General features: G+C 43.0%; 1 protein-coding gene across 1 annotated transcript; it reads left to right on the top strand.

Moving 5' to 3' along the window:
* The first annotated feature begins 51,252 nt into the window (after positions 1-51,252).
* On the top strand, positions 51,253-136,598 carry LOC147436239 (Thioredoxin superfamily protein). The gene is made up of 3 exons (XM_086488118.1): positions 51,253-51,492; positions 51,575-51,600; positions 135,995-136,598. Exons 1-3 carry the CDS (start codon positions 51,259-51,261, stop codon positions 136,212-136,214), a joined length of 480 nt encoding a protein of 159 aa, XP_086344244.1. The 5' UTR covers positions 51,253-51,258; the 3' UTR covers positions 136,215-136,598.
* Positions 136,599-144,179: the final 7,581 nt, after the last annotated feature.

The raw sequence follows: 144,179 nt of genomic DNA, 5'->3' as shown, positions 1-144,179 counted from the left end.
CTCTGTTGCTCAACAAGTAATGCCTAAATTTATTTAAAGCATAGACCATACCAAGAGCTTCCCTTTCTATTATAGCATAGTTCCTCTCAGCTGATGTTAACTCTCTACTAGCATAATAAACAGGTCAGAACCATCCCCTAACTTTTTCTTGCATAAGGAAAGCACCAATGGCCATATCCGATGCATCAAGGAAAACATGAAAGGTAATGACCAATCTGGAGGTTGAAATACTGGTGCTACAGAAAGCATATTCTTTAACATCTTGAATGAATTCTCTTGAGGTTCAGCCCCACAAAAGGTACATTCTTCTTTGTTAAATGAGTGAGAGGCATACAAACATTAGCTATATATCTGACATATCTAGCATACCATTTCACTTGACCAACAAACCTACTAACTTCCTTAACATTCTCTGGAGCTTTTGCTGCTTTAATCACTTCAATCTTCTTCTCATCAATAGACATCCCTTCATAAGAAACCATATGACCTAAAAGTACTCCACTCTGAATAGCGATAGCACTCTTGAAAGGGTTAAGACACATTCTGAATTGTCGACACCTTTCAAAACACAACTTCAGATGCTGCAAATGAAGGTCTTTCTTTCCAAAGACATAAAAATTATCCACAAAGACTCTCATGAAATCCTGCAATGATGGTTCAAATGTTTTATATGTTGTAAAGTTGAATGATGGTGGTCCATTTTTTAGGCCAAAATTCATCATTGTAGATGCAAAAGCACCCCACTCGGTTATAAAGGTTGTTTTGTGTTGATCCTCTTCACCCACCTTAATCTGATTATACCCTAAAAATCCATCCAAAAAGCTATCCATTTCCTTCCCTGCTATAGCATCCAATATAGCATCACAAAATGGCATTGGGAAAGGATCAGTAATAGTGGTTGCATTCAACTTTCTGTAATCAACACAAACTCAGATTTTTCATTTCTTCTTGGGAACCACAATGATTGGTGACAACCATGTAACCTCATGAATGGGTTTAATGAAGCCAACAACTAACAACTTATCAATCTCTTATTTAACTTGCTCTGCAGAATTTGGATTCATTCTGTACCTCTGTTGCAAAATCGGAATTGCATCCTCCTTCAGATTAATATGATGCTGATGCAAATCAGGATCTATACCTTTCACTTCAGAATAATCCCAGGCAAAAACATCTTTATACTCCTTTAACAGTTGAAACAACTCATGCAAAAACTGTCCATCCATATGAATACTGACCTTGACAATCTTAGGATCCTCTTCAGTACCCAAATTAAGGTCCTTCAATTCATCTTGCTTGACTCTAGCTGATGCTCCAAATCTTTTATTATAAATCTTCTCAACCAAATCCCTTGCTTCCTTTTCCTCCTGCTGGCTGCAAGGCCTCCCTGGAAGTAGGAACCAAAGTCCGATCCACCAACTGCACCAAGTCAGATCCCTGAATTGTCAATCCAGGTACCAAATCAGAATCTGCCAACTCTTCCTCTTCTTCTTTCTGCAAGATACCATCAACATCAACTTCAACGATTGGTACAATGGTTGGATTGGCTCTTAAGAATGCTTCTTCTTCATTATCTACCACTTCTTCTGCCAAGTTGATTGATTGAGCATACAATGGTCGTTCCTTGAAAGGAATATTCTTTCTCCCCAACATAGGGATTGCAATTGCCTGCTTTCCCTTTTTAATAACAACTTCAGTCTCTCCCCAATCTTGCTTAACTTTAGCCAATCTGAACCAAGGCCTTCCCAACAACATATTCTTTCTCCCCAACATAGGGATTGCAATTTTCTACTTTCCCTTTTAATAACAACTTCATTCTCTCCCCAATCTTGCTTAACTTTAGCCAATCTGAACCAAGGTGTTCCCAACAACATATCATAGGAGGTATTACCCTTCTCCATCTTCAACACAACAAAGTTCACCTGAAATTAATTCCTGCAATGTAAATAACTTGCTACCTCAAAATCCCCAAGGGTTGAACTCTCCTTTGGTCTGCCATCTTTACCTGAAATGGTGTTGGCTCCAGTTTACCTAACTTCATCTTATGATAAATAGACTCAGCCAATATGTTGACTCTAGATCCTCCATCTAGTAACATTTCTTTAAACAAAGTACTCTGAAATACCACCTTAATCACTGGAACCACAAAATCCACATCTACTGGATCAACATTATTAACAACAATCTCTAGCTATGTTTTGTCGGATCTAAAGATTCTTTGGCTAACAATCTATTCAACAACTTGTCTTTGAAAGCTGGAACCAAACACAATAAATGATCCAAAGAAAGCTGTAAGGGAGATTTTATTAATACCTCAAACCAATCCTTATCATCCTTGGATACGAAAGGTTTATCGCAATGCTGTTGTAGTATATCCTCTTCACTATCGGAAGGAATGTCATCCACCTTCTGATGCTTCTAGTCCTTATGAACCTGTTTCTGAACTCAATCCCGGATTCCTTTTTGCTCCTTCCAATCAATAGGACCTTTGCCCTTTGACCTAGTAACCACCATAACATCTATCTCCTGATATTCCCTAGCTTGAGTACAATCACCAGCCCATTCATCACAATGCTCTTGAATTTGCTGCTTCCGACTTTCTTCCAATAAATCCTCTGTTGGTTGTTGTTCAGCAATATCAATGATAGACATTGGCTTGAGTGGGTGGTTGATTTTGTTGTTGAGGTTGTCGGTTAACTTGCTGATTATCCTGATTATAGGGTACCACTGGTATTCCCCTCTCCTCTCGATGTTTAACCCATAAAGCACAATTTAGACCAACCCAATGGTCTGGTGCACCGCAATACACACATGGCATAATACCCGGTGTCTTCTTTGATTATTATCTTGATTTCTCCAAGGTGGTCGTGGAGGTTGAGGAGGTCTCTGAAATGGTGGTCTCCCCTTGAAAGGAGCAACTTGATTGGTTTCAGCATCATTTCTCCCTCTTCTAGGATTAGGAGTAGGTCTACCTCTATTGTGGAGATTATACCAACACTTAGCTGTGTTATGTCCTTCACTTTCACAAATCTGACAATATTGCTCTTCCTTGGGGGCCACAATGGAATACCCAATTTTCTTCAACTGATTGATCAAATCCTCCCCTTTTTCCTTCTTATCCTTTTGCTTCTTACTGCCCTGCTTCTTCTTCTTATGTTTTACTTTGCTACTTTCAGCCTCACTTTTTGATGACACCTCAGAATCACTCTCTGAATTAACCGCTCTCTGAATTAACTTCAGATTCAGAATTAGACTCATTCTCAAATTCAAAACTAGCCCTGCTCATGTTTTTTGTCTTGGTCATACCAAGTCGTTTTTCAACTCTGGCTGCAACTGTGACCAAATTATCAAAACCACCGACAATGTCAATACTGGCCACAGCATTCTTTAATCCCTTTTTTATACCCTCTAGCCCTCTAGCCCGGCCAGAGAGCTGAGGTTCTAGGAAACAATGGCGGACACCTTTTTTTTCCTTCAACATCTCTCTTTCATTCTGATCCGCACTCTCTCTCTCATTCCACCCCCTTTTGTTTTGCCTCGCACACGCCTCTCTCTCCTCCCCCTTGTTTTCTTCCCACCGACAGGCCGAGCCTGACCCCCCCCCCCCCCCTTAATCTCTCTCCTCTCTCATTACCTCCATCCCCTACCTTCTCCCTCTTCCATCTCTCATTGCGTGTGAACAACCCATAAGGGGACAAAAATAATGCAACTCTCCTTTTCCCTCATATCCCATCCTTGACTCCATTAAACTCCCCCCCCCCCCCCCCCCTTGCACGTCCTCTGGACCAGCCCGTAGGCACCTGAGACTCTCTCTCTCTCTCTCTCTCTCTCTCTCTCTCTCTCTCTCTCTCTCTCTCTCTCTCTCTCTCTCTCTCTCTCTCTCTCTCTCTCTCTCTCTCTCTCTCTCTCTCTCTCTCTCTCTCTCTCTCTCTCTCTCTCTCTCTCACAACCCACACACCCACTCCCTCTCTCGCCACCTCACCCCCGCTCTCTCTCTCACTCTCTGTGCTCGGACCAGCCCGTAGGCGCAGTTTGCAAACTGAAGCCGTCTCTCTCTCTCACACACCCTACACACACACACACACACACACTCTCCCCTCCCATCTTCCACAGTGCCTTCTCCTCTCACTCGTCCATTTTCCCTGCGTGCAATCAACGCACAACATATATATATTATGCACATAATTGATAAAAAACCAACCCCCCCCCCCCCCCCCACCTTTTCTCGTTCCCACACACAGCACTACACACATACTTACCATATATGATACACACTATACACAACACATATACTCATACATACACACATGCATCGCAGGCACACATATACGCACTCACAATAAAAAAAAAGAAAAAGAGAATACGACATCAACACCAAAGGAAAGAAGGCGGCTAACTCACGTGTCGCCAACACCAAAACAAGAAGTGGTGTTGAAGGCACGCCCCGGCCAGCATCGAAAGGAGGTAACACATAACATCTCGGCTTCTCACGACAAAAACCGACTCCAGTAGCACTAAAACCTCACACCGACCACCTGAACCATCAACAAAACCCTTGTAAATGCCCTAAAACCCCACTTTTCCCTAATAACCTAGCCATGGCTAGTGGATTGTAAAAAAACTCTCCCCACCCCACTCTTTCCTCTCTCTATCTCTACCTTCTCTCTCTATCTCTATTACTAGAGAGGCATCTAGACCTTCTACAGCGACCAATGGATATTTGCAATGACCATTAGGTAAGGACCACCTCTCAAGCCTATATAAAGAGGCCTTCGCTAAGCACAAAAGAGACAAGGGACACAACACACAAGACAAAAGAAACGAGTGAAGGAGGAACACACTAGCTCCATGCACTCCATAGTTTAAGCACCACTAAGCACATAGTGCACCCCATGCTAGAGAGCTAATGGCATCATGTTTGGTTGCAATCTTGGGCATTTTAGTATTGGCAACATCACCATCTTCCCCATGATCCACCACATCATGGTTGAGTTACTAATCATGACCACTCTGTGCACATGAAGTAGTCACTACTCTCCCACCAAGCAACATGAGCACGCTTGGATTGAAGGCATCAATGCCATGCTACCTTGGCCCGCTCTCAATGGTGGTGATTGATGTCATCGGTGGCTGTATCGTCTCGATGTTTTCCCTCAAGTAACCTTCCTGCTAACTCCAACCTCGCCATGCACCATATGGCACCCACTTTCCATGATGCATCCCTAATGCCAAGAGCCAAGTTTGTAGTCATCAAGACCACCACTTGTAAGTATCATCATCGCCAATAAGGGTGCAATGTTGTTTTGATCTTTGGGGTCCATTCTCTATTTTGATTTCCATAGTTACGGGGTGTTTCGTCTCTTGTATATCGCCCTGCTTGTGCTCCATCACGTGCGATCTCTCCAATCAGTTAGTGTGCCCTATTCCAACCTTGTCACATACCTCCCTCGTGCACACACTAATGACTAGTGATTAGGCATTTTCTTTACATATGTATGTCTGCTATACCACCATTTTCATGTTGATTACTTAGAGGGCATTTCACTTTTGCTACCCTAGGTCATGTATGTCTGCGCCCTAGCCGCACTTATGCTAGGTGGTGCCCCTCTCTACCTATAGGATTACTCCTACCTTGAGATGATGCTTGGGGATGTTCAGGCTATGTGTGGTGTAGAGGCCACCCCATATGGCATGTCATTTCCGGCCATCAGCGACTACTTCTATCCCCCAACAAGTTATAACTGCTCTAACTAACATGATTATCCGACTTAACAAGTCCGAATATCCGATCAACTAAAATCCGACTGAGCAAAATCCGGCAATCCGACTGATCATTACTTCAACTAAATAAGTACCCTATCAACACAGACAGATAGCTATCACTATCGTATTCCTAGCTACCAAGGTTATGATTGTAAGACTAATGCCTTCTATAGTACTAGTGTAGCTACTAGTACTACCATTTTAAACTTGTAGCCACCATTATGTATGTAATGGAATTGGACTATGAACATTGAGAATAGCGGAATTTAAAGAATTGTACTGAGCATTTTTATGAGAATTCTTTGAGAAAATAGAGAGAGAACTTGATTAGAGGTAGCAACATAATCATTATACTTTTAATTAGTTTGCATGAATAGTATTTTGCAAGAGAGAATTAGAGAACTTGACAACAATTGAGGAATGAATTTATATGGAGCCGGTTACCCCTCCAAAAGGCTTTTGTATTATATCTTCTCCCTTAAAGAGTGACTTGGTACAATACGAGTTTTGTGTTCCTTGAGACCTTGATGATCCTGAAGATAGATAGCTTCATGCACCACAATTGTTCCCATAACTTAATCTAATGAAATCATTAACTTGTCCCCACCCTCAGTCCCAATACCTCAAACACTTTCAAAGGTCCCCAACTTGCCTTGGTGGACCCCTCCTTGTAGCTCATGATTGAATTTGATTGGACCCTTGCAAGCCTAGCCAATCACATGCTTATTGCATATCAAGCAAGAAGGGTAGCATTTGGACAAGTGTCCTCCTTGCCCCTTTGAGAGAGAGGGATTGATAATATCTAGTTATTTTGTTAATTAATTCAAATGCTCATTGGACCCCTCTTTAACCTAGCGGGATAGGATTCAAGCACACTATTTGGCTAAGCATAGGAAGAACCTAGCGGGATAGGATTCAAGCACACTATTTGGCTAAGCATAGGGAGAACCTGACATGTGTCTTTGTGCCCCTTGAGGAAGGGGTGCCCTTTGGGTGAGTGGAAGGTCAATTCAAGCATGTCCCTAGCTTTGGGGCTCGTTGCCTCCTTTGTAGGGATCCTTTTTACTTTAGCTCCTCAAGCCCTTACATTCCAAGCATGGGGAAATCATCTCAAGCACCTTATTCAGCATGCATAGGCCTAGTATGAGCATGGGCTCTTTCTCTCTCTCTCATAGACCTAGCTTGTAGGCTCGCCCCCCTCTCTGTAGGGCTCAGCTTTGACTTGGACTTGGACACCTCAAGCACGGGGCCATCTTGGCCAAGGACCTTAGTTATCAAGCATGTCAAGCACCTTAATTATTAACACCTAAAACATGAACCTAGATTAACCTAAGGTCCTAGGTTTAAGGACTTTTAACACTAACCTTTGGAGGTCTTTAATGAAGCTAACCCTAAGGTCTTTCAAGCTCCATTTGCTAGCAATTCTCTTTGACATACCACCTCCCATTTGGACTCATTGACCTGTGTCCCATGCTGAGATAGATACATAAGCACATGTCTATAATTCTATCGCTTATTCCCATTTATTCTCCCACATTAAATGATCAAGTCAACATGAGAAAATCATTTGGGTTAGTTAGATATTAGATTGTATGACATTACCTCTCTCTTGAAATCATAGTCACCCTCGACTATGAGGTAGAGAAGATAAAGTCTTAGTCATTAGTCGGAGTTTCTTAGCGGGTAGAGGATCCCTTTTTACCCTACGACATCATTCCAGAATGGATGACTAATCCATTTGGTGCTTGAGAGAAAGCATGTCTTCTCTTGAGTCCATATCACAAAAATGATTCTAAGCATGCATACTACTTAAATGTATGCACAAGAAAAAGAGAACTAGTCTTATAAGACAAAAACATCATTGACAAGGTTCATACTATCCTTAAGTTGTTTTCCTTGCATCCATCTAGCATCTTCAAAAGGATAGTTTCTAAACTTAATAAGATACCATCGCATAATCTTACCATGTCTTAGTACCTTGTCGTCATGTCGAAGAATCGATTTGGGTTGAAGCACCTCTTCTTGATCTTCGATCTCGGGTGGGTCCTCAATGATTGATTCTTGTGGTGGATCTCCTTTATAAGGCTTGATTAAGCTCACATAAAAAGCATTGTGAATGAGCCAATGGTTGGGCAACTTGAGTTGATAGGACATCTCATTGATTGGTTTTAGAATTTGAAAAGGACCATAGTATCTTTTTGCTAGTTTTGCATAATAATTTTGGTGGCCCGTAAGGTTTTTGCCCGTAGTTTGCCTCAATCAAGCCTTGGGAAATTTAAGTAGGACCTAATCATTTTTCTTGAAAGCTAAGGCCCTTTTGTCTTGTTAGCAGCAGCCTTTTGCCTTCGTTGCGAGATGGATATAGCCTCCTTAATCTTTTGGAAAGATTCTTGTAGGTCTTGGCTATACTCATCGACATCAAAGATACTTATCAAATTAGCAAAAAATAGCACAAAAAATTAGTAAATTTGATTTTAAAAGCGGGGAGGTGCAGGGAAGGGCCATCAATGACCTGCTAGACACTGATTTAGCAACAGCAAGGGGGGCCATCTTGAGCCTGGGGGCTACTTGAGCTACAAGCAATTGAGCATGTGAGAGCCTGTGAGTGCCATAAAAGCTATAAATAGGACCCTAGGCTTCTCATGTTCAGACAGACTTGGAGTCCTGGCTAGAAATCTCTCATGCGAGAGAGATACTTCCAAAAATCACTAAGACAGCAAAATCTAAGTGATTAAGTGAAGTAATTATGTTAATCTCTACTATTAATCACTCTATTATACATTATTAAGTTGTTGATTAATTAATATTAAGTAAGATTAATAATATACTTAATTATTAATCCTAATTAGGAGTGACATTGATTAATTTTGGCCTAAAATAATGAGGATTATATTAAACAAGCCTAGTTAACTCTAAGATAATTATTAGAGCTTAATTATACTATTAGAAAGCTAAAACTTTATATCATAATTATTTAATTAATTTTTGTAATTAATTAGGTAGTAACAAATCACAAGATAATTATCAAAGTATCAGTGTAGATAATTACATGGTAATTACCAAAGTTAGAAAACATTGTTAGAAAGCCAAGTCAATTAGATCATGAATAGAAAATTAGTTTAAGTAATTATTTTAGCTCATAAACTCTTAATTTGATAAATAATTAGATAGGATAAATAGTAAATCCATGTAGAAATCTTTAGGAAAATTAATGGAGGTGTATAATAGTGTTACAAAGTTGAGGTAATTATATATCTAAGAGATAACTACCGTAATAAATATGGAGTGCGAAATAAGCCAAAATTTGGACTAGAATATGATGAAAAAATTATGAAAAAGGTTTAGATATCTTTAAGAAAATTAGGGGAGCTTATAAAACCCTTAAGGAAGCTAAGATAAAATTATCTTACCTATATAAGCAAATAAGAAATTATTAGGTCAAGAAATTTCCATTCATGACTACAAACTAAACTTTAGTTGGGGTCAAAAGAGGAATTAGATTCAATACAAAGGTAAAGTCAAGTTTTTGATGATTTACCTAATAAGTAGATGTCCTTTTTATAAGGATAAAAGTTACGGCTCCAAAGAGGACATGAGAAAGAGAAGATAATGTTCCAAAGAGAACCGGGGGTTGTTAGGACCACGAGGCCGGGCCTAGTAGTAGGCCTACAAATGAAAGCATTGAGGTCCCATCACTGCATCAAATGCTTGACTAGTCACAGGTGGGTCTTCATTATGATTTAAGATTAATAATTCAAGCTTTTATTTAAGTATTAACATTGCATACGTAAAAGAGGGTATTAAGAATCAAGAAAAGTAACATTGACTGAAAATGGAAGACATCTTTCAAGAAACCAACGTGCAATTGCTTGTAAATTAGAAATGAATTGTTTGGGTTAAGGCTAGTTGACTTAGGAAATAATGATTGATCATCCTTAAGACAGCAAGACACCTCTGATTCCTTGGAATATTTCCACTTCAGGTGATGAATAATGATGGCTTGTCAGCCATGGATGAGTCGGTTTTCCCCATGTACGTGGAGTCTTTACCTCCTACATGTATATGTTTGTGGATACACTTAGGATACCATTTTTATCATAGGGGAACCTCCCTATTATATGGGCAGCTGGTTTGGCATATAAACGCCTTGACCTTTGGGTGATGGGTTTTCACTTGGATTATATGTAAGGAAGGGTGATGTTGTTTCACCCATATATAGTTGTGCTTGAGACAAGTGGAGTACGTATCAGGGTTGTCACAAAATATTATAAGTGGCCGTACCTTGTCTTACGTCTAAAGATATTTATTTTTTGAAAGATTTTTTTTTTAATTCTCATTTTCATGACTTGTCTTAACGAATCATTGTGCAAGAAATCTAAAAAGAAAACCATTATTTTAAATGTCAAAAAGAATGTGGTGGTAATTAGGAAATAAAATAATCATGTGTGAGTGCAGGGTGGTAAGTGGGGATTCATTAAGGTTGTCAATCATGGACGGGTGGATCTGATTAGTCACGTAACTATCCATCCCCGCACAGTAAAAACGTTTAGAAAACTTCTCAGGCTTGGAAGAGGAGTCCACCAAGGGTTGTGCCCTCACATCTGTTAGGGGGGGAGAGTGCTGGTTGACAATACCTTAGCCCAATTTGTGGAAGTTATAGGGCCAAAAGAGTTTTTGGACTTTCAAGATGTTGTCTTGTTTTCATTGTGAGACAGGATTAGGTCTTCTTCTAGGGCTATAGACCCAAGCCATTGTCAATGGTAAAGGTCTATTCCCTGGGCCCTTCTTACAGACTCTGACTTTTACTAGGCCTAGAGACATGTCAAGGACCTCATCCCAATTTTGGTATTGGTGGGTTGGGGACCTCTCAAGAGGTATCAAAGCGTGTGTTAATTAGACCTAGGGAGAAATTTAAGGTATCAGGTTAAAATAAGTGATTTTTGACCAATTCAATTAAAGGGGTATTTAATTGAAAAGAGGGAGAGGAAAGAAGAGAGAGAATTGTTCCCATCTTTGCAGGAAGATTTCCATCAGGCCTACCGTAAATTCATGGATTTCAATATAACGTTCATGAGGGCTTGCCTATCCGGACACTATTCAATGCAAAAAAGCATGATGAAATGGCTATATAGGAGATTTTCTCCTTTCACTTGGAGGATCAGGTGGTCAGGATCTGGTGGAATTTTCTTCATTGATGTGGGAGAGTTAGAAGGTTTAATACTAAATATCAAGAGACTCAAATGGGCTGAAGATCTTCAAGTGATTGAAGTATACTTTTTCATTGGGATAGAGAATCCAGAGGAAGCCCTAATTGTAGATGGTGTCCAAGTATCAAAGAATCAATGGGTGTTTCATCAAGTGTCTAAAATAACCTACCTAGGTAGAATTAGACCCATAGGTGTAGATCCTAGTTTTAGTGGACCAAAAGATGTTGTATATTTTGATCCTATATCTGATCCTCCAAAAGTCCACAAGATTCTAGTATAGGATTGTTGTCACCCTTGTACATAGTAGGATCTTCATGGATTGTATTAGCTCTTGTACATACTATGGTTCTAATGGGTATGCTATAAGCATTTTTTTTATGGATCTAGTGTGCAAAATTTTTGAGTATGAAATAAGTTGAAAGCATAAGTAAAAGAGATTTTCATCCAGTACTAAATTCCACTAATTCAATTCCAAGGTATACTCATGTATATATCCTTTACTCTGTTACTCAAGAGAAAAAATTACTACTAAAGCAAGTCCAACTCCCTACTTTCAAAGCAAAGGGACACAATTTAGAGCGAGATGCCAAAGCGTGGTTAGATGCTATGGACAACTATTTTTAAGCTGCATGAACTTCTTGGGAAAACCAAAAATGCTGGGTATGTTCCATCTCAGCGGAGATGCCAAGCTGTGGTGGAAACAACACTGCAAAGATAATCCCACCAGTAACCCAACTTGGGAGAAGATGAAGCAAGCCATCATAAAGTGTTATTTCCCTCTTGCTCAGAGAGCCATTAAGATGAATGAATTCTTTGATCTACACTAATTAGGACTTTCGCTGGATGAGTACTATACCACGTTTGTGTCTTTACAATGTTATGCTCCTCAAATGACCATGGAGCAACAAATTCCTCGATTCTATCAAGGTCTCAACAAGCCTTTGAGTACACATCTCGAATCCATGAGATTCAAGATGTCCTTCTTAGGGCCAAGCCTCTTGCAGCTAAAGGAACCAACCATACCAAGAATTACAATGGTTTTAACAACGTTATGGGAAGAGCTAGGGGAACCTTCAACCAAGGACATCAACAACGTGGGATAGTGGTCGTAGTAAACTTGGACAAGACCTTTCCCAATGTTAGGTGCTATGGATGCAATCAGATGGGACACTATAGAAATAATTGTCCCAAAGAGAGAAACCCTGGAATTACAAGATAGAGCCATTCCTCAAACTGATATAAATCAAGGAGACAATCTATGAGGAGGTAGAAATAGAGGATGAGGTAGAGGAAGAGCAAGAGGAGCCAGAGATTGACATCAGCAAAATCACCAGCGTCATCAAGACTCAATTTCAAACTTGTTTCCAGGGGAATGGCAATAGGTTTGCAATCCTCAAGTGCAAACTTACATAGCAATGTCTCTATGTAACTTGTCTGGCACAAGGAAATACCACCATCACACTACTTGAACTGTACGCCCATGTAATGACGCAACATCCCCAAATCTTTCATCTTGAAATTAGCATTCAAATCAGCCTTAAATTCAGCAATTTATGCCTCATTTGGACCAGTGATCAGAAAATCATCTATATATAGAACAACGATAAGAAGTACATTGCCCTCACGCTTTATATATAAATTGCTTTCTATTTGATTGTTATGAAAGTCTCATTTCACCAAATGAGTGTTAGCTTTCTCATACGAAGCACGATCTGCTTCAACCCATACAAAGCTTTCTTACATTTGCGCACTTTATCCTCTTGTCCTTTCTTGACAAAATCATGAGGCTGTGTTACATAAAGTTCCTCAAATATATCACCATTCAAGAAAGTAGTAACAATATCTAATTGATGTACATCCCATCCAAAATGAGCTGCCAATGCACATAGAAAATGCACAATAGCCATACAACAAGTGGGAGCCAAAGTCTCTTCATAATCTATGCCTTTTTTCTATGCATAATCCTTTGCAAAAAATTAGGCCTTATAGTAGTGATCAATCCCACCATCCGGCTTGCGTTTCAACTTGTAAACCCACTTTGTACCAATAGCCTTTTTGCCAAGAGGAAAATCACATAAAGTCCATGTGTCATTTTCCATAAGTGCATCATATTTTGATTGCATGGCAGCCCTCTAATTTTTGGAATTTTGTGCTTCATCAAAATATAGAGGTTCCTCAACATCACATAAGCTAGACATAGTAAAAACAAAACAATCTGATGCATGAGATGCATGGCAAGAACTTGAAGGAGTACAACTAGACAAAGGTGCATCCAATTTATTGTCATGCAAAGTATGCGCCAGTCATTTTGGCATACCCCTAGGCTGCTCATTCTCAACCCTTTTCACATCAAGTACATCATGTACATCTCCATCAAAAATAGGCTCATCTGTAATATTTTCAGGAACCCCCATAGGCTATACATTTGCCTCATTCAAATTTTCACCATTGAAAAGAGGTGACAAACTATCATAAATGTCCTATGAGCTTACATTACTTTCTCTAGTACATGACAAGAAGGGTTGAATAGAATCTTCCACAAACACTACATCCTGTGAAACTAAGATACACCTTGTTTGCATATGGTGCAACCTATGGCATACTTTGGTGCTTCTTGACTTGCTTGTTGTTTGTTGAAACTGCTTTGTAAAACAAGTACATCGGCTATTGTAGTGATTGTTGGAGCCTTTGCATTATCTCTAATGAGAAATGGTTGTCGATGTGTGTGGGTTCTTTGTCATTGAGTCTCCTCAAGTGATTTTGGAACCCACCTTGTCTTTGGTCTGTTTGTGACCATCTTTTGCATTTTCTCTTTTTGTTTGATGACTTGATGAACACTAGGCTTCGGTAGCTAGATTTGATGATTTGCATTGTAGAAGTCTTGATTTTGGAGTAGATGACAAGGTATCCATTTGGAGATTGTAGCACCATCAGCTTTGATTGGATTTTGTTGGTGCTTAATTTTGACTTTTTGCCTTTGGATGGAGCCCTCTGTTCCCTGACTGATCTTCATTGTTCTAGGTTGAGCGACAACTTTGGGTAACCATATTTGATGTTATCTTTGTAAAATCTTTGTGCTTCAAGTAGCTTCACTGGAATCATTTCATGTTGCATTTGTTTGTGTTGGGTAGCTTGAATGATGTCAAAATTTGGCACCCATACTTGTCACGTTGCTTGTTTCTTTGAAGGTCTTTTTTTATGCCTTTTGTGGTTGTTGTTTCTTCTGCCCGAGTTGTTTGTCTTTTGTTGATAGCTCAGATTTATCTTTGTAGAACTTCCCTCTTGAGGTGAGTAGATCCCGGCTGTTACTTTAGGCTTTTTGGTTCAAACACTGGTGTTTCCTTGGAAGTAGCTTGAGCAGTGATTGACTCATTTGATGCTACCCACCCTATTACCTTCAATTGTTGAGGTTGAAATTGTGCTTCGTGTATCCAAACTAGGTTGTTGACTTTGATATGCTCTTTGGATACTGACACTCGGTTGATTCTCTTCGTCTTCTTCTAGAGGCTTTGTTGTGATGGAAATTTTGGTTGAAAAAATTTTTGCTTCGGTTTCCATTGCATTGTTGATGGTGTGGCTCTTGGTGTAGAGGCTACACAAGAAGTTGATGTAAGCTTGTTCAAGGTAAAGTTGACTTGCAAGGTTGATTGACTTTAGTTTTTACCTTAGCTTTATCTTTTTCCATGATGCTTGACAATTTCTTCTCCGCATGGATTTGTGAAGCTTCATGGACTCTTATTGTTGTCGTTGTCAAAGCTTTTGGTTGTTGTCAAAAGATGATGTTCCTCCAGCTTTCTGTCAGGACTACAATCTCCTTGATGTGACGGGAGTCAATTATGTGAAAAGTAGCCACGTCGAAGCTAGAAATCGGCATTTTTGAACTTTTGTACATTGTTTCTTATAGCTCTTTGATTGGCGGCTTTCCCATCATTATCCACGTTCCATAGGACATTAGATTCTTTGTCACATTTGGATTTTCTATCACAACTGAACATGAGATTTTAAGTCATGTTTCATTGTCTATGTTGAATCTGATCACTGCTGGAGACACTCAATCTTTTGTCGTATCCTTGTCCTTCTCTTTATCTTGACTTTGTTGAACATTTGATGCCAAACTTGGAACCTCTTTTCCTTCATCTACATTCATTTGCACTTTTTTGGAGTCGACTTCTTTCAAACATCTTTTGTCAAATCTTCAAGTATGTCAATGATGACATATTCTCGTGGTTGCTCTACTTCCTTTGTTTGCACTTTTGCACCATGCTCCATGACATAGCTATATGTCTGCACTTTTCAGTTTTTATACTCACAAACCTCATTAGCTTCCTTCAACACCTTTATCGTAAATAAGGCAGTTATGTCATAGCCACTTGAAAGTTTGTCTTCTGCATCGTTCCCTAATTCATCGCTCTCAGAATCGTGGTATGCATCCTCATCATCATATGTAAGATCTCGTACAAAAGCTTCATCCATTTTGTTTGCAATCACTTTTTTGTTCAATCTCAGTTTTGTTAGAAATCTTTTCGTTTCATGTACAACAAATACCATAGAAAGGGCCTTATATCGTAACCATCTTTATCGCAAAATTGGAATGTAATTTTCCATGTGCATATTGATGCATCAAACTTTGTTATTGGGTGTGTTCTAGATCAACCAAGAGAACATAAATTAAATGATGATGAGAGAAACTACACTACTATAGAGCGGAAAGGTTTAGCTATGATTTACACAGTGAAGAAATGCCTAAGGTGGTCAAAAACTATTGGTCAAAGTCTTCACCCATAATAACTTGGAACAATTGGTTTCAAAAGGTGACAACATCGTTCCAAAAGTTATGATCTACCCAAGGAAGTGGGGAGTGTTTGCTGACATCCATCGTTCCCTTGCTCCCCTCTTAACCTTCCTCCCTGAACTCTCAATCTTCCAATCTTAGGGAATGTATATATATAGCCCTATACTCAAGAAAACAAAAATTAAAAAAGTGAAAGAGCAAGAGCCACCAAACAAAAAGCTGGAAACCTACAAGTTCTAGTATATGACCCAAAATCATAAAAACACATTGTGCACAAGGACATGACCCTTATAATATTTGCACACTAACCAAAATCTATATGTGTGTTCAGATATGGCTAGTACACTAGAGTCATCCAGTCCTACCTTGGGTGAGAGGTACCCTCTTTACTTTTCACAAGTGTTTCACATAGTCTACCCGGTGCTTGCATGTGGATAGGATTTGATAGATATGCTAGCGTGTGAGAAGAATTTTGAGAAATTAGAATGGTTGATGCGTCTCTTGACCACGATTGATCCCTACTTAGTAGAGAACTTCTCTCCAATTGCACACACTTACCCTTTTGACCAAGATGACTATAGACGTCTAGAGACGTTCTTAGTGAACATTTGTGTTTCTAATGATGAGGAAGAGTTACATGATTACACGGATGGCACGTATGGTCTCACGAATGATGACTTTGTTTTTTCTTGACAATGACAAGGATAGGGGTTTAGACCTAGGTCTACCCATCCATCTAATCAACATCATGTTCCCTTGACTCTCTAGGGGGATGCAAATAATTAGGTTAGGGTTCCTTATGTTGTTTGATTGTGTTCAATAAAGGTTGGTGCCTCTTCCCACTGATGTGCCTCCTAGAGGTATTCCTTGTGTTTTCTAGTGTATACAGGAACGCATTGCAATAGTTGGGAATTTGAACTTCATGGAATCTTTGTCTCGGTCACTCTTCAAATCGAGCGCGATCATCAACACGAACAAGTGTTTCTTCTCCATTAGCATTGCCTCTTGTCTTTTTTCTTAGCATCCATGTTTGTCTGCTTTAACTGTGATTGGTAGTACAATATTCATCACATTTTCTTAATGTTAAACATTAGAATATAATTTTCTCTCATAATCCCTTGTTTAGGTTTAAGAATCAAGCAGTCTGACTAAGCTAGTTTGATCGAGATAGACATTAGAGATCTTCTCTTGATACCATGGGAAATGCCTTCGTAATTGTCAATGGTTACCTTAGGTTCTTAATCTAATTTAGGCAGCATTGTGTGCAATGTACTAGTGCTTTCTAGTGGGCTTAACCCCTCTTGACCTTTAGTTTAACTATTATAAAGGGAGTTTACTATTGTGATGAGCCTGGGGAGGGTAACAGTGTCAATATGACCCCCCAAAGTTACAAATTTGAAATGCTGAAAAAAAAAGTGTCAATTATGTAAAATCTTCATTTGGTACTTCACTCACATGTATTGCCTATGGTACTCGAGCCCTAGAGGTTCCCAGTGTGGGCGCTTTTCCGTGAAAAGCAAAAAGTCCAAAGTATACAAAATAAGCACACACGTCAAAAATTAAATCAATGTGAAAACACTTTGGGGGTTCAAACAAAGAGAGTAATTCAGGTGATGATTTCATAAGCAATTCCTTTTATCGTAGCTTAACTAGAAGGTCTTCTAGGTATAGCCTCTAGTCAGCTCTCGAACATGAAATACTTTGCTCTCGCGATTAAACAGCTTAATTGACCAGAGAGAATTGAGAAGCATGCCCATGGTATTAATAGTTGACCTCTAGTACCTCTCAACTGTTAAATTAGCGACCCCAGACTTGTTTATTTTTTTACCTTTACAACTGCTTATGCGTTTGATTATATTGTAGTTTAATGTTTTATTGTTAACAGATTGTTTAATATTCTATTACCGATCAATTTGAGTACTTACTCACTGCATGTGCTTTTTAATTGTATATGAGAATGCAATTATTGTGCCATTTTTTGTTGATTTTGTAGTGTTTGAAGAAGGCTAAGGACATCCAATCTCAGATGCTCTTCCACCTCTATGAACAGGCTTCATCTCAATAGCTTCCGAGGACGAAATCTATATGAAGAAGGGGGGAATGTTAACACTTATGGACACCCTATCACCTTTGATAAATGCCTTATTACTTATTTGAGTCATGGACCGGGCTTGTCAATCCAATAGGTGTATCGATGATCGTCGATGAGAGACGCGCCACTTATCTTATTTTTAAAGTATTTTCCAACGACCAGCCAATGTGGGCGCCCATGTGTGAATGGGCCAGCCTCTTATAAAAGGTCTATTTTGACCTAAAATCCTCATTCTTTGGGGTGCAAGCTAAGAAATGCTCTTGCTCTACCTCTGTCATCTCCTCCTTCGTGTGCTCACATGTGTATGTGTGTGTATGCTTAAGAGAGAGAGAGAGAGAGAGAGAGAGAGAGAGAGAGAGGGAGAGAGAGAGAGAGAGAGAGAGAGAGAGAGAGAGAGTATGTGATTGAGCATTGTGGTGGCATCAGGTGACGGCGAGGCAGTTGAGCGCGGTGGCGGCGGTGACTCCTTCTTTTTTGCGGCACAGGATCCTTACAACAGAAGCATTGAGTGATGAGTGACACACCATTGCCCCTTTGAGCTTGTTAGGACTGTCTAGTTGTGTGCTTGCAACCACTCATGGCTCACACACGGTGTTTTGGCAAGTTCCCAGCCTTCAACACGTACGGCAAAGCGCACACTAAACCTTGTAAATACTTACAATGACTCATATCAAAGATAAGAACCAGGTATGAACAAGTATGTTTTATAAATAATTTTGTCTTGTTCTAACTCTAATATTTCTTTTAACATTCGTAAGTTTTAAGAGTATGCATACTTTGAATCAAGCTTGCGGCAAACTTGTTTTTCTCAAGTATCAACAAGTAGATTTTGCCAGTGTACTATGGAAGTGATTAGGGCTAAGTAAAGTTACAAGTTTGTTGCGGTTATGCTTCCCAAGCACCAGGTAGACTTTGTCAACCTACTTTGGAAGTTGTTAGGACTAAGTTTAGACATACTTGCAGTAGCTTAAACTCTCAAGCACCAGGTGGGATTAATCACCCATTGTGGAAGATTGTCAACGGGTAAAAAGGGATACTCTACCCAAAGTAAAAGGACTAAATATGGCATTGTTTTCCTTACTTCATACTTGAGGACGACTATGATTTCTAAGGGTGAGGTAATGTCATGATTATTAATTTCCACATTTCCAAAAGGATTTTCCATCTTAAGTTGGCCACTTAAGTCTCAGAAAAATAAACAAGAAGTAGGAAAGTTAATTAAGAGCTTATAGAATTAATTAGGGAAGTTAATTACGAGCTTATAGGTTTATTTGGTCAAAGGCTTGCAACCAAAGAAATAATCTATGAAAGAGCTAGGACAAGTACTTGTAAATCAATCTAGGTCAAAGGTATGGGTCAATACAAGCTCATCCTAGAATGGGAAACTTTGATCAAAGGTATAGGACAAAAGGAGATTATTTGTGTAATTATAGGAGTCTAAACATAGTAAGTAATTAATTAAAATTTTAAAAATTTTAATAAATTACTTTACTTATTTAGAATCCACGCACAACGTCTGGAAAATCCTAAGGGAGCAGTTTAAAGTAGTGGGTTCTAAATTTAGCAGTTTTGGCTCTAGGTTGGGACCAACTTCAAAGTACCTCCTAACCGATGTGCACAAGGGTCAAATCTCTAAAGCCAGAGTCTGTCTTTTTTTTAGCAGGTACTAAATTTGTATAAATAGACTCTAGTCCAAGGACGGCTTCGCAACACCTTCAAATGTTGGTGCAAAGGTTTCACACCAAGCTAAATGGTAAATTGGCAAGTCTAAGGTTTTGAATAATGAAAGGGAAAATCAGAGGACTAAAGTTGGATCACCCCTTAACTCTAGTCTTCTTCTTTTGGATTTAACTAGGCCACATGTCCAAATGTACACAAAAGCATGTGCTTGTTTATTTGCTCAATTCAAAGGTGGAAGAGAGAAGCTAGAACTCAAACTCTTGATGTTGGGAAAAGCTTGGACGCTTGGTAGGCATACATGTGATTTTTTGGCATGTATAAGGCCATAGGGTTGTGGTGGAAAAATGGTGCAATTTTGCAACCGTCGATGTAGAGGTTATTGATGGTGGACATGTATCCTCTTTGGTTAAAAAGTAAGGTTTTATAAAGATTATATTTTTCTTTTATAATGTGAATGGGTCTTTCCATCATTGTAATTTGGTCCCTTCTCACTAACTTCCTTGTTTTCTTCTTTGAACAATAATATAAATGGGTCTTTCAATAATTGTAACTTGGTCAATTCATTTATTGTTCACTTGACTTTCTTTCTTTTGTCTTTGTTTAGTTTTTAAATGGGTCCCTTCATCTAAGAATCTAACCACTTTCTTATCAACTTTTGATTTAAAACATACTTTTTTGATTGTAGATTTTTCTTTCCTTTTCAAATAATCTATAGCTTAAAAATTTTAAATTGTCCTTAAATAAAAGAAGTTCTTCACAACTAAGATTTTTTTTATACTTTTGTTTTTAATATTTAAATGTCACTTTCTTACTTTACTGTAATATGTATTATTATTAGGGATTAGGCTTAAACGTTTCCAATATTGATAGAATACATTTCAAAGAAGAATTTCATATATACATGTCACATGTAACACTTGATCAAGAGAATGTTGCAAAAAGAAAAAAAAAATTACTTAGTGCCATCTTCATGAAATATTATTATCAATAATTTAAATTTTCACACAAAATTACCTAGGCCTATCATTTCTTACAGATGTTTCTATAATCGAATGATCTATGTTATTTAATCATACTTCAAGGTCATTTAAATGTCCATATCAACTCTAAAATCCCAACCTATATCAAAATAGTCACATTGGTTAGTTCACAATAACATTTATCTCAAAAAAGCAACAAACTAAACTTCCAAGTTTGACCAAATTTGATCAACAAGTAGCTTCTCCATGATTACCATTGAAATAACTTGACCTGTTAGTCACCTTTTTCCATATATCTATTACTCCCTTTATAATATATTCTCTCTACAAGCTTTCAAAATATATGTTGTGAAAATATAAATTCTACAAACATAACCCTCATCTACTTTTGCATTGCATTTCCTTAACAGGCCACCGTGATTCTTCACCTTGTTTCCTTTGGATTGAGTCAAGGCATGGCATTTGTCAAGAAGATCCTATCAAGTGCATCTTTTGAAAATAGGAAAGGGAGAGATGAGAATGTGTAGAAGAGAAAAGGAGGGGAAATTTTTTAGCATATACTCTCCCTTTCAATCATTCATAACTCACTTCTCATGTATGAGCACAAGGAAGAAGCCTCTCTCTCTCTCTCTCTCTCTCTCTCTCTCTCTCTCTCTCTCTCTCTCTCTCTCTCTCTCTCTCTCTCTCTCTCTCTCTCCACGAGCAGTCTCCTTGCTCAAGCGTGTGGCTATGGATGCAAATCCTAAGCAAGCACACACATGAAGCAAGTTCATCTTCTCCTCTTCTTCTCTATGCTATGCTAAGAGCTTGTGCATAAACACACCTATGGGTTTACAAGCTTCTACTTGCTCCATCTATTACTCCATAGCCATCCACCTTCATCCCCATAACTCTTACTCCCCGAGGGGAAACTAGGATTTGGGAAGGAGGGTTACACTATTGAGTGTGCTAGTTTGAATAATGAAGCTTTCCATGTTCATTTGTTCAAAGAGCTCCACAAGAGCACCACATGCATTGTAAAGAGTCTCTCAATTGAGATAACAATAATACAAGATTCCTTTAAAGGGGGGGCCGGCTCCAAGCAATTTGGTCCTCATTGCGATTTTCTTTGTTGGTGCTCATTTTCTTTTGAAGTATGTGCATGGTTACTAAAAGTATGTGTGCATGATGCTTGCAAATCAACCCGCACATGTCAAAATTCTCCTCTAGATAACTCTTGCTCAATGGAAAAATCTTCAAATCATTATCTAGTTTTCGATGTGGTTGCATGGAAATGCATGAATAGCTAGATTCTCTGATAGGCAAACCAAACTCCAAAATGTAGACTCTGGACCAAGAGAATGACCTGTGTATATTGATGTTACCATTCCATACCAATGTTGGTCCCAAGTGTCTTACATGAATCAACAAGTAGCTAACCAATGAAAGATGCAGCTTTTAGAGGAGCATGTGAAAAAATATTTGATCAATCATCCATCAAGCAATAACCATATAAAAAAACCATTGCATTATGGATAAGGACACAAAAAGTAGAGACGAGTAGTTAGGATTCTGAGACGATTCAGCATGGTGAGGGAAACTCGCTTTGACCATCTCCAAGGGTTTTCTAGTAATAGATACCAACACTTTGTGTGTGTGTGTGTGTGTGTGTGTGTGTGTGTGTGTGTGTGTGTGTGTGTGTGTGTGTGTGTGTGTGTGTGTGTGTGTGTGTGTGTGTGTGTGTGTGTGTGTGTGTGTGTGTGTGTGTGTGTGTGTGTGTGTGTGAGAGAGAGAGAGAGAGAGAGAGAGTTATGTCGGAGCCAAGGGCTTGATGCGCCTATGTTGGCCTCTCTATGTAATCACACAACCTTGAGCTATGATCAATGGAGAAAGCTCATGTCAAGGTCTACTTGATCCAAAGGCTATACCATCATGAATCCAAGTGAAGTAATGATAAACTACATCTTATATGATGTTTTCTGAGCTTTGGAACCAGCACCACTATAAGGCCCCTGTCACACATGGTTGGTGACAATGTGTGACCTTTCAACCCTCCTTTTTTCCTCTTGAAAAGGGTGTCCAAGCTCACTGTGACATTGAGTGCAAGACAAGGATGAGAAAATTAAAAGGCCCATATGCAAGCTCATGTAGACAATATAAGCCTTTGCACATGAAGAGGAAGAATTTATGCGGCAGCCACCATAAATTGAGGACCTAGAGTCATTGCAAAATTTTCAATTCTTTAAACCTTTATTAGCACCTTTCTGAGTAATTAGACCTGGTTGCTTGAGGAGCTTCCTATTCGTGACTGCGTCTCATGGTGTGCTCTAATTGTAGGCTATGCGCAAAAAGGACAAGCGGAGGAAACACGTAATTTTCTTGACCAAATGCAATATGAGGGTCTTTCTCCAGATCCATTGACTTATGCTTGCATCTTGAAAGCATGCGGAACTATAAAAGCAATGGACAAGGGGATATAAAGAGGTGGTCAACTTCACCTTTGTGCATTTGTGTTTTTCTTCTCATTTATTTTCCCATTAGTGTTTTGTTCTCTTTAAAGTGAGGTTTTTTTTAAAGCCATTATGAATACCTTTCTATTGCTTGAGCCATTGTAACATATTCTTGCTACTCCTACTCTAATGGCCATCGACCCCATTGTCCAAAGCTCCCATCGATGAATTTTAGCATTGTGATCTAGAGATATATGCCAAGCTTGCAATTCCCCAAGACTAAATCCCATCAATATTTTCTCATAGATGTTGCTTCAATATATTTTTCCATTGACTTTATTTTTTGTGCAAAAAACCAACAAATGTTTTGCAGAGTGAAAGGGCCTCTCAAATCTCGTTAGTACTAGCCAAAAAACTTCTGTTTGCTGCCACATGTGGATATGGAGGATAGCATCTACCGTGTGGCTGCCAAATTCCTAGCCTGAAACTTTGCTAGCAATTCACCTGTTTATGGGATAAATGGGCCCGGGCTTTGGGAAACAAGATCCCCCCATCCATGTTAAAGAAGGACCATTTTGTGGCAAACCTAACAGAAAGTATGAAGTTCAAAGGTGAGCTGAAAAGACCCGTCACCTTTGAGGAGGCAGTCGCCATTACTAGAGAGAAAGAATGAAAAGCTCAAAGACTTAATGAATACGGGAAAGCGGTCCCTAAGCAAAATAATGGTAGCCAAAAGGAGGAGAATCAGGCAGAAGCTGGATAATACCAAACAGTTACAACGACATATGCAAGACATGATGACCATGATGCAGGAATTATGACTTAGTGTTCTTGGTGTGGAGGTGGTCGTGGTTGTGGACGTGGTAGAGGAATGGCTCAGGCATGTGAAGCTCAGCCTAATGCGAATGCTGGTCGTGGACAAGGCGGTTTTGAGCCGCAGAGGAGGTTCATCCTCCCCACTTGTTATAATTGTGGTGAACTTGGTAATATTAGCACTTATTGTTCAAAGCCAGCAAGGATGGGAGGGGATATGTTTCCACTTCCTCAGCAGATTCCTAATAGAGCTAATGATTATGCATTGGATATACGGGGAGATCAAGGTACTGGACAGGAAAATCAAGCCTCAACCTCTGGTGGTCATGTGGGTATTGTGCGAGCCGAAAAGAAAGAAGCAGATGTGCTGCCAACAAAAGAGAGAGGGAAGGCTATGCAGCACCAGGGCCTAGCAGAAAGAAATGGAAGGAGAAAGAGGGTGAAGATGTGAAAGCCAAGAGAAAGAGAAAGCCTCGTAGATGATTTGAAGTGGCGCATTTACCTTTGGGAGAAGGCCAAACAGCTTATAGTTTAAAGGAAGACCTGATTGGGAGGAAAGTGGATTGTACTTTTGGACAGTTGATGAATATGGTGCCCAAACTTAAAAGGAAGTGGAAGTCATTAGTGAATTCAAAAGAGCCAAAACATGGACAAGTCATATTGTTGTCTGTGGGAGAGTTACCCGACTTCTGTCCGGTGGTGAACGCTTAGCACAAAGGTGTGGGCATAGGAGAAGCCTACATTGATGGAGGTGCTCAAGTTTGTGTGATCACACAGTCATGTGTCGAGAGACTGGGTCTCATTACATGAAGAAGCTCTCGGTTTTGGATTCGACTAGCAAACCATGCCAAAGTGAAATGTTTGGGAATGATCAAGAATTTGAAAGTCGAAGTCTTTAACGTGAAGGTTATGGTAAACTTTCATGTTATGCTAGTTGGTCTGGGAGCCTTTCCTCTCATTCTGGGACGACCTTGGTTGAGAGCTGTTGGTGTCGTGCAAGATTGGGGCAAGGGCACAATCGGTGTGCATGGCAAGAAGGGTGAAAAGAGAGTGTTTGATATGACTACCACCAAACAGCCTATGGTACTTGAAGATGTGAGTGAGAATGATGAATCTGAAACTACCAGCGATGATAGTTCTGAAGACTCAAAAAGTAGCACTCCTTCGAGTTCCAGTGATGAGGGTGAAGTGTCATTTTTGTTGTTGGATGAGGAACAGAGAGAAGTTAGTGAGGTGCTGCAATTATTAGGGAATATAGCTACTTCAAGCCGTTTAGAGCAATTGGAAGAGTTGATGCAACCAAAACAAGAATTGCCAGTGATGAAGAAAGAGTTAATTCAAAATATGCTGAGTTCTGATTTGACACAAGGAGAAAGAAGGGAGTACTTAGCAATGTTGGACAGGTTTCCAAATCTTTTCATTAACTCATATCAAGAATTAAGGGGTTTTGTTGGGGATCCTATGAAGATTGAGCTAGTTGAAGGGGCAAAGCCAATACGACAGAAATTAATAAGGATGGGTAAGGAGCAGATGAATGATTTAAAGGAGGAAGTGGATAAACTATTGGAGGGTTCATTGTGCCAGTTGATAATGTTGAATGGGTGAGCCCTGTAGTGGTCACTGCGAAGAAAGATGGGCGATGGAGAGTTTGTGTTGATTACAAGCCATTGAATGCAGTGACCAAGAAAGATCCTTACCCTTTGCCTTTCATTGACCAACTTCTAGATACAGTGGCTAGTTTTGAAAGATACAGTGTCTATGATGTTTATTCAGGATAATTTCAACTTATATTTGCTCTTGAAGACTGGAAAAAGACTACTTTTATCACGCCATGGGGTTGTTTCTGCTTTTGCTACCTTCCTTTTGGGTTGACAAATGGGCCTGGAGATTTTGAAAGGAGAGTGGATTGGGTCCTTACCCCGTTCCTTGGGAAGTTTGTCAAAGGGTTCATAGATGATTTTTGTGTATACAGTTCAAGAAAAGAGCATGTTCAAAATCTTGAGATGACTTTTGCAAGGTATGATGAATGTGGGGGTCAGCTCAATCCTAAGAAATGTCATTTGGCACAGCCACGGGTGAACAGCCACGGGTGAAGCTTCTTGGGCATGTGATTTCAAAAAATGGAGTTGAACCAGATCTAGAGAAAGTGGAGGCTTTGTTGTTACTATCATCTCCAAAAGATACCAGACAGTTGGCCACTTTCATACAGAAAGTTAAATATCTGTCTCGCTTCATACCTTTGGCATCATAGCTATTATATCCACTGCAGCAAACATTCAACAATGATCCCTTGGAATGGTCTCGTGACTGTGACGAGGTTTTTGACAGAGTTAAAGAGGTTTTGAGTGCGCACCCCATTATGCAGGCTCCTGATTAGGAAAAGGAGTTTTATGTTAACCCATCAGTGGGAGATGATGCTATTAGAGCTATGTTATTGCAAAGGGAAAAGGAATCTCAGTATATGAAGCCTGTTCATTATGCTAGCAGAGTGAAGACTCCTCATGAAAGAGATTTTTCTGAAATTGAATTGGTGATGACCGGTATGGTTTATGCTTGCAGACGATTCAGACACTACTTGTTGCGAAAGTCATTCACCTTTCTCACCAATTATTCATTGCTCCCGTAGATGTTCAATAATTCAAATATATTTTTAAAAAAACAGTGATGAAGTGGGTTATTGAGCCTCAGGAGTTCCAATTCAATTTTTTTGGTGGAGGAAAGTACTCGGGCTACCCTAGCAGATCTTCTCACTTATAAGGATACTCCTGTTTTGGTCAAAGAAGAGGTGGTGCGGAAAAAGAAATTCGAGACTATTGCCATCTCTAATGCTTCACTGTTATACTTTGATGGTTCTTATCAAAGAAGTCATGATGCTGCTTCAGGAGGCATTGTTATTTATGATGCACAAGGGAAGCTTATGAGGAAGCAAGGGCTGAAACTTGATGCCAAAAGTAACAATGAAGCAGAATACATGGCTCTTGAAGGTGTTTTGCATATTTGCTTACAATTGGGAATTAGACGCTTGCAAATTAAAGGAGATGCTTTGTTGTTTGGTTGTGAAGCAAGTGTTGGGAGTATGGAAGAATAAGAACCCTAAATTGAAGAATTTATGCTTCAAAGTGAAAGCGTTGCTCAGAAAGCTTGAAGCATGGAGTTTGCAGCATATTGAGATGTTTCAAAATAAGAAGCTCATGATGTTGCCCAAGAGATGATCACTTGTGTGTTTGTGGTAAAGGCGGATGCTCCTTTATATCATGGGAGGGAAATTTTATCAAAGGAAGTGGATTTTCTATTGACAGGTGTTCTACCTGAAGGTTTACCGTCTTCTAAAAAGTATGCATTCATAAGGAAAGCCAGGAAATACAAAATGCTTGATGATGTGCTTTACATGAAAGGAGGTGATTTGGTTTTGAATCGTGTGCCTTGGAAAGAGGAAATTTACAAAATCCTGGAAGAAAATCATGAGGGATCTTGTGGAGGCCATTTTGTTATGACGATCATGTTGCATAAGGTCTTGCAAGAAGGTTATATATGGCCAAGTATCCAACGGGATGTTAATCATTGGTGCAAGTCGTGTTTGCTTTGTCAGAGGATGGGAAAGAGAATTTTGAAGCCTGAATTGCGAAAGACAATTCTAGCTTTTGACGTGTTTGAGAAATGGGGTCTTGATGCCATTGAACCTTACCTATGACTAGCAAAAGAAATGCTTACAGTTTGACAACAGTGGACTATTTGTCACGATGGGCAAAAGCCAAGGCTATCAAACAGATTACCAGTAAAGAGATGGGGAAATTTGTTTATGTGTACATATGTTGCAAATTTGGTGTGCCACTAGAGCTACTTTTTGATAGAGGATCGGGATTTAGAGGAGATCTGTTTGATTTCTTATGCAAAAAGCTCAATATACAGCATAGGTACAGTTCTCCCTATTATACACAGTGCAATGGTCGTAATGAAAGGTTCAATGGAGAGTTGGTAAAGATCGTGAGAACGATGACTCAGACACATGGGAAGACTTGGGATTTAGAGTTGCCTTGTGCATTATGGGCCTACATGACTACTATCAAAACGAGCACAGGATTTTCCCCTTACCACTTGGTTTATGGCAAGGAAGCTTTATTGCCAATTGAAGTGGAAATTTCTGCTCTCAAGTTGTTGTCATTGGAAGATGAGGAGCAAACAGATGCATGGCAAAAAAGGTTATTGGATTTACAATGCTTGCAATTGGATAGAGTTTTAGCCTTGAGCTACTATGAGGAAGTGTCAAATAGGGCTCAGCTAAAAGCCAATGAACGCGTGGAGGATAAGAAAATTGAAAAGGGTGATTTGGTGTTGTGATACAATAGTAAGTTGGACAATACCTTTTAGAAGAAGTTTCAAATCAAATGGGAGGGTCCTTTTATTGTTGTGAATAAATTTGATAATGGCACATATCAGCTGGCAGATTTGGGTGGTGCACAGCATAAATATCGTGTTAATGGTTATCGATTGAAGAAGTATTTGGCACATTTGATGACAATTGTGACAGATGAAATGTTATCAATGGAGAGAGACAATGTTGAGATGTCTGAGGATGTAGATGAGGTTTCAGGGGATGAAATGCAGCAACTGTTCACCCTAGGGACCTCTACTTGTCATGAATGACTAAGCAGGTAAGGGGGGCTTGGCAAGCTATGTCATGCATTTTTTGGGTGAAAATAAAGTCACTGATCTATGCTAAAAAGCTTGCCCACTAGCCTCCAGTACATATTTATACATAGTGCTTTGAGTCTCAAGAGTGCTCTTGTAAAAATTCATGTACAGAGGCTTGGTTCTACTAAGTTATTTGCTAAAGTTTTGGGTTGGTTGAACTTTTAAAAGATGGTTTTCAATGAGCATTTTAGTAGTGCTTGATAGCCTATGAATCGAACTCATACATCATGAGTTACATGCATTTGAAGTGGCGGTTCCTTACTTAGAAAGTGGTTGCGGATGCATGCGAGGAAAGGCAAGTGGGCCAATTTGATGGATTTAATTAGAAATGATGTGGTTGAGGATTTCTGGAGATAGCCAAAGTGATAAGCTCCAAGCCGTGCTTTACGACGTCGCATTTGATACTCGGAGTCATCCACCATGCCTCCGCCAAGATTGCTCAGTGAGGGGAGCAAAACAAAAAATTGGTGTGCTTAGGTGGGGAGGTGGGAGGATGGTGCCAAGTGGAAATGGAGTAATCCCACATGGGGGGGAGCAAGTGGAAATTGGGGGGTATAAGGGGGGGAGTGAGTACCCCCTAAGGTTGAATCAAAGGGGATAATGGAGCTCTCTTGCCTTGCCCATGGGGGCTCATGGACTTTGGGGGAGGAAAGGGCGCCCATTCTCAGTTTCACACACCTTGCCTAGGTGCCTGGTCAAGGTTTTAGTCCCCTGGACACTTCCCCCCTACCCCTTTCCTTGGTCAAAAAGTGACCGACATGCCATTTTTTACCCAAATAACGCCCAAAATGAGCCAATTAAAAGGGGCCTACAAGGAGAGTCTTGTCGGCTAGGAGGAGAGAGAAAATACCTTGGGATAAGAGCCAAAAAATTCCCCTTTTTAATAGCGGCAATTCTCTGCACACTCTTTTTGCTTACAGAGACTAGTTTTTTTGGAGCTTTTGAGAGATACCCCATCTTCGAAAGCTTGTACTCTCTCATCTGTTGTAGGAATCAAGCATATGGATACTCTACGGAAGTCTACATGACACAAGATTTGTCTTTATGGTCTTGGTTTTAGTAATTTTAATCATGGTTCGGGTTAGAGCCGTTTCCCGCCCGACTTTACAGGTGTTCGACATAGGTGTTTTCTGCAACTTTATGGTGTTTCTTTCCGACGGTGTGGTGTGTGCAAGGCTATAGAGGTTCTCATTTTTCCTTCTTGTTTGCACGCTTCACAATGTCATCCACATAAATTATATCTATGGAACCTGGAATTACATCCTAACCATGCACAATGTTCCAAACGCTCTCTGCAATGAGGACATGTCACATCATGTATGTCCAAAGTGGCTGGTTGTCCCCATTCAATTTATAATCAACAAACAACATGCAAAAAACATTATTGTTGTCAGCCATGGTTGGTGCCTGTACCTAGTGCAAGAACTGCATGTATTGAAGAAAAACTACACATAACCAACCTACAATACGAGCACAACTCACAACAGACTACAAAATGCATGTTTTGCTAAAATCGACATTGTTAAAAAAGCTACCCAAAAGGACGAAATTGCATGAGCATTACTGCCATTAGTAAAAGATCAAAATGAGTCCAAATCAAAATTTTGACCGCCACAAGATCAAGGATATCTCCCGATGGTTATGTTGCCTTACAAATGCTTACCAAAAATCACCTCAATAGAAGAACATGAACTGAAGGGTTATTGGTGATGATGTCCTGGATGTTGAAAAACCCAATGTGATACCGATTGTTGACAGTACCACTGCAAAAATGCACGCAAAGATGGAGGAGATGAAGGAGAAGCTCAAGAGTGCACAACACATGGAGTAGTATTACTAAGAGTATTACTAAGTGTGGCAATATAAAGATAAGGCTTGCCCTAAAGTGATGGGGATATACTATCATGAACTTCACAAGCTCAACATATGGTCTTCACTTGGAAGAGCCTTATATTTGAAAGAGAGACTATTCAAATATACATCATTAAGTTTGGGGATCTACATCCCAAAGCCATTGTCTACAAATGAATAGACTTCTCCAAACAAAGCCCAATAATTTCTACTTCATGACAAAGGTGCATATGTGAGTGCACAGGACCCAAGATTATATTGGAAATCATTCACCACACCATAATTTCCTCCAAGGTCTTTTCTCCCATTGCAAAGTCTGTGCACAAGTTTCTTGGCAAGGGAGACAAACCGCAAGGAGAGAGATCCAATACAGATTTCAAAGGCAAGAATGACAATAACAATGAAGAAGGTGAGAAGCGAGTTCCAAGACAACAGTAAGCTCAAGGAACTTGAAAGGTACAAGGAGGATCATAAATGTATTAGATGTGGGGAAGCAAGTCATATTGCCAGGGCCCAGTCGACCAAGGGAGCAAAGAAGGATGGCATAAGCACCCCAAGCTCTCACTTAATATACTTCAACCCCATAAGGATGGCCACCTTCAATGGGATGATAGATCAATTATTTAATAAGCATCAAGCTCACACGAGGGTATTCTTTGATGACACTATCATTTGCTTCCAAACCGTTCATGAGCACAAGCATCACCTAAGAACATTCTTCCAAAAATTGTTTTGATCTTAACTCTCCATTATTGGCAAAAAGAGTGAATTATTTTTCAAAAGAAACAATACCTAAGACATTATTGCATGCATTGCATTATCAAGACTACTCATCATGTATGAATGTGTCATTGCCGACATTGGGATGGCTACATCCCTCTCACCCATAGGCAAAACAATGTGTCTTAGCATCAAATCATCAACATCTAGCATGAGCATATAAAGAACTCCATGTTTGTCATCTCTACCTGTGTCTCTATGTAGCGGACCCGCTCTACCTATGATTGCATAGACTCTGAAAACACCTATTGTGTCTCACTAGAGCACTTCCACTCTACCTCTGTAGAGACTCTATCTCTACAAAGTCTATTGGAACGTCCTGCATAGCTGAATGCTCTACCTCGTGAGTGTGGTGGAGCTCACTTGCAAAGCAGACATGTCTCATCTCTCACTCAATGCATGCCAGTTTGTAGTTGCTTGGTGCCTTTTCTCTCTGTTATCGATTCCAGCTCTTGAGCTCCCTCAATCTCTCGCAAGATTTGTATTGCTACCTGCTTCAAGCATTGATTCCTAGCTCGATTGGGGAGCTTTGCCTATGCTCATTTTTGTCCAACGCTACAGTCTAGGATGCTCTGCACATCCCCAAGTTCTACTGCTCGGTTTGCTTTTGCCCGTTGATGCCTTGCTTTGCAATACTCAGCATTGCTTTGTGTGCGTGCGTGCGTGTGTGTGTGTGTGTGTGTGTGTGTGTGTGTGTGTGTGTGTGAGAGAGAGAGAGAGAGAGAGAGAGAGAGAGAGAGAGAAATTAAATACACACACTCCCAACCTCCCCATAATCTACTCACTTTAGCCTTGCAATGCTCTCAATTGTGTGTTGCAGCCCATAATGCCTTTAATTGCTCACTTGAGGCTTTGTAATGCTAGCTATTGGTTTGCCCCTTGATTCCCTTGATGCTCAGTTCTCTACCCAAGAGCTGCTCGATTTTCCCTCTGTCGACCTGCAGATCCCTACTTGATTGTGTGTGTGTGTGTGTGTGTGTGTGTGTGTGTGTGTGTGTGTGTGTGTGTGTGTGTGTGTGTGTGTGTGTGTGTGTGTGTGTGTGTGTGTGTGCACGCGTGCGTGTGTGTGTGTGTGTGTGTGTGTGTGTGTGTGTGTGTGTGTGTGTGTGTGTGTGCACGCGTGCGTGTGTGTGTGTGTGTGTGTGTGTGTGTGTGTGTGTGTGTGTGCTGTGCATAGGTCCTTACCATCAGACAACCAACTTGTTGCTTACATTTGCTGCTCACTACAAAGTCTCCGGCTCTAAACTCCCTCGATTATCACTGGTCAAGCCTATTCACCTCATAAGACTTGCAATGCTTCAAATTATGTGAGCATAAAAGCTCACATCTCTCGCTCTCAGATCTGCTCTTGACCTTCAAATCCTGCTTTGCTTCAAGTTCACAAATCTACCGACCTTCTATAAAGATCCCTCTATTCCTCTACTATAGATGCACTTGATTGCTCTCAAGATTCCTTGAGAGATGGGAAGCCTGCATGCGAGCAAAGAGGTTTGAGCTTCGAGATCCACCCCCGATCCTTGTTGGATAAACTACTTCAATCCGATGTCACCAAGCTCTGTGCCCCATGCCACTGAGGGAGCTCTGCCAACCACCACGATCGTTCACCATTTCTTTGATACCGTTTGAAAGAGTGCATGTGGACCGAATGCATGTGTGCACAGTGCGATGTAGGGAAGGGAAGAGAAGAAGAGAGTGCAACAATTGAAAGCGTAGAGGGCCGGCAAAAATACACAAATAGCATGCTACGAGCAATAGAATCAATCAATCTATATACCTGGCGAGTCGCACGAGCACATAATCTAAGTTATACATGACTTGAGAGAGACAGATAGTGAGAGAGCGGGGGGAGCACACGGTGAGACAAGAAGAGAGAGAGAGAGAGAGTGCAGCAAGGAGCGCACAGTCGAAGCAAGGGACTTGCCAATACACCGTGTGCGAGCCACAGACGGCTCCAAGCACACAACAAGCCTAAACTAGCAAGCTCAAGAAAACAAAGGGTGTGTCACTCACCGCTCTACGCTCGCCTTCGTGGCGGATTCCTCGCCGCGATGAAGAAGAAGCTGCAGTCGTGCCGCGCTCAACCGCTTCGCCGCCGTCGTGCCTTCGTAATGCTCGATCGCACACACACTCTCCCTCTCTCTCTCTCTCTCTCTCTCTCTCTCTCTCACACACACACACACAAGGAGGTGAAGAAGAAGAAGATGGAGATGGAGCAAGAGCACTCTTCAATTGCACAAATGAGAGAATGAGTAAAAATTAGGTTTAGTTGGCTTTTATAGGAGCTCACCCCATTCACACTTGGGCGCCCATGCTTAACCAACTAATCCCTTGAATGTCCAAGTTAAAGTGCGCCTCTCATCGGCGATCACTCTACCTTTCCCTATTGGTCCGACAAGCCCGGTACCTGACTCTACCAAATACATAATACGCGTCCATCGTAGGTGATGGGTGTCCGTGTGCCGTGAGGGTTAACATGCCCCCCTTCCTGATGTAGATTCCGTCCTCGGAAGCTATTGAGTTGAAGCTGGATCGTCGAGGTGGAAGAGCATTTGAGATGAATGTCCTTAGCCTTCTTCAGTCACTGCAAAATCAAACAACATTGGCACAGTAATGGCATTCTCTTAAAAAGCATATGCAGTTTTAGATAGAAAAATTGATTGGTAAAAGAATTTCAAACAATTTGTTAGCAATGAACATTAAATTGCAATGTAATCAAATGCATAAACAAATGTAAAGGCAAAAAATTAAACAAGTCTGGGGTCGCTAATTTGACGGTCGAAAAGCACTAGAGATCGAATATTAATACCATGGGTAAGCTTCTTAACTTTCTGTGGTCAATTAAGTTGTTTAATCGCGAGAGCCAAGTATTCATGTTCAAGGGCTGACTAGAGGCTATATCTAGAAAACCTTGTAGTTAAGCTACCATAAAAGGAATTTCTCATGAAATCATCGCCTGACTGATTACTTTTTCTTTGACCCCCCAAGGTCTTTTCACAGTGATTCAATTATGATGTGTGTGCTTATTTTGTATGCCTTGGGTTTTTTGCTTTTCAAGGAAAAGCGCCCACACTGGGAACCTCTAGGGCTCTAGTACCATAGGCAATACATGTGAGTGAAGTACCAAATCAAGCTGAGAATTCTCTTCCAGCTTAAAATTTTACATTGTGGCACTTTGATTTTTTGTTTGTTCATTTTCATCATTTTAATTTTGTAACTTTGGGGGGTCATATAACACTGTTACCCTCCCCAGGCTCATCACATTAGTAAACTCCCTTTATAATACTTACGCTAAAGGTCACTAGGGTTAAGCCCACTAGAAAGCCCTAGTACATTTCATACAATGCTGCCTAAATCGGATTAAGAACCTAAGTAACCATTGTTTATTAGGAAGGCATTCCCCATGGTATTAAGAGAAGATTTCTAATACCTAGCTTGGTCAAACTAGCTTAGTCGGACTGCTTGATTTTTAAACCTAGACAAGTGATTATGACAAAACATTACATTGAATTAAATGTTTGATACTAAGCCAATGCGCTGAATATTATGCTACCAATCACAATCAAAGCAGACAAACATGGATGCAAAAAAGATAAGGGCAATGCTAATGGATAAGAAACACCTGTTTGTGTTGATGGTCGCGCTTGATTTGAAGTGTGAACGAGAGAAAGGTTCCATGAAGGTCCAAATCCTATCAATAGCAACACGCTCCTATACACACTAGGAAACAAAAGGAATACCTCCAGGAGGCACATCAGTGGGAAAAATTAAAACTCCTAAAAAACAAACTCAAAACACAATCTAGACCCCTAACCTACCTATCTGTCACCCCTTTTAGAATCAAGGAAAGAGGATATTATATAAACCGGGTGGCCACCCTAAGGCTAGGCCTCTATCCTCATCATCTAGATAAATAAAATCGTTGTCCGTGAGGCCATAGTCTTCCTCGGTCTCTATTAGTTCCTCTTCATCATCCTCTTGTGCAAGCATGCTAATCAAGAACCTCGTGATGCGTGGATACTCATCTTGTGCAAAAGAATAAGCATGTGCCATTGGAGACACATTCGCTACTGGGTAGGGATCACTAGTTAGCCATAGACGTATCAGCCATTCTAACTCCTCAAAATTTCTCTCACATGCAAGGCTCTCTATCAAATCCCATTCGCAAGAAAGTATAGGGTAGCATACATAGAACACTTGTTGAAAAGACAAGGGGTACCTTTCATCAAAAATAGAAGTGCATGCCTCTGGTGAAGTAGCCATTTCTGACAAGACAGATAGATTTGGTTAGGCCTTTAAAACATAAGAGTTGTTTTTGTGTGTTGCTTGACTTGACACGGTGAATTTGGACTTATATGTAAGATCTGATAGGGTGCTCTCTCATTGCTAGGCGCTCTTGCTCTTTACTATTTTTGTTTTTTTGCGAGTATAAGGCTATATATATACATTCCCTAAGATCGGAGATTGAGAGGTCAGGGAAAAAGGTTGAGAGGGAAACAAATGAATGATGACTGTCAGCAAACACTCCCCCCTTCCTTGGGTAGATCATACCGTTTGAAATGAGCTTGTCACCCTTTGAAACCAATTATTCCAGTTGGTAATAGGTGAGGATTTTTGCCAGTAGTTTTCTATTACCCTAGGTGCCTCGTCAAGTTGCAAGGGTGGTAAGGTACTCTCCCAGGATTGAACTTGAAGTGGTTCATCAGGTGATTCTTGAACACTGGGAGGTGTGGATTCTTTTGTAGCTTCATGGAGGTCCACTACTATAGATGGAGGCTGTGTAGAAGCTTTTACCTCTATGGATGTATTACATGAGGAGCTAGAAGCTTCATGGGACTCCCCCTTCTTGAGCTAGGTGGAACAAATCGTTCTTTCTTTGGTACCCAAACTAGCTCGGGAGCGGGTGTGTAGCATTCTGTGATTTTTTCCTTTCCACGATCATTGATTCGTTTTGGAGCTACGGGATTGGGCTCACTTGGGTCAGGTGATAGGTAAGAGCACAATCTACGTTTTGGCACCCAGATTTGATCATTTCCTTGATAGTAGCCTTGGGCTTCCAATAGTCGTTTAGGGATCCACCGCAACATTTTCTTACTTTTCTTGGAGCGAGTGGTACGTTTCTTACAAGGCTTCTGCTTTTTAGCACTAGTTATGGTCACTAAAGAAGCTTTAGGGACCCACTTGTATGTTTTCTTCGTTACATTAGGATGAGTCTTGTCGGAAGCGATATGCATTGCTTGTAGCATATTTAAGGGTACAGGCATTTCATCCCCCTCAGGTGTTACCCAGGTCGTCCCCCTATTTCCCCAAGTGTCTATGGTTGATGCTAGGTGGACCCAATCCACATTGTCCGACTCAGTCATCCCAGGTAGGATATCCATATAAGGAGAATCTTGGCCAATGTCTGTATCCTTCTTACAAATGTAACAATATTGTAGTGGGGCCGAGTGAACTGTGGTGTCAGAGCGATGATCAATAATGGTTTTACTCCCTAAGGGGTGTACCTTACCAGTCACCAAATCCACTCTAAGGACAGAGTCTTGGAATTGCAAATAGACATGATTTTTAAACCAATCGTGAACCATTTGTGCTTCCCTCATGAATGGTCGTCCTAAAATCATTTCATATGACATAAGGTGTTTAGAGAAATCCATTACAATGAACGTATGTCGTACCTTGTGTCCTAGAACTTTGATCTTAAGATCCTTGAGCATCCCCATAGGTTTGGCTATGGTACCATTTGCCATCTTTACCACAATGTTAGTAACACTGAGGCGGGGTTTTCCCATGGATTCCCAACAATCTTTTGTAACGATGCTAACTCCCGCACCACCATCAAGAATTCCCTTTATAGTTAATCCCTTGGTAGTGATGGGTAGGGTCGCATTAGACTCGTCGCCTTCAAAATACTGGCCTAATTCGTTAATGGGTACCTCGATCACAGACTCGTGTCCATCTAAGTCAAGTGATTGCACATGATTTTCCTCATCAATCATAATCGAGTCAGGCCTATTTGGTTGCGCAAACTGCGGTAATCCCGTTCGTAGCTCTCCGTTAAGGAATGCTCGAAGTGCAAGGAATAACTCAGGATCTCCATACAGCTTTGCTATGATCGTGGTTCGGACCTCAGAAGACATGAAGTCCACTAGTTTGGCAACATTCATTGGCGTTTTGCAGGGTGTAGGTCCTTGACTAGGAACTGGTGAGGATGGAATCTCATATTCCTCAATGGGATCAGGTATTCCTTCGTTAAACATCCTTTCCAACAAGAAGGGTGTATGCTCACTTTCTGATGTCCTGTCCTCACTCCCTTCTTGGATGATACTAGATATGGCTAACGGTCTATGGTTCATGTGGGGTGGATGAACTTGCGTGGGAAACACTGTGTCATGAATTTTTACATGCATGGGTTCTGGTTCTAGTTTCCTTTGAGTCTCCTCCACTAAACCTCTTAGATGTTTCACCTGCTTAATCTCGTCTACAGGGTTTGGGTACGTCCCAATCTTCTTTTTACGATTCTTCCCTTTTTGCCCCTGCGGTTTATCTTGGGGGTCTTGGATTGGATTTGGAAACACTTGTGGTGTTTTCAGAGACTCTTTATGATTTTCTCTTATTCGGTTTTCATTTGGTTCCATGTTACGGTTTTCTTTGTCGGTCTTTCCCTTTGTGGTATTGGTTCTAGTCTCCATTGTCTCGACTGAATCTGAATCATCCTCGAGGTCATTCATATACACGGGGTCATCTCCTGTTCCTATGTTTGTTTTGGAACTTGGCTTTGAATTTTCCGTATTCTGCGACTTCTTCCTTTGTGTCTTCTTTTTCTTTGCTTGGATAATTGACGCGGTATCTCTCTCTTCGAGGATATGTCCTGGCCCTTGAAGCATGGACCGTGTAATCGCATAAGCGGGTGCGACGGGTGGTATTGGCGATGTCACAGTAGCAATTTCGACCAAATTCAGGGGTGTGATTTTAGGCGCATTTGGGTTATAGGGGCATTGGGCAATCAAGTGATCTATGCCACAACGATTACATGTGAGTATTGGCATTGCAGACGTGCTCCCTTGATTCATTTGCATCTGTGCAGCATTCTTTTGCAGCCTAATAGGGCACTCCGCTACTCGATGTGGTCCCCCACACTCGTAGCATTGAAGAGGTGGCCTCCTAGCCTGGGTGTTGATATTTTGACCTCTGGATGCGAGAGCAGTAGCTTGATAAACCGGCTTGACTTGTCCCCAACAATCTTCCATGTAGTATATAGGACATTCTTCCAATGTATCAAGTCCGTAGGCAATACTAGTGTCTATTTCCTCCTCACAACCATCTGCATAAGCATTAGATGGCTCGCAACCCACTTGGTTCATAGGGGCGACTCTTGGATGTGGGGGCTGCGGTCCTAGCACAGGAGGTGGTAACGGTGTAGCTTGTACAACATTTTGAGATCTAGGGACCATGTGTTGCGGTAGTTGCTCAACAGGTGGAGTAGGCATCAATACAGGAGCTCGAGGCGCATCCGTCCAGGCTACAGGTGGTCTATTTGCCATCATACGTTTGATCATTAAACAATCCTTAGCTTGGTGACCATACCTACCACATGCGTTGCAAGTTCCATTAAATTTTACTCTAAACGTAGGGCACTCACTAGTGCTATGTGGACCTAAGCAAATGGAACACCATTGTTGCTCCCTTCTTGGATACATGTGACTATTTTGAGGGGGTCGATTATCCTTAAGAGACTCTTGGATTGCCTTGGTGAGGTCTGTCAAGAATGTCTCAAATACCTTTGGCTCATTGGCAATGGGCTTTGCAGTCATGGGTTCATACTCAATGGCTTGTGAGCTAGTGGATCTCGTGTCAGTAGACACCCTCATGCCTGCTATCATCAAGTTGTCCTCTAATTGGATTGCATTGGCAGTGACATCTTCCCAGGTTGTGATACCTCTAATCACTAGTCCATTATAGATTCCTTCATTCCTCAACCCTCGAATGAATCGATCAAGCAGTTGGTTATTGTTGAAGCGCTCATTTACAGGGCAGCGAGAGTTTAAGTGCTTTAGACGACTAATGAAGTCCCTTACTGACTCTCCTTCCTTACGTTCGGCCTTCTGTAGCTGAGATGCTACACCCCAAAGCACACCTTCTCGTATGTACTCCTTTAGAAACAACCTTCGAAGGGTAGGGTAGATTGTTTTCTCGTCCACCCTTAGGGTCCTATACCAATCTCCAGCCTTCCCACTTAATGTCAAGCTTAAGGCATTGCACTTATGTAGTTCGTTGCGTTCCCCTAAGGAATCACATACTTGTTCAAACACTTCAATGTGTTTCCTAGCATCTTCGTCCCCATTGAATTTTTGCGTGAGTTTGGCAATTTGTACTGCCTTACTTCTAGGCTCTCTATCAGATGCATGACGCATATTTTCCGCGATAGATCGACCTATGGTTTGAGCAAACGCTGCCAAGTCACCTATGTGAGGAGGTAGGGCCGGTGGAGGTACTCTTGGAATCATATGTGGGAGAGGAACGGGTACCGGTCTTGGCATATGTGTGGATGATGCAGGATATGGAACATAACCGGGCATAGGTCCACTCGGATAAGAGCTAGGGAGCGGCACTCGAGGAGCATAAGCAAGTGGTACAATTGGAGGTGTGGGGGCCATGTGTGCATAAGGGGCTAGAGGCACATATGGTCGAGGCCCCATATTAGGTACTACGACACTAGGTAGTGGCACTGCGCTAACCGTAGATGTCATCGGTACATTCTCTGTCAGGCTTATCCCTGGAGTGAGCACTGTGTTTTCCTTGATAGAGGGTTGAGCCAAGTTAGGGAAGCTAAAGTTTTCGCTCGGAGGCTCAGATTGCATAGAGACCCCAGGTGAAATGACGTAAGATGGGTCCATGGGGCTCATTAGAGGAGTCTCCATTTGAGATAGAGTAGGCTGTTGAGCCTTGCTCGTATCCAGAAATCTCATGGGGCCAGTTGAGAGTATATTTACCCCTCGGTTTTGCCTTTCTAATTGAATAATGCCATGGATAACATTACAGATCATTTTCTGTTGATCTTCGACACTCGTGGCACTAGAGGTGGATTGTACAATCTCTATCCATCCTACATGGTAGGCGTGGCCAGAGTGTAGATCCGTCAACACCTCAGTGTGGAGGTCGTATGTCCAATGATCATTAATGAACAATCCTTCTAGAGTCGACGTGTTAACGGTTTCTTGTGAGGTAGAAGCAATGTTGCTCCCCGTGGTTTTACTTGCCACCAACGGTACTCTAGAGGGAACTTCTGAAGGAGGCAGCTCAACAGGGCCTTCTTGGTAAGAAGTTGGTAGGATATCCACATGGACACTCTTTGGGGGTGTGGGGTCCACGTGCGATGTGAAAGGAGAGTCCACTTCCCCACCCCCTTCGTGTGCTTCATTTGCATCAGGTTCCGAGCGAGTAGCTCTACCTAATGTTTCCATGAAACGGCTAAACATACTAGTACTAGGCTGTGGAGCTTCGGGAGGTGCATGGCCTTCTCTCTCAGTGTTTTGGGTAGGGTATGCTTCCATGATTTCTGAGTCGGAGGAGGAATCACTAGCGGCTATTTTAGGGTCTTGGGTGGTGCTACCTTGTGTCCCCGCTGAGGGTCTAGAGCTTATCGTGGATGGGTAATGGGTGTCCGTATGAACAGAGGCACCCTCAATATGCTCGTGTTCTAGCACCCGCCCAGAGCGTAAGTGCATGTGCTTTTGATACCCTAAGGTGTCAAAAAGCTGCTCTAGGAGGCCTTGTGATTAGTTTTTAGCGTGTTTTTTGTTTGTTTTTTTGCTAGATTTTTTAGAGCGTGTCGTGGAATGGGCCGTGTGATAGCTCAAAACGAGCGTATCGGTCAGAGGGTCGTGCCGTGCTTTACAGCCCTCCGTTTGGTCACTCTATGCCCTCGGAATCCCTAAAACTGTCAATTTCCAGTAGGGAACTAGGCCCAAACTAGAAAGTCTAAGGGTGCAAGTGGGAAGAGAAAGGAGGAGAGTGGAGGACTTGTCCCACATGCTCTCATTCTCTCTTGAGGGAGTAGGGTATATATATAAGAGTGAGTCTAGTATATATCAGAGGACTGAGGCCTGGGCCTGGGCCTGGGCCTGGGCTTGGGCCTGGGCAAATGATCCCGATCCCGATCTATCTTTTATACAAACCAACCCGTCCATTTTAAGAGTCACGTTTTTTATTTTCGAAAAATTTCGCCGCCCGCTCACTCGCGTTTTTTTATTTCCGAATTTTTTTTTCTTTTTTTTTTTTTTTTTTTTGGGAGAAAAATAAAAAACTTTTTTTTTTGTGCAGAAAATACAGAAATTGAAAACGCAGGTATGCAAAAAATGCAGAAATTGCAAAAAATTGCAGAAATTGCAGGAAAAAACGCAGAAATTGCAGAAAATGCAGAAATTGCAGAAAATTAAAAAAACGCAGGAATGCAGAAAATTACAGAAATTGAAAACGCCGAACTTGAAAATGCAGAAATTGCGGAAATTGAAGAAACGCAGACAATAGCAGAAATTGAAACTTGACAGCAATTGCAGAAAACGCAAAAAAAAGAAATCTCCACACACTCCTTCCCTGTCTTTCCTATGATAGAAATTGCACCATAAGGAAGCGTAAAGTGCTAACCGAGCTTAGTGTAGGGCATATCCCCGGCAGCGGCGCCAAAAATGTGCGCTCCTTGCCGCACTGTCGAAGCAAGGGACTTGCCAATACACTGTGTGCGAGCCACAGACGGCTCCAAGCACACAACAAGCCTAAACTAGCAAGCTCAAGAAAACAAAGGGTGTGTCACTCACCGCTCTACGCTCGCCTTCGTGGCGGATTCTTCGCCGCGATGAAGAAGAAGCTGCAGTCGTGCCGCGCTCAACCGCTTCGCCGCCGTCGTGCCTTCGTAATGCTCGATCGCACACACACTCTCCCTCTCTCTCTCTCTCTCTCTCTCACACACACACACACACACACACACAAGGAGGTGAAGAAGAAGAAGATGGAGATGGAGCAAGAGCACTCTTCAATTGCACAAATGAGAGAATGAGTAAAAATTAGGTTTAGTTGGCTTTTATAGGAGCTCACCCCATTCACACTTGGGCGCCCATGCTTAACCAACTAATCCCTTGAATGTCCAAGTTAAAGTGCGCCTCTCATCGGCGATCACTCTACCTTTCCCTATTGGTCCGACAAGCCCAGTACCTGACTCTACCAAATACATAATACGCGTCCATCGTAGGTGATGGGTGTCCGTGTGCCGTGAGGGTTAACAGAGAGAGAGAGAGAAGAAGAATAACACAAACACTGGGTGCAATCTCCCTCCGTGCAAAAGTGAGCATTTTACTCTTGCACATATGTATTTATAGATTTCTTGAATGCTCAGAATAAATACAAACTATCCGCTCGGACGTCATAATGACTATAGCTCAAAAAGAGCACTTGAATAATAAAATGTCCATAAATGTATTGTCCTTTTGCATAGTCCATTGATCGCTTATGCTTTTGCCACTTGTCAGCTACAATAAATAAATATATTTTCATTTCCATTACATACCTTCCCATTAGAAAAGCAATTGTCCTTAGTAGCTAAGGTAAGAATCCACAAATCATACTTGTCAAAAACAATGGTTAAAACTATGTGTCAGAAATATCATGGAGTAAAACAAAATCCACAAACTTAAATAAATAATTTTTCTTATGCCTACCATCATCCACATACTACATATTTTAGTGTCCCAACTCCCATACCACATGAATAAGCAGTAAATATCATATCCTGAAGTATAAGGATATCATTGGTCACACTCATTATTCAGTAATTAGTTTTCATAAATTTCAAGTCCAGACTCCAATTCCATAAACATTGTTGCGACAAGAAATCATCATAGACCAAATCCAAATCCAAATTCAAAATCACTTTCATTAAAATCACACTAAGCATAGTGGTGGCCCCTCATTGCAGCATGATTTTGTAATTGGTGTTGCTATAATCGGCGAATCGATACCAATGAAATGTGATACCTAAATTCGCAAATCTGCACTTGTGCTACCTAAACTGACAAATCTGCACCAATATTGTTTTACGTAGTGAATCTATTGTTTGTTGGTGTGCTGCGTAAATCGACGAATCTACACCGTTAAGTGATGTTGCCCAAGCCGGCAGGATGAGCATTTACACACCTAAATCGATGAATCTATTTGCATACTAGGCAAGGCATAAAAAAACAAAATATTTACTACCAGCTTGGTGTAGGTTGGAATAGTGTAATATGTACAAAGTGTTGTCAATTATCCCAAATCACCTGACTCATGTGAGTATTTTTCAAAGTACTATACCCATCTATACATGTCCTACGGGGAGGCCACAAATGGGGATCTTCAACAACCTAATCCACCTCACACTAGATAACCATGTCCTCAGTGCTCAGCTTCAAAAAACCTCATGCAACAACCCTCATTAAAGGTTATGTAGACACAACTAGCCACAGTCTCAGAAAAGGCTCTTTTGAGTCGAGTCTCAAAACCGGTCGAGACTACCAAAAAAAGCCAAAATCGGCTTCACGGTGAGGTAAAATGGTAGTATTTGCAACATAGCATACATCAAAAACATGAAATTGTCAGTGCAAAAACCACAAGACACACGGTCAAATAGGCGCCAATGAGATGGAAGCAAAATCTGGACAAAAGTGTGGTCCTTGCGAGGAGTAAAAATTATTCTCAACAGAGCACAAGCACACACAAGGTGCTAACCATATGCATTAATCCATAGAGAAGCAATTGTTGGTCAAAAGTCTCCCACTAAACTTGGAATCTGTCACTAATGAATCCTGTCAAATGTAGCCAACTAAGTTTGACAAAATAAAACCACAAATGCAATGCATACGGGAAGTGGCACATGTCAAGTGAAAAACAAACTCGTTCTGAGAAGCCCAAGAAAACTTTTAAAATTGTAGTTGTGTAGACTCGTGAGTCCGGTAAACGGATGAAAATTGGTATATTGTGAGCTATCAACGGCTAAGCATCACATAACGGAACCACAATAGGGATACATCATAAAAATCTATGCAAAAAAAGCACTAAAAGGGCAAGTAGTAACTCGAAAAATTCTCTCTCTGATGATGCCATAAAAATTGTTGTGTTGATGCAAATTTGGTGCCAATGTCAATGCCAAAGAAGTTGATGCTGATTTTTGCCGTTGGACAAAAATGACTCGTCGATGTTGAGTGCCGAGAAAGCCGATGTGCTCTCTCTATCACTGTTGAGATCCAAGATCAAAAGCAAAATTGTGTGTGTGTGTGTGTTTTCTCCAAAAGCACAATGCCGATGTGTCTGTGCGAAGAGGATGCTAATGTTGTGCACATTACTTCAAAAAATGTGGTCAAAAGTAGGTCAATTGGACACCTCCACTACATTTGAAACATGCCAAAACCCCCCAAAATGACTCCTAGGTTGCACTGATGTGAGTTTGTATGCGAAAATTATGGCAAAAAATGCATTATTCATGCCAAAAAATGCACATGGAAAAACCTGCTTTTGCTAGTCAGCCACATTCTGGGTTAAATAGCCACATCAAAATTGTCCAAAATCCCAAAAAAAATTAGCTCCTAAATGAGCTAAACACAAAGCTGAAGATTTCAACTCCACAATCCCATGCATGGCTACAAATTTTCTACTCCAAATCCTATTGTAAGCACACACCAATGCACTCCAATGTGTGTGCAATCAAAGGACAACACTCTGCCTGATTACTCTTCTCTATAAGCACTCAAGAAAAGTTGTAAATCTACTTTGAATGGTGCACAAAGCACTCACAATGGTGAAGCTCTCTCGTTGGCAACAACCAAGTGGTTCTGATAGCACTTGTGAAGAGTGAGTGTGCAGATACGTGCACACTTGGCGTGTTGTACGAGAAAAGAGAACACAGGGAGTTTTGGGTGGATATCTCAATGAGGATTAGAATGCCTCACTATCCCTTATTGATCTAAATTACCAATGAATAGGGTTAAGGTTAGTACGGTCAGTAAGGTATTTGGCCAATTGGCCCGAACCCTAACACATGGGCTTGTTCACATGAAAATAGGTGGAAAGAGAAGTTTTGCTTTCCTTCCACTTTAAGATTTGAGGCCTAATTTATGGCCAGTGAATGACCATGGGAGTAGCTATTGGTTCTTGTTGATTTCGGGCCCACCTATCTAAGAACAATAAGGAAGTCTAGCTATGTGAAGCCTAAAGGACATTGGTGCAATCTTGAGCTGGGGAGCGAACAAGAAAGAGGTTAAGAAACTGCCTGATGTGTCCACCAATGTAAATAGCAGATACATGAGAGAGACATCAAGAGATAGAACAAACTAGGCTTGTCATCCACAAGTGAAACAGACCCTTATATTGATTACTGCAAAGACCACAACCACTCAATGACCATCATCTTGGCACTCACACTATACTTCACACATAGACTTGTATGACCAAGCATCATCCACACCACAAGTATGTCCCTCTCGTCACTAAAAAAGTGAAATGAGGAGAGTCTCTCTCTCTCTCTCTCTCTCTCTCTCTCTCTCTCTCTCTCTCTCTCTCTCTCTCTCTCTCTCTCTCTCTCTCTCTCTCTCTCTCTCTCTCTATATATATATATATATATATATATATATATATATACCTCTCGCATAATGCCAGCTACTACCGAGGCCTTGTTCCAAAAGTAAGCAAGAGCTAGCCGGTCTTAGTATTATTGTGTCGGTGGCCTTATGCAAGACATTTGCTAGTTAGGGGATGTTGCATAGAGTTGGAGAGGGGCTGTTTTTTTGGGAGGGAGGGGGAGGAAGTGGTGATTGCTAGTTAGGGTTGTTGGGCTATTGCATCGAGTTTCCACCGGGAGGGAGATGGGGAGGAGGAAAAGACTCAAAGAGAACATGGCATAGAAGCCACCGGGGGGAGGAGGAGGGAGAGAAATATGGGAGAATCTTGCCTATTAATGAGCTTTGTGCTCATTGTTGGTAGTATGTCCCTCAAGATGTCAAGCCTATGGTAGGACTATGGAGGGCAAGGCCCTAAACTACTCATGCATGTCAAGGGGTCTTTTGTAGGAGTGTCAAGGGCCTATAAAAGGAGTATGGCTGGATGGATATGAGCATGCAATAGGAACCAAGGCCTTTTACTACTATCAGAGTACAATTACGAACCAAGTTTGGATCCGTGTAAGCTTCATGCAAACGATTACAGTTTTCAGGTTGTTTTTCATATAACTCGTCGTGGAGGCATACTCGCGATCATGAGAGCTTTTCTTCTAGGTGTCCTAAGGTTTAACCCCCCTTTCAAAGTTGATCGTGCCTTCAAAAATGTGTTGTGAGCTGCATAGAGGAAAGTACTGTACGGACGCCTCAAGATCTATCAGGTGTGTTTTTTCTTGTTTTTGCTTATTGTAAGAGCTTCTTTCATAGATATACATGTCCGAAATCCTTTGGAGATTTCATGTAATGTGTGTAGCACTCTCTTGAGGTAAAACAACCTCTATGTGATGAATTTTGCACTCTCACTCTTGCATGCACGTACATATAAGCAAATACTTTGTGAATTCAAGAACTTCCGTATTGAGACTTTTGCTTATGCACAAGCAGTTTCTTTTCACTCTTATGATCTGTTAGTTTGTAAGCATAAGAATGCTATCTTGTTTTCATGAGACATCCGTGTGTGTTCTTCACTCAGAAACATTTTTTGCAAAGCTACACGCTCATGCATCACATTTGTTTACTTTTTTCAAGTTTCATGGAAACATAGAAGAGGTAGTGCCTATATTTGTGTGTCAAAGTACATCCATTTTTAGTTGCACATTTTTATGTATGCATGGCAAGATCTTTGTGTGCATGGAAACAATGATTTCTACACATCTCCATCTGTATGACGCATCCATGCAAAGTTGAAGCAATTAAAGTTTCCATGTTGCATCGATCAAGCTTCGTGATGCTAATGTTAATAAATTTAATTCATGATGCTAATGGCCTATCAAGGCATTTTTTGAGTTCTTATGCAGACCACTCAAAATGGTCAAGGCAGTCACACAACAATTTCCAAGGGTAGACCCTTCCAAGGCTTGGCCACTAAGAATGAGATGATTGCCTAATTGGAGCAAGCTTTCCAAGCGGGCATGACTCCTATTATGCCTATTTTATGATTCTATGGCCAAGGAGACAGCTAGAACCCATTACATCATCAAGGTTTTGCAGTGAATATCATGTGCATCCACTCTGAGCATTGGCCAATCTCAGGTATGCTTTGTCACTGCAATTATGACATGCTATAATTGTGGGAAATTTTTATGCTTCCATTACTCTTTACAACTCAACAAGGTTGATTATTTATTGATGATTGATAAGTTTGATTTTATTTTTGAGATTTTCTATCATGCATAGCATGTGAATGTCTGTAGAAGCATCAGATGGCTATGAGCATATAAGCTTGATAAATTTTTTTTCTCAACATGTCATTATGTGAAGCAAGGCTTCCATTTTAGGAATATCACATAGTACCTTAGAAATTTTGAGATATGATATCAACATACAAACTTGGGGGGACTTTGCAATGTATTTGACCGGTTTCTCACTAGGTGTCGGCACGAACCAAGCCAAGAGGGTTTCCATGGTACATACGACAGCTCTCAATCTATCAGAATCCATGGCTATGAGCCAAATTCAAGCAAGGACATCAAAATCAAATTGAAATTCATTCTCAATCAAGCATGTGCTTCTTGATTTTGACCCATAGATGGGTGACAAGGTTAGACAATTTCAAGTTCTTCTTGTTTTTATGTGCTTTTAACCTACAATTTGGAACACTCTCCTGATTTGCAAAGCAAAGTGCTTTGAAGGTCATAATGGGGGCAAGGTTGTAAACTACTCCATGCCAAGGTATTGCTCATTGACTTGGGATCAAGGATGATGGCACATAGGTTCGGGGAATTGGCATTCTTGTATGACAAGGTCAACTCGTGCTTGAATGTCTCAACTTTAGTTTTGGATAGTGCAAGGCACTTAGACCTATGGGCTCAAACCATTGAGGCCATCATTGTCACCAAGGGCTTATCCTTTTGGTTTTTTGAGTTGCATGCATATCATGTCAGTAAGGTGGAATTAATTTCAGTCAATCAATGTTTACGATTCCACTATAATGTCAGATACTCTGTCAAGGACAACATTGTTCACCTAATGGTCGGTGTGGATTCAACTCAATGTGGTCTCCACATGCACTTGAACTGCATGAGGAAAGATTTTATTTGTTTCCAATGATTTTTATTGATAAATCTTCTATTCAAATTGTTGCAATGGTTACTCATAATAATCTTCTATTCAATAGCAATTGCGATTGGTTTATTTGCTTGCGTTCGTTGCATATGACTGCATTGGTAGGAACTCTATATCATTGGCTATATGCACAAGGTGCATGCCTATTTTCTTTAGCAAATAGGCATGGTTTGGATATCAAGAAACTAGTTCATATGCTACGTGACTCTTCTATGAGAGCCTCAAGGTAGGCAATTTCTTATTTACATTACACTATGCAAGGCATATCTTCAACAAAACCAAAAAATACCTCGTATGACTTCTTTCTTTGGGTTTTGCAAATCTTTTTCCTTTCAAAGTGGAGATATGATTGTTTCAAGGATCCAGTTGTTGTGAACACGATTCCAACTTGAGAGGATCTCCTACTTCGTCTATAGCATTGGGTGTGCCTATAGAAGTTTATTTTTGGGTACGACCTAGCTTATGCATGACAAAATCATTTACGAAGTGTTGGTAGTCACTTTTTGGCCTCTTCACACTTGGGATTTCAAGGAAATACCTTCTCAACTGCCAAAGGGTAGTGATTAAGTGCATCATACCAATCTATGTACAATCACTATTGGTAGCATGGTAGCCTTTGATGGTCTCAACTACCTAGTGGTTTAAGAAGTTTCTTTTTAGAATTTGACCTGATGAGTCAGGTTGGCAAGTCACTTTCATAGAAAGTTAAGCAGAGGTATTCTTACATGTTCCAATACCTTAAGAAATTCTAAAAATTGGTCATTCATTTAGTTACCTCTTACTTATGGTAACTCATTTGAATACTCAAGTGAGTTATAAATCGAGTCCACACACTATTGTATTCATTCGGTTTTGGCTATAAGCCATTTATGAAAATTCTTACTAAGGGACAACAATGTAGACGATCGAGATGTTCTTGTTGGTTTCATTCAACCTCCTACTGAACTGCATGAAGTTGCACATATTCTTGACTATCATGGTATGGTCAAGTAGACAGCTAGACCCAAGGGAGGTGCTACTATTGAAAACATTAGTGTCTATAAGAAAACTTTTGACTTTTGTTTTTGAGGACAAAAATGCTTTTCCAATGGGGAGTAATATCAGGATATCAGGCCTATGGTAGTTCTAGTGAGGGTAAGGCCCTAAACTACTAATGCATGCCAAGGAGTCTCCTCTAGGAGGGACAAGGACCTATAAAAGAGGTGAAGATGAGTATGCAATAGGACCCTAGGCCTTTCATGAGAATGAGGATTACAATATATGTATGTATTTACAATATACACACATCTGCGTGTAAAATTGTACAATATATGCATGTAAAATTGTAAATACATTCATACATATACTCATTCTGATGTTGCAGAGTTTTGTCGTGAGGGAGGGATAGGATTGCCGGGCGTGAGGGCATGGAGACTCATAGAGGGCAAGATGAAGAAGCTGGGGGTATGAGGGAATTTGATTTAATTTAATTTTCATTGTTGCTAGATGTCCCTCGAAAATGAGGATTATAATTTCATTTTTGCTAGTATGTCCCATGAAAATGAGAATTGCAAGTAGGTGCCCCATGAGAATGAAAATAAAATAAATTGGAGAATCTATTGGGACGCTCTATCTTCTCACAATTGCAGCCGATGACGCCCCCCCCCCCCCCCCCCCCCCCCCCCCCCCCCCCCCCCCCCCTCTCTCTCTCTCACACACACACACACACAAGTTGCCAACTGTGTTGGTCTTTTTCTAGAACAGAGTAAGAGCTAGCGGGGAATTCTATTCATGGGTGGTTAGTGGGGCTGTTGGCATTTAACGGTCGAGAGATTTAGATTGTTGGTGAGACGCAAGTGCTATTCAATTTAGGATGGCACTATCTATGTTAAGAGGAAGGCAAGGGGGGGGCGGGGGCATAGGAGGAGGGGGTGTGCAGAGTCCAACAGTGCAGGGCGCAAGAGGGAAGGTCCAAGCGGAGGATGCACATGATGATTCATGAAAGGAATATTCCTCTCTAATGATTTTAAATTATTATGTATTCAACTTTAAAGCGTGTCCAATACGTTTGTAGAAACAAGCACAAGAAATGTTTAAGAATTTAAGATGGCCTACCCAAAAATAAATTGATAATGATGTGTGTGTGTGTGTGTGTGTGTGTGAGAGAGAGAGAGAGAGAGAGAGAGAGAGAGAGGTGTGAACAAATGAATGCAAAAGTGAAGAGGATAGTTTTGGTTTTGCAAATCTCAAAATTTAGCATTAAATAACAAAGAATGATTTTAAAGTATTCAGTTACAAGCATCATTGCTTTATCTCCAAAGTTAAACAAACACTATGGCTTTTGCCCCAATGGCAGGTGAAAAAGACAAACAGGTGGAATCTGCATAGATTCCTACAAGGAAATAGAAGGGGATCCGAGTAGGAGACCTTTGCCTTCGAAGGCTATGGAGTATGGAACGGGTCTTTCTCTCTCTTTATTTGTTTGGCGAAGCATACGTCTCTCTCTCTCTCTCTCTCTCTCTCTAACCTCCTCCCCCCCTTTCTCGTGTAGGTAGCAGGAAGTGCTAGTGCCCAACTCTTGACAACTTGTGTTCTCACCTGAGCGACAGGGTGAGATTGCTAGTTGCTATTGTTGGTGACAGATGCAATCATGAGGGAGGGGAGGCCCCCTAAGAGGGTGGGGGTGGAGGACGGGGTGCACAAGCGGACTCATGCAAGCGAGGTGAAGGGGAGGAAGAGGCAATCTTACAACTAATACATTTTAAATTTTTTATACGTATGTATTTACAATATACAATATACACATATATACATTTTTATTATTTATACATATGTATTTACACTATACACATATATGCATGGAAAAATTGTTAGTACATACATACATATATTCACTCCATTGGATGGAGTCCATCAGTTCAGTACTGACTACGCCTAAGATGGGCAGCGAGCAACAACAACAGAAAGTGGATGATACAACAACAACAACAACCACAGCAACATCAACAGGAGCAGCAGGAGGTCTCGAAGGTGCAGGTGTCCCTCTGCCTGTCAACTTCCATGGCAACTTGAGGAGTGCGCAGAGCGATGAACATTTCAAGGACCTTCTCCAACAAGCCAAGGACTCCAAACAAACGGTAAGTGCTTGCCTACCTCTTTTGTCTAAAAGGACTATATACCCACCATTCACGCATCTTTTTCCTGTCTTCTTGTGTCCAGGCAGTTATTAGCTATGGAGCCAAGTGGTACGTTCTTTCCTTTGAGAGAGAGAGAGAGAGAGAGAGAGAGAGAGAGAGAGAGAGAGAGAGAGAATATTGGAGTTGGCAAATGCATATGAGTATGGAATGTGTCTATATCCACGGGGATGTTAATGCGATCCCAATATTTATTTTGGCTTTAGGTATTTATTTTACTTGTTTGTCAGACCCAGGTAGGGCAATTTGCTAAGGTGACTATGTAAGCACTCTTAGCCCCCATTGTATAATCATCAATTCATTGCCAAGGTTGGTTGGTTCAGCTCCCCATCGTTGACTTTGACATGGTATCAGAGCTGCGTGCTCGATTAACCTTGAAGGAGGACAAACTCGTTGAGAAGGTGAAGAGAATCCCCTCGCTTGCAGGCAGCCCTCCCCCCCCCCCCCGTCCCTTGGTGTCACCCCCCCCTTTACTGTTTGCGCTTTAAAATGCTTGGGTTGTGGTGGCATTTTCTTCTACCCATCGTTGCCGTTACCCCCCCTTCCCTGGTGGACCTTGGTGCTGCAATCGTTAGCGTTTTAAAAAGCTCATCGTGCAAGCACTCGACAGCAACGAGCCCCCCTCCCCCATCGCTAGCGTTTTAAAAACGCTCCTCGTAGTGACAACGGTGTTCATCCCCCCCTACCGACCGCGTTCTGAGGAATCCCCCCCCCCCCCCCCCCCCCCCCCCCCCCCCCCCCCCCCCCCCCCCCCCCCCCCCTTCTCTCTCTCCCCTTTCTCCGTTTCCTCCTTTCCTCCTCGCAGGTGCCTTTTTGTGGCTTGTTGCAATGTTTTAAAACGGTGCAAGCAGCCTTGCTTTGGGAGTTAAAATACTTGGGTCGTGGTGGCATCTTCTTTTGCCCATCGTTGCCGTTACCGCCCCTTCCTTGGTGGACCTTGGCGTTGCAATTGTTAGCGTTTTGAAACGCTCATCGTGCAAGCGCCCGATGGCAACGAGTCCCCCCCCCCCCCCCCCTTCTCCCCGCCTTTTAAAAACGCTCCTTGTAGCGAGACGGCGTTCATCCCTTCTCCCGCTATCTCCCTTCCTCCTCGCGGGTGCCTCTTGTGGCTGGGAGTTAATAGCCCAGAGAGGGGCATTGGAGGACTTCTTTTTGTGTGGCTTGGGGAAGTGAGAAGGTGGCTTGCGAGGGCCGCAAAAATTTTCTTTTTTTGATACGGCTTGGAAAATCTGTGTAGCCATTTGGAGTACGAAAAGAAGACAAACGATTTTCTAGTTTTTGTACCTACGACATGCGCCCCCCCGCCCCCCCTCTCTTTTCTCAGGTGCCAGCGACAACAGTGACCAACACCAACTATTGGCTATGGAAAGCGGATCGACGAGCGCCGAGTTAGCGGCCTATGCACGGACAAAGTTCTCAAGGAAGTTGTCAGTTTGTTTGGCTCCTGAATCCTGATTGTGAAGCCAAATACAAATCCACGAGTTCGCTAGATGATAGAGGCAAGGGCAAGATTGATAAGGATAGTAGAGCTGCCACTCTGTTAGGTCCGAGACCCGTTGTTATAAATGCGAGAAGATGCTTTGTTTGGCGCTAGAGTTTGAAGCCAAAGACAAAAGCAGGAAATCACAAAAGGACAAAGGCAAAGGCAAGTTTGACAGAGATAACTGTGATGAAGATTCGATAGAGGAGATCGACATGGCACACGTGGTGGCGACCACAGTGGCCATGATGCCAGATTTCTAGTCAGTTGGCAATTGCCGCAACTAGCTTCAGCCAGAGAGAGGCTTGTGAGCGGTAGAGGGGGGCAAAATGGAGCTCCCTACAAATGATTTGGGCTGTTGTGGTGCAGTGCAAGTTGAACCAATGGGTCGGAGTTCAAGGTACATGCATCTGGCAAGGAACCAATCAGGCGTATCTAAAACACTATCGATGAGTGCACCAATCCATTGTTGTTGGCTGGATTATGGAGAGGTTGTGTTTCAAAGTTCATTGTATGGGATGTTTGGATGTGATGTGTTCATAGTTCACGAATGGGGATTCTTGGACGTAGTGTGGTCTACAGTTTGATCTTCTATGATGCAAATGGTGCTCAAGATGGCATTCATCTAAGATAAAAAGTTGGAAGTAGCACACCTGACCCCCATTGTATAATCATCAATTCATTGCAAGGTTGGTTTGTTCAACAATATCTGTCTCTCTCTCTCTCTCTCTCTCTCTCTCTCTCTCTCTCTCTCTCTCTCGTGTATTCTCCCCATTGCTCTATGCTTCCGCATCGTTGACTTTGACAGCGGATGCAGTGAGCCACGGAAATTCACTAGGACAGGGATTACTATTAAGCAGAGGATGCTTTATTACCATGGTATTCTACACACACATGCTATGTGGCAACATCAACGACACAAGCGTATCCAAACATATTACTTTTCAGAAACTGCATTCGGAGCTAACAAAAGTGTTAACTTATACAAGAATATGTGAACTTGTTTTGAGTGTTGCTTGGTGGGCAAGTATTTATTGAAGAATCCTTGATGTATGGTATTCATAAAGGTGCACTTGGGAGACCTGAAACGTGGATGAGATTTAATGGATAGCACACAAGAGTTACTTCTTGTTTAGAATATTTAACACGCCTTGGCGGAGCGCGCGGTTTTCCCGGATTGACTGGGAAAGTGTCGGGCTTCTGGCTATGAGAGAGTTGAGAGAGGAGAGAAGCAGAAACGGAAATAATTGTATATAGTATAGCAAGAGATATTATGAGAGCATAATTGCCATTAGATGCTAATTAACATAGATTTAGTATCATAAGGTAAATAGCAACATAATGAGAAACATGTAAGAGGAGCCCAATCTAACACTGAATTTAATGAATCAGAAACAAACTGTACATAGTACGGTTGAATTGACCTATAATAAACACCAAGATGTTCATCAAATCTGGGTAAATCCTTAAACATAAGCTCCAACACTAACATTCAATTAGAAGCGTTGCTTGGTTTCCAATCAACCACAATCTTGGGGTCTTCTCGATGCATATCCGAGCCCTCATAGCCACATACACTCGAGTCCTTAAGTGAATGTAGACTGGTGCTTACCTCAAACATCGGCCACTGTCCTTGTAACAGACTTGGACACTCCAAGTCAAGAATCAACCTCGACAGCACCAAATAACCACTTCAAAACAATTCACAGATCACAACAGATTTGCACTGGCCTGGCGGAGTTCCGTGCCTAGAGATATTGGCCCCAAAGACTGGCGCCCCTTTCGGTATTTCTTTTTATATTAATCAGATCAAAGTACAAGAGAGTGGCTCGGGGTTCACTCTCAGACTCTGTGTCCAGATGCTCTGAGAAGTGAAGCCCTCACCACGTATTTAAAGGTACAAGGGATGCCCAAAAGTAGAGCCCCAAAAGCTTTTAAAAATAAAAAGCATCAGTTCTCTCTCTCTCTTAGAGAGTCTCTTTAAAAAAAAAAAGAGCAAGTTTTCTCTCTTTCTCATGGCATGGAGAAAAAGCAAGATTCGTCGCTCATCATTTATATATATATATATATATATATATATATATATATATATATATATATATATATATATATAGTCTCCACGATTTTCGGAAATTAGGGTTTTTGGCAGAAATTAGGGTTTGCAAGAATTTTAGGGTTTCTGGCAGAAATTAGGGTTTCTGCTGTCCTCCACGTCATCACTTTGTGACATACCCCCCTCTTGAAAGCATTGTAATCGACCGCGATTACGCTTGCAAAACCGACAAAAGCCATAAACCGTCTTAGCAGACACTGACTGTTAGTACCTACGTACTAGGAACACACATCTAGCACATGTACAAAATCGACAGTCACATCACACGACATCACCAGACATCACAGGACATCACATGACATTCAACATTCATTCGGATCTTAGACCATGATTTATCGGCAATGTAGCTAGCAATCACATCTAGGTCCAATCGGGACCTCATCGATGTCCGATTGACTAACCCCTATTGCAACCATGTCTATTCGAGATCAATCAGACCAAAATGCTGCAGTCATTTCGGCTATCAGTTCCTGCACTCACAAGAAGTCAAGAACAAATCAGTATCATAATTAGGAATTCCATTTCATAAAGTCATCCAACAGAATACTATTAGCTCTCATTATCCTTGAAGGTCAAAGAGACATCAGTGACTTTAGTATCAAAATCAAGGCATCTGTTGACAAAGGAGTGGAGTGACTCCCCTCTTGTGCATCCCACTGCACCGGATCTTCGGCCAAGCTGAATTTCTGGGTTTCGTTTGGAGTAGACTATACTAAACCAAAACATCGAGGTAAAGTTTCACAATCCGAGGAGTATCTACTAGGTCCTCCTCCTCCATCCACTTCGCATCAAATGCATGGAAATTCTTGAACTTAACCAAGAACCACCTTCGGACTTTACCTTTCTTCGTATCGTTATGTGCCAAAATCTGTTCATGAACAAGGATCTCCTCGTTTTCTTCCACTTCGGGTTGCTCATCAGGCTCCCCATCATCAGGCACATCACCCTTAACAGGTTTCAAGAGACTCACATGCAATGCATTGTGAATCCTCCAAGTATCTGGCAGTTTCAATCGGAAGGAGACATCATTTATCTTGTCAGCGATCTGGAAAGGTTCGTAGTATCGCATACTAAGATTTGGAAAAAGCCTCTCCTTTCCCTTTTTCTTTCGTAGGCGTGCCTTCTCAAAACGTAAGAGCACCCAATCATCCTCCTTCAATTTCAAGTCGCGACGATGGCGATCCGCTGCCTTTTTCTGTCGTTCTTGAGACTTCTGCAAAGTCTTGCGAACCTTGGCAAAAGCCGTATCCAAATCTCGCGAATATTCATCCGCTTCAAATATCTAATCTTCGTGCTCAGGAAGGATGAAACCAACACTTCCAACAATCTCACATGGTGTCTTCCCCGTCGAAGAGTGTATCGTGTTATTGTAGGCAAATTCCACCAAAGGTAAGTTCTTTTTCCATTGAGTCTTCTGATCCGAGATACAAGACTTCAATAAATCTAAAATCACTGAATTGGCAATCTCAAATTGCCCGTCAGTCTGCAAGTGGAACGATGACGAGAACTGCAACTGTGTGCCAATGTTCTCCCAAATTGCCTTCCAAAACAAACTCATAAATCTGGGGTCTTTGTCTGAGACAATCGTCTCAGACGCGCCATGTAATCGGAAAACCATCGTGATCATTCTGTGTTCTCGGGAGATCAAAAATAAAATCCATTTCAATACTTTTCCAGGGGCGGGTGGGTATGGGTAAAGGCTTTAACAATCCTTGTGCCTTATGCCTGTCAAAATTGACCTTCTGGCATACTAAGCAACTGCGCACAAACTCTTCCACATCCTTTTTGAGTCTCGGCCAAAAAAAAGTATCTCTCTACCCCCTTCATGGTGGTAGCAATGCCGCAGTGACTCGTAAAAGGTGGACAGTGGCATTCAGTCATAACCTTTTCCCTCAACGGTTGTGTAACGCACAACATAGTCTTTTTCATCAAGTAGCCTTCCCGGAGGGAGTATCCAGCTACTGTCTTCCCATCCCGTATCCGTGTGAAAATATTTGCAAAATCTGTATCTGTGGCATACTGATCGACCATATCCTCGAAGCTCATATGATGTATCGCGGAAATAGCCAGAACCAACGGTTTCCGAGACAAAGCATCTGCCACCACATTCATCTATCCCTGCACATGGACAATGCACATGGACAATCTGGAAGTGGAACTGTGACAAGATGTTCGCCCACCGCATCTGCTTTTCCGAAAGCTGCTTCTGTGACAAGAAGTAGCGCAAACTCTGATGGTCTGTAAAGACAGTAAAATCCGCTCCGAGTAGGTAATGCCACCATTGAGTTAGAGCATGGATAACCGCCAAAAGCTCTTTCTCATAGATCTGTGCTGTCATATCTGGCCTAGAGAACAAACGGCTCTCGTAAGCTATGACATGGCCTTCTTGCATCAAGACCGCATCCAGACTACGACCACAAGTATCACAATATACTTCAAATGACTTCTGCAATTCCGACAAAGTCAAAATAGGTCCCGTAGTCAATTTCTCTTTCAATGTCTGAAAGGCAGTCACCTGTGTGGGTTCCCACGAGAAAGGTACTCCTTTCTGTGTCAAGATATGCAAAGGGGAAGCAACCTCTGCAAACTTTCGTATGAACCGCCTGTAGTACGAACACAATCCCAAGAAGCTTCTAACTTCATGGACATTCCTCAAATCGGGCCAATCACGGATAGTCTCTATCTTGGCCGTGTCCATTTGCACTCGTGCTGTTGACACACTGTGTCCCAAAAAAGTGTATCTCTGGTAGGAAAAATTCACTTTTCTTTGCATTAATCACTAACGTGTGATCTCGTAATGCTTGAAAGACTTGAAGCAGACGATCTCTGTGTTCTGCCTCATTCTTGGAGAAAACAATGATGTCGTCAAAGAAAGTGCCAACAAATAGTCTGTACTCTCGAAAAATCCTGTCCATCATCCGGTTAAATGTCGTAGGAGCATTGGTTAAGCCAAAAGGCATCACCAAAAACTCAAATAACCCAAAAGTCGTCCGAAAAGCTGTCTTGTAGACATCTCCTGGCGCTATCCTGATCTGATGATATCCACTCTTCAAGTCAATCTTGCTAAAGCACGAGGATCCCTGTAACCTGTCGAGTATATCATCGATCCTAGGAGTCGGAAATCTGTTCTTGATGGTGATTTCGTTGAGAGTGCTATGCACATTCTCCAAGATCCGTCTTTCTTCAAAACCAACAACACTGGAGAGCAATACGGTGAAGTACTAGGCTGGACAAGACCCTTTTCCAAGAGGTCTTTCACTTGGTTCATAATCTTTTCAATCTGTACTCGGCTCACACTGTAAGGTGGCCGGTTTGGTGACGTGCTTCCAAGTATCAGATCAATGGTATGATCTTCAGGCCCTCTAAAAAGCAATCGGCATGAGTGTGGAGAAAAATCTTGGCGTTCTTTTGATCACGTCAAAACATATTCAACCTTTATCCATCGTTCAATTCTCTCCCAAAAGAATGAGTAAGAAACTGAAGTTCATCAAGTACAATCTCTAAGCCCTTCATTTATCAAAGTCGCTTTCTCGGCCCGGTAGTCAACTACGGCGTAGTTCTTGTGGTACCAAGGGATCCTGAGTAGAATGTCACTCGCGTGCCCTGAACACCCCTGTCATTGCAAACAAAGTTTGCCAATGCTCGGTGTAATGGCAACATCCCATCCGGGTGCCAGTCGAACTACCTCCGCCTGTGGTGTCAGTCGGTCGGGCGTAGTTTCCAAATCGAGCCGCCAATTCCAAGTGAAAAGAAGTTGGCCTTGGCTCCTTCAAAAGAGCTTCCTGATCCTTCACTTTGCCCCAAAAAGCGACAAAGTTTGTACTTTCATTCATTTGATTCGGTGCAAGTCCCACGCCATGTGGTACCAGTTCTGCTTTTCTATATACCTTTTCTGCCACGTTCCTCAGCTGCTCTCGAACTCTCAGGCATGTCGTCGTTCTTATCATATTGTTCTTTCTGTGCCTTTTTAGGGCACTTCGCGGAGATATGTCCATGTTCCCCGTATCCAAAGCACTTCCCCTCTCTGATGAAGCGAGCTCTCTCCTCAGGAGTAAGCTTGGGTCGTGCATCCTTTTTCTTTGGGTTGCTCTTTCTTTTTCTACTTTCATTCCCAGAAGTTTGTCCGGTTCGTTGTGTCGTGACCTCATCTGTGGGGTAGGTCAGACTGCCAGATTGAATGGCAAAGCCCCGCTTCGCATGACTCATCAACTCCTGAATAGAAGTTGACTTCTGTTCCAAGCAGTGATCTCAGATCTCTGTAGGTAGACCCAAGGTAAACTGCTCAATCTGTTCTTTGAATGAGATCTTCTTGAATGAAGAGGCGGGTAGAAAAGAGCTCCAAAATCTCTCGCAATAAGTGTCCATTGTATCCTTCTTGGTCATCCGAAGATGGTTCCAAGCAGCTCGTATATCGCGTTCATACTCTTGAGTCAGCCAAGAAGAAATAAAAAGCTTCTTAAATTTCAGCCATTTAACTGGCGCAGTCTTGTTTAAAAGAAGCGTGGACCACCAAGTTCGAGCATTCCCCTTAAAGTAAGAGGCAGCTCTCCGAATCTTGGAGTGCTCTGAATAGCGTCCTCCCGCGAAAGCGAAGTCAAAACTGCTGTATAAAAGACAAAGCCTTCGAAGCATCTGAGTATCCTGAAAAAGTATCAAACTTGATCGAGTGGCCAGCTTCCTTAAACTCTCAGACTTTCTTGCTTTTATCTTCGAGAAAGTCATACTGGTTAGCTTTGTAAAAATTCTTCTTGTTCGCATAAAAGTTTCCATTGTCAGAGTCTGAACTGTCCGTAGACGAGTCCTCTGTAGAAGTGTCACTCACTGGGCGAGACTTAGACTTCCTTGCCTTTTTCTTGCCCTTTCCGAAGCGTTGTTTCTTGCTTCGCTTTTTGCTTTTCCTGTCTTCTTCGCTCGAGTCTGAAGAGCTAGAAGAACTGTCAGAAGACGAAGAAGAAGAACTGGGTAGGTCTTCAAACTTGACGCGCTTCTTCAATTTCTTTGCCTTGTCAAATGTCGACCGACGACCCAAATATCCCGGGAAGTCAGTGCCTTTCTTCTGCTGTTTGCCGTGCTTTCTGCCTTACTTTTGCACGTCGAAAAGCTGAGCAATCTGTGCATCAACCACGTTCTCCAGTTCCTTCTCCGTATATTTCTTAGAGGCAGAAGGTTTCTTGAGAGCGGGTTTTGGGAGTGGTGTTGTGGTTCTTTGCCACTCCATCTGTACCTCTTCCAAAGAGGTCTGGTTCATATATTTTGCCATCTTCGGGTCCTTGGCAAAATTGAGCATCATCTTTGTTGCATCGCCAATCAATTGACGACGCTCCATCTCTCTTTGCTCCGCCTGAGTAGGTCGAGGCGGGCCATACTCTCTGTCTGAATCTTCGTTGTGATCCCAGCCCGCATCTCCAGATGCAAAGGGAGTCGACTGATCATTGCCTGAAGCCATAGGTGCTCTGATACCACTGTAACAAACTTGGACACTCCAAGTCAAGAATCAACCACGACAGCACCAAATAACCACTTCAAAACAATTCACAGATCACAACAGATTTGCACTGGCCTGGCGGAGTTCCGTGCCTAGAGATATTGGCCCCAAAGACTGGCGTCCCTTTCGGTATTTCTTTTTATATTAATCAGATCAAAGTACAAGAGAGTGGCTCGAGGTTCACTCTCAGACTCTGCGTCCAGATGCTCTGAGAAGTGAAGCCCTCACCACGTACTTAAAGGTACAAGGGATGCCCAAAAGCAGAGCCCCAAAAGCTTTTAAAAATAAAAAGCATCAGTTCTCTCTCTCTCTTAGAGAGTCTCTTAAAAAAAAAAGAAAAAAGCAAGTTCTCTCTCTTTCTCATGGCATGGAGAAAAAGCAAGATTCGTTGCTCATCATTTATATATATATTTAGTCTCCGCGATTTTCGGAAATTAGGGTTTTTGGCAGAAATTAGGGTTTGCAGGAATTTTAGGGTTTCTGGCAGAAATTAGGGTTTCTGCTGTCCGCCACGTCATCACTTTGTGACAGTCCTTGTGCTGTCGAGCTCATCCTTCCATTTCCAAAGCCCTTGAACAGGTGCTCTTAATCCCAATCCCGAGAAAAACAACAACAGTTAACAACCTATGGTTCCCTCTTTTGTGTTTCGTCTTGAACCTTCCTTCTCTTTCCTTCATATCGCTTCCCTTGCACAAAATCTCTGAGAGAGCTCTCATCCAAGAAGAAGAATAAGCCTCCCTGTAAACAGACTTGGACACTCCAATTCAAGAATCTACCGCGACAGCAGCAAATAGCCAGTTCAAAACAATTCACAGCTCACAATAGATTCAACACTGGCCCGACAGAGTTCCGTGCCTAGAGATATTGGCCCCAAAGACTGGCGCCCCTTTCGGTATTTCTTTTTGTATTAATACGTGTTCAAAGTACAAGACTGCGGGCAGGCGCTCAACACTCAGACTTTGCATCCAGATGCCTTGAGTTATGAGGGCCTGCCTTCTTATTTAAAGAGTACAAGGGATGCCAAAAGCAGAGCCACAAAAGCTGAAAATCAAAAGCCCAAAAGCTTTTGTAAAAATAAAGCAGCGGCTCTTTCTTTCTCTTGCTTGTAAATTAAAGCAAAAGCTTAGTGGAAAAATAAAGAAAAAGAGCTCTCTCTCTCATTCCCTTGCGTAGCAAAAAGCTGGCCCAAAAGCTCTCCTGCTTTTCCACATGCTGCTGCCACGTCAGCATCCCATAAATTGCGCCACAAATTCCTGCCTGTCCGTACGACGCCTGCCTTGTTAGCACTGCAGCGATCGGGACTGTCTCTTAGCAGCAAGAGTGTGTGTAATGGGCAGCCAGCAGCCACGTGTCATCTCTGCAGTCATTTAGGGTTAGGGTTTCCCATCTGCAGCCATTTAGGGTTAGGGTTTCAGCAAAGTGGGCAGCCACATCATCACTTTGTGACATACCCCCCTCTTGAAAGCATTGTAATCGCCCTCGATTACGCCTGCAAAACAGACAGAGGCCATAAACTGTCTTAGCAGACACTGACTGTTAGCACCTACGTACTAGGAACACACATCTAGCACATGTACCAATCGACAGTCACATCACACGACATCGCTCGACATCTCAAGACATTACATGACGTTCAACATTCATTCGGATCTTAGACCATGATTTATCGGCAATATAGCTAGCAATCGCATCTAGATCCAGTTGGGACCTCATAGATGGCCGATTGACTAACCCCTATTGCAACCATGTCTATTCAAGATCAATTAGACCAAAATGCTGCAGTCATTTCGTCTATCAATTCGTGCACTTACAAACAAGTGAAGAACAAATCAGTTTTATATTCAGGAATTCCATTTCATAAAGTCATACAGCAGAATACTGTCAGCTCTCAGTATCCCTGAAGCTCAAAGAGACATCAGTGACTTTAATATACAAAAATCAAGGCATTTGTTGACAAAGGAGCGGAGTAACTCCCCTCTTGTGCATCCCACTGCATCAGATCTTCGGCCAAGCTGAATTCTGGGTTCCATTTGAAGTAGACTATGCTAAACCAAAACCTTCGAGGTAAAGTTTCACAATATGAGGAGTATCTGCTAGGTCCTCCTCTTCAATCCACTTCGCATCCAATGCAGGATAGTTCTTGAATTAACCAAGAACCGCCTTCGGACTTTACCTTTATTCTTTGTGTCCTTATGTGCCAAAATCTGTTCAGGAACAAGGATCTCCTCGTTTTCTTCCACTTCGGGTTGCTCATCAGGCTCCCCATCATGAGGCACATCACCTTTAAAAGGTTTCAAGAGACTCACATGGAATGCATTGTGAATCCTCCAAGTGTCAGGCAATTTCAGTTGGAAGGAGACATCATTGATCTTTTCAGTGATCTGGAAAGGTCCGTAGTATCGCATACTAAGCTTTGGAAAAAGCCTCTCCTTTCCCTTTTTCTTTCGTAGGCGTGCCTTCTCGAAACGTAAGAGCACCCAATCATCCTCCTTCAATTTCAAATCGTGACGATGGCGATCTGCTGCCTTTTTTTGTCGATCTAGAGATTTCTGCAAAGCCTCGCGGACCTTGGCAAAATCCGTGTATAAGTCGCGCGTATACTCATCCGCTTCAAAAATCTAGTCTTTCGTGCTTAGGAAGGGTGGAACCTTCGCAGCACCTTCAACAAACTCAAATGGTGCCTTGCCTGTCGAAGAGTGTATCGTGTTATTGTAGGCAAATTTCACCAAAGGTAGATAATTTTCCCATTGAGTCTTCTGATCCAAGATATAAGACTTCAATAAATCTAAAACCACTGAATTGGCAATCTTAGATTGCCCGTCAGTCTGCGGGTGGAACGATGATGAGAACCGCAACCGTGTGCCAATGTTCTCCCAAATTGCCTTCCAAAACAAACTCGTAAATGTGGGGTCCCTGTTGGAGACAATCGTCTCAGGCATGCCATGTAATCTGAAGATCTGGGCCACAAACAGTCTCGCTAAGTGATCCAGCTTGACTGTTTTCTTCACTGGAATGAAATGAGCCTGCTTGCTAAATCTGTCAATAACAGTCCAGATACTGTCGTCACCACTCTGTGTTCTCGGGAGATCAAAAATGAAATTCATTGCAATACTTTCTTTGGGGCGGGTGGGTATGGGCAAAGGCTGTAACAATCCCTGTGCTTTATGCCTGTCAAACTTGACCTTCTGGCACACCAAGCAACTGCGCACAAACTCTTCCACATCCTTCTTGAGTCTCGGCCAAAAGAAGCATCTCTCTACCCCTTGCATGGTGGTAGTGATGCCGCGGTGACCCGTAAAAGGTGGACAATGGCATTCAGTCATAACCTTTTCCCTCAACGGTTGTGTAACGCACAACATGGTTTTTCTCATCAAGTAGCCATCCCGAATGGAATATCCCGCTACTGTCTCCCCATCCCGTATCCGTGTGAAAACGTCTGCAAAATCTGTATCTGTGGCATACTGGTCGACCATATCCTCGAAGCTCCTATGATGTATCGTGGAAATAGCCAGAACCAACGGCTTCCGAGACAAAGCATCTGCCACCATATTCTTCTGTCCCTGAACATGGACAATCTGGATGTGAAACTGTGACAAGATGTTCGCCCACCGCATCTGCTTTGCGATAGCTGCTTCTGTGACAAGAAGTAGCGCAAACTCTAATGGTCTGTAAAGACAATAAAATCCGCTCCGAGTAGGTAGTGCCGCCACTGAGTAAGAGCATGCATAACCGCCAAAAGCTCTTTCTCATAAATCTGTGCTGTCATTTTCGGCCTTGAGAACAATCGGCTCTCGTAAGCAATGACATGGCCTTCTTGCATTAAGACCGCACCCAGACTACGACCACAAGCATCACAATATACTTCAAATGACTTCTGCAAGTCCGACAAAGTCAAAACTGGTCCCGTAGTCAATTTCTCTTTCAAAGTCTGAAAGGCAGTCACCTCTGTGTGTCCCCACGAGAAAGGGACTCCTTTCTGTGTCAAGATATGCAAAAGGGGAAGCAACCTCTGCAAACTTTCGAATGAACCGCTTGTAGTACGAACACAGTCCCAAGAAGCTTCTAACTTTATGGACATTCTTCAAATCGGGCCAATCATGGATAGTCTCTATGTTGGCCGGATCCATTTGCATCGTGTTGCTGACACAATATGTCCCAAAAAGTGTATCTCTGGTAGGAAAAATTCACTTTTCTTTGCATTAATCACTAACTTGTGATCTCGTAATGCCTGAAAGACCTGAAGCAGATGATCTCTATGTTTTGCCTCATTCTTGGAGAAAACAATGATATCATCAAAGAAAGTGCCAACAAATAGCCAATACTCTCGAAAAATCCTGTCCATCATCCGGTTAAATGTCGTAGGAGCATTGGTTAAGCCAAAAGGCATAACCAAAAACTCAAATAACCCAAAAGTCGTCCGAAATGCTTTCTTGTAGACGTCTCCCGGCGCGATTTTGATCTGATGATATCCACTCTTCAAATCAATCCTGCTAAAGCACGAGGATCCCTGTAAGCTGTCGAGTATATCATCGATCCTAGGAATCGGAAATCTGTTCTTGATGGTGATTTTGTTGAGAGCTCTATAATCGATGCACATTCTCCAAGATCAGTCTTTCTTCAAAACCAACAATACTGGAGAGCAATACGGTGAAGTACTAGGCTGGACAAGACCCTTTTCCAAGAGGTCTTTCACTTGGTTCATAATCTCTTCATTCTGTGCTCGACTCACACAGTAAGGTGGCTGGTTCTGTGGTGTGCTTCCAGGTATCAAATCAATGGTATGATCTTTAGGACGAGCACGTGGTAACTCGCCTGGCAGGCCCTCTGAGAAGCAATCGGCATGAGAGTGGAGAAAATCTTGGCGTTCTTTATCAAGTTTAGACATATTTGTCGTATCCTCTTCACTCAACTCTTTCATAAAGATCGAGTAAACAAACAGATTGGATTTCATTAATTTAGAAATGGCCGAAGCCGATACAATAGGGACAGACTCGCCGTTCAGTTTAATGTCAAGTACAATGGTTTTGCCCTTCTCTGTAGTCAGTGTCGCTTTCCTCGCCCGATATTCGACCATGGCGAGGTTCTTGTGGTATCAGGGAATTCCTAAGAGAACATCACAACCTTCCAAAGGCATTATGTAAAAGTCCTCATGCCCCAAATACCCCTGACAATGCAACCGAAGTTTGCCAATGACAGGTGTAATGGCTACATCCCTGCCGGGTGCCGCTAGAACAGCCTCCGCAAGTGGTCCCATCCGATTGGGAGTGATCTCGAGCCGCACCGCCAATTCCGGTGAAATGAAGTTGGCCTTGGCTCCTCCATCAAAGAAGATCAGGGCCTCTTGGTCTTTCACTTTGCCCCAAGCTTGGCAAAGTTCTGTACTCTCGTCCATCGTGCTGGGATCGATACCCATGCAATCTGGAACCAGTCCTGTTTTCATCTTGCCTTTTCTTCCACATTCCTCAGCTGCTCTCGAACTCTCAGGCCTTTCGTCGTCCTGTTCTTTCTGTGCCTTTTTAGGGCACTTCGCGGAGATATGTCCAGGTTCCCTGCATCCAAAGCACTTCCCCTCGCTGATGAAGCGAGCTCTCTCCTGAGGAGTAAGCTTGGGTCGTGCATCCTTCTTTTTTGGGTTGCTCTTTCTCTTTCTACTTTCATTTGCTTAAGTCTGTTTGGCTCGTTGTGTCATGACCTCATTGGTGGGGTAGGTCAGACTGCCAGAGTGAATGGAAAAACCCCGTTTCTCATGACTCATCAACTCCTGAATAGAAGCTGACTTCTGTTCAAAGCAGTGATCTCGGATCTCTGTAGGTAGACCCAAGGTAAACCGCTCAATCTGTTCTCTGAACGAGATCTTCTTGAATGAAGAGGCGGGTAGAAAAGAGCTCCAAAATCTCTCGCAATAAGTGTCCATTGTATCCTTCTTGGTCATCCGAAGATGGTTCCAAGCAGCTCGTATATCGCGTTCATACTCTTGAGTCAGCCAAGAAGAAATAAAAAGCTTCTTAAATTTCAGCCATTTAACTGGCGTAGTCTTGTTTAAAAGAAGCGTGGACCACCAAGTTCGAGCATTCCCCTTAAAATAAGAGGTAGCTCTCCGAATCAGTGCTCTGAGTAGCGTCCTGTCGCGAAAGCGATGTCAAACTGCTGTACAAAAGACAAAGCCTTCGAAGCATCTCTATATCCTGAAAACGTGTCAAATTTAATTGGCTGTCCACCTTCCTTAAACTCTCGGACCTTCTTGCTTTTATCTTCCAGAAAGTCATATTGGTTGGCTTTATAAAAATTCTTCCTCTTTGCATAAAAGTTGCTGTCGTCAGAGTGTGAACTGTTTGTAGACGAGTCCTTTATAGAACTGTAACTCACTCGGCGAGATTTAGACTTTTTTGCCTCTTCTTGCCCTTTCTGAAGCGTTGTTTCTTGCTTCGCTTTTTGCCTTTGCGGTCTTCTTCGCTCGAGTCAGATGAGCTAGAAGAACTGTCAAAAGAAGAAGAACTGGGTACATCAAATCGAACACGCTTCTTCTGTTTGTTTGCCTTTTCAAATGTCGACTGACGACCCAAATAACCCGGGAAGTCAGTGCCTTTCTTCTGCTTTTTGCCGTGCTTTTTAAATTTGTTTTGTGCGTCAAAAAGCTGAGCAATCCGTGCATCAACCACCTCTTCTAATTCCTTCTCTGAATATTTCTTGTGAGCAGAAGGTTTCTTGAGAGCGGGTTTTGGGGGGGGTGGTGTGGTTTTTTGCCACTGCGCATGCACTTCCTGAAAAGAAGTCTCGCTCATATATTTTGCAAATTTTGGGTCCTTCGCAAAATTGAGCATCATCTTTGTTGCATCGCTGATCAATTGACGACGCTCCATCTCTCGACGCTCCGTCTGAGTAGGCCAAGGCGGCCCATACTCCTTGCCGGAATCTTCATTGTGATCCCTTGCCGCATCTCCGGATGCAGAGGGAGTCGACTCATCCTTGCGTGAAGCCATAGGTGCCGCGGAAAAAAAATTGGGATCGGATTTCCCGTAGAAGAGAAATCGGCCGTGCTCTTATACCACTGTAACAGACTTGGACACTCCAATTCAAGAATCTACCGCGACAGCACCAAGTAGCCACTTCAAAACAATTCACAGCTCACAATAGATTCAACACTGGCCCGACGGAGTTCCGTGCCTAGAGATATTGGCCCCAAAGACTGGCGCCCCTTTCGGTATTTCTTTTTGTATTAATCTGTGTTCGAAGTACAAGAGTGCGGGCAGGCGCTCACACTCAGACTCTGCGTCCAGATGCTCTGAGTTATGAGGCCCTGCCTGCTTATTTAAAGAGTACAAGGGATGCCAAAAGCAGAGCCCCAAAAAGCTGAAAATCAAAAGCCCAAAAGCTTTTGTAAAAATAAAGCAGAGGCTCTTTCTTTCTCTTGCTTGTAAATTAAAGCAAAAGCTTAGTGGAAAAATAAAGCAAAAGATCTCTCTCTCATTCCCTTGCGTAGCAAAAAGCTGGCCCAAAAGCTCTCCTGCTTTTCCACATGCAGCTGCCACGTCAGCATCCCGTAAATTGCGCCGCAAATTCCTGCTTGTCCGTACGGCGCCTGCCACGTCAGCATTGCAGCGATTGGGACTGTCTCTCAGCAGCAAGAGTGTGTGTGTAATGGGCAGCCAGCAGCCCGTGTCATCTCTGCAATCATTTAGGGTTAGGGTTTCCCATCTGCAGCCATTTAGGGTTAGGGTTTCAGCAAAGTGTGCAGCCACGTCATCACTTTGTGATACTCCCTCTTTCTCTGCTCCCCCTTCTCTCTTCCTCTTCTCTTGTTTATTCCTGTAGCTCTCTTGAAAAACACCAAATACGAAAACTTTGATATCTCCCAATTGGTGTAGAATTGGCCTATGTGCGTGAGACACAAAAATGCTCAAAACGTTTTCCTTGTCTTTCGCGGCCTGTTTCGACTTTTGTAAAATTTTTACAGAATAGGTCTTTTCGGCCCCCCGCATGGAGTCCATTTAGTCTCTCACCCACTTTCCTTTCGATCACTGACCACAACTACCCAACTTGCCTTGCATGTTTCATGAGGCATTTCCTATACAACCCTTTCTTGTAAGCATCAAACGTCTACACTTGGGCTTGCACACCTGCTATGATATTCTGACTATATTTACATTTGCACTTGCCTGTCATCGTGTCCCACATTGCTCAATTAACATATACACTTCGATCAAGTAAGATCTTCATCTTTTAACCTTGTTTCATATCGTGGAAGCGGAGCAACACGACAATGCAATTAATTATAATATATCTTGGAGGTTTCAAATGCCTTGTTGACGAGCTGGTTATTTATGCTAGTCTCTAGGGGACTATAATAGCACACCTTGCTTATTCACTTATGACACGCAGGTTTTGCAAATTGACAGCGTGTGACTACCTGAGCACATACTCTCGGATTTTGTAATGTTTATGGTGGATATACCAACGAGGCATTCATCATAGTGCAAGCTTCACAACAATTAGGAGTAAGTAGATTAGAGCTAGTGTACTCAATACAATGAAATGAACTTACTTGATTGATTAGAGTGAGAGGGAAAAATACAAGCTAAGCATGGGTTCTTCGAGGAGATGGTTTGACAGATTTGTTGTGCCTTTTGCAAATGCACATCTTTCTTGGAATCGTCGACAGAGCGACCTATCCAATGGGTAGTAGGTTGATGATTCGGTTGCGCTTTTGTACGAGATCGTGGATTGCGGATGACAGAGGGGGATCTTTTTCCTTCTTGAAGTAGAGGATGTTCTTTGATTTGCTATTGTCTATCTAAGGATGGAAGTTCTAGTTCCGGCTTCATGTGACTCTTGCTCATCCGGTATACAGCAATTCAGGTGCATGTTCTTGTGCATGTGTTGGAGTTGGCTTCGACAGGCATAGAGGTATACTTTTCACTCCAGAACCGCTTCTTGTGTGATCATCCGACCTTCTTGGATGAGGTTTAGAGGTGGAGCATGTGGTGCCAAACTCTTAGCCGACAATGATAACAGTAAGGTGTTTTTTTTTGGAGGTATGGACCTGTCCTATCTGCATGTTCTCTGCCTACAGATTTGGTCATTCCTTAGCCCATAATGCAATTAGTATCTTGGCGGATGTTTTCCTTAGCCATTTTGGTGGTTGCCTCGTCTTTTGGATTTGTGTTGTGACGGTTGCTCTTCCCAGTGCATGCGAGCAGACATTCCTATGTTTTGTCTTCCAGATTGGGGACAAAGTACCATCCAGGACGCACCTACTTCCCTTATCCTTAGATTGGCATGTTATCTCCCACAGGATAATAATAGTCCTTCTTGGAATAGGAACTAGTTACAGTTAGCTCGAGCATTCTTCATAATGGAGAGAGAGTCTTCTTGGTTCTCCTAGATTTGTTTCTAGGTTCCACATGTATATTATTTCCCTTTTGGATTCACCTCCCTTTGGTGATCCAGTTACACGGGCAGAGATTGCTGGAGAGTTATGACAGTTATCCATGGTTCGGGTGTTCTCCCTTCAGAAGGGGATGTCGAGCCAGCTTGGGAGTTAGTTTCCGAGACTACTTCCTTACAGTTCTTTTGGCTCCATGTGCAGCGGACAGGTTTGACAGTTTATTTGGTGGCTTTTCACAACACCTTGTTCTTCTCTTGTAGAGCTTGGGAGCAGGTTCTCTTGATCTTGCCGTGTTAGCTACAGTCTCAGTATTGATGTGTGTTTCTTTATGTTGGATGTTTGTTCCTGATTCACTTTGAGAATGGGGTGATACTCCCTCGGGATGTGTTCCAGACAATTGAAGATCAGTTACAGTTTTCACTCTTAGTTCCGATTAAGTTTCTTCAGATACAATTTGCAGTTCATCATTGTATATGGTGGTTGGTGTAGTTCTTTGGTTCCTCGACATCGGACATACAATTCCTCAGTAGCCTCAGTTGTCCCATTCCTTGGACTTCCCGTAGCAGCTTGGAGATTATGGCACGTGGTATATGATGGGAGGTATAGGTTGGCGACTCTTTCCTCAAGGGTGGAGCACTTTAGAGTTGGGAAATGATTCGGATACCAGTAGTTTATGCCTTTACCCTCAGTTTTGATGCATCCTCTTGGAGCGGTCAACAACAGTGCCTACTGTAGATGCTCGTTGTACGACTTGTGAGTCTATTTGTAACAAACTTGGGCACCCCAAGTCTAGAATTTGTCGCAACACGAGAGAGATTCACTTAAAACACTTCACAAAAAAATCACAATCGAGTCGACACCGTCTGAAGTAGTTCCGTGCCAAGAGAGATTGGCCCCAAAGACTGGCGCCCCTCTCGGTATTTCTTTTTGTATTAATCTTTGAGCAAAGTACAACTCCCATTGGTCCTCAGCTCTCAGACTCTGCGTCCAAATGCTCTGAGAAGTAAGGCCCTTGGGCTTCTTTTATTCTTACAAGGGATGCCCAAAAGCAGAGCCCCAAAAGCAGTAACTAAAAGATTTTAACTCAAAAGCAGAGGGCCCAAAAAGAAGCCAGCGTTGAATGCGGAAATCCGTACGCTGTGCCACGTCAGCATGTCAGTGTGATTTACGAGAATCCATACAGCGTACCATGTTAGCGTCCGTACTACCTGCCATGTCAGCTGTTTGCCAATGGTGATCATGCCACGTCACCATTTTGTGACATACCCCCCTCTTGAAAGAATTGTAATTGCCCTCGATTACGCCTACAAAACAGACAGAGGCCGCAAATTAGTTCAGCAGACATTGACTCTAAGTACCGACGCACTAGACACGACACATCTAGCACTTGTACAAAGACGACAGTCACATCACTTCACATGACATCAGAGGACATTACATGACATATCAAATCAATCACATAAAAATTCATTCCAAATTTGAAACCATGACTAACAGCAACATATTTAGTAATTGTTAGACTTCATATTCCTGTCTGGTGGTAGCTCCGGTATCTCCCAGGAGCAGATTAGGGAGTGAGGGCTGTTTTGTGGCTGTGCCCGGCCAGTGTGAGGTTAATCTCTCATGTCGGGTCATGTCTAGCCATGTTTAGCTCGGGTTTTGGCTTTGTTCCATGGTCACATAGGCTCCTGGAGGCCTCGGATATTTTATCCTAGGCTCCCCATAATTTTCCCCATGTATCTTGAAGCCTTTCCCCATTTTCCCCTCTTTTTTCAAGGTCGTGGAGCCATAGGGCTGGGTCGGGCAGATTTGGCTGGTGCCTATATATAGGCGCCAGGGGTCACTTCTTTTCTCATGCATGTAGTGCTCAGAGGGGGTCGCCCTCCCTTGGGTGCCCCAGAGGGGTTTGGTGCAGATCAGCCTGGCGTTTCTCCTCCAGATCAGCCTAGCGTTTTGGCATAGATCAGCCCAGCGTTTTCTTGCACGGCAGTTCAGCCTCAGCGTTTTCCTTGGGTAGCAGGCACCCTTCCTAGCGTTTTCTCCTCAGGGCATCCCTATGGTGGACGATCTTATGCAGAGGTAGTGCATCTCTGATGCTGGCCTAGGAGAGCAGAGGATTCTTTCTCCCTTTAGAGGGCAGCCATATGACGGCAGCCTTGAGCCTTGATTCCTCTCTCTCCAGATCCATCTTGTTGCTGGGAATGCAGCTCGGTGCAGCCCATGTGGAGACTGTGTCAGTGGTCTTGTGTGCAGGAGCAGTTGGCAGTGTCAGTAGCAGTCGCAGTCGTGTGTGTCCTCGGGCCTATCCATAGGCATGTCAATTCTATGCCGGACTGTCACGAGGACGTGGCAACTGCTAACCTTAGTTGTTGGTTTCTTTCCAATGATTTTTGTTTTTTTTTGAGACCCTCTTTTTGAAGTTGCAAATGGTCGGACATTGTATGGCCAATGTGAACGGTAGTTTCACCCACAGATGGGAAGCTGGTCGGCACTGGAATTCGTATAGGAAGAGGATGTCTAGGCTCAGTTCAAGGTCATGTGAGTCCCCCCGTCGCACATAGCAAGTTGGTGGATACTAGGAAGTGAACTCAATAAAGGCATAAAGCCAAGGTGGGGTCATTAAAGGAAAGTACCCTCCAGTTGGGCCACATTGCATTTTTGGATGCGGTCCCGATGGGGATAGATGGTCAGAAGACCAGTGGGAGCCCAACGGAAGCATCTCCTAAAAATTAGGCAACTGCTATTTTGGGCCATGAAATCTGTTCGCGTCATCATCTCCGGAATTACAAGGGGAACATTTTAGAACTCTGCCACAGAGTCAACTGGGCAACCAGTCGGGAGATTTTTAGGCGGCAACCCCAAAACGGGAAATTGCTTATAAACGCGCCAAGTGGCACAATTTGGTGCACTTTCCTCTTGCAGAAAAATGGGCGCTGATTTTTAAGCTGGGAGAGTGCTCATTTGCAAGCTGCCACAAGTTAAGGGCTATTGATTGCAACCTTTCCCTCTTATGTACAGTGTGGTGCAACAAGTCATGTCCTGCACACCTCACACTGCTCTCTCTCTTCCCTACGTGCAGTAATGTGATGCCCCACAAGAGGGCTCTTCATTTGACTTATATACAGCTTTGTGGTTACATGTGTTTTTGCTGAGGCAAGAGTCTCTCTGAGCAAGAACAGGAGTAGCTAACTGCTGCTCCAAAAGCAAGCACCGGTGAGGGTGATAACCTCACCGTACAAGTGCGATTTCAGTGCTGGTTATGCGCTGTATTTTGACTGTTTTCCCAGCCATATGGACACCAGAACCTTTGGGAATAGTGCCCCATTGCTAGAGGGCAGTTCAGGGACTGTTTAGGGCTGAAAACAGGGCAAAAACCAGTAAATACAGCGAGCTGAATTTACTGTTTTTGGGCAGAAATCAGAGGGTTTATGCCAGTGGAAGTGAGTTCTAGCAGGGGAATTGGTTTCGGGCAAGTTTTGGGGTTGTTATGTTGCCGAAATTTTGCCAAAATAGGTGGTATCTAGCTGGATACAGGTAAAGAATTCTCGGGACTCTTCTTTGTAATCTACCCTCTTAAAGTATAAAGAAATACCGAAAGGGGCGCCAATTTTGGGGCCTACAGGTTGCCGGCATCTGCTCGTAGCATTCTAGCTTCCGAGCCGTGTGTGTGTGTAGAAGTGTTAATTCCCGTCGCAGGTTACGTTTGCAAAGTGCTCTGTGTGTGTGTTTAAAGTAAAGAATTCTGGGTGAAAGCCAAAGGCTACCGCCCCACGGGCCGGTTTCAAGACCACCCTTGGTCACTTGTATGAGAAGATTGTTATCAGCATGGAGAGCCTTTCCCAGATCTCTCTCTCTCTCTCTCTCATTCTCAGATGTCTTGTCTCATTCTACCTATGTGATCTCTGTTCTCCACAGGTGTGGCTTGTTCATGTGTTTGTCATTGCAAGTGTTTTTGGTACCACCGGATCATGAGCCAGGTCTTGTTCTCATTGCATCTTCTGCTGCCACCTTTGACATGGTATCAGAGCTCTATGGTGCTACGACCACCTGAGTGCTCGGATATGGCTGATCCGGTGCGGTCTTGGACATGATTGAGAGAGAAGAAGCTTGCTGTTTTTTTCTGGTTTCTCCAAGTTTGGGGCAGCTTTGCATATGTGGAGGCCTTGGATCTTCGTCTACGACTTCCCCGCCTTTACCCTTGATTACCCCGATCTCTCTTCACCGAGGGGAACCCGATGGAGACTCCAGGATGTGTAGCAGTGCTGGATTGCTTTAGTCATTCCAGATGGACTCATGTTACTGTGCTTTCCCTCAAGGAGAGCAAGCATGCGGTTGTTGGATCCAGAGGGGGAGCTACTCAGTTCTAGCTTCTTCTTCAAAGAGAAGTGTTTGGACGGCAGTAGGATCTTCTTCATCCCTTCTGGAGGAGCTTTCTATGGCTGTGTTTTCTTCGAAAAAACGGATTGGCAGATTTGCTTTGCCTTTTGCAAATGCACATCTTTCTTGTAATTGTTGACGGAGCTTCCTATCCTTTGAGTAGTAGGTTGATGATTCAGTTGCACTTTTGTTCTAGACCGAGGTTTCAAAATGGCTTAGTTATTGTTTCAAAGCCATTTTACCTAGCGTAAATGAATTGTGGAATAATATGCTTAAGGAAGCAGACGTACCTACCGATTCAAGTTGGATTTTAAATGATTCAGTAGGTGTGATTCCTGTTTTAAAGTTTTTGAACTCTTCAAGAAGCCTCAAGGAGAAATCTTCTCCTTTATGTCTCCAAACTTTTGACTTTACAACGCTATACACGAAGCTAAATTTGGAGGACCTTAAATTTAGAGTCAAGTCTCTTATTTCAAAAGTTTTTGCGTATAAGCTTGAGAAGGATAGGTACAAGGCATTGCTAGTAGAAAAGTCAGCCTTGAACTTTGACTTCTTATGGCTGAAAAATAAGAATGTAGATGTAGACAAAGGAAGAAAGAGATTCACCAGGATTGTAGATGACATTGACATCATATCTTGGTTAGATTTTCTTTTGGACAATTTATATATAACCATCGGCGACTCTCTTTTCAAGCAAACAATTGGTATCCCTATGGGCACCAATTGTGCTGTTTTTCTTGCTAATTTCTATCTTTTTACTTATGAGTTTGATTTTATGGAGCGTCTTGTCCTTGCTAACACTTGCCCAATATTTTTGCACAAGTTATGCAATGTAAGATGCTTTGTAGATGATCTTTTTGTTCTTGACGTTCCTTCTTTTCAAGATTTTATGTACTTGAATTCGAGTTCTGTAAGCGGAGGAATTTATCCCAAGGAGTTTTGTGAACTTAACTGTACCACAAATAGTGATTGTTGTGCCTTTTTAGACCTTAAGATTTTTCAGACTCCCTTGGGATTAGAAGTAGATATCTATGATAAGCGCCTTGAACCAGAATATGCCAATCTAAAAATCATCCGCATGCCTCACATTTCTTCAAACATTTCTCTTTTAGCTAAGTACGGTGTCATTTGCTCTCAACTATTTAGATTTTCTCGTCTTTGTTCTAGTAAATCTACTTTTGTTGTTCAATCTTGCCATCTTATTTCTTTACTAGTTGAAAAAGGATACTCATTCAAAAGAATCATGAAAAAAGTTCGTTCATTTTTGCATCGTAGTAAGTTTATTTTTAGTGTTTCTTCCTTTGGAATGTTCAAGATAATCAGTAGTAAATTCAATAGAAGTGGGGAGCTAAAAAGCCCACTTATTGTTTGACTTAATAACACCTTATGTTGTTGTTTTGATCTTTAGCGCTTCTAGTATTTTCACTATAGCTTGACAATTGCTAGCCTTTATCATGGCTAAGTATGCCCATCACCTCTGGAGGGTGATAGAAACTCAGCTCGTTGGTTTTGTAGAGTACGTTCAAAGCATGAATGACCTCTATATAAACCTGCACCTACTCTTGGGCATTGACGACGTGAGTAGGGATGTCATAGCTGTTGTCCAAGCTATGTATGATAAAGGTGATAATCTTATTCTTCCTGTTTGGACAAGCAGTGAAGTTGAGATCACATATTGTCAAGTTTGGTTCTTTGCTCTTCGTAGGTTTGTTGTAGTATTCATTTTTCGATTTCATATTTAGCTTACCTGAGGACTTAAGAATGTGTTCCGTTATAAGTTGTTGTGTGAAGTTTGATTTCTAGGATTAAGTTTTTAAGATGTCTTATCCTTTTTTTTCTTTTTGCTTAAAGTTGAGTACTTGTTTTAAGCTAAGTAAGTTGCGTCAACTTATTTTACACATGCCTTTTCTAAAAACATTTTAAAGTTAATAATGTTTTGTTTTATCTAGTTTTGTTTCGAAGCAAACAAAGTGATTTAGTTTGTTTGTTTGTTTGTTTGTTTTTGTTTTTCTCTTCTTTTCGTGTGTCCCTTGCTTTTATAGTTTTATGAGTGCTTTATTCCCTCTTATAATTCGTGAGTTCAGACTATTTTGAACTTATGAAGGTTATATATATAGATTATGGATGACAGAGGGGGATTTCTTCCCGACTTGAAGCAGGGATGTTCCATGATTTTTTATTTTCCATCTATGGATGGAAGTTCCAGTTCCGGCTTCAATACACTTTTGTTTATCCGGTATGCAGCAGTTCAGGTACATGTTCTAGTGCATGTGTTGGAGTTGGCTTTGACAGGCAAAGGGGAATACTTCTACCTCCAGAACCACTTCTTGTTTGATCATCTGACTTCCTTGGATGAGGTTTAGAGGTGGAGCATGTGGTGCCAGACCCTTAGCCAACAATGACAACAATACGAGGAGGTTATGTTGGAGTATGGACCCTTCCTTTCTCCATGTTTTCTCCTTTCCCCAGTGGTAGTGTGGCCCTACAGAGTTGGTCACTTCCTTGCTCTTGTGAGCTTGTCAGTTTCAATTGTGGGACAGTTTACGATCCTTGTTAGCTCGTCTACACCAATTTTGGGACAGGTTTACAAGGGGTAGTTTTTCTTGATGATCGACAACAGATTTGTCGAGATCCTTTGGATGACAGGTTTGCACGTAGTGTCGGCAGTTAGTGGGGACATCTAGTTCCTACCCCGCAGTCAGCGACATTTGATGCTTCTTCCATACATCCCTTTGGAGAGCTCCAACCTTGGGGGCAGCCCTTCTTCAGTTGTGCAGATTTGGCCATGACTGGCTAGTATAGGAGGTTCTTCACTTGCAGTTTTGTACCCAGTTTTTTGGCATTTTACAAATCAGCCCCAACGTACTTCACGGGCTAGTTCCCCGAGCCGGTTCCTTCACTCTCCGTTTGAGTATTGGAGTTATGTTGTGTATTGAATATTGATTGCACAATTTAGTTGTGGGTATGTTCTTTTCAGCACGAGTACAAAGGACAGTTTTCTGATGAAGATTTTAAGGAAGCAAGTTACAACAATGGCAGTATATGTGCTATTCCGAGTTTGTATGCAATTTGGCATATTGTATTGGATTGTACCGACCGGTTTGATCTTGGCAGATGCAGAGATATGGTGGACATTTGGTTTGCTCTCAGGGAGTTTGCTTGAGTAGCTAGGTCTTTTTGGACCCCAATGGCTTCTTTGGCAAACATGATCCTCAGGCAACGACCTTTCAGGTCTTCCTATTCTTCGCGGTCCGAGTTTACCGGTGGTGTGATTCTCTTTGAGTCTCGAGTTTCATGAGATTCAGGCTTTGCTATTCATTTATAGAGGACGCAATTTTACTCCACGTTGTGATAGATTTCTTTCTAGTGGTACTTATTCTCTCTTCCCAGGATTGAGCGGGAGGGTACGTCCGATCTTTGGGCGAGTTCTTAGCTTTAGCTCTTTAGCCTTCAGTGACAGTGTTTGCTTTGTTCCGACGTGGGTTGAGGTAGTTGTTACCTCAGAGCGTACTTTTGAGGATACTTCTCCTTCAGACTCTTTCAAAGAGGGCTTCCAGGTTATTATCTTCAGTCGACTACCGGTGCTCCATTCAGCGGAGTACCACGCATGGTGTCTTTCAGTCCTAGGTTTCCCTTGTTTTTTTCTTACGTTTTTGATGGTGTGCTTGAGCCCACAATGCAGTTATTATCTTGGCGGATGTTTTCCCTAAGCCATTTCGGATTTGTGGTGTGACGGTTGCTCTTCCCAGTGCATCCGAGCAATAGTTCCTATGCCTCGTCTTCCAGATTGATCCCTGGAGATTGTACCATACAGGACACACCTACTTCCCTTATCTTTAGACTGGCATGTTATCTTTTGTACAGGTGGATAGAGGTCCTTTTCGGACTAGGAACCAGTTACAATCAGCCAAGTCTTCAGAGAGGGGAGACAATCTTCTTGCTTCCCCCAGATTTGATTCCAAGTTCCACAGGTATATCATTATCATTTTTCCTTTCGGATTCACCTATCCTTGGTGATCCAGTTGCACAGGCAGAGACTATTGGAGAGTTATGACAGTTATCCATGGTTCGGGTGTTCTCCCTTCAGAAGGGGACATGGAGCGAGCTTGGGAGTCGGTTTCCGCGGACTACTTCCTTTCAGTTCTTATGGTTCCATGTGCAGAAGATAGGATTGACAGTCTATTTGGTTGCTTTCTACAGCATGGTGTTCTTCTCTTGCAGAGGTTGGGAGTAGGATCTTCCTTTGATCTTGCCGTGTTAGCTGCAGTCTCAGTATTGATGTGTGTTTCCATTCTGCTGGATGTTTGTTCGCGATTCACTCTGAGAGTGGGGTGATATTCTCTTTGGTGGTGTTCTAGACAGATCAGTTGCAGTTTCATTCCCAGTTCCGATGAAGTTCCTTCAGATATAGTTTGCAGATCATCATTCTATATGGTGGCTGGTGCAGTTCTTTGGTTCTTTGTCATCAGACATATAGTTCCATCATAGCCTCGGATTGTTCCCTTCCTTGGACTTCCGTCGCAGCTTGGAGTTTTTTTTGGCATGTGGTATATGACCGGAGGTGTAGATTTCTGACTCTTTCCTCGAGGGTGGAGTACTTTAGAGTTGGGAAATAATCCGGATACTATTCTTTTTTATGCCTTTTACCCTCAGTTCGGATGCAGACTCTTGGAGCGGTCAACAGCAGTACCTTTTGCAGACGCTGATTGTGCGACTTGTGAGTCGGTTGGCTTGAGGAGATTCTCCAGAGAGTTGGATTTACTTTCAGCAGAAAAAATTATACTTCTTGGACGTCTTTTGGGAGTAGCGGTTGGATGGTATACTGGCCACGTACTATTCAAACCCGGAGTTCTGTAGCAAATATCCTCATCCACGAAACCCTCTTTTTACTGTCGCAGATTGCTCATTCCAGCTCCTTGGATCCGTTTCTCTTCTAGGATCTGAGAGGGGGTGTTAAGAGTTCATATTCCTGTTCGGTGGTAGCTCCAGTATCTCCCAGGAGGAGATTAGGGAGTGGGCTGTTTTGTGGCTGTGCCCGGCCAGTGTGAGGTTGTTCTCTCATGCCGGGTCTTGTCTAGACATGTTTAGCTCAGGTTTTGGCTTTGTTCCATGGTCACATAGGTTCCTAGAGGCAAAATATCCTAGGCTCCCCATATTTTTCCCCATGTATCTTGTAGCCTTTCCCCATTTTCCCCTCCTTTTTCAAGGTTGTGGAGCCATAGGGCTGGGTCAGGAAGATTTGGCTGGTGCCTATATATAGGCACAAGGGGGTCACTTCTTTTCTCATGCATGCAGTGCCCAGAGGGGGGCACCCTCCCTTGGGTGCCCCAGAGGGGTTTGGTGCAGATCAGCCTGGCGTTTCTCCTCCAGATCAGCCTAGCGTTTTGGTGCAGATCAGCCTAGTGTTTTGGCATAGATCAGCCCAACGTTTTCTTGCACAACAGTTCAGCCCCAGCGTTTTCCTTGGGTAGCAGATGCAGTGGGCAGCAGGCACCCTTCCTAGCGTTTTCTCCTCAGGGCATCCCTATGGTGGACGATCTCATGCAGAGGCAGCGCATCTCTGATGCTGGCCTAGGAGAGCAGAGGATTCTGCCTCCCTCTAGAGGGCAGCCATACGACGGCAACCTTGAGCCTTGATTCCTCTCTCTCCAGATCCATCCTGTTGCCGGGAGGAGATGCAACTCGGTATAGCCCATGTGGAGACCGTGTCAGTGGTCTCGTGTGTAGGAGCAGTTGGTAGTGTCAGTAGCAGTCGCAGCTGTGTGTCCTCGGGTCTATCCATAGGCATGTCAGTTGTATGGCGGACCACCCTTGGTCACTTGTATGGGCAGATTGTTATCAACATGGAGAGCCTTTCCTCTCTCTCTCTCTCTCTCTCTCTCTCTCTCTCTCTCTCTCTCATTCTCAGATGTCCCGTCTCATTCTACCTATGTGATCTCTCTTCTCCACAGGTGTGCCTTGTTCATGTGTTTGGCATTGCAGGTGTTCTAGATCGGAGTCGAGGTACCCACCCGATCATGAGCCAGGTCTTGTCCTCATTGCATCTTCCGCTGCCACCTTTAACAGTAATCGCAGCCATAGCAGCTACGGTACGGGACGTGACGTTTTATATGCGGTGTGAAATACGCGTACTAGACGTATTTTTGAGAATAAAAAATAAAATACGTCCACTTTTTTTTAGATATGATACTTAAATAAGGACAAATGAAGCGGTTCATGGACCTCCTCAATGACTCTTCAATATTTAACCATAGCATACATAAACAAGCACCATGAAGCTCTAAAACACAATTGATGAACTAGGAAAAAGTATACGTTTTGAGCAAAAAAACGTTAGAATAGAAAACGTTATGAGACGTATTGCACGTTTCAATACGGGACCTTGTGTATTCTAAATAAAATACGCGTATTTTAGTTGCTATGATCGCAACTAGATTCATCCCGGACCTCATTGATGTTGAATTAACTAATCCTTATTGCGATCATGTCTATAGAGATTTTCAAGACAGAAATGCTGCAGTCATTTCGTCTTTCAGTTCTTGCACTCAAACAAGTCACATGAGAGAGTACAAGTCATCCATATTCAATTTCGGGAATTCCAATTCATAAAGTTATACAACAAAATATTGTTAGCACAACAGTATCCGTGAAATTCAAAGGAAAATCAGTGACTCTATTCTATCCAGGCAATGTGTGACAAAGGAGTGGAGTAACTCCCCTCTTGTGCAATCCCGTCTGCACCAGATTCAACCCTGCTGATCCACGAGATCTTTTTTCACTAAGAACCGCCGAATCACTTTACCTTTCACTTTTCTTTCCTTGTGTGCCAAGATCTGTTCTGGAACGAGTATCTCCTCACTCACTTCCACTTCGGGTTGCTCATCAGGCTCCCCATGAACTGGCACGTCACCCTTAAATGGTTTCAAGAGACTCACATGAAATGCATTGTGAATCTTCCAAGTATCTTGCAACTTAAGTCTGAAGGATACGTCATTTATCTTCTCTTTGATTTGGAAAATGCTAAGCTTTGGAAAAAGCCGCTCCTTTCCCTTTCGTTTCCTTAGGCATGCCTTCTCAAGAATCTTGGCAAAAGTAGTGTCCAAATCCCTCATATATTGATCAGCTTCAAAATTTTTGTCTTTAGTGCTTAGAAAGAGAGGTACCTTCTTAGCACCTTTGATTACCTCAAATGGTGCCTTCCCCGTCGAAGAATGAACCGTGTTATTGTTGGCAAATTCCACCAAAGGTAAGTATTTTCCCCATTGAGTCTTCTGATCAAAGATGTAAGACTTCAATAAATCCAAAACCACTGAATTGGCTATCTCTGATTGCCCATTTGTCTGCGGGTGGAATGATGACGAGAACTGCAACCGCGTGTCGATGTTCTCCCAAATAGCCTTCCAAAACAAACTCGTGAATCGGGATCTCTGTCGGAGACTATTGTCTTGGGCATGCCATGTAACCGAAATATCTGAGCTATGAACAATCTTGCTAAATGGTCCGGCTTGACTATTTTCTTCACTGGAATGAACTGAGCTTGCTCGCTAAGTCTGTCAATGACAATCCAAATGCCATCGTGCCCACTTTGAGTCTTCGGGAGATCAAAGATAAAATCCATAGCAATGCTTTCCCAGGGGCGCGTGGGAATGGGTAAAGTCTGTAGTAATTCTTGTGCCTTATGCCTGTCAAACTTGACCTTTTGGCATACTAAACAACTGCGAACAAAGTCGTCCACTGAACAAAGTCGTCCACGTCCTTTTTGCTCCACACCCTTCAAGGTGGTATCAATGCCGTGGTGACCCGTAAAAGGTGGACAGTGGCACTCTGTCAAGACCTTTTCCCGCAAAGGTTGTGTGACACACAACATCGTTTTCTTCATCAAGTAGCCATCCCGTATGGAAAACCTTGGAATTGTCTCCCTATTCTCTTTTCGAGTAAAAATGTCCACAAAGTCAAGATCTGAGGCGTACTGGTCGAAGCTTCGGTGATGAATCGCGGAAATAGCCAAAACTAGGGGCTAGATAATTCATCTTCCACAAAATTTTTCTGTCCTTGAACATGGACAATCTTCAAGTGAAACTGTGACAAGATGTTAGCCCACCGCATCTGCTTTTCCAAAAGCTGCTTCTGTGACAAGAAGTAGCGTAGACTCTGATGATCTGTGAAAACTGTGAAATCGGCTCCAAGTAAATAGTGTCGCCACTGTGTGAGAGCATGGATCACTACCAATAGCTCTTTCTCATAGATTTGCGTGAGAGCATGGATCATTGCCAATAGCTCTTTCTTATAGATCTGTGCTACTACTTCTGGCCTTGAAAACATTCTGCTTTCATAAGCAATCACATGGCATTCTTGCATCAAGACCGCTCCGAGACTACAACCACAAGCGTCATAGTAAACTTCGAATGGCTTTTACAAATCTGCCAAAGCCAGCATTGGTCCAATAGTCAATTTTTCCTTAAGTGTCTGAAAAGCAGTCACTTCGTTCGGTCTCAAAGGGACTCCTTTCTGAGTCAATAAGTGCAAAGGCGAAGCTATGTGTGCAAACTTCCGAATGAACCGCCGATAATAAGAGCACAAACCCAAAAAGCTTCGAACTTCATGAACATTTTTCAAGTCAGAGGCCAGTCACGGATAGTCTCAATTTTGGTCAGGTCCATTTGTACTCCTGGTGCTGAGACGATGTTTCCTAAGAAATGTATGTCCGGCAAGAAAAACTCGCTCTTTTGGCATTAATAAACCAATCTATGATCGCACAAGGCCTGAAAGACCTATAGCAGATGGTGTCGGTGCTTGGCTTCATTCTTGGAGAAAACTATAATGTCATCAAAGAAAATGCCCACAAAAGATCGATGCTCTCGGAAAATCCTATCCATCATTCGCTTGAAAGTTGCTGGAGCATTTGTAAGTCCAAAAGGCATCACTAAAAATTTGTATAAATCAAAACTTGTCCAAAAGGTTGTCTTGTAGACATTTTCTGGAGTGATTATGATATGATGATATCCGTTTTTCAAATCAATCCTGCTGAAACAAGAGGATCCTTGAAGTTTGTCAAGAATATCATCAATCCTTGGAATCGGGAATCTGTCCTTGATGGTGATTTTATTGAGAGCTCTATAATCAATGCACATTCTCCAAGATCTGTCTTTCTTTAGTTGTGATGTACTAGGCTGTATGAAACCCTTTTCAAGATCTTTTACTTGGTTCATGATTTCTTCATTCTGGGCTCGGCTAACACGATAAGGTGTCCAGTTCGGTGGTGTGGTTCCGGGAATCAAATCAATGGTGTGGTCCTCAGGACGAGATGGAGGTAACTCGCCTGGTAGGCCTTCTGAGAAATAGTCAAGATGTGTGCAGAAATTCTTGTTGTTCTTTATCCAATTCAGACATGTTGATTTGTTGTTCATCATTCAATTCTTTCAAATAGATCGAGTAAACAAAAAGATTGGATTTCATTAATTTCGAAATGGCTGAAGCCGATACAACAGGGACGGACTCGCCCTTCAATTTTACATGAAGTACAATTTTGTTGCCCTTCTCATTCGTTGAAGTGGCTTTCTTGGCACGATGGTTGACCATGGCATCGTTCTTGTGGTACCAAGGGATTCCTAGGAGGACGTCACACCCGTCAAAAGGCATGATGTAAAAGTCCTCGTGCCCTAAATATCCCTGACAATGCAAACGAAGTTTGCCAATGATAGGTGTAATGGCAACATCCCGTCCAGGTGCCACTAGAACTACCTCCTCCGATGGCCCCGTCTCCTCGGGCGTAATCTCAAGTCGAGCTGTCAATTTAGGTGAAATGAAGTTGGCCTTGGCTCCTCCATCAAAGAAAATGAGGGCTTCCTAATCTTTTACTTTGCCCCATGCGCGACAAAGTTCCGTACTTTCGTCCATCTGACTCGGGTTAGTCCCCATGCAATCTAGTACCAGTCCTGCTTTCTTCTTAGCTTTTCTACCACGTTCTTCTGTTGCTCTAGAACTCCCAGGCCTTTCTTCAGATTGTCCTCGTTGTGCCTTTTTGGGGCACTTTGCGGAGATGTGTCCTTGTTCCCCGCAACCAAAACACTTCCCCTTTTTGAGATAGTCAGCTGTCTGTTCCGCAATCAATCGAGGTCGTGCATCCTTCTTTTTTAGTAGTTCTTCTTCTTTCGATTTGTCGAGTTATGTCCGGTCCTTTGTGTCAAAATTCTTTAGTGGGGTCGGTGAAACCGGCCCGTAGGGTGGTAGACTTTGCTTTCACTCGAAACTTTACTTTACTTTAACTTTAGGACATAGTGAAACTTCACAATTAAATCTGTGGCTGGAATTAACACTTCAAATGAACACGGCCTAGAAGCTAGAGCGCTCCAAGCAGACGCCGACACCTTGTTGGCCCCAAAGATTGTCTCGCCCCTTTTGGTATTTCTTTATTCTTAACCAAATGGGGATAAAACCTGCGTTTCCCTACGAGCTGTCCCGCATAAACTGGGCTGAAAAGACCTGTTCTGGCCTGATTTTGGGAGCATAACCGTACTAGGAAGCTTCACAGACAAAATCCCCACGCAATGAGTGACTTTCCCGGTGCATATGGGCACTTTCCAAACCTGGCGAGAATCTGCAGCATGCTGAATTCTCTGTTTTCTTCCCCAGAAATGCACGAGATCACCCGTACAGCGATCCCCTTGCTTCCACGGACGTCCTGGGTATTAGGGATCGATTAGGACCAAAACCCTAAACCTGCAAAAACACACAGCAGGCTGTAATTTCCTGTTTTGGGCTCCAATTTGCGTGCCGATTGCATCCGGAACTAGCCCTCGTACTCCCGCACCTGTTGGACTACTCGCCCTTTGAATCGGACGAGATTTCTCTCATGAAATCTCTCGAATTCACCTGTACCTGCGGGGGATTAGCAATTAGCTAATCCAATACCTGGACAAGAGGCTTTTGCCTTGGCATACGCGCATGAACCCACATAATTGTACATACAGATGAATAGCCCTCGAGTTGGGCATCACGATTCTGTATTCAAAAGGGGAGAGAGGTGCGCGAGAGCGGAATCATCGCGCTACATAGTGCAAGGGAGAAGGCAAGCTTTCCATTGAAGCTTCATCACCTGCACCAACTACACACACACACACACACACACACACACACACACACACACACACACATTGTAGAGCTCACAATCTGAAGCAAATCAACCCTCTCTCAATTTGGGCGCCCCCTCTTTAGCTGGACTTGGCAAACTGCTCTGTAGCCTCTAAGTGTCCACTTTAAGTTAATTTCCTAGTACCCACCGACTTATAAGTGCAGCGAGGGGCCTAAATGACTGAACTGAGCCTAGACATACTTTGACTGCTCGGATTCCAGTGCCGGTCGGTGCCTGACGAACTCGTCCTTCCCTTCTGCGGGTGAAACTCTCGGCCGCCGGTCGTTTCACACTAGCCATACAATGTCTGGCCATTTGCAACTTCAAAAAGAGGGTCCCAAAAATTAAATAAAAATCATCGGAAAGAAACCAAGAACTAAGGTTAGCAGTTGCCACGTCCTCGTGACATACCCCCCTCTTGAAATCGCAAACGTTCTCGATTGCATGCCATTGATGATCTTGTGTTGTCAGCACCCTTTTATCATCGTATGTATCTACAAGAAAGGTCATAACACATAGATACAAATGACTTAATGAGACCTTCATACTTTTGTCATTTCCATCTATAATAGAAGAGAAGTGAGCATAATACCTAACACTTGAAGAGCGATGCACACTTCTATTGCACTGAATCCGTATGTACATTTGATGTGCTAGTGTAACAAACTTGGACACCCCAAGTCGAGATTCTACCACGAGCAGAGATTCGTTGTAAAACAGTTCACAAAAGACGACATGGCCCGACATAGTTCCGTGCCAAGAGGTATTGGCCGCAAAGACTGGCACCCCTTGCGGTATCTCTTTTTATATTAATCTTTGTGCAAAGTACAAGAGAGTCCGTGGGAACTCACAGTTAGACTCTACGTCCAAATGCTCTAAGTAATGAGGCCCTTGGATTTATTTATTCTTAGAAGGGATGCCCAAAAGCAGAGCCCCAAAAAGTTTAAACTCAAAAGCTTCTTAAACTCAAAAGCAACTGTAACCCAAAAGCTGTCAAAATTAGCCAGCGTAATTTTTGAAAATCCGTACGCACTGCCACGTTAGCAAGTCAGTGCGTTTTGCAGAGAATCTGCCATGTCGATAGTCAACGGAATTTTTGGGGGTCTGTACAGTTTGCCACGTCAGCTTGTCGGTGCATTTCACGGGCTGTTGCCATGTCAGCAGGGTGTGTGTGTGTGTGTCCGGGGGCTTGCCAAGTCACCAGTTTGTGACATACCCCCTTCTTGAAAGAATTGTAATTGCCCTCGATTACGCCTGCAAAACAGATAGAGGCCATAAACTGTCTTAGTAGACACTGACTGTGAGTACTGACGCACTAGACACGACACATCTAGTATTGGTACAAATTGACAGTCACATCACAGGACATCACATGACAAATCACATACAAATTCATTTCAAATCTCAGACCATGACCAATTGGCAACGTACTTAGTAATCGCATCTAGATCCATTCCGGACCTCACGGATGCCCGATCAACTAATCCTTATTGCAATCATGTCTATAGAGATTTATGAGACTGAAATGCTGCAGTCATTCTGTCTTTCAGTTCCTGCACTCAAACAAGTCAAGTACAAATCAATCATTTTCATTTTCGGGAATTCCAATTATAAAGTCATACAGCAGAATACTATTCAGCCCTTTAGTATCCCTGAAACCCAAAGGGGACATCAATGACTCTATTCAAAATCGGGGTAATCCGTTGACAAAGGAGCGGAGTGACTCCCCTCGTGTGCAAATCCGCTGCACTAGATTCATCCTCGCTGAAGTCAGGGTTCTATCGGAGTAGACTATGCGAAATCGAATGCTTCAAGGCAAAGTTCCAAAATCTGAGGAGTATCTGCTAGGACCTCCTCCTCCATCCACTTCGCATCTAATGCAAGATAGTTCTTGAACTTACCAAGAACCGCCTAATCACTTTACCTTTTATCTTTTTGTCCTTGTGTGCCAATATCTGTTCTGGAACGAGTATCTCCTCGCTTTCCTCCACTTCGGGTTGCTCATCAGGCTCCCCATCATTGGGCACATCGCCTTTAAAAGGCTTCAATAGACTCACATGAAATGCATTGTGAATCTTCCAAGTATCGGGCAGCTTCAATCTAAGGCAGACATTATTATCTTTTCTTTTATCTGGAAAGGGCCGTAATATCTCATGCTAAGCTTTGGTAAAAGCCGCTCCTTTCCTTTTTTCTTTCTTTAGCATGCCTTCTCAATACGTAAGAGCACCCAAGCGTCTTCCTTTAATTTCAAATTGCGAGACTGTCGATGTGCTGCCTTTTTATGTCGGTCTTCCCAGACCTTGGCAAGTGCAGCGTCCAAGTCCCTCGTGTACTGGTCGCCTTCAAAATTTTTATCTTTCGTGCTAAGGAAGGGTGGAACCTTCGGAGCACCTTCAATGATCTCAAATGGCGCCTTCCCCGTCGAAGAGTGGATCGTGTTATTGTAGGCAAATTCCACCAAGGGTAATTTTTTTCCCCATTGAGTCTTTTGATCAGAAATGTAATGTTAGGTGCAGCGGAATGAATGTTTGCGCTTTGCTCAAGATGAGTGCTCCGAACTGTGCTCAAGGTTCCTTTTGTTCTTCAATGAGAGAATGCTATGATCACAAACAAAGTGAGTGGACACTGTGCGTGCAAGTGTATGAGACTGAGAGATAGAGAGAGAAGAGAGATACGACACCAGAGACGTTGTAAAACCCTCCTCCGAAGGCCCCACTCTCGTCAGCCAGAGTGGTCTACTATTGATTGCACAAAGTGGTACAATGATGATGCATGGAAACTGATGCAACTCGGGACTATGTCGGTGACGACGACGGGGACGATGACGATGACCTAAGGGCTGAAATCTGCAATCTTCTAACTGCTGAAAATCTGTTGAACTTGGGGCTGTTTTGGGTGGCTGAAAACGCAGGTTTGGCTGCGTTTTGAGGGCTGAAAATGGGGTTCTTCTGCAAGTGTTTAGGGCTGAATTGGCTGCTGTTCCTAAGGCTGAAAATGCTGCCTTGTCTGCTTCACTGAAGGCTGAAAATAAAAAATGCTGGCAGCCCTTGTAGCGTTAGTGAAAACGTTGGGTATTTGGGGAATGTTGGCGATGGTAGCAAGGCTGAAAACGCGAGGGCTAGAGGACTGTGGGCGATGACAAAAACGCTATGCTTGAGAGGTTGGCAATGAAGGCAAGCTGAAAACGCCAAGTGCTTGTGGGTGTTGACGGGTTCTTGTTGAGAGAGAGGGAGTATGTAACAGACTTGGACACTCCAAGTCAAGAATCAATCACGACAGCACCAAATAACCACTTCAAAACAATTCATAGATCACAATGGATTTGCACTGGCCCGGCGGAGTTCCGTGCCTAGAAATATTGGCCCCAAAGACTGGCACCCCTTTCGGTATTTCTTTTTGTATTAATCAATTCAAAGTACAAGAGAGTGGCTCGGGATTCACTCTTAGACTCTGCATCTAGATGCTTTGAGAAGTGAGGGCCCAAGCCACTTATTTAAAGGTTTACAAGGGATGCCAAAAGCAAAGCCCCACAAAGTCAAAACGTGTCCCGTAGTCAATTTCTCTTTCAAGGTCCGAAAGGCAGTAACCTCTGTGGATCCCCACGAGAAAGGGACTCCTTTTTGTGTCAAGATATGCAAAAGGGGAAGCAACCTCTGCAAACTTTCGTATGAACTGCATGTAGTACGAACACAGTCCCAAGAAGCTTCTAACTTCATGGACATTCCTCAAGTCGGGCCAATCTCGGATAGTCTCTATCTTGGCCGGATCCATTTGCACTCCTGCTGCTGAGACAATGTGTCCCAAGAAGTGTATCTCTGGTAGGAAAAATTCACTTTTCTTTGCATTAATCATTAACTTGTGATCTCGTAATGCCTGAAAGACTTGAAGCAGATGATCTGTGTGTTCTGCCTCATTCTTGGAGAAAACAATGATGTCATTAAAGAAAGTGCCAACAAATAGCCTGTACTCTCGGAAAATCCCGTCCATCATCCAGTTAAATGTCGCAGGAGCATTGGTTAAGCCAAAAGGCATCACCAAAAACTCAAATAACCCAATAGTCGTCCGAAAGGTTGTCTTGTAGACGTCTCCTGGCGCGATTCGGATCTGATGATATCCACTCTTCAAGTCAATCCTACTAAAGCACGAGGATCCCTGTAACCTGTTGAGTATATCATCGATCCTAGGAATCGGAGATTTGTTCTTGATGGTGATTTTGTTGAGAGCGCTATAATCGATGCACATTCTCCAAGATCCGTCTTTCTTCAAATCCAACAACAGTGGAGAACAATATGGTGAAGTACTATGCTGGACAAGACCCTTTCCAAAGAGGTCTTTCACTGGGTTCATAATCTTTTCATTCTGTACTCGGCTCACACGGTTCGGTGGCGTGCTTCCAGGTATCAGATCAATGGTTTGATCTTCAGGCCCTCTAAAAAGCAATCGGCATAGTGTGGAGAAAAATCTTGGCGTCGTTTTGTTCAGGTCAAAACATATTCAACCTTTATCAATCGTTCAGTTCTCTCCCAAAAGAATGAGTAAAGAAACTGAAGTTCATCAACTACAATTCTCTGAGCCCTTAATTTAGCAAAGTCGCTTTCTCGACCCGGTAGTCAACCACGGCGTAGTTCTTGTGGTACCAAGAGATCCTGAGTAGAACGTCACTCACGTGCCGTGAACACCCGTGTCATTGCAAAGGAAGTATGCCAATGCCAGTCTGTCGGGCGTAATTCCAAATCGAGCCGCCAATTCCAAGTGAAAAGAAGTTGGCCTTGGCTCCTTCAAAAGAGCTTCCCGATCCTTCACTTTGCCCCAAAAGCGGCAAAGTTTGTACTTACATTCATTAGATTCGGTGCAGGTCCCACGCCATGTGGTACCGGTTCTGCTTTTCTATCTGCCTTTTCTGCCACGTTCCTCAGCTGCTCTCAAACTCTTAGGCCTGTCGTCGTCTTTATCATTCTGTTCTTTCTGTGCCTTTTTAGGGCACTTCGCGGAGATATGTCCATGTTCATCGCATCCAAAGCACTTCCACTCTCTGATGAAACGAGCTCTGTCCTCAGGAGTAAGCTTGGGTCGTACATCCTTTTTCTCTAGGTTGCTCTTTTTTCTTTCTACTTTCATTCCCAGAAGTCTGTTCGGCTCGTTGTGTCATGGCCTCATCTATGGGGTAGGTCAGACTGCCAGAGTGAATGGCAAAAGCCCCGCTTCGCATGACTCATCAACTCTTGAATAGAAGCTGACTTCTGTTCCAAGCAGTGATCTGGGATCTTTGTAGGTAGACCGAAGGTAAACCGCTCAATCTGTTCTCTGAACGAGATCTTCTTGAATGAAGGGGCGGGTAGAAAAGAGCTCCAGAATCTTTCAGTGTAAGCATTGATTGTATCTTTCTTGGTCATCCGAAGATGGTTCCAAGCAGCTTGTACATCTCGTTCATATTCTTGCGTCAACCAAGAAGAAATAAAAAGCTTCTTAAATTTCAGCCATTTAATTGGCGGTCTTGTTTAAAAGAAGCGTGGACCACCAAGTACGAGCATTGCCCTTAAAGTAAGAGGTAGCTCTCCGAATCTTGGAGTGCTCTGAATAGCGTCCTCTTGCGAAAGCGATGTCAAACTGCTGTATAAAAGACAAAGCCTTCGAAGCATCTGAGTATCCTGAAAAAGTATCAAACTTGATCGAGTGGCCACCTTTCTTAAACTCTTGGACTTTCTTGCTTTTATCTTCGAGAAAGTCATACTGGTTGGCTTTGTAAAAATTCTTCTTGTTCGCATAAAAGTTTCCGTCATCGCAATCTGAGCTGTCTGTAGACGAGTCCTCAGTAGAAGTGTCAGTCTCTGGGCGAGATTGAGCCTTCTTTGCCTTTTTCTTGCCCTTTCCGAAGCTTTGTTTCTTGCGTCGCTTTTTACCTTTTCTGTCTTCTTTGCTCGAATCTGAAGAGCTAGAAGAACTGTCAGAAGAAGAAGAAGAAGAAGAAGAAGAAGAAGAAGAAGAAGAAGAAGAAGAACTGGGTACTCCTTCAAATCGAACGCGCTTCTTCCGTTTCTTTGCCTTGTCAAAAGTCGATTGACGACCCAAATATCCCGGGAAGTTAGTGCTTTTCTTCTGCTTTTTGCGGTGCTTTTTGGCTTTCTTTTGCGCGTCAAAAAGCTAAGCAATCCGTGCATCAACCACCTCTTGTAATTCCTTCTCTGAGTACTGTTTGTGATCAGAAGGTTTCTTGAGAGCGGGTTTCAGGGGTGGTGTAGTGGTTTTTTGGCACTGCGCATGCACTTCCTGAAAAGACGTCTTGCTCATATATTTTGCCAATTTCGGATCCTTCGCAAAATTGAGCATCATCTTTGTTGCATCGCCGATCAATTGATGACGCTTCATCTCTCTTTGCTCCGTCTGAGTAGGGCGAGGCGGGCCATACTCTCCGCCGGAATCTTCGTTGTGATTCCTGCCCGCATCTCCAGATGCAGAGGGAGTTGACTGATCCTTGTGTGAAGCCATAGGTGCCGCGGGAAAAAAAAATTGGGGATCGGATTTCTCGTAGAAGAGAAATCGGCCGTGCTCTGATACCACTGTAACAGACTTGGACACTCCAAGTCAAGAATCAATCGCGACAGCACCAAATAACCAATTCAAAACAATTCACAGATCACAAAAGATTTGCACTGGCCCGGCGGAGTTTCATGCCTAGAGATATTGGCCCCAAAGACTGGCGCCCCTTTCGGTATTTCTTTTTGTATTAATCAATTCAAAGTACAAGAGAGTGGCTCGGGATTCACTCTCAGACTCTGCGTCTAGATGCTCTGAGAAGTGAGGGCCGAAGCCACTTATTTAAAGGTTTACAAGGGATGCCAAAAGCAGAGCCCCAAAAGCTTGAAAGCAAAAGCCTGGAAGCAAAAGCTCTTTTCCCTCTCTCACAGAGAGCTTCTGAAAGCAAAAGCAAATTCTCTTTCTCTCTCAATGAGAGCAAAAGCTGAGATTTGTGTCGCTAAAAAATATCCCAAAATTTTTTATTTTTTTATTTTCCCCACCTCCGCGATTTTCGAAAATTAGGGTTTTTGGCAGAAATTAGGGTTTGCAAGAATTTTAGGGTCTCTGGCAGAATTAGGGTTTCTGCTGTCCGCCACGTCATCACTTTGTGACAGAGTACCTGCTGCTTGGGGGCCTGTTGTTCTCCTTGCTTATCTGCCCAAGAGTGCTAGCTTTGGTTTGCTTATATACAAACTTAGCTAAATTGCCCTTCCTACTTTTGTTGAAAAGTCACTTAAATTAATAAGTGAAAAATGTCAAAAATAGGGAAAATAGGCTAAATGCACTGGAAAAATCCCCTAACTGATTCTAATGGATTCTGATGGAAATATTGATGATCATGCTGTGTGCAACCAGAGGATATGATCTATGCTAAGTGACTAGGCATGCACGGTGTACAAATAGACTCACAAAAGTGCCAGATCACTTCTAATCTAGACTTGACTAGACTGACTGAACCCTCATCATGCTGTAGCTTGTTCATGGACACATAGGGTTGGATGTGTCACGTGACATCCCCTCCTTTTCAAAGTGAGGTATTGGTACCGAACTGTATGGCGTCGAGGGAGATCGCCAATAGCATCCAGAATCCTGGAAGGGACTCTTTGCCGGCCCACTCTAATGTGTGGGTTGTGCGGTACTTGAACTTCATAAAGGTCTGCAATGCTTGCTTCTTTGGGCCGCGCCGAAAGCGAGACAGTCTTCTGTGGCTCCTTCAATGCTTCAACTTCGTCGAGAGTCATGCGTCTTTCTTCTTCAAGAATCTCCATGGCTGAAAATTCCTGAAACCATTTCCAACACAAAAACATGAACATTCCCATTCCATGTAAAGTGAGTGGAAAAAATCGCGTCTTCCTAAAAGAATGTGCATGCAATGTAGATGAACAAAGAGACGGAGTGTCAAACCGTTCACCACACATGCAAACAATGAGATCGAATCTTTCTCTTTGGATCTAAATCAATCAACTGTGGCAATTCACAACGGAAATGCCCATGCTTGGTGCTCATACTTTCATGTGCTCTTTCTACAACTGTGTCGTGCCAAGGAAGAGACATGGAATGTGACTTCCTTGAATGCATACTTTTCAGCTTTTCATGAAAAATCCGCATACATCCGTGCTCATTCATGAGTGAAACGTGCTCAACATACAATATGTCATGCCTAGTAAAAGGGATCACATAAAGACATTGACTAAAATACAGGAAATGATCACGAACAAAACACTCGTACAATGCGTGCGTATCAATCATGTGAACACATAATACTTTCTATGAGGGTTCTTTGGACCTAGGCTCGAGACCCAAGATCGATCCTTCGTGATTGATCGAATCTGCAACGAGGTTAGCTTCGCTAGAAAAAGCATCAACTAACACATCATCCTTGTGAACAATCACAACTTCTTCATGCAACTCATCATGCTTGTGAGAAATCACATCTTGATCATGCAAATCATCATGCTTGTCTTTATCATTCAAATCATCATGCTGATCATTGTCAATCAAATCATCATGCTGCTCACAATCATGCAAATCCTGTGTGTCATGCTTTGGAGAAAAAGAGACGGAGCTAGTCTTCTTCTCATGAATCCTTTCAATCTTGTCCTGCATATTAGCAATGAGAGATGGAGAATGAACAATGTCCTCTCCATGAATGACAATGGGAGAATCACTTTTGGCATTGAGAGTGAAAGTGTTAGCCTCCCAATCAATGAGAGGGTTAGCATCACGAAACCATCGAATGCCCAAAATCATATCACATCCTGAGAGAGGAGAGACAACAAATCTTCTAGTGAAGGCAGCTTGTTGAATTGCAAACAACACATCAAGGCACTCCTCCGTGATGAGAGCGTCCATACCGGGAAGAAAGCCAGAGACCTCGATAGGAGATCTCTGACTAACTTCGAGGCGGGCTCTCTCAACAAGAGAGGGACTGATCACATCATGCATACTACCTGGGTCAAACAATATGACAAAACGTTGCCCCGACGTACGACCATAACATTTAATGAGAGAATCATCAATGGGAGGGTCATGAGAAACTTGGGGCACACTCGTGTTATCATTAGAAACTTGAGGCACACTCGTGCATTGATAGAGGCAGTGGGTGCTGTGGATTCTTTAGATTCATTCGATTCAAGCTTAGGACATGTTCGTTTTATGTGACCCTAAATGTGACAATGAAAACAACGACCTTTCTTAGAATAAGTGCTTTGCTCTTCCGATGTGATGTATCAACCTACAATTCCTTATGCTACCTTTTCATTTGGAGTAAGCTTAGGTTTAGCAATTGTGTTAGCCTTACTCTTAGATTCATTGGAAGAATTCTTTTCTGAGAGACTGTTGGAAGATTGGTTAGAAGAGTTACCATTCTTACCATTCTTACCGTTCTGAGGAGTCTGCGAGGTACTTGTGGAAGTGTTGTTCTCCTTAGGCTTTCCCTTGTGCTTCATCTCTTGTGCGAGAGCAATCGCTACCGCCTTGTTGAGATCGATTGGATCGAAGACTTCTACATCAAACTTGATATAGTCGTCTAACCCAAAAAGGAATGTCTCTTTGCGTTCATCATCTGACTTGCGTAATTGGGTACCTAGCTGCAAAACATGATTAGAAAAAGACATAATCGGCATACCATTTTGCTTGAGAGCGCGCCAATCGTCCTTCAATCGTGCGAGGTACTGAGGTGGCATAAACCGCACCTTGAGCTTGTCTTGGAAATCAGCCCAATTGAAGGAAAGGGGCGTGAATTCGTCGGCTTCCTCTAGGTGCGCGGCTAGCTGTGCCTCTTGCCATGCGTGGTACCAATTGATGGCATCGCCGGCAAGGTACATAGTTGCCGTCAAAACTTTGTTATTTCTTGTCTTCTTAGTTGTCGCAAAATAAGCATTAAATTGATGCAACCAAGAATGAATAACCGTAGCATCCATCTTACCATCATACTTACTGAAAGTTAACTTCTCTGTGACTGGATGGTTGGAATCCGCATCGTGGCTTGCGCCACTGGATGAACTCCCACAATCTTTGGGTGGTTCGGACTTCGAGGCAAGTACTTGTCGAAGCAATTCTTGAGTGCGTAGCTCTCTTTGAGCGTCACGCTCGGCCTCCCTTGTTGCTTTTCGTTCATGGTGCTCGAGTTCGAAAGCAAGGCGATTTGTTTCTTGTTGTGCCAACGCAACTCGATTCGCTTCTTGTTGTTGTATTGCATTTCTTTCATTTCGTTCTTCGCGCTCGTGTTCCAAAGTAATGCGAGTTGCTTTTTGTTGTGCTAGCGCAATGCGATTCTCTTCTTGTTGTGCCAGCATCATGTCCATCATTGACTTGACCATCATCTCCATAGGAGTTAGGACAACTTGTGGCGTAGGTGGCGAAGGGGGAGGGTCGAAAAAATCTCTTGGTGGGGAAAATGCATCGTCGCCTCTCTCATGCTCATCATCTGTATGCGAAGTATCCATTCCGCTTCGGGTGATGACCATGCACTAGATCTTTGGTTCTTAAGTCCACGAGGAACTTGGGTTCTTGGGGGTCTTGAGGTTCTTGAGGTTCTTGAGGGTCTTGAGGTTCTTGAGGTTTTCTTTCGCTTGCAAACCGTGTTTGAGAAGGATCTTCTCTTCACCCGAGTTCTACTCCTTTCTGCGGGCGCACCCTTTCGCGGCCTTGCGCTTACACCAAAGTTGCTTTTTCCCACCTCACGTCGATTGGCCGGCCGCTAAGTGCACGGTCCGCTCTCAATGAGTGAAAAGAGACACAAGGGGAGGTTGGACAAGCCCTTCTTTCTTGGGATTCCTGTCACTCTTCAAAACACGATTAGGAATCGACACGCCCAAGCGAACTTGGGTTCGTGCGACCTCAACAAACAAAAAAAATTTCTATGGTTCTTGTGGTTCTTTCCTTGAGTGATACAGAACACTGCCAAAGCTCTGATACCAATGTTAGGTGCAGCGGAATGAATGTTTGCGCTCTGCTCAAGATGAGTGCTCCGAACTGTGCTCAAGGTTCCTTTTGTTCTTATGGAAGGGAGAGCCTTCCGTTCTTAATGAGAGAATGCTATGATCACAAACAAAGTGAGTAGACACTGTGCGTGCAAGTGTATGAGACTGAGAGATAGAGAGAGAAGAGAGATACGACACCAGAGACGTAAAACCCTCCTCCGAAGGCTCCACTCTCGTCGGCGAGAGTGGTCGACTATTGATTGCACAAAGTGGTACAATGATGATGCATGGAAACTGATGCAACTTGGGACTATGTCGGTGATGACGACGGGGACGACGACGATGACCTAAGGGCTGAAATCTGCAGTCTTCTAACTGCTGAAAATCTGTTGAACTTGGGGCTGTTTTGGGTGGCTGAAAATGCAGGTTTGGTTGCGTTTTGAGGGCTGAAAATGGGGTTCTTTTGCAAGTGTTTAGGGCTGAATTGGCTGCTGTTCCTAAGGCTGAAAACGCTGCCTTGTCTGCTTCACTGAAGGCTAAAAATAAAAAACGCTGGCAGCCCTTGTAGCGTTAGTGAAAACGCTGGGTATCTAGGGAATGTTGGCGATGGTAGCAAGGCTGAAAACGCCAGGGCTAGAGGACTGTGGGTGATGACAAAAACGCTATGCTTGAGAGGTTGGCGATGAAGGCAAAGCTGAAAACGCCAAGTGCTTGTGGGTGCTGAGGGGTTCTTGCTGAGAGAGAGGGAGTACCTGCTGCCTGGGGGCCTGTTGTGCTCCTTGCTCATCTGCCCAAGAGTGCTAGCTTTGGTTTGCTTATATACAAACTTAGCAAAATTGCCCTACCTACTTTTGTTGGAAAGTCACTTAAATTACTAAGTGAAAAATATCAAAAATAGGGAAAATAGGCTAAATGCACTTGAAAAATCCCCTAATTGATCCTAATGGATTCTGATGGAAATATTGATGATCATGCTGTGTGCAACCAGAGGATATGTATCTATGCTAAGTGATTGGGCATGCACGGTCTACGAATAGACTCACAAAAGTGCCAGATCACTTCTAATCTAGACTTGACTGGACTGGCTGAACCCTGATCATGCTGTAGCTTGTTCACGGAGACACAGGGCTGGATGTGTCACGTGACATGTAAGAATTCAATAGATGCAGTACGATTGAATTTCCAATCTCGGATTGCCCATCTGTCTGCGGGTGGAAAGATGATGAGAACTGCAACCGTGTGCCAATGTTCTCCCAAATAGCCCTCCAAAACAAATTTGTAAATCGTGGATCTCTGTTAGAGACTATTGTCTCAGGGATGCCATGTAGTCTGAAAATCTGTGCAATGAACAGTCTCGCTAAATGATCTGGCTTGACTGTTTTCTTCGCTGGAATGAAGTGAGCTTGCTTGCTAAATCTATCGATGACAGTCCAAATGCCATCATGCCCACTCTGTGTCTTCAGGAGATCAAAAATGAAATCCATAGCAATACTTTCCCAGGAGCGGGTGGGAATGGGTAAAGGCTGTAACAATCCTTGTGCCTTATGCCTGCCAAACTTGACCTTCTGGCATACTAAACAACTGCGTACAAAGTCATCCACATCTTTCTTGAGTCTCGACCAAAAGAAATAACGCTCCACACCTTTCAAGGTGGTGTCGATGCCGCGGTGACCCGTAAAAGGTGGACAATGGCACGCAGTCAAAACCTTTTCCCTCAACGGCTGTGTAACGCACAATATCGTTTTCTTCATCAAGTAGCCATCCCGTATGGAATATCGTCCCCATTCTGTATTCGAGTGAATACATCTAAAAAATCCGGATATGTGGCGTACTGATCAACCATGTCCTCGAAGCTTCTATGATGAATCGCGGAAATAGCCAAGACTAGCGGCTTCCGAGACAAAGCATCTGGCACCAAGTTTTTTTGTCCATGAACATGGACGATCTGGAAGTGAAACTGTGACAAGATGTTAGCCCACCGCATCTGCTTTTCCGAAAGCTGCTTCTGTGACAAGAAGTAGCGTAAACTCTAATGATCAATGAATACTGTGAAGTCGGCTCCTAGTAGGTAGTGCCGCCACTGAGTAAGAGCATGGATCATTGCCAAAAGCTCTTTCTCATAGATCGGTGCTGTCAATTTTGGCCTTGAAAACAATCGGCTTTCATAGGCAATCACATGGCCGGACTGCTCCTAGACTACGACCACAAGCATCACAATATACTTCAAATGACTTTTGCAAATCCAGCAAAGTCAATACTGGTCCAGTAGTCAATTTCTCTTTCAGTGTCTGAAAGGCAGTCGCCTTTGTGGCCTTGAAAACAATCGGCTTTCATAGGCAATCACATGGCCTTCTTGCATCAAGACCTCTCCCAGACTATGACCACAAGCATCACAATATACTTCAAATGACCTTTGCAAATGCGGCAAAGTCAATACTGGTCCAGTAGTCAATTTCTCTTTCAGTGTCTGAAAGGCAGTCACTTTGTGGGTCCCCGACTCCTTTCTGTGTCAGATTGTGCAAAGAGGAAGCTACCTCAGCAAACTTTCGAATGAACCACTGGTAGTAAGAACACAAGCCCAAGAAGCTTCTAAGTTCATGAACATTCTTCAAATCTGGCCAATCACGTACAATGTCAATCTTGGCCGGGTCTATCTGTACTCCTGTTGCTGAGAGGATGTGTCCCAAGAAGTGTATCTCCGGCAAGAGAAATTCACAACTTGTGATCTTGCAATGCCTGGAAGACCTGTAGCTTGGAGAAGACTATAATGTCATCAAAGAAAGTGCCGACAAATGATCTATGCTCTTGGAAAATCCTATTCATCATTCGGTTGAAAGTCGCAAGCCAAAAGGCATCACCAAAAATTCATACAAACCGAAGCTCGCCCGAAAGGCTGTCTTGTAGACATCTCCTGGCGCGATTCGGATATGATGATATCCGCTTTTCAAATCAATCTTGCTGAAACAAGAGGATCCTTGAAGTCAGTCAAGAATATTATCGATCCTTGGAATTGGAAATCTGTTCTTGATGGTGATTTATCGAGAGCTCTGTAATCAATGCACATTCTCCAAGATCCGGCTTTCTTTAAGACTAACAACACCATAGAGCAGTAGGGTGAAGTACTCGTTTGGATAAGACTCTTTTCCAAAAGGTCTTTCACTTGGTTCATGATCTCTTCATTCTGGGCTCGGTTAACACGGTAAGGTGGCCGGTTCGGTGGCGTGCTTCCAGGTATCAGATCAATGGTGTGATCCTCAGGTCGAGATGGGGGCAACTCGCCTGGCAGGCCCTCAAAGAAGCAATCGGCATGAGTGTGGAGAAAATCTTGGCGTTCTCTATCAAGTTCAGACATGTTCGTTCTATGTTCATCATTTAACTCTTTCAAGTAGATCGAGTAAACAAAGAGACTGGATTTCATTAATTTGGGAATGGCCGAAGCTGATACAATAGGGACGGACTCGCCCTTCAATTTTACATCAAGTATAATTTTTCGGCCCTTTTCATTCGTCAACGTTGCTTTCTTTGCCCGATAATCGACCACGGCGTTGTCCTTATGATAACAAGGGACTCCGAGGAGGACGTCACAACCTTCCAAGGGCATTATGTAAAAGTCCTCGTGCCCTAAATACCCCTGACAATGCAACCAAAGTTTGCCGCTAGAAGTGCCTCTACTGGTGGTCCCATCCTGTCGGGTATAATCTCGAGCCGAGCCGCCATTTCAGGTGAAATGAAGTTAGCCTTGGCTCCTCTATCGAAGAAAATCAGGTCTTCTTGATCTTTCACTTTGCCCCAAGCTCGACAAAGTTCTGTGCTTTCATCAATCAGGCTTGGGTCAGTACCCATGCAATCTGGTACCAGTCCTGCTTTCATCTTGCCTTTTCTGCCATGTTCCTCTGCTGCTCTCGAACTCTCTGGCCTATCTTCAGTTTGTTCTTGTTGTGCCTTTTTGGGGCACTTTGCGGAGATGTGCCCATGTTCCCTGCAACCAAAACACTTCCCCTCTCTGATATAATTGGCCCTGTCTCGAAGAGTGAGCCGGGGTCGTGTATCCTTATCCTTCTTTTCTTGGGAGCTCTTTTTCTTTTTCTACTTTCATTGTTAGAGGTCTGAGTCAAGATCTCATCAGTGGGTAAGTCAAATTTCCCGAATGTATCAAGAAACCCCGTTTCCCATGATCCATTAATTCTTGAATAGAATTTGACTTTTGTTCCAGGCAGTAGTCTCAATCTCTGTAGCCTGTAGGGAGTCCGCAACAAAACCGCTCAATCTGTTTCTTGAAAGAGACCTTCTTAAATGAAGAGGTTGGTAGAAAAGAGTCCCAAAATCTCTTGCAATAAGCGCCCAAAGAATCTCCCTTGGTCATCCGAAGATGGTTCCAAGCGGTTTGTATATCCCGTTCGTACTGCCTTCTCAAAACGTAAGAGTACCCAATCATTCTCCTTCAATTTCAAATCGCGACGATGGCGATCTGCAGTCTTTTTCTGTCTGTCCTGAGATTTCTGCAAAGCCTCGTGGACCTTGGCAAAGGCCGTGTATAAGTCGCACGTGTACTCATCAGCTTCAAAAATCTTATCTTTCGTGCTTAGGAAGGGTGGAACCTTCGTAGCACCTTCAATAATCTCAAATGGCGCCTTCCCCGTCGAAGAGTGTATCGTGTTGTAGGCAAATTCCACCAAAGGTAGATACTTTTCCCATTGAGTTTTCTGATCCGAGATATAAGACTTCAATAAATCTAAAACCACTGAATTTGCAATCTCAGATTGCCCGTCAGTCTGCGGGTGGAAAGATGACGAGAACTGTAACCGCGTGCCAATGTTCTCCCAAATTGCCTTCCAAAACAAACTCGTGAATTTGGGGTCCCTATCGGAGACAATCGTCTCGAGCATGCCATGTAATTTGAAGATCTGGGCCACAAACAATCTCGCTAATTGATTCGGCTTGACTGTTTTCTTCACTAGAATGAAATGAGTCTGCTTGCTATATGTGTCAATAACAGTCCAGATACCATCGTGGCCACTCTGAGTTCTCGGGAGATCAAAAATGAAATCCATTGCAATACTTTCCCAGGGGCGGGTGGATATGGGCAAAGGCTGTAACAATCCTTGTGCTTTATGCCTGTCAAACTTGACCTTCTGGCATACCAAGCAACTGCGCACAAACTCGTCCACATCCTTCTTGAGTCTCGGCCAAAAGAAGTATTTGTCTACCCCTTTCAAGGTGGTAGCAATGCCACGGTGACCCGTAAAAGGTGGATAGTGGCATTCAGTCATACCTTTTCTCTCAACGGCTGTGTAACGCACAACATGGTTTTTCTCATCAAGTAGCCATCCCGGATGGAATATCCCGCTACTGTTTCCCCATCCTGTATCCGTGTGAAAATGTCTGCAAAATCTAAATCCATGGCATACTGATCGACCATATCCTCAAAGCTCCTATGGTGTATCGTGGAAATAGCCAGAACCAACGCCTTCCGAGACAAAGCATTTGCCACCAAATTCTTCTGTCCCTGAACATGGACAATTTGAAAGTGAAACTGTGACAAGATGTTCGCCCACAACATCTACTTTTCCCATAGCTGCTTCTGTGACAAGAAGTAGCGTAAACTCTGATGGTCTATGAAGACAGTAAAATCCGCTCCGAGTAGGTAGTGCCCCAATGAGTAAGAGCATGGATAACCGCCAAAAGCTCTTTCTCATAAATCTGTGCTGTCAATTCCGGCCTTGAGAACAATCGGCTCTCGTAGGCAATGACATGGCCTTCTTGCATTAAGACCGCACCCAGACTACGACCACAGGCATCGCAATATACTTCAAATGACTTTTGCAAGTTTGACAAAGTCAAAACTGGTCCCGCAGTCAATTTCTCTTTCAATGTCTGAAAGGCGTCACCTCTTTGGGTCCCCACGAGAAAGGGACTCCTTTCTGTGTCAAGATATGCAAAGGGGAAGCAACCTCTGCAAACTTTCTAATGAACCGCCTGTAGTACGAACACAATCCCAAGAAGCTTCTAACTTCATGGACATTCTTCAAATCGGGCCAATCACAGATAGTCTCTATCTTGGCCGGATCCATCTGCACTCCTGCTCTGCTGACACAATGTGTCCCAAAAAGTGTATCTCTGGTAGGAGAAATTCACTTTTCTTCGAATTAATCACTAACTTGTGGTCTCATAATGCCTGAAAGACTTGAAGCAAATCGATCCTGCTAAAGCACGAGGATCCTTGAAGTCGGTCAAGTATATCATCGATTCTAGGAATCGAAAATCTGTTCTTGATGGTGATTTTGTTGAGAGCTCTATAATCGATGCACATTCTCCAAGATCCGGCTTTCTTCAAAACCAACAACACTGGAGAGCAGTACGGTGAAGTACTAGGCTGGACAAGACCCTTTTCCAAGAGGTCTTTCACTTGGTTCATAATCTCTTCGTTCTGGGCTCGGCTCACACGGTAAGGTGGCCGGTTCGGTGGTGTGCTTCCAGGTATTAGATCAATGGTATGATCTTCAGGCCGAGCGGGTGGTAACTCGCATGGCAGGCCCTCTGAGAGGCAATCGGCATGAGAATGGAGAAAATCTTGGCGCTCTTTATCAAGTTCAAACATATTTGTCCTATCCTCATCACTCAACTCTTTCAAAAAGATCGAGTAAACAAACAGACTGGATTTCATTAATTTAGAAATGGCCGAAGCCGATACAATAGGGACATACTCGCCCTCAAGTTTTACATCGAGTACAATGGTTCTGCCCTTCTCTGTGGTCAATGTCGCTTTCCTCGCCCGATAGTCGACCAAGGCGTTGTTCTTGTGGGTTGTGCATCCTTCTCTTTCTTTTCTGGGTTGCTCCTCCTCTTTCTACTTTCATTTGTCGAAGTTTGTTCCGCCCTTTGTATCATGATCTCATATGTGGGGTAGGTCAAACTGCCCGAGTGAATGGCAAAACCCCGTTTCACATGACTCATCAACTCCTGAATGGAAGCTGACTTTTGTTCTAAGTAGTGATCGTGGATCTTTGTAGGAAGACCCAAGGTAAACCGCTCAATCTGTTCCTTGAACGAGATCTTGTTAAATGAAGAGGCGGGTAGAAAAGAGCTCCAGAATCTCTCGCAGTAAGCATCCACTGTATGCTTCTTGGTCATCCGAAGATGGTTCCAAGCAGTTCGTATGTCGCCTTCATACTCTCGAGTCAGCCAAGAAGAAATTAAAAGCCTTTTGAATTTCAGCCATTTAACTAGCGCTGTCTTGTTTAATAGAAGCGTGGACCAACAAGTTCGAGCATTCCCCTTAAAGTAAGAGGCAGCCCTTCGAATCTTAGAGTGCTCTGAGTAATGCCCTCCTGAGAAAGCTATGTCAAATTGCTGAATAAAAGACAAAGCCTTTGAAGCATCTCTATAACCAGAAAACGTGTCAAATTTAATTGACTGTCCACCTTCCTTAAACTCTTGGACTTTCTTGCTTTTGTCTTCTAGAAAGTCGTACTCGTTGGCTGTAAGGTGCAGCGGAAGTGAATGTTGAACTTTGCTCAAGATGAGTGCTCCGAACTGTGCTCAAGGTTCCTTTTACTTAGGGAAGGGAGAGCCTTCCGTTCTTTAATGAGAGAGTGCAATGGACACAAACAAAGTGAATGGACACTGTGAGTAAAGGTACTGAGATCGAGAGATAGAGAGAAGAGAATACGACACCAGAGACGGCGTAAAACCCTCCTCCAAGGGCCCCACTCTCGGTGGCGAGAGTGGTCTATGCTATTGATTGCACAATCTGGTACAATGGCTGATGCAAATCTAAATGCTTGCTATGTCGAGGCCGACGGTGACAAGACTATCGCTGAAAACTGAATGCTTCGAATCGGTATGGTTGCACCAAGTCGGGGCTGATCTGCTAGCTTCAAAAACGCTGTGCTGCTGGATCTGAAAATGCTGATCAGGCTGCTTGAAAAACGCTAACTGCTGTGGTGCAGAAACGCTACTTGCTGGCTGCTGCAAACGCTGTTTTGCTGCTGAAAAATCGCTGTTTTTATGGTGCTTAAAGGCTGCCCTAACCACTGTATTGCTGCTGTGGTACTGCTGCAGGAAATCGCCAATGCGGGGGATGAAAAACTCTTATGTGCAGAGGCTGAAAACGCTGCCTGAGATTGCCAAGGTAGGGCTGAAAAATGCCAGGGTCCTGCTGGTGAAAACGCTGATGGGTCTAGGCTGAAAACGCTGGTGTGTTTGGGAAAAACGCCAGGTTCCAGGTTGGGGGAAAGTCTTGCTTGAGAAGGTTCTCCAGAGGCCTGCTGCACTGAGTGCCTGTTGCTCTCCTTCTTCTTCTGCCAGAAAGTGCTAACTCTGGTTTGCTTATATATTATCTTAGCAAAAGTGCCCTACCTAGTTCCCAACAAAAGTCACTTAATAAATAAGTAAAAAATGTCAAAAATAGGAAAAATAGGTTTAATACACTGGAAAATTCCCCTGATGGATTTCGATGATCATGCTGTGTGCAACCGGAGGATATGCATCTAATCTAAGTGTCTGGACATGCACGGTCTGCGAACAGACTCACAAAAGTGCCAGATCACTTCCTATCCTAGACTGACTTGACTGAGTGAACCTTGGTCATGTTGTAGCTTGTCCACGGACACATAGGGTTGGATGTGTCACGTGACATCCCCTCCTTTTCAAAGTGAGGTACTGGTACCGAACTGTATGGCGTCGAGGGAGATCGCCAACAATATCCGGAATCTCGAAAGGACTCTTCGCCGGCCCACTCTGAGGTGTGGGTCGCGCGATACTTGAACTTCATAAAGGTCTGCAACGCTTGCTTCTATGGGCCGCGCCGAAAGCGACACAAAATCATCTGTAGCTCCTTCAATGCATCAACTTTGTCTATGGATGTAGGTCCATCTTCTTCAAGAATCTCCAAGGCTGAAAATTCCTGGAACCACTTCCAACACAAAAACATGAACATTCCTATTCCACGTAAAGTGACTGGAAAAAATCTCGTCTTCCTAAAAGACTGTGCATGCAATGTAGATGAACAAATAGACGGAGTGCCAAACCGTTCACCACACACACACAAACAATGAGATTGAATCTTGTCTTTCTGATCTAAATCAATCGACTGTGGCAATTCACAACGGAAATGCCCATGCTTGGTGCTCATACTCTCTTGATCTCTTTTTACAACTGTGTCGTGCCAAGGAAGAGACATGGAATGTGACTTCCTTGAATGCATACTTTTCAGCTTTTCATGAATAATCCGCATACATCCGTGTTCATTCATGAGTGAAACGTGCTCAATGTTCAATATGTCATGCCTAGGAAAAGGGATCACATAAAGATGCATACAGGAAACGATCATGAATGAAACACTCGAACAATGTGTGCTGACGAATCATTCGAACACATAATACTTTCTGTGAGGGTTCTTTGGACCTAGGTTTGAGAGCCAAGATCGATTCTTCCTGAGGGGGTTCTGTAGACCTCGATTCGAGAGCCAAGATCGGTTCTTCGTGATTGATCGAATCTGCAATGAGGTTAGCTTCACTAGAGAAAGTATCAACTAACATATCATCGTTGGGAACAATCCCGTCTTGATCACACAAATCATCATGCTTGTGAGAAATCATATCTTGATCATCATGCAAAGCATCATGCTTGTCATTGTCAGACAAATCATCATGCGTATCATTATCAATCAATTCATCATGCAAATCCTGTGTGTTATGCTTTGGAGAAGACGAGACTGAGAAAGTCTCCTTTTCCTGAATCCGTTCAATCTTCGCCTGCACATTAGAAATGAGAGATGGAGAATGAACAACTTGCTCTCCACGAATGACAATGGGAGAGTCACTTTTGGCATTGAAAGTGAACGTATTGTCCGCCCAATCAATGAGAGGGTTATGCTAACGAAACCATCGAATGCCCAAAATCATATCACATCCTGAGAAAGGAGATACAAAAATTTTTCTACGGAAAGCAGCTTGTTGAACTGTAAACAACACATCAAGGCACTCTTTCGTGATGAGAGAGTCCATACCGGGAGCGAAGCCAGAGACCTCGAGAGGAAATTTCTGACTAACCTCTAGGCGGGCTTTCTCAACAAGAGAGAGACTAATCACATCATGCATACTGCCTGGGTCAAACAATATCACAAAACACTGCCCCGTCAAATGACCATAACATTTAATGAGAGACTCATCAATGGGAGGGTCATGAGAAACTTGGGGCACACTCGTGTTGTCATTTATTGCATTGACAGAGGAAGTGCGTTCTGTGGGTTCTTTAGATTCATTCGATTCAAGCTTAGGACATGTTCTTTTTATGTGATCCTTAATGTGACAATGAAAACAACAACCTTCCTTAGAATAAGTGCTTTGCTCTTCCGACGTGATGTATCCTCCTAAAATTCCTTGTGCTACCTTTTCATCTGGAGTGAGCTTAGGTTTAGCAATTGTGTTAGCTTTACCCTTAGGTTCACTTTGAGAGTTCTTTTCTGAGAGACTATTGGAAGAGTGGTTAGAAGAGTTACCGTTCTTACCGTTCTTAGGGTTCTGAGAGGTATGAGAGGTACTTGTCGAAGTCTTGTTTTCCTTAGGCTTTCCCTTGTTGTGCTTCATCTCTTGTGCGAGAGAAATCGCTACCGCCTTGTTGAGATTGATTGGATTGAGCACCTTGACATCATACTTGATATACTCGTCCAATCCATAAAAGAATGCCTCCTTGCGCTCCGCATCAGATTTGCGTAATTGAGTGCCGAGCTGCAAAACACGATTAGAGAAAGACATAACTGGTATACCATTTTTCTTGAGACCGCGCCAATCGTCCTTCAATCATGTGAGGTACTGGGGTGGCATAAACCGCGCCTTGAGCTTGTCTTGGAAATCCGCCCAACTGAAGGAAAGGGGCGTGAATTCGTCGGCTTCCTCTAGGTGCACGGCTAATTGTGCCTCTTGCCATGCGTGGTACCAATTGATGGCATCACCGGCAAGGTACATAGCTGTCGTCAAAACCTTGCTATTTCCTGTCTTCTTAGTTGTTGCAAAATAAGCATTAAATTGATGCAACCAAGAATGAATAACCGTAGCATCTATCGTACCATCATACTTACTGAACTGGATCTTCTCTGTGACTGGGTTGTTGGAGTCCGAATCTCGGCTTGCGCCACTTGATGAACTACCAACATCTTTGGCTGGCTCGGACTTCGAGGCGAGAACATGTCGTACAAACTCTTGCATGCGTTGTTCACTCTGTGCCGCACGCTCGTCCCGTCTTTCTTCAGTCGCCAAGCGCGCTTGATCACGCTCACCCTCGAAGGTGTCTTGTTTGAGTTGGCGTTCACGCTCCAAGGTTTCTTGTCTGTGTTGGCGTTCATGCTCCAAGGCTTCCTGTTGTTCTGCTTTTCTTTCTAATTGTGCCATCGCAATGCGATTGGTTTCTTGTTGTTTTGCCATTATCTCCATCATCGACTTGACCATCGCCTCCATAGGATTTGGTACAACTCGTGGCGTAGATGGGGACGGGGGAGGGTCGGGAAAATCTCCTGGTGGGGAAAACTCTTCTTCGCCACTCCCATGCACACCACCTCCATGCGAAGTATCCATTCCACTTCGGGTGATGACTATACACTGTGATCTTTGGTTCTTAAGTTCACGAGGAACTTGGCTTCTTGTGGGTCTTGGGTTCTAGGGTTCTTGTGGGTCTTGGGTTCTTGGGGGTCTTGAGTTCTTGAGGTTCTTGAGGGTCTTGAGGTTCTTTTTTTCGCTTGCAATCTGTGTTAGAGAAGGATCTTCTCTTCACCTGAGTTCTGCTCTTTTCTGCGGGCGCACCCCTTGGCGGCCTTGCGCTCACACCAAGGTTGCTTTTTCCCACCTCACGTCGATTGGCCGGCCGCTAAGTGCACGGTCCGCTCTCAATGAGTGAAAAGAGGCACAAGGGGAGGTTTGTGGTTCTTGTGGTTCTCTGTGGTTCTTGTGGTTCTTTCCTCGAGTGATATAGAACACTGCCAAAGCTCTGATACCAATGTAAGGTGCAGCGGAAGTGAATGTTGAACTTTGCTCAAGATGAGTGCTCCGAATTTTGCTCAAGGTTCCTTTTACTTAGGGAAGGGAGAGCCTTCCATTTTTTAACGAGAGAGTGCAATGGACACAAACAAAGTGAATGGACATTGTGAGTGAAGGTGCTGAGACTGAGAGATAGAGAGAGAAGAGAATACGACACCAGAGACGTAAAACCCTCCTCCAAGGGCCCCACTCTCGATGGCGAGAGTGGTCTATGCTATTGATTGCACAATCTGGTACAATGGCTGATGCAAATCTAAATGCTTGCTATGTCGAGGCCGACGGTGACAAGACTATCGCTGAAAACTGAATGCTTCGAATCGGTATGGTTGCACCAAGTCGGGGCTGATCTGCTAGCTTCAGAAACGCTGTGCTGCTGGATCTGAGAATGCTGATCAGGCTGCTTGAAAAACGCTAACTGCTGTGGTACAGAAACGCTACTTGCTGGCTGCTGCAAACGCTGTTTTGCTGCTGAAAAATCGCTGTCTTTATGGTGCTTAAAGGCTGCCCTAACCGCTGTATTGCTGCTGTGGTACTGCTGCAGGAAATCACCAATGCGGGGGATGAAAAACGCTATGTGCAGAGGCTGAAAATGCTGCCCGAGATCGCCAAGGTAGGGCTGAAAACGCGAGGGTCTTGGTGGTGAAAACGCTGATGGGTCTAGGCCGAAAACGCTGGTGTGTTTGGGAAAAATGCTAGGTTCCAGGTTGGGGGAAAGTCTTGCTTGAGAAGATTCTCCAGAGGCGTGCTGCACTGAGTGCCTATTGCTCTCCTTCTTTCTCTGCCAGAAAGTGCTAACTCTGGTTTGCTTATATATTATCTTAGCAAAATTGCCCTACCTAGTTCCCAACAAAAGTCACTTAATAAATAACTGAAAAATGTAAAAAATAGGGAAAACAGGTTTAATGCACTGAAAAATTCCCCTGATGGATTCTGATGGGAATGCTGATAATCATGTTGTGTGCAATTGGAGGATATGCATCTAATCAAAGTGTTTGGACAAGCACGGTCTGCGAACAGACTCACAAAAGTGCCAGATCACTTCCTACCCTAGACGGACTTGACTGACTGAACCCTGCTCATGTTGTAGCTTGTCCACGGACACATAGGGTCGGATGTGTCACGTGACATTGGCTTTATAAAAATTCTTCTTCGCGTAAAAGCTGCTGTCATCAGAGTCCGAACTATCTGAACACGAGTCCTTTGTAGAATTGTCAACCACGGGGCGAGATTTAGGCTTCTTTGCCTTTTTCTTGCCCTTTCCGAAGCTTTGCTTTTTGCTTCGCTTTTTACCTTTTCTGTCTTCTTCGCTTGAGTCAGATGAGCTACAAGAACTGTCAGAAGAAGAAGAAGAAAAATTGGGTACTCCTTCAAATCGAACACGCTTCTTCTGCTTTCTTGTCGATTCAAATGTAGACTGACGACCCAAACAACCCGAGAAGTCAGCATCTTTCTTTTGCTTTTTGTCGTGATTTTTAGCTTTGTTTTGCACGTCAGAAAGCTGAGCAATTCGTGCATCGACCACCTCTTCTAATTCTTGCTCTGTGTACATCCTGGGAGTAGGAGGTTTTTTGAGAGCAGGTTTGAGGGGTGGTTCTGTGGTCTGCCGCCACAATGAGTGCACCTCATCAAAAGAGGTCTCGCTCATATATTTTCCAAAATTTGGGTCCTTCGCATAATTAAGCATCATCTTTGTTGCATCGCCGATCAATCGTCGGCGCTCCATCTCTTAGAGCTCCGCCTGAGTAGGCCGAGGTGGGCCATACTCCTCGCATGAATCTTCGTTGTGGTCTCTTCTTGCATCTCCGGATGCTGAGGAAGTCGACGGATCTCTGCCAGAAGCCATAAGTGCCGCGTAAAAAGAATCGGATGTAACCGGCCTGTACAATCCAAAAAGGGCGGTAGACTTTACTTCAAACCTTGATTTAGCTTTCACCCATTATTAGTCGTCTATTTTACCTGCGCTATAGTGACACAAGAGAGGGGAATGGGATACAGATGCTAGAATGCACCTGTATGAGAAGACCGACACCAGATTGGCCCCTAACTTAGGTGCCCCTTTCGGTATTTCTTTATTGTTTAAAAGAGGGAATAAACGTTGTGGTTCTTTCCAAGCTGCCCCGCACAACCTTGGATGAATTTTGACTGTTCTGGCTTGATTTCGGCAGCATATCTGTACTAGAACCCTTCACAGTCAGTATTCCCACGCATTGGCTGACTTTCCCGACGCATACGTGCACTTTGCAAAACCTGGCGAGAATCTGCAGCACGCTGAATTCTCTGTTTTCAGCCCTGAAAATGCGCCAGATCGCCTGTACAGCAGTCCCCTTGCGTCCCCGAACCTCCTGGGGGTATTAGGGTCCGTTTAGGGCCAAAACCCTAAACCTGCAAAAATACACAGCAGGCTGTAATTTACTGTTTCGGGCTCCGTTTCGCGTGCCGGTCGCATCCGTAGCAAGTCCTCGAGCTCCCGCACCTGTAGGGCTCTACTTGCCCTTTGAATCGTACGAGATTTTTGGCGTGAAACCTCTCCGAATTCACCTGTACCTGCGGGGGGATTAGCCGCTAGCTAATCCAGTACCTGTACAAGAGGCTCTTGCCTCGGCAATCGCGCATGAACCCACACAACTGTACATTGGTCAAATGAAGAGCCCACTAGAGGGGCATAACATACTACCAAAGGGGAGAGAGAGGGCAGTGCGTAGCGTGCAGGGCATCGCTCCTGGCACCGCACTGTACATAGGAGGGAAAGCAAGCACTCCATAGCTCTTAACCTGTGACAATTTCTGCAAAACAGCCCCTCCTCTCTTCAAATTCAGCGCCAACTCTCTCTTGCATTAGAAACTGCACGAGAATGTGCCACTTGGCACATTTACAAGCATTTTCCCGTTTCGGGGTTGCCGCCTAAAAATCTCCCAACCGGTTGCCCAGTTGACTTCACGGCAGAGTAAGAAAATGTTCCCCTTGTCATTCCGGAGGTAATGACGCCAACACATTTTCAGGTCCCAAAATAGCAGTTCCCTAAATTTTAGGAGATGCTGCCATTGTATCTGTCTAGGTCATCCGACCCTCTTTGTACACTGCGGCCACATCCAGAACTGAAATGTAGCCTCTGTAGCAAAGGATTCCACTTTGGCTAGTCAATGACCCCACTTGGCTAACCATAGTCCTTGTCCAACGTTAGTGCTCTCTTGCCTTCAGGCCTGGACTCCCTCTGGACAGTTCCACACTAGCTATGCAATGCAGGGCAGTTAGATTTCCCGAGGGGTGTTTCCAAAAAGTGAAAGTAAATAGATAATAAGAAAGAAATCAACAAAAAGGATAGATAGTAGTCACACGCTGGTGACATACCCCCCTCTTGAAATCTCAAACGTCCTCGTTTGCATCTATGTCGTACATGCTTACTGTCAACACTGATGTATTCAACACGTGTCGACACATATACGACACATACATGCTCATTGTCAACCCTGGTGTATTCAACACCTCGTCGACTCATGTATTGACTGCGTGTGAACCCTGTCCCAATGACATAGTGGTAGCTTCGCACTCTGCCATTGCTTTGAGTCACTAACTTTCCAATGACAAAATGGTAGCTGCACATTTTGCCACTGTCTTATAGTACACGTTGGATCCCGTAACACTTTCGAGCATACCCAAACGGACAGTCTAAGAATGCAGTTACACATGTACTCTTTAATAGAAGCAATTACTGTATCCTTGACAAACTGACAAGAAATACTCACATCTATAGCACTAATCAAACTTTTGGACATTCCATAAGAGCAATTGCCAAACTGACAATCTGTACAGCTCTAACATTCATGTAACAGGTATTTGATTTGAGGTCACTTTAAATACCATGTACATCATTTGTTTCAGAAGCCATTGTCACACTGACAATCCATGTAGCTTTGAAACTCAAGGGGTCAAGGTAGGTTGCAAATCGAAGGCTTCAAGGTAAAGTGATAACACAGTTGGTGACTCTGCAAGTTCACCTTCTTCCATCCACTTAGCATCCATTGGTGGATAGTTTCTGAACTTTACCAAGTAACGCCTAGCAACCTTGCCTTTCACTTTCCTTTCTTTGTGTGCCAAAATCTGTTCGGGGACCAAGATCTCGTCAAGTTCCTCGACTTCCGGCTGATCTTCAGCTGGCATATCTTTTGGCACATCACCCACATAGGGTCTGAGAAGACTCACATGAAACGCATTGTGAATCTTCCAACTGTCAGGCAATTTCAGCCTATATGCAACATCACTGATTATGTCGCATACTTGAAAAGGCCCATAGTAACGCATGCTGAGCTTTGGAAATAGTCTTTCCTTGCCCTTCATCTTCTTTAACCTTGCCTTTTCAAAGTGTAAAAGCACCCAATCACCAAGTGAATATACCACTTCACGACGGTGACGATCAGCTGCTTTCTTTTGCTTTGCCTGAGTCCTTTGTAAGGCCACTTTGACCTTCTTGTACATTTCATCCATGTCCTGAACATACTTATGTGCTTCAAATATCTTGTCCTTTGTATGCAGTATGGGAGGAACTTTCTTGCCACCTTCAACTATCTCAAAGGGTGCCTTGCCAGTTGATGAATGCATTGTATTATTGTATGCATACTCCACCAATGGCAAATACTGCTCCCACTTTCCTTTATGCTCCGACACATAACACTTTAGCAGATCTAGGACAGTAGAATTTGCCTCTTCTGACTGCCCATCTGTTTGAGGATGAAATGACGAAGAGAATTTGAGCGTGGTGCCCATATTCTCAAACAAGCCTCTCCAGAACAAACTTGTCATGCGTGGATCACGGTCGCTAACAATCGACTGTGGCATGCCATGATACTTGAAAATATTGCTCATAAACAAGCGTGCCATCTGATCTGGCTTTATCTTCTTCCTGACAGGAATAAAATGAGCCTGTTTGCTGAATCTGCAAATAATGGTCCAAATACCATCGTTTCCTGTCTGCGTTCTTGGAAGATCAAAGATAAAATCCATAGCAATACTTTCCCATGGTTTATCTGGAATAGGTAGTGGTTGCAATAACCCTGGTGCCTTTTGCCTGTCAAACTTGACCTTTTGGCATATTAGGCATTCTCGCACAAAGGCATCCACATCTCTTCTCAATGTAGGCCAGCAGAAGAATGTCTCAACCGCTTTAACTGTAGCATCGATACCACGATGCCCTGCATACGGTGGGACATGACTCTCTTCCATAACTTTGCGTCGCAATGGCTTTGTGACACACAATCTGCCATGCATCATCATGAACCCGTCTTTAAGAAGATAGTGTTCATGACGTTGTCCATCCATTAGCTGCTCGAAGACCCTTGCAAAATCTTCATCATTTGCATACTGTTCTCTCATATCATCAAGTTCATGATGATAAGGAATTGACACAGCTGAAATTTGTGGCTTCAATGACAAGGCATCAGCCACAACGTTCTTCTTGCCTTCCACATGCACGATCTGAAAATGGAACATGGACAAGATATTTGCCCATCGCATATGCTTCTCAGATAACTTTGTCTGTGTCAAGAAGTATCGCAAGGTGTGATGGTACGTTTGGACAACGAAATCTGCACCTAGCAGGTAGTGTTTCCAACTTAAGAGCGCATGAATCACAGCCAGTAACTCTTTCTCATAGACCTGCATGGTCATCTCTGGCCCTTGCAAAATTCTGCTCTCATAGGCTACTACCCTGCCATCTTGCATTAGCACTACACCAATGCTACTACCGCAGGCATCACACTGGACCACAAATGACTTCCTAAGATCTGGCAACACAATGACTGGATCTGAAGTCATCTTTTCCTTTAAGAGATTAAAAGCTGAAATCTCTTTCTGTGTCCATCTAAAGGTGACTGCTTTCTTTTGAAGAGCATGTAAAGGTGAAGCAATCTCAGCGAAATTTCGGATAAACCTTCTGTAATAGGAGCATAGTCCCAAGAAGCTTCGGACATCATGCACCGTCTTCAAATTTGGCCATGACTTGATCGCTTCAACTTTTGCAGGATCCATTCTGACACCATCCTTTGAGACAATGTGTCCCAGAAAGTGAATCTCTTCAAGAAAAAACTCACTTTTCTTTGCATTGATGAGCAACCTATGACTGCGTAGCTCTTTGAACACAATGGCCAAGTGATGCCTATGCTCCTCTTCATTCTTTGAGTAGACTATCATGTCATCAAAGAATGTACCAACAAACTGCTGGTGTGGACGGAAAATTCTGTCCATCATCCTATTGAACGTAGCAGGAGCATTTGTGAGACCAAAGGGCATCACTAAAAATTCGTAAAGGCCAAACGTCGTTCTGAAAGCAGTCTTGTGCACATCCTCTGATCTAATGCGGATCTGATGGTACCCACTCTTTAGATCTATCCTGCTAAACATAGCTGCTCCTTCTAATTTGTCCATAATATCATCAATTCTAGGTATAGGGAACCTATTTTTGATGGTATTCTTGTTCAGTGCACGGTAGTCGATGCACATACGCCATGAGCCATCCTTTTTCTGCACCAACAACACTGGAGAACAGAATGGAGATGAACTGGGCTGAATCAGCCCCTTTTCTAACAACTCCTGTACTTGGCCCATTATCTCTTTCTGCTAAGCCGCACTAACCCTGTACGGAGGCTTATTTGGTGGGCTATTGCCTGGCACCAAATCTATCGCATGGTCCTCGGGTCTCTCTGGCGGTAATTGAGACGGTAATGAATCGGAAAAACAGTCACTATACTGTTGTAAAAACATTGACCTTTCTTTATCTAGCATAGATAAATTTGATTCATCACAATCTGACACTTCATGTGCAAAAACCAAGTACGCAGAAAGATGCTTTTTCATTACAGAAGTAATAGCAGAAGCTGATACAGTAGGAATAGACTCCCCTGTAAGCTTTACATCCAGAATGTGAGTCTTTCCCCTGCTCTGTACAATGATCTTTTTGTTGTAGGCATCCATGATTCCCTGTACACGAAACAACCAAGGAATACCTAACAACACATCACATCCGTCCAGTGGCATGATGTAAAATTCTTCAGCATCTACATAGGATTGGATATGTACACGCAACTTTCCAATGATGGGTGTCACAGCCTCTGTATGGCCAGGACATGCTAAACCTGCCTCTGCTGTATACCCCATCTCTTCAGGTCTGATTCCCAACTTTGAAGCCAATTCTGGGGAAATGAAGTTGGCTTTGGCACCTGGATCAAAGAAGATAAGCACTGTTTGATCCCTGACCTTTCCCCATGCTCTGCAAAGCTCACTTGCATCTGAATTTGGCTTGTCGCACACCATATCTGGCACTAGACCAGCCATGGGCTTCTTTCCTTTCTTGTCTTCCTTGTCATCAAAATCAGCTGGCCTTTTCTTTGTAGGACAATTGTAAGCAATGTGGCCAGGCTGCTCACATATAAAGCATTTGTTCTCTGTCCTCAGGACCTTCTTTTGCTCTTCTGACTTGCGAGGAAAACGTATTTTCCATTTCTTTGCTGGTCCTTTTTCTGATTCAGCCGTAGCTTTATCTTTCCCTGCGTTGGCTGACTCCTGAGTCCCTTTAGGAGCCTCATTGGGAACGTGCTTCTTAGCTGAATTTTTCTTGCCTGATCCTGCCTTGACGCCAGTGTTAAATTCACAATCTTCTCCCTTGAGCAAACCATTGCCAGTGTTTGCTACCTCGATGAGCTGCGTCAAAGTAGTGACTTTTGTCTTCGTACAGTACTTTCTCAATCCTTTAGGTAGGCCACAACAGTATTTTTCAATCTGTTCTGTCAATGGCACAAACCTACAGGAAGTTACTGGAAGTAGAGCTTTCCAAAACTTCCGATTGTAATCATCCAGATTTCTACAAGTGGCAGCATTAAGCTGGTGCCATTCTGTCATGACATCTGCTTCAAAGTCATCAGATAACCATGCTGCTGCAAAAATCTGCTTGAAGTAAATCCATGTGGACGGAGCTTGCCCTTGAAGCAATAAAGTTGTCCACCATTGTCCCGCATTCCCTGTCAAGAAAGTGGCTGCCTTGCGGACCTTTGAAGCCTCTGTAAAGTTTCCCCCTGCATAGGCCTTGTCAAACTGTTGGAGGAATGAGAGAGCCTTCTTCCTGTCAGCAAACCCTGTAAAGGTCGTGAAAGTCACACCTTTGCCACCTTCTTTGTACGGAGTTGGCCTCTCCAGCGGCGTTAAGTTGTCATATGGAAGTGACTGAAACATGGGAACACTGTTAGGGTTCATTTGTGTTCCCTGACCGCAATTAAGTTGACTTGGAAATGCCATATTTGACTGCTGATTTGTAATTCCAGCCATACCAAAATTTGCTTGTGGCATCCCAAATTGGCCCTGAGTGCTTTGAAATCCTGGTAGCATACCCGTGACACCATACATGGGGTTAGGCATCATCGTTTGAGCACCCCCGAACACTGTTCCTGGCGTATAAAACTGATTTCCAGGTGCATGACCAGCCATGCTCTGGAATACCGATCCACCTCCAAAATAGCCAGGGTGTACTGAAGGTGGTGGGAAGACCTGTTGCATAGCCTGTAGGTTGCTTCCCTGCCCATTAGAACCAGCTATAGGCTGTTGAAAGGTGGCGGGCTGAACTGGTACAGCTTGAAAGACTGGCATCTCAGCCACCTGTTCTTGCACCTTAGGCACAGGTTGTGGAGACTGCATGTTCTCCGTCAAGTGTACAGGTGTTTCCATTGACTGTGCGGTATGAATCACCTGTGCTCGAGCCTTAACAGGCTTTTGAATATGATCCAGTGACTGAACTTGCTGAGACGGAACAGGAGGTTGCAGAAAGGCTAAAAACCTCGGGTTCTGCATTACTTGTGTGAACATAGCCACAGCAGTAGCCAACTGTCTGTGGTGGTCTTGAAGACTCACCCACTTCATGTGTCTGTTGACCCTGTGAAGAGGAAACCTCTTCAGTCACATCATCTGGTCTGTCAGCCATAATTGCAATTCCCTGTGTCTGGTCTATGATCCCCTGTGTCTTCAAGCCCAAAATTGACCAAGGCTCACTTCTATGGGAAAAAGTGATTTAATCCCGTCGATGGAACCATTTAACCGGCTTGTACAATCCAAAAAGGGCGGTAGACTTTACTTCAAACCTTGATTTAGCTTTCACCCATTATTAGTCGTCTATTTTACCTGCGCTATAGTGACACAAGAGAGGGGAATGGGATACAGATGCTAGAATGCACCTGTATGAGAAGACCGACACCAGATTGGCCCCTAACTTAGGCGCCCCTTTCGGTATTTCTTTATTGTTTAAAAGAGGGAATAAACGTTGTGGTTCTTTCCAAGCTGCCCCGCACAACCTTGGATGAATTTTGACTGTTCTGGCTTGATTTCGGCAGCATAACTGTACTAGAACCCTTCACAGTCAGTATTCCCACGCATTGGCTGACTTTCCCGACGCATACGTGCACTTTGCAAAACCTGGCGAGAATCTGCAGCACGCTGAATTCTCTGTTTTCAGCCCTGAAAATGCGCCAGATCGCCTGTACAGCAGTCCCCTTGCGTCCCCGAACCTCCTGGGGGTATTAGGGGCCGTTTAGGGCCAAAACCCTAAACCTGCAAAAATACACAGCAGGCTGTAATTTACTGTTTCGGGCTCCGTTTCGCGTGCTGGTCGCATCCGTAGCAAGTCCTCGAGCTCCCGCACCTGTAGGGCTACTTGCCCTTTGAATCGGACGAGATTTTTGGCGTGAAACCTCTCCGAATTCACCTGTACCTGCGGGGGGATTAGCCGCTAGCTAATCCAGTACCTGTACAAGAGGCTCTTGCCTCGGCAATCGCGCATGAACCCACACAACTGTACATTGGTCAAATGGAGAGCCCACTAGAGGGGCATAACATACTGCCAAAGGGGAGAGAGAGGGCAGTGCGTAGCGTGCAGGGCATCGCTCCTGGCACCGCACTGTACATAGGAGGGAAAGCAAGCACTCCATAGCTCTTAACCTGTGACAATTTCTGCAAAACAGCCCCTCCTCTCTTCAAATTCAGCGCCAACTCTCTCTTGCATTAGAAACTGCACTAGAATGTGCCACTTGACACATTTACAAGCATTTTCCCGTTTCGGGGTTGTCGCCTAAAAATCTCCCAACCGGTTGCCCAGTTGACGTCATGGCAGAGTAAGAAAATGTTCCCCTTGTCATTCCGGAGGTAATGACGCCAACACATTTTCAGGTCTCAAAATAGCAGTTCCCTAAATTTTAGGAGATGCTGCCATTGTATCTGTCTAGGTCATCCGACCCTCTTTGTACACTGCGGCCACATCCAGAACTGAAATGTAGCCTCTGTAGCAAAGGATTCCACTTTGGCTAGTCAATGACCCCACTTGGCTAACCATAGTCCTTGTCCAACCTTAGTGCTCTCTTGCCCTCAGGCCTGGACTCCCTCTGGACAGTTCCACACTAGCTATGCAATGCAGGGCAATTAGATTTCCCGAGGGGTGTTTCCAAAAAGTGAAAGTAAATAGATAATAAGAAAGAAATCAACAAAAAGGATAGATAGTAGTCACACGTTGGTGACATCGGATACCGCAACACCACAAATAATCACTTCAAAACAGTTCACAATTTACAATTGATTCGACACTGGCACGGCGGAGTTCCGTGCCTAGAGATATTGGCTTCAAAGAGTGGCGCCCCTTTCGGTATTTCTTTTTGTATTAATCTGCAAGTCGAAGTACAAGCGAGTAGCCGGTACTCACTCTCAGACTCTGTGTCCAGATGCTCTGAGTAGTGAGAGCCCAAACTACCAATATAAAGGTTTACAAGGGATTCCAAAAGCAGAGCCCCAAAAGCTGAAAATCAAAAGCTCTTCAGGAAATACAGCAGAAGAGGTTTCTCTCTCATAGGCTTTGCAAAGCTCTCTCTCTCTCTGTCTCTCTCTCTCTCTCTCTCTCTCTCTCTCTCTCTCTCTCTCTCTCTCTCTCTCTCAGTGCAGCCGTTTTTTTGACCTAGTAGACAGCAGTCCACTCTTTTGATCATAACTTCTTCATCCGAACTCCGATTTGGGTGATCTATAGCCTCAATCGAAGAGCACGAAGTCCTCTATGCATTGATGTAAAGACATAAATTTTCAGAGTCATGGAAGGCGTTTCTGTAGCAGCATTTCCGAAGTGAACAGGTTCAACAAAATTGATTCTCATCTCCTATTTTACATACAATGTCTTCCGGCACTCGCAAGGGTTCTTCTTCTTCAACAAGGTCCACAACCATTGTGGAAAATGATCCAAAATCTCCTAAGTGTGGAGATAGCAACACAACCACCCAACCAACGACATCGGAAACCATGATCATGGCGTACTTGGTATCATTGCAAGAGACCGTAAACAAACAAGGCGAAGACTTACGAGCACTTGCAATGGAGAATGGCACACTAAGGGTACTTGTGGTTGAGAATGAGAATCTCAAGAGGACACTTGAGATGCAAACAACACGTTTGATGCAACTTGAAGAGGAAGTCAAGGAATGTAAACGCTCTCTTGTGGACTTGAATGCTTTGAAGGAGCGGATGAGCAAAGTAGAGCATGACCATGTATTGAAAAAGGAGAAATTTGACACTATGAGCCGGGATGTATGCGACATGAAAAATGTATGCACAAACAAGTCTTGGGCTGATGTATGTGGTAGCAATGTGGTTTCTAATTCCTCACTCATGCAAGCTATGGTTCAAACAAAGAATGTTGAGAATATAGATGTGGAGGAGTTGAAGGAACGGGAGCGACGTTCGAAGAACATTGTTATTCGTGGAATTCCCGAAGAGAAGTTAGAGACACCTCCTTCTCTTGCCATTGTTATTGAAGATTTCTTCAAAACCCACTTTGGCATGTCCGGAGTTATGGTCTATGGAGCACATAGAGTGGGGAAGCAAGGAGCTCCTCGCTCTGGAGAACGGCCAATTGTATGCACCATGCCGGATGAGACCAAGCGAAAGATTATCCTTGATAATAGTTGGATCTATTTGAGGAATACAAAATGTTTTGTATGTGAAGATCGCACTATTAAGCAACAAAATATGCGTCGCAAGGCATATGAGGAAAAGAATAATAAAAACAAAGAAATCTCTCATGAAGAAAATGTGCCCAAGGAGGAGGCAAGTCTCTCAAGCAAATAGGGATGCGTGACCTATGAGACCGAGTTACAATTGAAAATATGCTTTTGGAATTGTAATGGATACCCATGGAATGCGGGGGTTGGCATTGATGAAATAACAAGCAAGGCCGATGTTGTACTTCTTGTTGAAACTTGGGAGCATGATACACAAAGGATTAACGGCTTGGAGGATTACAATGTACATTCATTGATGTGGTCAAAGAATCTCAAGCAACGAAGAGGACAAGGAGGGTTAGCATGTATGGTTAAGAAAGGATTGGAAGATTTTGTATCAATTGTGAAAGATGACAAGTACAAACGTTATGTATGGCTGAAAATTATGACACCAAAAAGAGCACCCATTTTTGTAGCCGGTTGCTACATTCCTCATCATGATTCTCCCTTTTATGCTTGCATGGATAGAGATCAACCATTTTCTGATTTGGAAGAGGACTTTGCTTATTTCAAAGGTGAAGGTGATGTTATTGTATTTGGGGATATGAATGCTCGCACAAAAACATTGCAACATGATACTCAACAATTTGATATGCCATACATTTCAAGGGAGTTGGAGAAAGTTCACTTGTATGATCGTACTTCAATGGATGAGAAAGAGCCGGATCACTATGGAAAGTTACTTTTACACATGTGTAATAGCACGGGTATGCTCATTGCCAATGGTGTATCTTTGTGGAGTGGAACCAATGGATTTACATGTAGAAGACATAATGGGGATAGTGTGATTGACTATATGCTACTCTCTGAAGCCATCATGTATCGCATAAAGAGTTTTATGTTTGGTCAATGGACCTCGGAATCCGACCATCGCACCTTATGTATTGATCTTTCATGTGGAGAAGCAACTAAGCATGATAATCTCAGCCAAAGGAAAGAGAAGTTATCACTATGTATGGATTTCAAACGGGCACCAATGTACATTGAAATGGTTGAGCAAAAATTATGGATGACAAAGCTTCAATGTGATGCACCATTGGAAACTAAATGGGAAGCTTTCAAGAAAGCTATTTGTTCTTGTGCGGAAGAATGCTTTGCCATAAAGCATCTCCATGGTATCAACAAAGATAGATCACGCAAAAGGTGGTTTGATAAAGAATGTCAAGATGCTCGAAAGTCCTTGATAAAACTTGATGCAACTATGGACAAAGACAACTATCAAAGTCATTTGCATACATACAAGGTATTGATTCAAAAGAAGAGAAGAAGATGGGAAGTAAAGCAACAAGAATTTCAAGTCCAAGAAAAGGCACATGCATGTGGAAGATTTTGGAGAAACTTGAGAGGCAAGCGGGTTGAGAATTTTGGTAACTTGAGTCTAGTGGATATGTACACACATTGTAGGCAATTATATGAGCAAGAAAATACTGAAAAAATGCCATTTTATGGTTCACTCCCATGTATGCCGTCTTTTTTTACTATTGAGGATGTATGCGGTGGGCTTGAAAAGTTGGCCACTCGCAAAGCGGGAGATCTTCAAGGTATCAAGCCGGAGATGATCAAATGGACGGGAGATTTTACCCATGAGTGGATGTGTGATATGTTAAACCTTGCACTTCAACATGGTATGCCTTATGATTGGAGTACTAATTGGGTTAAGCCTTTGCATAAAGGAGGGGATGTAAAGAATGTAAGCAACTACCGGACTATAATGATTGGGTCTCTTATGGCAAAGTTATTTGGGTGCATAATGGAGATGAAATTGAGTGATTGGGCTGAAGAGAATGACAAGCGTGCAAAGGGACAAGCGGGTTTTCGTCGATGCCATAGCACCATTGATCATCTTGTCACTCTTCGTGTTCTCATGGAGGAAAGTCGGTTGAAAGGCAAGCGATTGTATTGTTGTTTTGTGGACTTTAAGAAAGCCTGTGATATGATTCCACGTAACAATTTGTGGAGAAGGATGGAAGAACTCCAAGTGCCAAGTGAGTTTATGCTTGCGGTTTCTCGAATCTATGAGAAGGTGATTTGTCAATTGCGCATTGGAAGAGAAATTTCAGAAATTTTTGTAAGCACTATTGGGGTTAAACAAGGATGTCCATTGTCACCAACTCTCTTTGGTCTATGCATCGATCAATTGGAACAAATGGTACTTGACTTTATGCAAGAAGAAGGCATTGAAGAGGTCACTATTTGCAATGCGGTAATCATGCTTTTGTTGTATGCGGATGATGTAGTGCTTCTAGCACACACTTTAGAAGATGCACAAAAGCTTATGGTTGTCCTTGAGAACTTTTGCTTGCATAGTGGGCTGATTGTAAATGAATCCAAAACAAAGGTTATGCTTGTGAAAACCAACCATAAGGAGAAGCCATGCATTGTGTACAACAACGAGACACTTGAAGTTGTTGAGAGCTTTAAGTACCTTGGCCTTGAGGTTCCATCCAATCACAAGTGGCATGAATGTGCTATGCGTCGTTTGGAAGCGGGAAAGAGAGCATATTATGCATTTGAGAACATGTGTAATGCGGGAAACATCAAGTGTTGGGTTCTCAAGAAGTATCTTTTTGATGCATTGGTGACACCGGTTCTTCTTTATGGAGTTGAAGTGTGGGGTGGGAGCATCTCAAAGTCTACTTGGAAAGAGTTTGAGAATGTCCAAAAGCGTTTTCTTACAAACTTTCTCCAAGTTAAGACACAAACACCATATATGCTCCTACTTCTTGAGTCGGGATCTCTTCCAATTGAGGTTATGGGCATGGAAAGGGTTGTGGAGTACATGATAAAGATGCGTCAAAACCCCTCACATCGACTTCCTACAATTGCATGGGAAGCAAGCAAAAAAGTTCAAAAGACGCATAAAAGCAAGATCTTGAGCACGGGATGGATGCAAGACATAAAGAAGTGGTTTGGGAGATGGGATGCATTACACTTGCTACATGATGCTTCAATTGACTCTCAAGTGAATGAAGCTTTTCTACAACGCCAATGTATTACGGCTTGGGAGAAATCCGGTGGGTCACGCTTCATACATTACACCACCTATATTGCCCCCAACTACAAAACCATGTTCTTCGCTGAGAGAGGAAACCGTACTCACACTTACATGCTTGAGCCTATTCCCTTGTCCGCGATACGCACTATCGCAGCAATTCGGCTTAGCTCCCATTTCCTTCGATGCGAGATAGGGCGTTGGGGCAATGGAGAAGAGTCAAATCGATTGTGCACATTATGCTCACTGCAAGTTCGAGAGTCTGAGTACCACACACTACTAGAGTGCTCAGCTTTTGATCACATCCGAACTTGCTTCTCTCACATTTTCAGCCATAACTTAGACCTACACACTTTCCTCTCCCAGCCAAAGTGTGGGCTCTCCATTGCGACTCTCATCACTACAATTTTGGAGCATCGAGAGTCACTCATCAGCCATACATATACTACATCACATGTAACTTTGGTCCCATAGGTCATATTTGACCTTCGAGGACGATAATAAAATCTATCTATCTATCTCTCTCTCTTCCAATTGCGTAGCCAGCCAAAAATAAAAACTGCCGCAAGTCTGCCTGCTTTTTCCTGTTGCCGCAATTCCCGCCGCAAAATGCGGGCGTTCGTACAGCTTGCCACGTGTCACCAGCCGGCACCCAGCCACTCATCATTTGCTGCATCCTTGCCAGAGGGTGTGTCTGTATGTACTAGGTAGCCACGTCACCGAGTTGTGACAGGTTTCTTTCCCTTTTTCTTGTCCTTTCCGAAGCTTTGCTTTTTGCTTCTCTTTTTGCCTTTTCTGTGCTCCTCGCTCGAGTTAGAAGAGCTAGAAGAACTGTCAGAAGAAGAGGTAGTTCTTCAAAACGTACTCGCTTCTTCTTTTTTCTTGCAGATGCAAAAGAAGATTGACGGCCCAAATAACTAGGGTAGTCAGTTTCCTTCTTGTGCTTTTTCACTTGCTTTTTGGATTGATTGTTCGCGTCCAAAAGCAGACTGATCCACCTCTTGTAATTCTTGTTTTGTAAACATCCTTGGAGAAGGAGGTTTCTTGATTGCCGGTTTGATGGGTGGTTCTGTGGCTTTCTGCCACTGGGTATGCACTTCTGTGATGGATTGCTGAGACAAAAATTTTGCAAACTGAGGATCCTTTGCAAATTTAATCATCTGCTTTGTGCACTCGTCAACCTGCTGTCGAAGTTCCATCTCTTGAAGTTCGTAGTGAGTAGGCCGAGGTGGCCCGTACTCTTCCTATGTTAATTCGGTTGAATCTTCTTTGTGATCTCCTCCCGCATCAACAGATGCAAAAAAAGTCGATTGATTCTTCTTGGAATCCATAAGTTTCGCGAGAAAAGGATCGGATTTTCCAATAGAAGAGAAATCGGCCGCGCTCTGATACCACTGTAACAAACTTGGACACCCCAAGTCGAGATTCTACCGCGACACAACAGAGATTCACTTAAAAAAATTCACAAAAGACGACAGGGCCCGGCGTAGTTCCGTGCCAAGAGGTATTGGCCCCAAAGACTAGCACCCCTTCGGGTATTTCTTTTTATATGTGTTCAAAGTACAAGAGAGTCCGCGGGAACTTACACTCAGACTCTGCGTCCAGATGTTCTGAGTAATGAGGCCCTTGGACTTATTTATTCTTAGAAGGGATGTCCAAAAGCAGAGCCCCAAAATTTTTAAACTCAAAAGCTTCTTAAACTCAAAAGCAACTGTAACCCAAAAGCTGCCAAAATCAGCCAGCGTAATTTTTGGAAATCCGTACGCACTGCCACGTCAGCAAGTCAGCGTATTTTGCGGAGAATCTTCCACGTCAGCAGTCAACGGAATTTTCGGGGGTTTGTATAGTTTGCCATGTCAGCTTGTCGGCACATTTCACGGGCTGTTGCCACGTCAGCAATGTGTGTGTGTGTGTGTCCAGGGGCCTGCCACATCACCAGTTTGTGACAGCTAGCTCCGTCATTACCCCTCTTTTGAACACGTTGAGTTGGGGCATACGTAGGTTGTAACCCAAAGGCCTCAAGGTAGAGCTGCAATATATTGGTGATTCCAAAAGTTCACACTCTTCCATCCATAGGTGGATAGTTCTTGAACTTCACCAAATAGCGTCGTGCACCTTTTCCCTTAACTTTTCTTTCTTTATGTGCCAAAATCTGCTCAGGTACCAAGATCTCATCAAGTTCATCAACTTCTGGCTGATCCTCTTGTGGCATATCTTCTGGCACATCGCCCACAAAGGTCTTAGAAGACTCACGTAAAACGCATTATGAATCTTCCAAGTGTCAGGCCTATAAGCAACATTGCTGATCTTATCAAGCACTTGAAAAGGCTCATAGTAACGCGTACTGAGCTTAGAAAACAACCGTTCCTTGCCCTTCATCTTCTTTAACCTTGCCTTCTCAAACCTCAATAGAAGCCAATCACCAAGTGAAAACAATAGTTCACGTCGATGACGATCAGTAACCCTTTTTTACTTTTCCTGAGTATTCTTCGAGGCAACTTTGATTTTCTTATACATTTCATCCATGTTCTCAACATATCGATCTGCCTCAAAGATCTTGTCCTTTGTATGCAAAATGGGAGGAACCTTTTTTTCACCTTCAACAATCTCAAAAGGTGCCTTGCCTGTGGATGAATTCACCGTATTGTTGTACGCATACTCAAGCATAGGCAAATACTGTTCCCACATGCCCTTATTATCTGACACATAACATTTCAGCAGATCCAAGACAATAGAATTAGCCCCTTTTGACTGTCCATCAGTTTGTGGATGAAACGAAGACGAGAACTTGAGTGTAGTGCCCATGTTCTCAAACAATCCTCTCCAAAACAAACTCGTCATTCGAGGATCACGATCACTGACAATCGACTGTGGCATACCATGGTACTTAAACACATTGTACATGAATAACCGTGCCATCTGATCAGATTTAATCTCTTTCCTGACAGGAATGAAATGGGCGTGTTTGTTGAACCTGCAGATAATGGTCATATATCATCATTCCCCGTCGGCGTTCTTGGAAAGCATTGCGATGGATTTTATCTTTGATCTTCCCCTGGCTTATCCAGAGTTCGCAGTGGCTGTAACAACCTTGGTGCCTTCTGCCCGTCAAATTTGACCTTTTGGCAAATCACGCATGCTCGCACAAAGGCATCCACATCTCTCCTCAAAGTAGGCCAATAAAAGAATGTCTCTACCACTTTCACTGTCGCATCAATTCCACGATGCCCTGCATACGGTGGGACATGACTTTCTATCATGACCTTATGTTGCAATGGCCTAATGACACATAGTATGCCATGCATCATCATAAAATCGTCTTTGAGGAGGTAGTGCTCATGGCGTTGTCCTTCTTGCAATTGTTCAAAAATCCTCGCGAAATCTTCATCCGTTGCATATTGTTCCGTCATGTCATCAAGTTCATGATAATAAGGAATTGATACAACTGAAATTTGTGGTTTTCTAGATAACGCATCAGCCACAACATTCTTCTTGCGTTCCACATGCATAATCTGGAAGTGGAACATAGATATTAGAAGAATGTTTGCCCATCGCATATGCTTTTTCGTAACTTTGACTGTGTCAGGTAGTATCGCAAGGTCCGATGGATGTCTGGACAACAAAATCAACACCTAAGAGGTAGTGCTTTCAACTAGAAAGCGCATGAATCATGATCAATAACTCTTTCTCATAGATTTGCATAGTCTTCTCTGGCCCTTGCAAGATTCTGCTTTAATGAGCTACCACCCGACCGTCTTGCATTAGCATTGCTCCAATGTTGTTGCCAGCAGCCACACGCGTCACACTTGACCACAAATGACTTTCTAAGATCTGGTAAAACAATTATTGGATCTGAAGTCAGCTTTTCCTTTAAGAGATTAAAAGCTGAATCCTCTTTTTGTGTCCACTTGAAAGTGACCTCTTTCTTTTGCAAAGCATGTAGAGGTGAAGCCATCTCTGCAAAGTTTCTGATAAACCTTCTATAGTAAGAGCACAATCCCAAGAAGCTTCGAACATCGTGCACAGTCTTTAAGTTTTGCCATGTCTTGATCGCTTCAACCTTAGTAGGATCCATTCGAACACCATCCTTTCACAGTATGTGGTCAAGAAAGTGGATCTCTTCCAAGAAGAATTCACTTGACGATTAACCTATGACTGCGTAGCTCTTCGAACACAATGGTCAAGTGACGCCTATGCTCCTCTTCATTCTTCGAATAGACTATCATGTCATCAAAGAACGTGCCAACAAACTTTTGATGCGAGCGGAAAATCCGGCCCATCATCCTATTGAACGTAGCAGGAGCATTTGTAAGACCGAATGGCATCACTAAAAACTCATAGAGACCAAATGTCGTCCTAAACGCAGTCTTGTGTACATCCTCTGGCCGTATATGAATCTGATGGTACCCGCTAGGTCTATCCTACTGAAAATTGCAGCACCCCCTAAACAGTCAAGAATATCATCAATCCTTGGAATAGGAAACCTGTTCTTGATGGTATTCTTATTCAACACATGCGCCAAGAGCCATCCTTCTTTTGCACTAGGAGCAGTGAGGAGAAAAAAGGTGAAGAAGTAGGTTGAATCAGCCCCTTCTCTAAAAGCTCCTCAACTTGGCCCATAATCTCTTTGTGTTGAGCCGCACTAACCCTGTAGGGAGGTTTGTTTGGTGGGCTACACCCTGGCACCTAATCTATCTCATGGTCCTCAGGCCTCTCCGACGGCAATAGTGATGGTAATGAATAAAAAAAAAAATCATTAAACTCTCGCAAAAATGCTGACCTTTCTTTATCTAACACAAATAAATTTGATTGACGATTATCTAAAACATCACGTGCATAAATCAAGTACGCAAAAAGATGATTTTTAATTACAGAAGTGGTCGCTGAAGCAAATACAATAGGGACAGACTCCCCTTTAAGCTTTACATCCAAAACATGAGCTTTGCCCCTATGTTGAAGGGTGATCTTTTTGTAGAAGACATCCAGCACGCCATATATTCGGAACATCCAGGGGATTCCCAACAACGCATCGCACCCTGCCAATGGCATGATATAGAACTCTTTTGTGTCCACATATGACTGAATATGCAGACGTAGCTTTCCAATGATGGGAGTAACACACTCTGAGTGGCCAAGACATGCCAACTCTGCCTCTGCCGTGTACCCCATCTCTTCAGCTCTGAGAAACCTTTTGCTCACAAGAAATATTCAGAGAAGGAATTAGAAGAGGTGGTTGATGCACGGATTGCTCAACTTTTTGACGCGTAGAACAAAGATAAAAAGCACGGCAAAAAGCAGAAGAAAGGTACTGACTTCCCGGGTTATTTGGGTCGTCAATGACATTTGACAAAGCAAAGAAACAGAAGAAGCGTGCTCGATTTGAAGGAGTACCCAATTCTTCTTCTTCTTCTTCTTCTTCTGACAGTTCTTCGAGCTCTTTAGATTCGAGTGAAGAAGACAGAAAAGGCAAAAAGCAAAGCAAGAAACAACGCTTTGGAAAGGGCAAGAAAAAAGCAAAGAAGTCTAAATCTCGCCCTGTGAGTGACAGTCCTACAGAGGACTCGTCTACAGATAGTTCAGACTTTGATGACGGCAAATTTTATGCGAACAAGAAGAATTTTTATAAAGCCAACCAGTATGACTTTCTGGAAGATAAAAGCAAGAAAGCCAGAGAGTTTAAGGAAGGTGGACAGTCGATCAAATTTGACACTTTTTCAGGATATAAAGATGCTTCGAAGGCTTTGTCTTCTATACAGCAGTTTGACATTGCTTTCACGAGAGGATGCTACTCAGAGCACTCCCAACATTCGGAGAGCTGCCTCTTATTTTAAAAGGAATTCTCAAACTTGGTGGTCCACGCTTCTTTTAAACAAGACTGCGCCAGTTAAATGACTGAAATTTAAGAAGCTTTTTATTTCTTCTTGGCTGATGCAAGAGTATGAACGCGATATACGAGCTGCTTGAAACCATTTTCGGATGACCAAGAGAGATACAATGGATGCTTATTGCGAGAGATTCTGGAGCTCTTTTCTACCCGCCTCTTCATTCAAGAAGATCTCGTTCAGAGGATAGATTGAGCGGTTTACCTTGGGTCTACCTACAGAGATCCGAGATCACTGCTTGGAATAGAAATCAACTTCTATTCAGGAGTTGACGAGTCATGCGAAACGGGGCTTTGCCATTCACTCTTGTAGTCTGACCTACCCCACCGATGAGGTCATGACACAACGAGCCAAACAGACTTCAGGGAATGAAAGTAGAAAGAGAGAGCAACCCAGAGAAGAAGGATGCACGATCCAAGCTTACTCCTTAGGAGAGAGCTCGCTGCATCAGGGAGGGGAAGTGCTTTGGATGCGGGGAACATGGACATACCTCCGCGAAGTGCCCTAAAAAGGCACAGAAAGAACAGAATGACAAGGACGACGACAGGCCTGAGAGTTCGAGAGCAGCTGAAGAACGTGGAAGAAAAGGCAAGATGAAAACAGGACTGGTTCCGGATTGTGTGGGTACCGATCCCAACACCATGGACGAGAGTACAGAACTTTGCCGAGCTTGGGGCAAAGTGAAAGATCAACAGGCCCTTATCTTCTTTGATGGAGGAGCCAAGGCCAACTTCATTTCACCAGAATTGGCGGCACGGCTTGAGATCACTCCCGATCGGATGGGACCACTTGCGGAGGCTGTTCTAGCGGCACCCGGCAGAGATGTAGCCATTACACCTGTCATTGGCAAACTTCGGTTGCATTGTGAGGGGTATTTGGGGCATGAGGACTTTTACATAATGCCTTTGGAAGGTTGTGATGTTCTCTTAGGAATTCCCTGATACCACAAGAACAACGCCATGGTCGACTATCGGGCGAGGAAAGCGACACTTACTACAGAGAAGGGCAGAACCATTGTACTTGACATTAAACTGAACGGCGAGTCTGTCCCTATTGTATCGGCTTCGGCTATTTCTAAATTAATGAAATCCAGTCTGTTTGTTTACTTGATCTTTATGAAAGAGTTGAGTGAAGAGGATACGACAAATATGTCTAAACTTGATAAAGAACGCCAAGATTTTCTCCACTCTCATGCCAATTGCTTCTCAGAGGGCCTGCCAGGCGAGTTACCACCTGCTCGTCCTGAAGATCATACCATTGATCTGATACCTGGAAGCACACCACCGAACCAGCCACCTTACTGTGTGAGTCGAGCACAGAATGAAGAGATTATGAACCAAGTGAAAGACCTCTTGGAAAAGGGTCTTGTCCAGCCTAGTACTTCACCGTATTGCTCTCCAGTATTGTTGGTTTTGAAGAAAGACGGATCTTGGAGAATGTGCATCGATTATAGAGCTCTCAACAAAATCACCATCAAGAACAGATTTTCGATTCCTAGGATCGATGATATACTCGACAGCTTACAGGGATCCTCGTGCTTTAGCAGGATTGATTTGAAGAGTGGATATCATCAGATCAAAATCGCGCCGAGAGACGTCTACAAGACAGCATTTCAGACGACTTTTGGGTTATTTGAGTTTTTGGTGATGCCTTTTGGCTTAACCAATGCTCCTGCGACATTTAACCGGATGATGGACAGGATTTTTCGAGAGTATTGGCTATTTGTTGGCACTTTCTTTGATGATATCATTGTTTTCTCCAAGAATGAGGCAGAACATAGAGATCACTTTTCTTTGCATTAATCACTAACCTGTGATCTCGTAATGCCTGAAAGACCTGAAGCAATGCTCCTGCGACATTTAAGCGTATGATGGACAGGATTTTTCGAGAATACAGGCTATTTGTTGGCACTTTCTCCAAGAATGAGGCATAACACAGAGATCATCTGCTTCAGGTCTTTCAGGCATTACGAGATGACAAGTTAGTGATTAATGCAAAGAAAAGTGAATTTTTCCTACCAGAGATACACTTTTTGGGACACATTGTCTCAGTAGCAGGAGTGCAAATGGATCCGGCCAAGATAGAGACTATCCGTGATTGGCCCGATTTAAGGAATGTGCATGAAGTTTGAAGCTTCTTGGGATTGTGTTCGTAATATAGGCGGTTCATTCGAAAGTTTGCAGAGGTTGCTTCCCCTTTGCATATGTTGACACAGAAAGGAGGCCCTTTCTCACGGGGATCCACAGAGGTGACCGCCTTTCAGACATTGAAAGAGAAATTGACTACCGGACCAGTTTTGACTTTGTCGGACTTGCAGAAGTTATTTGAAGTATATTGTGATGCTTGTGTTCGTAGTTTGGGTGTGGTCTTAATGCAAGAAGGCCATGTCATTGCTTACGAGAGCCGATTGTTCTCAGGGCCGGAGATGACAACACAGATTTATGAGAAAGAGCTTTTGGCGGTTATCCATGCTCTTACTCAGTGGCGGCATTACCTACTCGGAGCGGATTTTACTGTCTTTACAGACCATCAGAGTTTGCGTTACTTCTTGTCACAGAAGCAGCTTTTGGTAAAGCAGATGCGGTGGGCGAACATCTTGTCACAGTTTCACTAACAGATTGTCCATGTGCAGGGACAGAAGAATGTGGTGGGAGATGCTTTGTCTCGGAAGCCGTTGGTTCTAGATACATCATATGAGCTTCGAGGATATGGTCGACCAGTTTGCCACAGATACGGATTTTGCAAACGTTTTCACACGGATACGGGATGGGGAGACAGTAGTGGGATACTCCATTTGGGATGGCTACTTGATGAGAAAAACCATGTTGTGCGTTACACAGCCGTTGAGTGAAAAGGTTATGACTGAATGCCACTGTCTACCTTTTACGGGTCACCGCGACATTGCTACCACCATGAAAGGGATAGAGAGATACTTCTTTTGGCCGAGATTCAAGAAGGATGTGAAAGAGTTTGTGCACAGTTGCTTGGTATTCTAGAAGGTCAAGTTTGACAGACATAAAGCACAGGGACTGTTACAGCCTTAACCCATACCCACCCGTCCCTAGAAAGTATTGCAATGGATTTCATTTTTGATCTCCCGAGAACATAGAGTGGTCACGATAGTATCTGGACTGTTATTGACAGATTTAGCAAACAGACTCATTTCATCCCAGTGAAGAAAACAATCAAGCCGGATCACTTAGCGAGACTGTTTGTGGCCCAGATCTTCAGATTACATGGCATGCCTAAGACGATTGTCTCCGACAGGGACCCCAGATTTATGAGTTTGTTTTGGAAGGCAATTTGGGAGAACATTGGCACGCGGTTGCAATTCTCGTCATCATTCCACCTGCAGACTGACGGGCAATCTGAGATTGCCAATTCAGTGGTTTTAGATTTATTGAAGTCTTATATCTCAGATCAGAAGACTCAATGGGAAAAGTACTTACCTTTGGTGGAATTTGCCTACAATAACATGATACACTCTTCGATGGGGAAGGCGCCATTTGAGATTGTTGAAGGTGCTGCGAAGGTTCCACCCTTCTTAAGCATGAAAGATAAGATTTTTGAAGCGGATGAACTTAGATACGGCTTTTGCCAAGGTTCGCGAGACTTTGCAGAAATCTCAAGAACGACAGAAAAAGGTACCTCGATCCTTGAACTTCAAACAGTATTGTCGTACTTGCTTCTTTGAACCATGGCGAAACCGATGCAACAACACTTGCTCCGGTTCCATGACTTAGGCTTCATCGATGATCTCCGGTTCTTCTTCTTCCGAAATGTCCTTTGGAGGTGTTCTTTCAACCAAGAAACATGGAAAACGTTGTGCATTGACCATGAGTTAGGCAATTGCAATTTCATTGAAACCTCATTTATCTTTTTAATGACAGGAAATGGACCATACATCCGAAAAGACAACTTTGGACACTTCTTCCCAACTTGCTTAAGACGTTGCTTCATGATTCTTAAATACACCCAATCCCCTTCGGACTTCCTTGATCGAAACATCCTGACGATGCTTATTAGGCTGCCGTGAATAAAATTCCTGAGCCTTTCTTAGCCGAAGCTTCACACTCTCAGAAATCTCATCCAATGACTGACTTTCGGCATTGGCATCAGTCATTTGATTGACCGAGCGAGTCAAAAGTGACTGGGACGGACGGCCAAAAGCTGCCTCATACGGAGTTCGACCAATGGCAGAGGAAAAAGAGTCTTTCAAAATAGCTTGAACCAATGGGAGATAGAGCTCCCAATGAGACTGTTGATCATGCACATATGACTTTAAAACATCAAAAGCCAAGTGATTGTAAATCTGTGTCTGACCATCTGACTGTGGATGAAAAGCCGATGAAAAATTCAACTTAGTGCCAAAATTTTCAAAGAGTGCACGCCACATGCTGTAGCTTGTCCACGGACACATAGGGTTGGATGTGCCACGTGACAACTTCCTAATCTAGATTGACTGGACTGACGGAACCCTTGTCATGAAGTTGCTTGTCGACGGACACATAGGGTTGGATGTGTCACGTGACACCTGCAGGATTGGACATTGGACTCAACACTTGGCTGGCTCCAGGCTCAGGCCCTGGAGTTCTCCCACCACACAGGGGAGCTCGGGATCACAAATCTGGTGCAGACTCTGTGGTCGTTGGCCAAGCAGAGCTTCCTCCTTGCTATGTATACAGAGCACTTCAAAACAACAGAATGGAAAGAGATGCACGACACACGAGACACGGAGTGGCAGGGTTCCACCCCAAGAGAGCTCTGGCCCCAAGCCCTGGTGCCCCTTTCGGTATTTCTTTATATTGCCTCAACTTAGTACAATGCCGGTACTCCTTGCTTTGCACTTCCATGCGGGAACATGCCAGAGAATGAGCAGCCCTTGACTCATATTTAAAGGCCCTTGGCTGGCCATGAAAAGCAATTACATCAAAAGCATTAGCTTGAAAAGCATCTGATCTCAAAAGCCTTTAGTCTGAAAAGCTAGAGAATGAGCCCTTGACACATATTTAAAGGCCCTTGGCCATGAAAAGCAATTACATCAAAAGCATTAGCTTGAAAAGCATCTGATCTCAAAAGCCTCTGGTCCAAAAAGAACATGTTTCCCAAAAGCATAAAAACAGGAAATCCGTACGGCTGCCACGTGGCACTATTGGCGTGATTTGTGGGACTGTGCGTACAGATTGCCACATCAGCATGTCAGTACAATATCTAGCCTGTTTGTACAGCAGCTGCCATGTTAGCTATGTTTATGCTAGCCTTTTATGTCTGTGTGTGCTGCCTTATCTTATGATTTTAGGCCCTAGGAACTTGGGCCCCATTGGACGGGGTTCCATAAGTTGGTAAAAATTGGGCCTCTCGACGAGGAACTGTAAGTTGGTGAGAACTTCTTCTTTTGTTGCTTCTAAGATTTAGGCCCCTCGCGGAATCTGCACGTCGGCTAGGGTTAGGTATGGGAAAACCTAACGCGCTGGGCCTTCAGTGGCTTGACACATCAGGAGTTTGTGACACATGGGGACGTAGCAAGTGTCAACACAAAGCAGCGGTATTCCTCTTCTAGATGCACTGGCCCCAAAGACTGCCGCCGGTTTTCTTTATTATTGATGCTTCACAAGGTACAATGTTGGAGGGTCCCCTCGTTGCACTGCTCCTAAGCTAGTCTGCAAGGAGAGAGGCCCTGGCTCTGCAATATTGCAAGTAATTTGCATTGACACAAGGGCAAGGTTGTAACACATGCTCCTGTGTGGTGTAAAGTTGCTTAAAACCTGTGGGAGTGTCCTCTTCTCTTCATTCTTTATATGTGGGCTGATGCTTTCTGCTTTTGGGGCAAGGTGAGTCGTGACTGGCTATTTGAGTTCTCTCTTGGCCCAACCCCATGTTTAGGAATGAGACCAGTGGTGGAAGGAGATTCATTTCTTGCAGGTGGTGCATGCTTATTTGAGAGAATCTTGTCTGTATCAACTTGTTGCTAACCCCCATTCTTGCTTCGTACAAAAACTAGCACTTTCGGAGCCTTTTTTGCTCGTTTTAGGGTCTCAAGGTGCCCGATTTGGGTGTTTCAAGACCCGATCGTAGGGTTTTTGGGCGTTCGAGACACAACAGTAATGTCAAAACAACCAAGACATGCACTTAATACTTGTTTGATAAGAAAGAGCCACTTTGAGTCCCTGCACTACATTTCAAGATCTATTTAGGGTTATTTTCAATATCGGGGTACTGATTATGACCACCAATTTTATATCAAAGAGCATGGCTTGTCTTTCTCTTTCACAATTAAAGTTGCATGGTCTAAGTTTCCAGTTTCTTGCAGTCTCTCCTCTCAAAACCCCTCTATGTTGTAACTTCAAATATGTCATCAACTTGAATTCTACATCAATGAACATCATGCTTCACCTTCGCATATGAAATGATTTCGTATGTAGTAAAATGTGTGTGGTTTCACATGTTGAAGGTTGCACAAATGATTGTTTGCATTTGATAATGACAAGAGGCTTGCACTGCAAAGTATTTCCTGAATCAGTATCATAAAGGTCTCAAATGGAACCATTTGTGAACTTATGTAGGTGCCATGCCTGCCGACAGATGCTGCCAACATTTTGTAACTTGAGCAATGACTACCCAAATTCTTTGTTTATATATGCTGACATAGATGAATGCCCCGACGAAACTCGAGATGTACGATACACACCAACATTTCGGTTCTATAGAGGTGGAGACAGGGTTGATGAGTTCTATGGGGCTGGGCCACAAAGGCTTAGAGATAGAGTGTGGCTGCAATCATGAACTACCAAGTCGTTGAGTTGCAATACCCACTCTACCCTCTTCAACACACAAACACAAAGGGGCCTCTGCCTTTGCTGAGGCTGTCAAGGACCATTGCGTGCTAAAAGGGATCGATTGTGCAAGGACGCGGACTAACATGACGGACAAGCATGGGAGGTCTGCTAATTCATAGGGTGAGATCTTAACAAGGACGGTCTTAAGACGATCAGAGCAGTGACCAAAGGTTTGAATTTAAGCTAAATTAGGTGTATTGACTTGTTATCCTTTATCTGGTGATGAAATGGATTTGTGGAAAGTATTAAGTTTGATAGCATGGTTATAAGAGGGCTGTGATCTTTCAGGCACCTCCTTTTTCTATTGAAATAAATATCCTGTTGAATACTATCAGTTGTCTTGAAAAGAAAAAACTTAGTTTTTTGTTCTTAGGCTACGGTCCCTTTGCATCTACTGCTGATGGATTGTCATGTCACATGTCCTGTAACTGATAGATGTACTCCATAAAAAATCATGTGGTGGTTTCAGTGGAAACTTAGCTTATCCCTACAAAGTGTTTCACAATGTGTGCAGGCGTGCAGCACGCTTGCAAGTGTTTTTGTCGTTATCTTGCACGCACGCTCGCGTGTGGGCGCGCGCACACACACACACACACACACACACACACACACACACACACACACACACAAGTTGTGTATGGTGCAGCATGAGCAATTTGAATGCTCTCTCTCTCTCTCTCTCTCTCTCTGTGTGTGTGTGTGTGTGTGTGTGTGTGTGTGTGTGTGTGGTTTGCGAAAGACACAGTGGAGACTCAGACTTTCTAAAAATACTCTTTGTATCATTCATGATTCAATGATGTCATTGGAGGCTTATTGTTTGGTTTGGAAGGTGGTTGGAAGGTGGTTGGGATCAAGCTCTCTACCTTAAGAGCTGAAGAGGCTATCTCCAAACAGCCTTTCATTCTAGGCCTCACATTTTGATCGAGGCTCTCTCTCCATTGGGGAGAAGTTGCTGCAAAGCTTGCTTTGAAACATCAGATTTGGCAGATGAGGTCTTGCAAAGGGCCCTTTGGATTGGAGCTGAGCATTCTGCTATTTCTACGGATGGAAAGAGGACATGGTCCTCTTTGGTTTGGGTGAGGGGTTCGCAGTCACAGTTAGGTTACTGGATCTTCTTCTAGACTTTTGGCTGTGCATTGGGAGGAGCTTGGGAAGTTTGCTTGGTGAGGGTCAGACCCTGTCTAATGGTGACTTTTAGAGCTATTTTTCACTCCTCTCTTGAAGGAAGCGTTATGGTTCATCTCTTATTATTCGCGGAGGAGATATTTGGCAGAGGCTTGTGGAGGACTTGGCCATATGGTAGCAACATGCACTCGTAGGTAGTAAATACGTATGCAAAGACTTACCGTTGCATAGTTGATTATCTTCGTGTCATTGCAAGATGATTTTTGGTCGGAGTATGTCCTATTTCTTCATCAAGAAAATGATTCGAGAATGAGACTTCTCCCACCTCATTTGTTGGTCGGTCAGCTTTGTCTAAGTCATAAAATACTTAGTGCTCTGATGGTCCGTCCCTCTGGTAAAAAGAGTGTGAAGGAGATGGTTCTCCACAAACTTAGAACATGCATAATTGTGATAAGTCTTTCTCATACATTCCATGAATGCACTCGTCCAAATGAAGCTGATGGCTCTCATAAGCTATTGCGTGTCCCTCTTGTATAATGTTAGCTCCAGTGCAATCACGGCAAGCATCTGTTGGAATTAGGGTTGCAGGAAAACACACACAGCATGGAGAAGATGAAGGAAGCTCCAGGCACACAACAGAGAGTGTATTACTGAGTGTGCAATGGAAAGATAAGTTAGCCCTAGAGTGATAGACATATATACAATGAAAAAACCTCCCTGTGAGGGAAAAAATGCCCTGGCGGTCCTAAGTGTGTTCACACACATCACTACCACATACAAATCCCCCTTCGGAATGATGCGGTGAACGAGAGCTGGCACATAGAGTATAGGGGAGTGTCATGCCTTGAGGACATGATCATTCCACAAAGGGGAGTAAGCCCAAAGCTTTGCGGAAAGCTTCATACTTCTCACGAGACGATGCCTTTGTGAAAAGATCTGCAAGGTTGTCGTGTGTTGGCACATAAGCCAACTGATCTCTTCTGTTGAGAGCCTCTCCTTGACATAGTGGTAATGCACTTCAATGTGCTTTGTGTGAGCATGAAAAACTGGGTTTGTCGCAACTGCCAATGCGCTCTGACTGTTAGTTTAGATAGTGTTGGCAGTGTCCTGTCCAACATCCAAATCAGCCATAAGGCGTCTGAACGATACACACTCAACTATAGCTGTGAAGACTGCCCTGTACTCAGCCTCACAACAGGAAGTGGCCACACTAGGTTGCTTCTTGCTCAACCATGATATGCATGAGTTGCCAAGCATGAAACAGAAACCATTTGTGGACACTCGTGTGTCAAAACAACTAGCCCAATTTGAGTCCGAAAAAGCATGAAAAATTGGCGGCAATGATCCTCGCTTGGGATAAAACAAGCCAAGATGTAAAGTGCCACTCAAGTACCGAAAAATCTTCTTGACAGCCTGCCAATGCTCAAGACCTTGGACTGTGCATGAATTTGCTGACTTGTGAGACTGCAAATTGAATATCTCACCTCGTGTTGCATACATAAATAAGGCAACCAACAACGATTTGGTAAAGAGTGACATCGACAGGATCACCAATATCATGAAGAATCAACTTCAAACGTGTTTCCATGGGAGTGGCAATATGTTTGCAATCCTCAAGTCCAAACTTACATATCAATGTCTCTATGTAACTTTTCTGACACAAGGCAATGCCACCATTACATTGCTTAAACTGTGTACCCAAGTAATGATGCAACAACCCCAAATCTTTCATCTTGAAAGTAGCATTCAAATCATCCTTCAATTCAGCAGGATGTCTCTCGTTTGGTCCAGCGATTAGCAAATCACCCACATAGAGAACCACAATGAGAACTACATCACCCTCACGCTTTACACACAATGTGCTTTCTGTTGGACTATTACGAAAGCCTCATTTGACCAAATGAGTGTCAGTCTTCTCATATCAAGAACAAGGAGTTTGCTTTAACCCATACAAAGCTTTCTTACAGTTGAACACTTCATCTTCTTGCCCTTTAATGACAAAACCGCGAGGTTGCATTTCATAAACTTCCTCAAATATGTCACCATTCAAGAAAGCAGTAACAATGTTTGACTGATGTTCATGCCAACCAAAATGAGTTGTCAATGCACATAGAAAACGCATAGTAGTCATACGACAAGTGGGAGCAAAAGTCTCTTCATAATCTATGTCTTTTTGCTATGCATAACCCTTTGCAAGAAGTCGAGCCTTATAGCAATCAATCTCACCATCCAGCTTGTGTTTTGTAAACCCACTTCGTACCAATGGCTTTTTTTCAAGAGGCAAATCACACATAATCCATGTGTCATTTTCTATAAGTGCATCATATTCTGATTGCATGACAGCCATCCATTTTTTTGAATTTTGTGCTTCATTAAAAGATAGAGGTTCTTCAACATCATGTAAGCTAGAAACAACCAAATAATAACAATCTGATGCATAAGCTGCATGGCGAGAACCTGAACGAGTACGACTAGACAAAGGTGTATTTAATTTACTGTCACGCAAAGTATGCACCAACCATTTAGGCATACCCTTTCCTCATCAAGTACAACATGTACATCTGCATTAGAAATAGGTTGATTTGTAACATTTTCACCCCCATAGGCTGTACATTTGTCTCATTGGAATTTACATTCAAACTTCCACAACTGAAAAGAGGCAACAAAGTGTCATAAATGTTTTGTGAGCTTACAACACTGTCTCTAGTACATGACAACAAGGTCTGAACATAATCTTCCACAAACACAACATCCCGTGAGACCAAGATACGATTTGCTTGCGGATGATACAACCTGTAACCTTTTCTTTCAACACTATAATCAACAAAAATACATTTAACAACCTTATCATCCAATTTTTTTGCGCTGCGTTTGTGGCACCAAAGTATATGCCAAACAACCAAAAACATGTATGTGCTCAATAAAAGGCTTTCTATCATGGTATGCCTTATAAGGAGTCATAGATTACAGAGCTTTCGTACGACACCTGTTAAGCACATAAGTGACACATGATGGCCTCAAGCCAAAACAAATGCGGCAAAGCTTGACTTTGACCATCTATTTTCGTAAGTGACCTATTTTTCCTCTCAACAACACCATTTTTCTGAGGCGTATAAGACATTGTACATTGGTGTTTTATCCCACGACGAGCTAGAATTGCATTAAATTAATGAGACATATACTTCCCCCCTCGATTAGAATGGAGGGTGCCCATAGTACATTTCGAAACATTTTCAGCCATAGCCAGAGATTGTTTGAAGCACATAAATACTTCGGAATTAGCTTTAAGCGGATAAACCCATGCATGCTTGGAGTAATCATCAATTAAAGTCACAAAGTAAAGGTAAATGCCCAAAGACGGAGTTTGCATGGGCCCATAAATATCACTATGCACAATTTGCAACCTGCATGTGGCCCTAACTAAACCGTCCTTTGGAAACTTCGAACGTTGCATCTTACCCAAAATAAAACTTTCACAAACATGTTTGATAGGTGCTTCAAGAGGCGGCAAAGAAGCAACCATATCAAATTTTTTTGTAAACGTAGCAAACTGAGAAAATTCAGATGTCCAAAACGTGCATGCCAAAGTTTTGCATCTGAAATAGCCTTAGAATCCACAATTGCATTTGCAAAATTCTGCCCACATTTGTCATATAAAGTGAGCTTATACATTCCAGACCATAAAATGCCAGATGCAACAATTTTGTAACCGAAACTGAGATCATGTACTGTACATCTGTTATCCACAAATTTGACTACAAGACCAATTCTAGCAAGTGCATACATAGACAAAAGATTATTCTTGATCCCATGTACATACAATGCATCAACAAGTGTGAAAGAACTACCATTTGCAGTAGTAAGCACAATCTTTCCAACTCTCTTGACCGGATAAGAGGCATTGTTGGCACACATGACTGAATTTCCATGAGGGACATCCTCGAGAGAGGTAAACAAGTCATGATGAGAGGTAATGTGCTTTGTAGCACCAATATCAAAGTACCACACTTGAGTATCTGTAGAAACTGACAAATATGCATCATGGACAGAAGGATCATACGTGCACTCTGCACTAAAAGCTCATTTTGCATCAACATCAGCATCACAATCTCCTTTCACAAAAGACTCAACAATAGCTGCATTTGTAGTGGAACCAACATTAGTATTGGAATAAACCTCTTTCTTCTTAGCCTCTTTGGCCTTCAACTTAGAACACTGCTTGATCAAATGATCATTAGCCTTACAATAATGGCAACACATCTTTTCTTTGCCCTTATTACTTATCACCAAAATTCTCATACGAATTGCTGTCAGCAGAAGCATTAGGAACATGTGATTTACCACTCGCAGAAGAACCATGAGAAGAGGCTACATTGTTGTTACCACCTTTTCTTTGAGCATCAATAAAGGCCTGCTCAACTGCACGTTGTCTAGTCTTGTTTTTTTGGAAAGTGACTTACAACAACAATGTGCATAATGCATCAAACTTGACAACTCAGGATTTCCTTGGGTCATAAGTCTCCAAGTACTAGCAAAAGTCTGGTAAGAATTTGGCAAGGCATTAAGAACAGTTTGCACAGGGGAACTGTCTGAAAGGACTTCACCTGCAGAAATAAGTTGCTCCTTGACACCAACAATTTTATGCATTGCTACTTAGGCATCACTAAAGCTGAATTCAAGCAACTAGAGGCATACAAATGACCAATGGATGGTTCCTTGCTATGCCAAGCCTCATAAGGAGTGATAGACTGCAACGCTTTAGAGGGACACTTGTTTAGAACATAAGCAGCACACACAACAGTCTCAAGCCAAAATGCATATAGCAAAGCTTGGCTTTTGACCATACATCGTGCCATCTCTATAAGTGACATGGTTTTGCTCTCTGCAACGCCATTTTGTTGAGGGGTATATGGCAGTGTAATTTGGTGTTTTATCCCAAGACTATCTAAAAATGCATTAAATTATTTAGACTCATACTCCCCCCTTGATGAAAACGGAGGGTGCCCACACCAACAAGAAATATTTTTGGCCATAAGCAAAAATTTCATAAAGCATATAAATACTTCAAACTTTGCCTTAAGCGCATGTATCCATGCATATCATCAACAAAAGTCACAAAGAACAAATGTTTCTCAAAAGAAGGAGTGTACATTGGAGCACAAACATCATTGTGAACAAGCTACACTTTGCAAGTAGCCCACACAGAACCATCCAAGCTTAGAACACAGCATATTGCTCAAAATACAATCTTCACATTCATGTTTCCATGATACCTCAAGAGGGGGCAACAAAGCAACTATATCAGATTTTTGCAAACACACCAAACTAGAAAAATTTGAATAACCAAAATAAGCATGCCAAAAGTTTTGCATCTGATATACACTTTGAATAAAAAATTGTGCCTACTGAATCTTCCACACATTTCTTCTACGCGTTGAGCTTATGCATCCCATAAAACAAAGTACTAGATGCCACAATAGTATCACCAAAACTAAGATCATGGACATTACATATGTCATCTATCGACTTGACAAATTTTCCACACTGAATCTTCCACATATTTCTTCTATGCATTGAGCTTACGCATCCTATAAAATACATTACTAGATGCCACAATAGTATCACCAAACCTAAGATCATGCACATTATATATGTTATCCACAAACTTGACTACAAGGCCAAGTTTTGCAAGTGCAAACATAGACAAAAGCTTCTTCTTGATCCCATTTACATAAAAAGCATCCAGAAGTGTGAAGAAACTACCACTTGCAACATTAAGCACAATCTTTTGAATTATCTAAGGTGGATAAGAGGCATTGTTGACAAATTTCACAATATTCCCGTTAGGGACAGTAAGAGAATTGAAAAAATCATGATGAGACATAATGTACTTAGTTGCACCACAGCCAAAGTACTAATGATACACATATTTTGCAATATATGTATCATGAAACAAATGGTTCATAATGGAATTGCATATTAAAAGCCCATTATTGTCTTGCACAACATTTTTCAAACGTGCATTGGAAGAAGCATCTACAATGGCTGTGTTTGCCTCTTTCTTTCAAATCTCTTTAGCCTTTAGCTTGGAGCATTGCTTGATGAGATGTTAATTTGTTTTACAATAGTTAAATTTCAATTCTTTTTGCTTTAATCACCAGACTTCTCAAAACTATTGTTATTTGAAGTAGCAACAGCTATGTGTTATTCCTGCTACCAATAGAAGCATTGGAAGTGGTAACAACGACATTCTCCTTTTATTGGTAGCCACAAATGCATGTTCAACAACACACTATTTACTCCTATTTTTTCTAGATTTGTCCTTTTGCAGCAATACAAACACAAGACATCAAACTTTACATCGTCTTTACCCTCTGTCACAAGACTAAAGCTAGAGGTAAAAGTCTAATATGAATTTGGAAAAGCATCAAGAACTCTTTGAGTACCGTCAATAATAATCTCACCAATGGCAATTAATCACTCATGGAAATCTTTGATCCCCATAAGAAATACATGCATCTCATCCTCCCCGTGCATAACCTTGGACTCTAGCCCCTTACGCAGGTAGGTAACTTTTGCAAAATTCGTACCCGCATGCAAAGAAGTAAGCCCATCCAAGTTTTGTTTTGTTATTTGTGCTAAGGGAATGTGTGTAGTAATGGAACACTAAATAGATTGCGCAATCAATGTATGAGCCTACACAACCTTAACATCCCAACATGCATACACAGCAGTAGGCAAAATAACTCTAGCAAACATAATTGCTAGACACTACACCATCATTTAC

This window comes from Adiantum capillus-veneris, chromosome 18 (assembly GCF_014529385.1).
Source record: "Adiantum capillus-veneris isolate H3 chromosome 18, ASM1452938v2, whole genome shotgun sequence".
NCBI classification, from domain to species: Eukaryota; Viridiplantae; Streptophyta; class Polypodiopsida; order Polypodiales; family Pteridaceae; genus Adiantum; species Adiantum capillus-veneris.
The sequence above is the reverse complement of the archived record's forward strand: the minus strand, read 5'-3'. Positions and strand labels throughout refer to the sequence as shown.

Coding starts and splice junctions, on each gene's coding strand:
- LOC147436239 (XM_086488118.1), top strand. CDS start 51,259: ATGGAGTCCATCAGTTCAGTACTGACTACGCCTAAGATGGGCAGCGAG. Junction 51,493..51,574: donor CCAAGGACTCCAAACAAACG/GTAAGTGCTTGC, acceptor TCTTGTGTCCAG/GCAGTTATTAGCTATGGAGC. Junction 51,601..135,994: donor ATTAGCTATGGAGCCAAGTG/GTACGTTCTTTC, acceptor GAACTTATGTAG/GTGCCATGCCTGCCGACAGA.